The 123,210-nt window shown below is 21.3% G+C and overlaps 3 long non-coding RNA genes across 6 annotated transcripts in view; 1 reads left to right on the plus strand and 2 right to left on the minus strand.

The window, feature by feature from the left end:
• Positions 1–20,542, minus strand: part of LOC108004215 (uncharacterized) — a 132,461-nt gene extending 111,919 nt beyond the window's left edge. For all 4 annotated transcript variants that reach the window (XR_009832976.1, XR_009832978.1, XR_009832979.1 and 1 more), the window contains exons 1-4: positions 20,237–20,542; positions 17,583–17,831; positions 15,427–15,484; positions 13,257–13,310 (exon numbers count right to left, since the gene is read on the minus strand). This is a non-coding gene — a long non-coding RNA (uncharacterized LOC108004215). The remainder of the gene's footprint in view (positions 1–13,256; positions 13,311–15,426; positions 15,485–17,582; positions 17,832–20,236) is intronic.
• Positions 20,543–25,455: 4,913 nt separating this feature from the next.
• Positions 25,456–121,622, plus strand: LOC114577057 (uncharacterized). The gene is made up of 5 exons (XR_009832983.1): positions 25,456–25,722; positions 26,496–26,563; positions 31,229–31,357; positions 120,582–120,749; positions 120,878–121,622. It is a non-coding gene; the product is annotated as an uncharacterized LOC114577057 (long non-coding RNA).
• On the minus strand, positions 96,758–104,643 carry LOC133667452 (uncharacterized). Its single transcript, XR_009832986.1, has 2 exons — positions 97,227–104,643; positions 96,758–97,130 (listed from the first exon to the last, which is right to left on the minus strand). It is a non-coding gene; the product is annotated as an uncharacterized LOC133667452 (long non-coding RNA).
• Positions 121,623–123,210: the final 1,588 nt, after the last annotated feature.

Genomic DNA, 123,210 nt, shown 5'->3' on the forward strand with positions numbered 1-123,210 from the left:
TTAATGATCATCAAAATTAAAAAAGTAAAAATTCAGCAAGATTGGATCTTATTTCTTCAAAGATAATAAAAAATTTTTTTCTATAAAAACATATGATTTCATTTGATTATTCAACTAAAAATTGAAATATAAGTCGATATCTTATCGGTTTAAAAAATAGCAAGTAAAAAATAGCAACAATTTTTTTAAAGAAGATTTTTAAAAATGGTAGAAACATAGAAACAATTTGCTCCTTTCTACTTATAAATATATTATTTAATATCAATATAATTTCACATTATCAAATAATTAATTCAAAACGAAATAAACCTTTATTTCTTTCATATAATTGATTTTAGCATAGATAACAATATAATTATATAATACGATCGCAAAGTAAATGTATTTTCGAACATCTACTTTTAATATAAAAATATCATTAATTCGCTACGATGGAGCGTCTTAAAAACCGTAAATAGAAATCTTCAAAGACTTGAAAATCTATACTGGAACTTTTTGTTATGAAATATATCTATGACGATATTCTCTTTGAAATGGATAGAACGATAGAAGTTGATTCTATCTCTCCTAAATTATGAGCTAGAACATAGATATTTGAATCTCATCTTAAATAAAAAATAGGAATAATTTAATTATATATCTATAGTATAGTATGGTATATTAAAAAAATGAATAGATTTTAGTTGCATAGAACAAAACTGATAATAAATAAAAACTGACAATCATTAATTGATAAATAGAATAAAATAATTGCACATATTGCAAACAATTAAACAAACAAGCTTTCGGATATGAAGAAATTCGGAAAAATTATTGATTCCAATATCATTTTCTTTTTCTAATAATAATTTTAAAAGAACAATTTTTTCAAATTTTCTGAATGTTTCACTTATACAGTATCTAGTATCTAGTATCTCAAACAGCTCAAATATTTTAAAAAATATGAAGAATATGAAAAAATGTTTCACAAAAGTTGTTAAAAAAATATATTATAATATTAATAATTTTTTTTTGTAGATCATATGAAGATAAATTTTAATTTTTCAAATTGATTAATTTTTATTATATTGGTATATTTATTATAATTGGTGCAATTTATTTTGTTCTGAAGTATTTATGTCGAATAATCTTTAGTTTAGAAAATATTGTAATTTAAAGTTTAAAAATTTATCATATAAAGATAAGGAATACGAAAAGTAATCACCATTTATCTTTTACTATTTACCATTTACCTTTTTTTACCTTTCATGTGGTAAATTATATGAAATTCAAATTATAATATATTTTAAACTAAAAATTTTCAATATAAATAACTTAATTTTTTTGTAGCAAATAATGAATTTCATTGATTAATAAACAATTTTATTGATTAGAAATAATAATAATAAAATTATATAATTCCATTTTTAAAAATTAAAGATTTTCATTAATCTATTATAATATTGCACAATATATCTCTTTATACCAAACAACTTTTGGAAAATAAAAAAATACTTAAGGAAAATAAATAAATTTCTGGAATCGTTCATATTTTTGATTTTTGAACGAATCACAATAAATGATGTAGAAAATTCCAATAACAATCTTGAAACAAAAATTTTAAAAACTAATCGGTTAAATTGCCCTCAGAGATTGGAATTTGGTGAATCCAGGATACCGTAAACCGTGGTCATGTTTCGCAGGAACATTAAAAAATTTTTAATTTTCAAAGTACACCACGCGGCGAAGAGAGTAAATTCTAATTGAAGATTATCGAATGGATCGATGAATTTCGGGAATACCAGTCTCTATTTCTTTTCTCCAGTGTGTTCAATCTTCTCCGGGTATGGCGGATTATAAAACCAAATCCAAATATTGATGAATCGAGGAGGGAGAGAAAGAAAAGAAAATGATCCGAATAAAACCAAATTTGGCAGGCAAAATACGCTTCATTGCACGTCGCTATGTCAATTTCGAATATTTTAGCTCAAGAAAAGGAATAAAAGAGAATCATAAGAATTACTTCTATTTGACAAGAAAACATCTGATTTTGGCACATTAGTCTCCTCTATCAGATCATTGAATCGGAATTCAAAGAAGAGAGCTCCATAAAAAGACATCCTATAACTTCTATAATTATTTTGGCTCAAACCAAGGGACATCTTATATGAAAGTCGGATGAAAAAAGAATCTTAGAGAAAAAATGTAAGATGAAGACTTGGCATCATCATCTAGGTCAAGCAATCTATTTGATGAGAGAGAAGGAACGCACGAACTGCATCACAAGTTAATGCCAAATTATTAGGAATAACAATATTAAAAAATGTGAAGGAGATAGAGATAGTGGACTCCATCTCCAAAAGACTTATGTGGTTGTAAATTTTATGCATGGCAACTCTGTATCTACAGATAGAGCAGTAACAACGCATCACTTTAACAAGATCACAGATTGAGAGATACTGAATCCACAGCTCAGCTTCTAAATTAGAAACTTTTAAAATGGTGCTGCTGTCCAGAGTATCAACTTAAAATAAAAATTGCCATGCGGACATTGATCGATATTCTAAACGAGGAATTGTTCAGCAGAAATGGGAGAGATTCATTATCAAAGAAATTAACGAGGATTTCAAATATGAACATATCCACGAATATCTCAAGATTTGAAAAATCGACAGATGGACGAGCATAGAAAAGGAAAATCACGTGAATAATAAGAACTCCAGATCTAAGAAAATCAATAGGTGATTTTCAATCAATGATTAAGCTTCAAATGCATGAAATGCTTCGATCGAAAGATTAAAAAAATGAAAGAAACGATTACAAAAAAAGAAAAATGTCTAAAAAATCATCTCGAAGATACATACTGAAAAGATCGAGGAACAAAACAAAGGAATGGAAAAGAAAAAATTGATGCTAAAATAACAGTTAGCAATAGAAAAGAAAAAAATGCGAATAACGCGCATTTCATACGCGTAACACAATCTCTTACCAAGATCAAGGTCAAAATCAAAATCAAGATAAACATAGGAGAGACTGAAGCCATAATATAATGAATATTAAATGATATTATAGAATATATCGAATTCAAGATCAATAGACCAGAAGAAAAGTTTGTTAAGGCCAATCAGTTATCAATTATCTTTCCAAAAAAGATTTACATTTCAACTTGACATACTTTGAATCAAGTATCTTATAGACATTAACCAAAAAGCAACAGGATGCCTGCAAAAATGGAGGTCAAATTCAACTAACAACTACAGTATTACTACTATCTCGAATTGCACGTGTGGCATAAAGTATTAATTTGAATGCTATAATTGCAATGTAATCATATATAAACGACTCCATTGCAATATGTTAAATCAGTAAATCACAAAATAAAATCGAAATCGTCATCATTAAAAAGGAAGAAACAAGAGAGAATGCTGGAACAGCATTTGAGCAAGAAGACTCAAAAATCCGCAGCAAAAAGATTTAACGAAAGAATCGAATGGACATGATGGAGGTTAATTATTCTGATTCTGTAAGCCAAAATATCCACCAGACATTGATATTTTGTGTACTTATAATTTGATACAATAAAATGAATGCAGCGAAACCGTGAAGTATCTGAACCTGGTTTTAGGAATAAAAATGGCATTTATTATCTTTATCATTTTTGTTGGAACATGCACGAGGTTGTAGTGAGATTTCAAATATGGACAATGTGCTTGCTGACATTCGAGAATGAAATTTCAATCATATAAATTCAAAAGATGAATTGACTGTATGATTTATATATCCGAAGAAAAAAATGGGGAATTTGTATGTTGTATTAACAGATTCAAAAAATGCATATTTGCAATTAATTTTGAATCATTCAATTCAATTTTTCTGTAACGTTAAGAATTATAATATATTTATATAAAAAATTTCTATATTGGACTTGAATTCTGTAACTTAAAGCCATCACATATTTCTAAAATATTATATATATACATATACATATACATTTAGAATTATTGAAATGTTATATAATTGAAACAATCATATCAGAAACACATGTTTCTAAGAGTAAGAAAAATCTCAATTTCAAAATAATTTCTGCTTAAATTGAAAAAATATATTGTTATTGAGAAAAGACAGAAAAGTATTAGAAATTATTATTCATCATAAATAAATGAAATAATAATAAAATGAATAATAATGCGAAAATAAAATGAAATCAAATATAATTATTCAATATAATAAGTATAAGGGCAAGTAAAAAGAATTATTCGTAATGAATACATAATTACATACTTTATCAAGAATTAACAAAAAAGAAAAAAAATTTTAATGCATATGTAATGCAAATTGCAAGAAATTTTATGAATGTTAGTCCATTCTATGACACATGAATACCAAATTATGGTATCGCGAGATTATATATTTGCAAAATATATATGCAATATCTAATAAAATGCAAAGTCTTAATAAATTTAAAATACAATGGCAAATGTTTTATAAAATATAATTAATCAAAATTGTAAAGACATAATATTTTATGCCTATTATAATAATATAATAAAAACATTGACAAAATAGCAATTGAATTATTTAATTTCATTTATTATGAAATTATGAAAATTTTAAATATGATGTTTATTTTTCACTAATTTTTTATAAGTTTCATTATTAACTTATATTAAATTATTGTAAATATTCTTTATGATAAATATTTTGTTTTTTAAAAATTTATCATTTTTTAAAATCCATCATTTATTAATTTCCTATAAAAAAATTAAAGAAATTATCATTATTCTATAGAAAAAAACTCTTGGAATACAAAGATTAGAGGAAGAGTATAGATTTATAAAAATTTATAAAGTTTTCAAATCATAATTGACCATTTTGTATATTGGATATATACTTAAATATTATAAACAAAATATCAAAATATCATATTATAACATAATAACATAATATCAAAATACATTTCGTGAAATTGATAATATCAATAAAAATAAGCATATAAAATGTAAGATTATTAATCATGAAACAAATCAAAAAAACATCATCAAAATAAACTTTAACAAAATTATGTATGTTCAAAACAAATGAACATAAAGCAAATATTAATGTAACATGCTTTGATGCAAAAATTTTATTCAACATCATTGACAAAAACAGTTTATAATTTTCTTAATGGGATATTTGACAATATGAAAATATTGATCAATGAAATATTAATCAAGAAATATTATTTATCGATGAAATATCTTTTACATATCATGATCAAATAATTATATATTATTGAAAATTCAAAATCATGATAAAGACAAAATAAACAGAAACTAAGGACTATAAATGTTTTGATAAAATTTTGATGAAATCATGAATAATATTTTAATAACAGTACTCAAATTGGACAGAAATACATTGAAGTTTTAGAAAATTTTAGAAAATTATTAAGATTGTAAGTTTTTAAAAAACTTATCAAACAATACTCTGATATCAACAAAATATAAGTTCGTTATGAAATATCCTGCATTTTAAAAATACTTTCAAATTACATTCAAATATTAGGAAGGTTTTGTAAAATAAGTATTATATAAGAGAGCTGGAAAAAAATTTCACAAGAATAAAAAAACTCGATTTCATCTCATCTTTACTTATTCCTCACCAATTATCTTTAACAACAAAAAATTTTTAGTAATAAAAATTTTATTTAAGACGTATTATATAATTTATTATGAATAAAATCATGATTACACATCCCTGTTATATTGTTGGTGATTTTTCTTTATATATTTATCAAAAATTAAATATTCATCAAAATGAAGTATAACTTTTCATTAAAAAATCACTATAAAATCGCTATAAAATTTTATAAAAAAAGACAAATAATTCAAAATATCGTTCACTGTATGATCAAAAAATGAGATCAAGAAAGAATCAACTTCTTCGTAGCAATCAATAGGCTAATGTTTGCCACTAAAGTTAATTAGTATGATTGCAAAGAATAATTCGACAAAAACAAAAAATTAATTTATTACTGTTCAAAAAAGGAAGATATTTTTTGAAGAAATATATTTTCTTAAAAAGAAGAAGAATAAAATCTTTTTTCCTTTGTCCCTTACGATTGTAAAACAAATATATTCAAGATTTTATTGTACATTATGGCTCATATAATTCGTAACGAAATTTCAATTGAAAGAATTGATTAGAAAATCCGAAAATATTTTTTAAACTCTATCTGAATAAAGGTTTTTACTTTTATCACTGATAATTGATATTCTCGCTGATTTACTTCTTCGACATAATAAAATAAAACAGATGCTTTCTGTTTGAAAAATTATCTGAAAAATTAGACATGAATTGTTTTCCTTAAATAAACTTTCATAAATAAAAGATCTGTCGATGTAACAGAAACCAAAAAAATATATTACATAACCGGAAGACCAATAAATCAAATCTCATAATAGATTATAATTGTATAATGGATGCAATCATAGAGTAGACTTGCTTTTAAATTCTACAATTCGCCATTCTGCCATTCGCAATACTAAAATGCTATAAAAAAATTTTTTTTAAATTTATATGCTTAAAATTTACAATACATATGTATTATATAAAAAATTTTGATCTAAAAAAATAAAATTTAAAATTCACTCAATTTCATTTATGTCTTATCAGAGAAATTATAAAAAAATATCCGATATAATAAAACATAAGTTTGGAGGAAGAATTATTTCTCACGATAATTTAATTGAAAAACATTTCCTATAAAAAAATGTTAATTCAACAGAAATAAGAGAAAAACGCCCGCTAGAAATTTATTATTTATACATATAGAGCACAAAAAACGAAGAAGAACATTATCAATGCATTTTTAAATATATATAAAGAATGTTATATATAAAAAAATATTATTAAATGTTCATTAATACATCAAAATTTTCTCATTCTATATTAAATGTTTTATATTTTGCAAAATTTTATATTTACTTTTTTAATAAATGTAAGTGCAATATAATAAAAAAAATTATTTTTATTAATAAATAATTATTTTATATAAAATAACATACTGTGATGATTACTGGGATGTATCGCTCAAATGGCCTGTTTTATTCCTAATCGTTCATATTAAAAAATAAAAATGATACAATATACAATCTTTCGCATCATTACATATTTATCCACAACTACTAATTAAAATTAATTGATCCAGGCACCTCATTTATTTTCAAGGCAAATATTACGACTGGTGATTATCATAGCACGATTATCATAGAATGAAAAATAAATATAGAAAAAATTAAATCCAATTTATAATTTATGATAATAATGAACAATACATCGTATCATTGTATTCAAGTAAATAAAACATCTTTATGTGCGAATTAAAAATGACATTGACATGAACGAAAAATAAGAAACAAAATTTTATGGATTATATATTATATTAATTAATGCAATGAAATCAATCACAAAAATTATCTAAAAAATATTATCAGAACCCAAATCTAAAAGAAGCATAATTGAGAAGATGCTAGATAGATTATCATTATAAAATAATAATATTATAATGACAATAAAAATGATTTAAATAACAAAAGTAGTTAAAGTTTTTTAGAGTTCAGAGTAAGAGAATATTGAATTTAGAATTTATTTAAATATGAACTTTATATTGAGAAAAAAATAACAATATTTCATGTACTAATCCGAAATTATATTAGTGATTTAACGCTAATTAAAATGATACTACTCTTTTATTATTCTGTTTTAAACAAAAATGATTTATTTATATTATATTATATCTCATTTCTTGATATAACGTTATATAAAATTATTTTATTTATATTTTACACTCTATCTCAATGGAATCAGATTTGAAGATTTGATAAAGTTTTATAAAGACTATACTATAATCGGCAAAATTGATCACAAATAAAGAATCCTCCGAAAATTAAAGAAATTTAACAGAATTAAAAGCATTGTCTGTATAAAATTGGAAACATCGGACACTATGAAATTCCGAATTAAGAAATATAAAAATAAGAACACGAATAAATACATCTGCATACAATATATACAAGTTATGTTATATTATTATTATTGTTCTCGATATACAGTCGATCACATAAGTATTCGTTTACTTACTAAACTCGTTTAAGTACTACATTTAATATATATATATAAGTATAATGAGAAAATAATATGTAAATAAAACTTAAAATAAAAAAATAAAAAAATGCAGAAATAAAATGATTATATTATTTTTATAAAATAACATTTTGTAAGATTTATAATTATTATACATGAAAAATTGAATATATATCATAATGGCGAAAAATTAGAACAAAAGTATACCTTCACTAAATATTTATATCAAATATTACTAACTTAATTAGCTACTAAATGAAAACTTTAAAAAAATTGAATGTATCATATATCACTTTCTCAACAAGAAAATATATATAAAGAGAATTTAATCTGCTGACTTTATTACTAAAAGCATCAAACATCTATAATATTGGTGATCTGTGGAAACTCTATAAAATATATCTTAATTATGTACCAAAGTTTAATATCCAAAAAAGCTAACACAAATTGAAAATTCAGAATTCACAGCATGTTAAGAAGAAGAATCTGTAGTGAAAATACTAAACTTTTTAAAAGACATTGATATCATTTACTTTAGATAACAATTATTGAATCCCCTCATTGTGGAAGAAAAATCTAAAATGAAAATTTTTAAATTAATAGATATATAATGATTTATGAATAATAATATAAATGATAATGAAATATATTAGAAAAATTTAAGGAGTATAAAATAATAAATAAGTCGCGAAGAAAAATCGAAATTGATATTACATTTTAACATCTGAAATACGGGAAAAAGTTCTGTTTTCTTTAGGCAAAGATATAAGTTAGAACATAATATATATAACGGCATAATATAGAGCATAATATATATACTCTATAGGACCAATTTGAATAGTGATATATTATAAGAGAATTAATTATTAATTATTCAACATACAAATAATAAAAAAAGATTAACGTTTGTCAAAAACTAGATTTCAAAATCAAAAGATTTTTGAAAGTATTTTATATTCACATAAGATAACAGGATTTTTTTGTAAATGTTGGTAAAATGAAGATATGTGCTACGAACTTCAAGTTTTTTCTTGATTAATAATTAACTAATAATTATTTATGCAATTGAGGAAAACGAATTTATAATTGATGTTATTTTAATTTTTAAAATAAGATAATTGATTATTATAACAATAATATCATGAATAAATGAATATTACAAATTTCGAAATTGAGATTTCATAGAAAAACTAGAAAAAAAAATTGTCAACTTATGGAAAACATTAAGAAAGAATATTGAAAAAGATAATATATTAGAAAAAATAATAGATAAATTATCATTAGATCGAGATAATAAACCAAAGCAACTTCATCAAGAATTCCTATTCAGAAAATTAATAAAGTAAAAAAATATGATCTATAGTAAAATAATAAAATTATACTTATAAATTATATAATTATAAAACTATATAAAAAAAAAATTATTTAATTTCAATATAACTTCTCTTTATATAAATTATAATTGCACAAATTTATTTACAATTGAATTTAAAAGTGATTAATTTTTAAAATAAAAATTAATTCTTCATAACAAATTTCAAGACATTAATTATAAAAATGCTAAAATGACGTTTAATTTTTTTATTCAAAGAATCTCATCAGATTACCGGCAATAAATAAAAGAAATCCTGTTTATTTATATTTAATAACTAGGCCAATATGAAATTATTCTATTTCATTTTGTCGCAAATTATATTATATCCATATATTATATTATATTATATTGTTTATATTATATCCATCGTCAATCTTTACCTTATATTGATTTAACCAATGCTTATGATAGCAAAAGAAGTGGAATAGAATGAGAACGAAGCCATTTTCTGCGTAGTATTTGATTATATCAATCATATTTATGGATTGCGATAATTGATCACGATAACTAATTGCTAATAAAAAAAATTAATTTCATTATTGATTTCATCAATAATTTTATACAGAGATGAATCTTTCCAAATCATGTCTCTGTTTTCGATATTTTAAACAAAGAATTTGAGCGACACGATCGTCTAAATCACGAAGAAAAAAGTTTATTGAATCACAAGTACTTTTCCATTCCTCAAATTGTGAATCACGATCCTTATCATTTATAAAATAGGATTTTGTATCAGTGATCACTCTCCCGATGCGTATCAAAAACAACATTTCGAACAGAAAAATCTTGTTCGTATGATAATGATTAAAAATCGAACGATTTTCAACAAAGAAAAAATAAAGAATCCGAAATAACAAAAAATTTATTAACGAAATATTGTCCATTAACGATTATTAATGAATCCATTTCATTTCGGAATTGATATTTTCTAACACAATTGATAAACTTATTTTATATCGATGAAAATATAAAACGATTGTTGACATCGATTGAAAATTTATAATATAAAAGTAAAATAAATTACTTTAAAATTAAAAAAAAATCGCAACTATTTTTATACCAACCAATGTTTTAAAAGAATATACAAAAAGAAGAATTTAATTTATTTATTTTATTTATATTAACTTATATTAGTTTATAAAATAAATTAGCTTTACAAGTAAAAATTATAATAAGAGTAGAGAAAATTAATATTAAAAAAAAAACATTGAAAACATTTATTTTATTTTGATTGATTTAAAAATGAAGTTGATTTATGATAACTAATTATGATAATTAGGTAAATTATATGTGAAAAATTTGTAGAATTAGAAAGTGGAATTTATGTTTAATTTTTTATCAACTGTAATTCGAAACTGACAAATTTTTAAAAAATTATCTGTAGTTTATATTAAATAAATTTGTCTGTATTTATTTAATAATATTTTTTAATTTACAATAAAATTAATAGGAGTGAATAATCTCATTGAAAAAAGATAAGAATATTTTTTTTTCTTTGAAAAAAAAAATCATAATTCATATGTATGTCATCAGTTACACCAAATCATTTTTTAATCATGGATGATTGACACATCATATAATATTTTATTAAAAACTAATTAATTTAATAAAGATTATAATGACTCAATAAAATTTTATGAGAAAATTATGATAATCATAACTCTATAATAATAAACATAAAAAATATTATATTAAATTTTTATGATTAAATATAAAAGATTAAATATAAATCTAGTCTCAATTTTTATATATATAATCATTATATCTAATTTTTTTCATACTTCATGCTATTTATTATATTATTATACATTTTATTTATCATACTATTATTATACTATAACATAGCAATATACATCTTTTTTCTTTTATTCTGTATTCATAGAAACTATACTATATTCATAAAAATTGAGTATTTTGAATATAAAAAAAAGAATGTAAGTCCAATAATGTAAATCTATAATTTTATATATCATTTTAATGTTTTGTAAAACAGCTAGAATAAATTATCATTTAATGTTTTTCATTTATGGATTCTTTTTAATCCAATACATAAATTCATTCTGATGATAATATAAAATCATTTTCCCAACAATAATCATTTTTTGTATAATAAATCAACTATTTCACAATGCTTTAAAAATCTTATTTTTCACTAAGAAAATCAATTTTTCGATTGCAATCTAAGAATTATTGATCTTATAGATCAATACATTATAGATATATTATAAATCAACTATAGATATTAATATTGATTTTATTCAATGATTATTATATGTGCAAAAAAGAGTCAAAGAATACTGAAAGACATATTTAGGGAATGCATAGAGTTCGAAAAGTGAATTTAAATGAATAAAAATTGTTACAGAGATTATAGATACAGAAGGAAATGAGAAAGAGAAGGTAAGAAAAAATGAATAGAGAATGATTAGATAAATAAGAATATGAATTAGAAAAATGAAATAATTGAATAGATAAATAGATAAACAAAAAAGATTTAAAAATATAATAAATATTTATATAGTATATAAATAAATAATATATTATATAGTATATAAATAAAGTTAACCAAAGATAGATGCAAGCATGATGTATAAATGAGGGAAGATTATAATATTAGCTATTTTTATATTAAATTAATATTAATATAAAAATATTAGAGAGAATATAAATTTATATAAATAAATTAAACTAAATTAAAGTAAATAAATTTTACTTTCCTTTTGTATATTAAATGACATTAAAATATTAAATTACAACAATAGTTGTATCATCAGTTTAAAATATATTAATTTTCTAATTTCATGTTCCATATATAAAATTATATAATATATAATAATAACATATAATAAATTATATAATAATATAAACTATAATTCCTCATGAAATCTTTCGAAATTGACTGAATGAGTTTGCACGAATTACGCTGATCAAATTCTTTTGATAAACGAATTTCTGAAGGACAATTTTACGCTTAGAGAAATGAAAAATAGAAATGTAATTGAAAATAATTAAAAATATTAAGAATTTCTGTAAGAATATTGAAATTGTTTTGTCTGTTTTTTTTATACATCACTGTCTATCGTTAATTTTGAATCCTAAAAATTGTTTTAAAAAATGAAGAGGATATCCGACTCTTCAGGAAATAAATATTCCAAATCACCTACTTTTTCCAATGTGCTTGCAATGAAATGTATTCTGAAAACAGGAATAGTGGAATTGGTCATCAATAAACAGTAATTTAACAATAGATTTCCCGCCAAGATAGGATACTTTAGGAATCACGATGATTTTTTAAGAAATGATTTTATGATGATATATTGCTCATTTATAAAGCAGAATTTGCAACTTTTTTTATGTAATTTATAAAAAAAATTTCTAAACTAAAATTTTTAAAATCTTCTGTTTAACAGTTGCATCATAAAATCACCAAAAACCAGATCCAGATTATTTTATTTTGAATCACTGAATAAAAAATTAAGTTCTAAATATTTTTTTATTTTTAAAAAATGAAGTCAGTATTTATTCATTTTTTAAAAAATAAAAATATTTTCTTTACTATCATAAAATAATTTAATCAAGTAATAAAAAATAATATATAAGAATCTTTTTATATTTTTCAATTTTACTAATCATTTTAAGTGTTATATATATAATATATATTATAAAATATATAAAATAGCAAAAATTTACCACTCTAATAATATATAACAATAAATAATAACAACAATAAAATAATAATAACAAAATATATTAAAAAGAATTTACAAAGACTTACCTTATACGATGATAAAATATATTTAATACAAATCTGTAGAAATCAGAGAGGGACCTGAAAAATATAATATAAAATAAAAAAAATATAATATAAAAAACAAATAATAAAAAAATTATAGCATAATAAAAAATTGAAATATACGATTATATTAAATTCTACAGAATTATTAATTTAATATAACAAAAATATTTAATAATAAAAACTTAAATAAAAAAATTGAAGATATAAATAACAAATAAAGAAACACACAAGTAAAAGAAAAAATAAAAAACAATGTGATAATATTATAAGATAATAAGACTCTATAATTCTGCCAACAGATAAAACAAAAATATGAAAACATAAAATTTTTTAGAAAGATTTATAAAAAAAAAAGATTAGAAAGATGAAAGAGAATAAAATAATAGCATCATAATTCAATGTAAAAAAAATGTAAAAAAAAGTCCTTAAAAAAAAATTCTTCTATCTCAAAGCAAAAAAAAAAAGATTAAATATTTAAAAAAGATACAAATATTAAAATAATTAAGATACAATAAAAGTACAGAAATGTAGAAGAATATTAATAATATTTAACCATTATTAAATACAAAGTTAAAATATAAAAAAATGTTAAATATAAAAAAAAGAAAAAAGAAAATGGAAAAGAAAATATAAAACAATAAAACAAATAAAAGAAAACAAAAAAGAAATAAAAATAATAAAACAATATTTGTACTATTAGATATAAATCAAGAAAAATAATGATAATCAATAAAAAATATGATAATTAAAAATAATAAATAAAGATAAATAAAAACAAAAAGATAGAAAGTAAAAAAATTTAAATAAATATTAATTTAGCAATAGAAAGAAATAAATTTATATATAATATGAAGAATGTATATAGAGAAAAAAATATAAAATATAAAATGATGCATCATTAACATCAAATCTAAATTGATATAAAAAGTATTTATAATTAATCTTTGATTTATTATTTTAAGAAAAGAAACATAATTAAAGTTACTATAATAAAATATAATAAATATAACTTTCATCAGTCTCAACAATGTACATTGTTGCAAATTGTTGCAAATGACTAATTCACAAATCTATAAAGCTATTAGAAAATAATTAAATATATTTTAAATAATATTTATACATTGAATAACATTTATTACACATAAATTTAAAATTAAAAAATATAATAATATAATAAATTAAATACAACATATTTCATATTATTATTTTTGTATCAATTGTCTTATCTTAAAGATGTTAATTGTTTATTATAAGGAATTTACAATAATATTCTTCAAAATTAAATTTTTTTACAAGTTTGAAATAGATTTCAATATAAATGTTAATAGATTTCTGAAAAAGTTAAAAGAAAAAACAATTTTTGTATAAAAAAATTATAATTGATAATCATAATTATAAAAAAAATAAATAAATTATTAATAATAAAAAATTAAATTAATTAAATCAAGCAATTGTAATAATTTTTATTTTATTTTTTAATGAATAATATTTAGTAAATTTTCAAGCTTTAATTATTATTATTATTTTTAATAAAATTGTAAATTTCAATAATTTCATTAAAAATTTTATTTGAAACAATACAATATAAATTCAATTAATTAAAAAACAAATTAAACAATTATTTACATTATAAACAATAAAACATATAAAAAATGAAAAAAATACATTACAAAAAAATAAAAAATGAAATATTATTAACAAAATTACAAATACTAAATGAAATTTAAAAAAAATCACATCACATATAGTTTTGAAAAATTGTATTCAAAACAGAAATTTTGAAAACAATGATTAAACACATCTAAAATAAAATGAATCAATTGAAACAAAAAATTTAAAAAATTAATATGAAAATATAAGCAATCTGCTTAAAAGAATAACAAAAAATACATAACTTGTAATTTACAAATAATACATATAATAAAATGTCACAATATATAATTAAAATTTATTTTATAATTTTTTATATAAAAGAATTATAATAAAATTAATATAAACATGTAACATATATTATTGAATTATAAAAATTATATATAAATATAATGTATATAATACATATAAATGTAATAATGTTAACAAATTATTAACAAAATAAGAAAAAGTTTGCAGAAAAGATTGCAAATAAATAAGTTTTTTTCTTACAACTTACATTTGTTTGTAGAATATCCTTTTGTTTAATTGTACGATTAAGACCATTCTAAGATATCCTAAAGAAAAAGAAATTTCTTAGAATATACATAAAATAAAAAATATTATAAAATGATTTTTTGTAAAATAATAAAAATTACTTTTAATTAGATTGTAAAATAAATAAAATAAATAAAATGAAAATGCAGAAAACATATATACATTATTATATTAATTGAACATTAAATTAATTTTATTATTACTTTTCAAATTTGATTTCATTTTCAAAACAATCAAAATCATTTATATATATTTAAATTATAAAAATGCAATATATTAATATATAATCAAATTATTTATATTAAATATCAAATGCATAAAATAAAATAAAATTTTGAATTTAGTTAAATGTTATTTTATTTAAATAAATTATTTATATTGAGGCATCTAAAATTGTTAATTTTTTTTGTATCTTTTAATAATTTTCGACGAATAATAAGCAAAAATATTAATTTTAAGTTTATAAATATATAATATATATAAGTTTAAAAATCCACTTAAAACTTAAAATAAATAAAAAATAACTTATCAAATAATAAAACTAATAAAATTATAACAATTATCAAGTAATAAAAATTGTTAATATTAGAAGAAAATATTACAAGAAAAATTTAGCTGGATCAATTTAATATTTTAAAAATATTAATGAATTTGTTCACAAAAAGCAATTTCACTCATTATCATTAATCACGATCTTTAGCAAATTTTTAGAACTATGGATAAAGATCAATATAACATTCTAGTAATTTGTCAAACATACTTAAAATCACTAGCTTTATATATATATATATATAATAATAATAATATATATATATAAATTTAAATTAGAGAATTCATAGATTTAAAATTAAAATTTTTGAATTTTACTCGTCAAAAACTATTAAGAAATATAAGAAAAATTAACAATTTTTTGCACTTCAAAGTAAAGTTCCTTAAAGTTTAATTAACCTTAACTTTAAAGTAAATTATCTTTAAATTGTTATAACTAGTTTTCTAAATATCATATTTAATTTGAAATTATGAACATAGATGAGATATTAAAGTTATTTACATAAACATATTTTATAGAAGTTTATATTGATTTAGTCATGTTCAATAATTTAATCGAATAGTGTATAATTTAGTAATTTATTGAATATTTAGGATTTAGATTATTAAAACGATTTATTTGAGTATAAATCCATTTGATTAATATTTTTAATCGAAATCTTTCTCTTATTAAAAACTGACTACATTTATCTGAATATTTCTTTATTCGTATAATTATAAAAATGTAATATGTAATTTTATAATGAAATAGAAAGTGATAATAAACTGCTATCAAAAATGAAAAGAATGTGAGATTGAGAAACTTATGAAAGAATAAATTTTATTATAATTTTTTTTAAATTATTATTAATATCAGCTATAATATTATGAATTTAAAGCTAAATTAGATATGGAAAAAAAAATATTTTTTTTATAAATTATAACTTTAATTATGTATAAATGCTATAATTGTATATTTTCGTTTTTTTTTGTTCTCTTTTTTCAGGAAAGTTTTTTTTACAAATTTTTTTAATTTCTGACAATTTATTTATTTTAGTCGACTATTCTTTTTTCTCAACAACTCAAAATTCACACATGTGTACATATAAACATTCCAAAAGTTTCTTAATTAAACTACAGATTTTTGAAATACATAATTTCAAGCAATTTTTTTCTTTATAAAAATTTTTGTTTCGATTTTATTAACAAATTATTAACAAAAAATAACGATTATATGGAATAATATATAATTTTATCGTAATGTCAATAAAATCAAAGTAAAAACAATTGAAATGTGACGCGCTAATAAAATTTGTTTAATGCAAGAAATTCTCGAAATGAAACAAATTAGACATAGTTAAAATTAAAAAATTCCCATATATAATAAAATTTTCAAAAATGAAAATGAGCATTAATGATAAAGAATATTAAGATAATATAAAAATTTAATATTAAGAAAAACAATATTAATATTAAAAAAATTTATGAACTAAAATATAAAAAAAAAGTTATTTATTCAAGGATATGAATTCATGATCTGTATGTAAAACGAAATAAGTAAATATTTGAGTATTTGATTGTTATACGTACGTTATGTTTTTGAATTTTATTTTTAGTTATATATTTTAATAAATGAATTTTTTTATTAATTTTTTAAAAATAAAAATCCATGTATTCAAATCCTTTTTTAATGGCTATTTTACCATTGATCCAAGCATCATGTATATCTTTATAGCCAACTTATTCAAGATTTTGTAGTTCTTCGTATTTCTTTGTTAATACATAAGAATCAATGTATCAATTTACAGAGAGCTTGAATATTTTTAGAATCCTTCGAACCTGTGGAATACAAAAATAAAATATATAATAAATATATAATATATAATAAAATTCGATCTTAGACGATCGAAATTACGATAAATAATAAATATAATATTGCTATCATTGTAACTTGATCATTACAATTTCAATTATCAGTAGACGATTTTATTTTACTTTCGCATTCTATGAACCTGAACGATGTCCAAGCTTATTATGGATAGATATTAAATGTGCTAATATAATTCATAAAACAAGCATAATCATTTGCCTATAAGAACAGAAATCTCACATTGAAAGTTATTAATCATCATTTTTGATATTTAAAAATTATTTGCAGGAAATTTGTGGAAAACAATTTTTTTTGTTTAAATAAATATAACTTGTTTAAATAAATTAACAATTTTCAAAGTTTTACTATGATTTTCTCAAAATAATATTTGCACATCATACATATAATTACCATTCATGCATATAATTATTATTCAGATTAACATATGCTTAATTTTAACAATTTATATTTTTAGACTATTAATTATAAAAAAAATGAATTCAAATTTATTTTTTTCAATAAAATATTTATTATATAATGTAAACATCATAACATGAACAATTTTTTTATTAAACTTCGTACAATAAAATAATATTAGAAAATCACAAATATTTTTATATTATAAAATATTTGAATATTAGATATTTATAATAAAATAACTAAAATAGCAATTTTTTATAAAATTTAAATATTGGTTTTGATGTATTTTTTCTTTAGTATAATTGTTATTTTATCCATTTGATTAATAGATTTTTAATTTTATGAATATTTACAAACAATATTGTAAAAGTACATTACATATAATTATAGAATTATATTCAATCATATGAATAATTTGATTTTCTGCATTTTCAAATTCAAAGTAATTGGAAACATTTTAAATCTTATTTAATCATAAACATGGAACATAATCTTAAACATAATCATAAATATAAACATTTCTCTGAAAAAGTAAATTCTACTACCAAAAAAAAAAAAAAAATTATCTTAATATAAATTGGTAATAAATAATATATATATATATATATATATAATACAATGTACAATGTACAAATTATACAATGAGAATAGAATTAATAGAAAGTTAAAATTCTAATATTCAGTTTAAATTTCATAAAGATATTATATATAACCATAGATATTTCTAAAATTATAAAATTTGAATGTAAAAAACCCTAAATGAAAATATAATTGGATAATTGGATAATAAAAATTGAGAAAATATCTTTAGAAATTAATTAAAAAATATTTGAGATAAATTTACAATCTTTGCAAAATTATAAAAATGAGATAATCAAGATTTGCAATATATATATATATATATATATTAACTTGATTTACAATTAACTTGATTTTATTTCTAATTAATCTCATAACATAAAAACATTATTATTCATAAAGAAATATTGAAAAAAGAATTGAATTTCAATATATTTTCATTTCAAAATAAATTTCAAGATAATATATCATAGCTTATTATAATCATAAGATGAATATATATCATGTATCATCCAGCTATAAATTACCAATAATAAGTTTATTATTACATAAATTTCAGTTTAGATTTATTTAAATAATTTTAATTTACACAATTAAATGAATATATCTATTTATATATAATTTATAATGTAAAAATATAATAACATAAATATTAATATAATAATATATATATTAATATAATTCAATACAAATTTATATATATAGATTATTTTTAATATGGAACAATAAATTTAAAAATTTAGAAATATATATATATATATATTTATATATATATAATATAATATAAAATATAAAAATACTATAAAATAAATATTTAACATTTAAATTTGTAACATTATAAAATATAGTTATTGTTATGAATGAAAATAAATAATAATGCTTATTAAGAAATATATATATATATATATATGTCAAAAATATTTAAATATTTATTAATATAATATAACAAAATAAAAAATTTATTAAATATATCTAAATATGTATCATTTATATTATTCAAGGATTTATATTATGATATAAATATAATTACTTGTATCTTAGCAATGAAAGCATAATATATAAAATTTTTAAAAAAAGAATTGATAAATTATTCTATTTTTTTAATTAGAAATTAATGTCATTTAATGCATGAAAAATAATTTATATATAGATCAAATATAAATGATAATATGATATGCAATAAATAATAAATTTAATAGAAAATATTTAAAAAAATAAAAGATCATTTAGATTTTGAAGAATACTTCAAATAAATAAAAATTTACTCTATATAATATTTTATATGAATATTTTTAAATTACATAATATTACTATATATATATATATATATATATATATATATATATATATATATATTATTAAATAAAATACTTACCATTAATTTCATATATTAGATACATGATACATTTTTATTGAAATCATGTTTCGAAACTTCTGTAAGGAATACAAGAAAATCACTATAAAAATATTTTTCACTAAATTCACTTTTTAAAAAATAACTTATTAACTAACTATTCCAAAGTTTTCATCAAATATTATTTAAAATTCAGTTGAATTTTTTCTTTAGTATTATCATAACTAATTTATTTTATAATTCTCAATGATAAGCACGAACGCTAAATGAATCTCTAGATTTTCAGTGTCTGAAGTCTTAGACTCATTTGGAAGCAGTAAAAGAGAAAATGAATAAAGAGGAAATATCAAGACCCGATTGTTATGCCACCTATCTAGATACGTATGTTAAGTTACATTTTCACAGATAGTAAATTATTAGTTTTAATCATAATTATCATAATTTTTATCGTTATCTCATTGTCATGAAATTGAACTTGGTAATCTATTAATAATATTATATTGTCATATAGAATTACATTATTATATTATATAATAATAATAAAAATCATGACATTTTTAATTCGCATGAAAATGTAACTTACACATTTTGATGAAATAGCAATGGCATTATTTCCTTTCCAAACTATTTTTTCTTCAAACTCTAAGATTCAAGCTCTGATAACAAAAATGATAAATTCGTTTCAATCATTATTTATATAACAAATAATATGCGAATCGTATAACAATATATATTTATGTTATTATTCTTATAATAATAATAATTTAATAACAATATTAATAATAATAATAATTTTATATTTATTTAAAAAAATGTCAATTTATGATGAATAAATTGAAAAATAAAATCATTTTGTTTCATTAAATTATTATTAAATTATAATTAAGTTAAAAAAATATATAAGCATTTATAATATATATATATATATATTTATAAATTTTTAATCATAAATATATAATTATATTTTTTGTATCTTATAACTATATATATAAATATTTTTATATTAAATGTATTATATAATAAATATTTAAAAGGAAATATAAAGAAAAAGAGAGAGAAAAATAAAAATATGATCATATACATAATTATTATAATAATATAATTATATTTTATTAATAAATAATAATGTATAAAAATTATATTAATAATAATATTATTTATTATTAAATTTTAAATAATATTATTCTTTTTCTATTATCCTTTCTTGTCAAAAGTTTGTCATCTCTAGTTAATATTTTAAGATTTAGAAATGATGATTGTGAATATATAACTTTTATTATAGTAATAGATTTTTATTATAATTCGATTTGATCTATAGGTTATTTTATTAAATTTCATTTAATATAAAAATAATTATTTAAATAAATAAGTATTAGTATAAAATTTTTAAAAAAAGTTTTCTTTTTTTAAAATATCATAATGTATAATGCGCTATTGACTATATAAATATTTTTTAATCATATAATTGATATATCATATAATATTTTAGAAAAAATAAGTAAAATTAACAAAAATTATCATCTTTATTGCAGAATTATTATAACTTTATAATGATAAGCATAAAAAATAATAAATAATATAAATTTTTATAATATTTTATAAAATGTTAAATATAAATTTAGTTTTCTTATATATTTATTATATAATTTTCGTCCTCTATTAACATAACATCTTTTTCTTTTCACCATATTGTTATTCTTTCTAAGATTATAAATACATAAAATTGTAAACACGTATTTCCTATCTGTTATTACAGGAAACATATTTTCTTCACTTTTATTATTATTATTATATATATATGATATAATTTTGATAAATATATTGGAATAAAATAAAAAAATCATCTTCTTTATAATAAAAATTATATAAAAGTTGAGTATTTTAAATATAAAAAAAGAATTTAATAATGTATTCTTATTAATAAATTCTTATAAGTTATTTAATATTTAAAATTTATAAATTATATATAAAGTATTATAATATAAATTTATAATTTTGTATAATATTCTAATAACGTTTTTCTAAGATAATTAAAGTAAGTCATCGTTTGATCCTTTTTATTAATTTATTTATAAATTATTATATATTATATTATTATAATATTATAAAATATATATTTATATATTTATAAATTCTGCTATGATAATATGAAATTTTCCAATTATTATATATGGTATCAGTCGTTATACATGGTATCAATATATATGGTGTAATACTTTCATCTTATTTCATAATTCACTTCAAAACAGAATGGTTTTTTCAGTTATAATTCAAAAATTGAATAAAAGTATTGATTTTAATGACACAGATTATTGTATTATATTATACTTTTGCGACGTGTCAGTTACAAAGTATATTAAAATATTAATTAACGTAAGGTTATATTAATAAACTCGATTACATTTATTCTTTTTTAATTTTATATTCAATATACAAAATGCAACCAAATAATAAATTAACATAGAATAATTTCTTATGAAAAAAAAATGAAAAAAATTCTTTTAATTATTAATGAAAAACACTAATTTTACGAGTGAATTATCAATGAATAGAATAGGAAAAATATTAAAGTAAAATTTTATTATTTAAATCTTATTTTTGAAAAAATCAAAATATATCATATAATCAATTATAAAAATTATTTTTCTCGAAATAATTATTAATTTTTAATTTTTAATTAAATAAATAATTTTGAATTTTAAATAAAATTAATTTAAATTAGAAATAATTAATTTTTAATAAATTTTAATGATTTAATTTCAAAAATTATCAATATCAATAATTTCAAAAATTTTTTTACATATTTACATATTTAAATTATAAATATACAGTGTATATTAAAGACAAGATATATAAAATAACATACAAGATACATTAAATATAAATAAATAAAAATATAATAGATAAAATAGATAAAACAAAAATAAAATAGATAAAATATTAAAATTTTTAATATTACGTTTTTTACATATTAAATTTTTTATTATAATATTAAAATATTTTTCTATATATCTAATAACTAATATAAAATTAACATAAAATAATGTTAAAATTTTAAGTATATATTATTCTTAAATTGTTAGTTACATTTGAAATATTTTTCTAAATGTCTAATAACTAATTTGAAATTATTAGCACACATAAAATTTGAGATCGATATAATATAGATATGGAATTTTATGTTACATATTGTGAAATATCGATTTAAAAAATAGAATTTCTTACGTTCTATAATTTGAATATAATTGTTATAGCTAATATAAAAATTATATTCATTTTATCTATAAAGGCAATGTATAATTGTTTCTCAAATAATTCAATTTTGAAAAATTCTATTATATGCAATTATTCTGGCTAATTTTAAAACATTGCAATGATGACAGTGTGAAATTAGAACAGTATTATAATATTATTTTCATTTTATTTCTTATACAAATTTTCTTTTCCTACAATTAACAATTGTTTCTAACTTAAAATATCTAATAATAATATATCTTAATAATATAACTTATTAATAAAATAACAATCGATATTTTATGCTAACATTTGTGTCTATTTTAATCTTAGAATTAATTATTTAAATCTTAGACATTTATTTTAACATATATTACTTTGACCTGTTTATTGAAATTCTATAATTCGCCAGAAACATACTCAACGCTATCGTCGTGTCATGACCGAGAAGTTTATTTACTCTGTAGACAAAATTTTTTGTTAATAACTAGTAAGCAAAACAAAAATATTTATGAAGGAAAAAGTTGCTTATTTGAAATTACCTTAAGAATTTCTAATTAAATTAAGAAAGCTTCATTATTTTTAGATTACTCTATATATATATTATATATTATCTTTAAAAAGAAAAAATTATAATTCTTATGTGTAGTAATAAATCATAGACATAAGAAATTTTATGTTATATTTCAAAGATGATATTTTGGAACGTGTGGAAAGTTTCAAAGTTGGTTCAGTCTAATAATTTTTTTGACAAGCAAACGGTTTAGTACATAATAAAAAAAACATTTAAATTAATACATTTGAACTTACTTTGGAAATCAAATGGAAGAAATATAACTGTAAAGTGGAATAAATAATAATAAATATAGAAATATATAAATATACATAAAATTTAAGATCGAAAAGTCAAAAATTGAAAATATATAAAGAAAATTTTAAAAATCAAATTAAAAAAGAGCATGATACAAATATAAAATTTATTCTTTTCATCAACAATGATTTATATATAAATAAATATATATATTATACAATATATAATAATATATATAATATATATATTATAAATAAAGATATAATTTGAAAAAATTTTTTATCAAGTTTACATCCATTTTATCAAATGAAATAACATTTTTGAATAAAAAAGAAAAATATATCTTTAAATCCAAAATATTATAGCTTAATACTTTTAAAAAAATCACAATAAGATTTCTTTTAATTTCACATTTTCTTGATTTCTGATAGTAATTTGTTATCATTTTCTATTTTATTATAAAATTAGTTATATGTTATATTTTTATTTTATTATTTTAATTATTAAATTATATATTATTGATAATATTGATTTAATATTTTTTAACATGAAACGATTTCTCTTTTTTTATATATAATATTTCATTTAACGAAAATAATCTTTCTAATCTGATATTGAAAAATAATATATTAACAATTATTCGATATTTCAGAATTCTAAAATTTTTAATTATTCGATTATTTGAAGTAAAATCCATTTTAAATTTAATAATATTTTTTCAAATATAAAAAAAGATTTGAAGAAAAAGATAAATAAAAAAAAAACAAGAAAATAGAAAAAATAAGAATAAAAAAGAGAGACATATTTTTCTTTAAAAAATATATATAATCTTTTTTTTTATGAGAATACTTCTATAGATAGTAGATATAGTTACTTTCTAATGAGTAGGAAAGTTATATGATTAAAAAAATTCTACAGAATGGATTTACTAGACTAAATCGTTTTAGTAACTTATTGAAATAAATCATGTTAGTAAATCCTAGTGTCTTGACACTAAATTCTAGTACCTATTCAGTAAATTACTAAATTATTCATTATTCGATTAAATTACTAAACATGTCTAAACCAATAAATTCTATAAAATATTATGTCTATTTTATTGTGCTAATAATTTAAAAATAATCTGTAATTAAAAATTTAAGATTAAACTTTACTTTGATGCATTACAAATAATTGTAAATTTTTCTTGTATTTTCTAATAATTTTAACGAGTAAAGTCCAAAAATGTTAATTTTAAATATAGGAATTTATTTTAAAAATTATTTATATGTAAAGTTAGTGATTTTAAATATATTTGATAAGTTACTAGAATGCCATATTGATTTCTATCTACAATTCATCCAATGAACGAAGTCGCTGCTATATATGGGGAACAGTTAAATAATAATTTCAAAATACTGAATTGGTTAACGTTAATTTTTCTCTGATCGTCTACCGTAATAGGAACGTGATTGTTATTTTGGTAAGTAATTTTTATTTTAATTTCGTATCGAATCATATCATACAAAAAATCATTGCAATTGTATCATTAAATAAGGCGGATAAATTAAAAAAATAAATATTTAACTGAATTTGACTTATTATATTTAAGTAATCGTCATTTTTATACAAATAGTAATTCCCTTTTATTAAACGATATAAATCAACATGGCGTAATCTTTATTAATCTTTATTATTAAATATGTTTAAAATCATTAACTTTATAAATAAGTTTTAAACTAATAGATTTTAAAATCGATATTTTTATTCTATTCATCAAAAAAGGCAACAATATATTATAAAAAAGCAACAATTTTTAATGTGCCAAAATAAATTTTATGTGCTTAATTAAATTTTGATTTTTATTATTTTATTTTATGTTTTTTACATTTAATAATTTATTTATTATACATTGCATTTTTATAATTGTTTTTAAATTTTTTAAAATATCAAAATATAATTGTTTTTAATTTTATAATCGTTTTTTAAAAAATATATATACAAAATGACATTGATAGTTTTAAAATTAAATCAGATTTTATTGAAAAGTAATAATAAAATTCATTTAATATTATTATTATTTAATATTAATAAAATTCATTGAATATAATATATTTCCATTTTAATTATTTTACATTTTAATTAAAAATAATTTTTATTATTTTATAGAAAATATTATAATTTATAATATTTTATTTTATATATATATATATATATATATATATATATATTAAAAGGAAATTTTCTTTTCCTTAGAATATGTTATAGAACATGTTAGAATGGTCTCAATCGTGTACAAACAAAAGGATATTCTACAAGCAAATGTAAGTTAAAAGAAAAAACTTATTTATTTGCAATATTTTGAAACTTCTCCTTATTTTATTATTAATTTATTAATATTATTATAAGATTACATTTATATTATATATATATATATATTTTTATAAAATTTTTATAATTCAGTAATATATATTACTATTATATGTTACCTTTATTGAAATTCTTTCATATAAAAAATAATAAGATAATAAAATTTAAATATATTAAAATAAATAATTTTAAATTATATATTGCAATATATATATTATATATATATATATATATATATATATATATGTTGCAACATATAATTTATATATTTATATATTATATAAATAGTATATATATTTATATATAATTTATAAAGATATACAATTTGTAAATTACATAAATTACACACAATTATGTATCTTGTGCATTCTTTATTGTTTTCTTAAATTGTATATCTTTATAATTTTTTTAATTTTTTATTTTATTTGGTTTGCTTTCTTTTTGATAATGTGTTTACTCATTATCCTTAAAATTTCTGTTTGATTATATATTATAGAATATATAATTGTTTGTTTTCTAATAGTTATAGAATAATTAATTGAATTATATTATTTCAAATAAAATGACTAAATTTTTATTGAGATTATTAATATTAATATTAATTTTATTAAAAATTTTATTAAAAAAATTTCAATAAATTTTGTCAATTAAAAAGCAAGATTAAAATTATTATTACTTGATTAATTGATTGATTTGAGTGATTCATTTATTTTTTATAATTATATTTTATAATTGTCAATAATTTCTATATTAAACTTTTTTTTTTAATATAATTTTTTTCAAAAAAATAATTTTTTAATATTTGTATTATATTTTTTTCTGCCTTCTTCGACTTGTTTTATATTTTTCTTTTTTATTTTTTTTGTAAATTAAAGTTTATTGAATTAAGTGAATAAATTAATAATTCTAAAACTATAAATTTATTTAATATTATTAAATTTAAAGTTATTACTATATTTAATAAACTAAAAATAAATAATATAACTCTACAAATAAATATTTTTAAAATAATTTAAAACAAATTAATTTATATTACAGATTTCATAAATTAATATTTTTATTTAAATTATTTAAATATTTAAATGAAATATAATTTTGAAAATATAATATTCAATGCATTAATCAAATAAAATATTTAATTATTATTTCATTTTTCATTTTAAATTCAATATAAACTTTCCATGATTAATAATTATAATTAAATAAATTGAATAAATAAATAAATAATATAAAATTAAAATAATTATTAAATATTTATATCAAGATAATAAATCAATTATTAATATAACTTCATTTATTGAATTTACTAAAACTGGAGATCCTATATTTAATATACATAATATAAATCATATCAAAGAAATTAAAGGTATAAAATTATTATATTAATAAGTATGTATTATATTATATTAATAAATGTTTATTTCTTTATCTATTAATTATATTTATTAAAAAAAATAATTCTGATCTTAATCCATAAGAAATTATTATTAAATAACTTTCTGATATTCTTATCATTAAAAAAATTATTAATCTTATAATTATTAATCCTATATGAACAGATGAATGATTTTATATATTAACATAAACATATTAATCTTCAAAATAATAAATATATTAATAATAATTAAAAAATTATTAATATATTTAAATATTTTATAAATTATTAATAATTGTAATAATCCAAATATCTTTCTAATTTTAATATAATTGATGTCAGAATTATTGATTTATAATAAGATGTTTCAACATTTTAATAATCATCTATAAAATATATAAATAAATTTTTATCAAAAATGGTATTAATAAATAAATAATTCTTTGATATTAAATATAAATTTAAACTTATTATTTCTATTAAAATAAATATTAATCTATACTTAATTCAATAAATATAATATAAAGAACAAATTATTATAAAATATTATAAAATTATTATAAAATAAAATTTTGATAAATAAAAGAACTAATAAATTTGTTGACATAAAAATTAATAATAATGAAATTAATAATATTAAATTTATAAATAAACATTTTATTTTTTTATCAATTAAAGAAAAAAAAATTAAATCAAAAACATAATCAATATAATTAATCCACATAAATAATATGGTGAGGTCAAATATCATATTGAGATGCAATAGTTATTACTAATTTATAATCAGCAATTCCATACATGGAGATACAATTGGAAATGTAATTGTTTTATGAATTTGAGGTGGATTTTTAAATAATAATGCATTATTAATTATATTATTTATAGTAATTTTTCATTTATTTGCATTACACTTATCAGGATCTTCAAATCCAATTGGATTAAATTTTAATAATTATAAAATTTCATTTCATGTTTTTCTATAAAAGATTTATTAGAATTTTATATTATTTTATTTATTTTTATATTTATTAATTTTCAATATCCATACCATCTAAGTGATCCAGATAACTTCAAAATTGCTAATCCAATAAATAGTCTTATTAAACTTGAATGATACTTTTTCTTTGCTTGTTCAATTTTATATGCAATTTCAAATAAACTTGGTAGAATAATTGGTTTAGTTATATCACTCTTAATTTTATATATTATTTATTACTTTATATTTATTAATAATAAATTATATTTATTAATAATTAATTAATAAATATAAAATTTAATTTTTTTATAAAATCTATTATTATTTATTAAAAATTGTATCTTATTAACATGACTTGGTAAATAATTAATTGAATGTCTATTCATTAATATTGATATTTTTCATTATTATATATGAAAAGAATTTTTTTTTTATTTATTAATTGAATTATTTCCAGATAGTAAAGAGAAAAATATGAGTAATAAAAATTTTTTTATAAAATAAAATATAACCCATGGAATTTCTATTATATGAATTAGAACATAAAAGTAGGACAATTTAGTATGACATAATTTAAGTAATATAAATTTTGAATAACAAAATAAATGTTTAAAACATAGTTTTAATGAAATAAATTTTATATATAATATTATATACAAACTATTAAAAGTCAAATAACATGTACAAGCAATAAAATGTTTTGATTAAAAAAATAAATAAATTTTTTCTTCAAAATTTTGTTGTCAAAAAGATTGAATTTGAAGATTTTTCAGCTATAAGCGAAAAATTGGATATAAGTTAATTATAAATAGAAGATTATTTGATATTATTTGATTATTCTATATATGAAAGTAAAAAAAAAATAAAAAACATAGAATTAATTGAAAATAAAAAAAATGATTAATTTTCAAATGTATTAATTATTCCTATATTAATTAAATTAAAATAAATAATTAATTAAATTAAAAATTAATTAATAATTAGTTTTCGAAAAAAACATATACATATACATTTTAGAATTCATCAATTATACGATATATTATTCAATCTTGATTTTCGAAAAAATAAAAATTAAAAAAAATTAAACAGATTTAACATCTTCTATTGTTGTCTTTTATTTTTATTGTTAATTTTTTTTATTTTACTTATTTTATCTTTCATCATTATGATATCTAATATTTTCCCATTGAATCTAATCTATTAAATTTCATTTGTAAATCATTTTTGATCATATTCATAAATCTAATCAAATGAGTTTTTACAAAGTTAGCTCGTCTATTTTTGTATGAAATAAATGACTTTCTTCTCGCAATTTTCGTCTCTTTATCCTAAATTCATTCAAATGATTTTCTAAATTCGCATGCTGATTTAATAAGATTTGGTAATATTTTTGCTATAATTTTTAAATCTTTCTTTTGTCTGATATATTTTTTATCTATCTTAATGTCTGTAATTTTTCGAAATATCTTTTGAAGAATATTATTTCATGATGTCATAATGTTTGTATTAAAAAATTTCGAGATTCGCATGAATATTTTTTTATTTTTACAAAATAATTTTACTTATAAATTCATTCCAATGATTTCACTTAGATGTTTTTCTTTGTAATTCTTTTTCTTTTATTTATTGTGGATATTTGTAATACATTTTTGACTACAACTTACTTTAACTTATGTTAATTAATATTAACTTCAGTGATAAAGATTGTTTCCAATCATATGATTTTTGTTACTATTAGGGCAATATATAGGATTGAAAAGAAACCCAGGGGAAAAAAATCTAATTAATTTCAGAATTAGAATAAAAGGAGTTTCTCTTATGTATTTTCGGCTCTATTATGTTATTTGGGGAGGAGATCATATGTACTAATTAAATTAAATAAATAATACAATTAACGTGTGACGTAAATAAAAAATAAAATATATCGAGAATGAGCGAAATGAAGAGCAATACATATAATAAATTCTAATTTAATATTTATTTTACATTTATTTTACATATTAAATTATTTTACATTTTCTGAAATAATTGTGAAATTACTTTCACTTTCATTATTATTATTATTGATTTGTAGTAATAATTTAGCATCCTACATTAAATTATTATTTTTTTTTTTCTTCAAAATTTTTCAATCTTTTATGTACACTGATAATAATTTTTTCAATTAGTTTTTGTGATTGATTTAATTATACCAACTGATATATATAATATGATGAATATATGTAATTATTAAATAGAAAGATTTTGTTCTTATATTTTTTGTTTTAGTTTCACGGATGTCAATTCAATGGAACTCACATATACATAGAGATAATTTTGCAGACATCATATTTATGTAATTTTAATATCTCATCAACTTTAAATGTTTTTTCTGAAATTTTATTTTATTCTATTAAGGTAAGTAATCTTTTCTCATATAATGTTTTTTTATATTTTTTAAACAAAGAACATTATTTTTTTTAGAAGCTAATTTTTTTTTTATTTACAAAATCTTATAGAGATTTATTAAAATAATATACAAAATATTATATAAGTAATTAAACAATACAATAATTATATACAGTAAATAAATAATAAAAGGGGAAAAAATTAAAGAATATCTCTTAAATTACAACTTTTTAGAAAAAAAAATCATAGAGACATACCTTAATATTAAATTTTATTGTTAACACAGATACATCTAAAGATAACTGAAGATCTTCCTTACGAAGATTTTCAATCTTATATCTTTGATTATTTATATCTTTGATTATTGTATTATTGTTAGTATTGCTATAAAACATGATTTAAGGTTTCATTATATAAATTACATATTTAGGATTATTAACAATCCCAATATGAGCTAGTAAAATTGTCAAATGATTTGCACTATATCTATTTATTGATATAATAGATGAACGAGATAGTTTTAAATGATAATAGAAATAATGATTATCACTATAAAAATACTGAAAAAAGTCCTTGCCTTTGTATTGACCTTCTAATTATCTTCATGGAATTAACAAACATTTCCTTTTTGAACGTCTCGATAAAATCTATATAAGGATTATTGAATATATGTTCAGTATCGGCATGAGAAGCTTTTTTAGCTAAGCCATCAATTTTTATAGCTAAGCCAAAAATTTCCTTGTAAGATGAAATCTAAAAAAACTTAATAAAATTATTTAAATTTTCTCGATTAGATTTGTTGAACTTTTTTTTTTGAACGTTGAGGATATAAGAATTGGTTCTAATATTTATTTTTATATTGTATTATATATTTGATATCAAACTTAAAAGTACACTATACATTGGAAAAAATAAGAAAATTATGATTATTATTATTTAAAGCAAAATAGTTATTGTGAGAGTAAATAGATTTAATTAAATTAAATTTATAATTTAATTTAATTAAATCTATTAACTCTCATAATAATTCTAATGTGATTTTATTTTATTTGACTAGGACAGAAAAGAGATGTATTATTTAAAAAAATTGTTCGAACTATTAGATTTATTTTTTAACGCTACAAATGTTTAAATAAATAATAAAAAAAATAATAAAAAGTAAAAAATTTCTAAAATAAAAACTAAAACCAAAAAATTATAATCTATGATAAATTTTCTTTCAAAATAGAAATAAAGATTTAAATTCAATAATGAAAAACGCAAAGGATAAACTTTTTCAATTTAAATACAATTCGAATAAAATTGCTGTTGCGGTTTTCTTTTCAGAATTTCTTTTTAAGAATAAATTAATATTTTATATATTGTTGTTGGTATACATATAATTTCATAAATTTCTTTGCATATTTTTCTAAACAATATATATTATATATACTAAAAGATTACATTTTTTTACTTGTTCAATAATCTTATATATAAAATTTAACAAATATCAACTTAATTTTTTAAATGTTGTAGCTTCAGAATTCTGCTGAAATCACTTTTGATTCACATATTTAATTATAATTATTAATACATATTTAGTATATATTAGTCATATACATGTTATACATATTAATCATTCAAATTCTTCATCGATATTATACTAACACATTGATGATCGTTTGAGATATATTAAAATATCTATGGTATTAATATGTCAATTTTAGATTATACATATCGGATTTTTGTTATATGCATGAGAAATGAAAAATTATAAATTGAAAATGAAAACATTAAAAATTTTTCTTTCTTTTATCGAATTTTTATCTTCTCATGTAGAATTTTTTATTTGTCATGTAACATTGATGAAATAATATATATATAATCCATAAACAATATTAAGGATCAATGACTGATTATATCTATAAAAATATTCTCATTATAGCTTATCTAAAACATTTTATACTTTTTATGGAATAATTGTAATAATTTATTATATTTTTGAATTTTTTGTTGCCATTATGTTCATAAAATAAAGAATAGAATAATACTTTCGAAATTTTAAATATAGAATACTAAGGTTAATTTTTCAAAGGAAAAAAAAAAATATTGGACGATTTCCTATTTTTGTAAGTGATAACTTTTGTCATTTTTTTCGTATACAAAAAGAATTTATATTATTATATTTATTTATTCCAGATATTTTATTGCAGCTTTAAATATAGCTTTATTGTAACTATAAAATAGAAATTATTTAGATTATTTATGTATCTAAGGTATTTATTTATATCTTATATCTTAAAGTTGAAATATCCTCACAACCATATCATCAAATTTTTTAGTAGTACTTTTTTTCGACAGCCTATTTTTTCATGCGTCTGTATATTTAGCAAGGAAATTATTTGTTTTATAATATTGGAGACATTTACTTGTTTTCTAAATTTCATATATATAACTAACACAAGTAATTTTTTAAAATTGAACTTACTCATAATTTTTTTTTTCTTTTTAATTTTCTGCTTCAAAAATATCAATTGACAATCTTCTATTGAATTAATTAGATTAATTATTTGTATTATAATTTCTATTATAAATATTCTTTTGTAATTATGAATGATTTTTATTACAAAAATTATTATAGTTTATAATATTATAATATAGTTGGTAATATTATAATTATTAAAAATAAAATATAAACTTTATATTATGCAGTACTGAATATTTTATAAAATTATTTTGAAAAGTAATATGAATATCACGAAATTTGAGTGACGTTTGCCTCTTCAATGACTATTTATTTTTGGTTAAACATATATTAGTTAGTATGCTTAGAAAATATTCTTAGAAAAAAATCTAAAGAATTCCAGTGTCTTTAAGATTATGTTGCAATACCACTATGATCAATTACATATAGAAGATGTATATTTTTCATTATGATATATCTATTTTTCTTTATGTTATTAAAAATTTCAGTGAAATGAGAAAAAAAATTTTAATTAATAAAAATAATTTCAATTTTGTATTTACAATTACCAGAAAGTCAATTGAATTGTTTATTTTTTTTCTTAGATTTATGATAACTAGATTAATGAGTATTAACTATTCCTCGCTATGTATTATTGCTGTTGATCATATATAATTATAAATATTCTTATTTTTATTTTATTTTAATATTTCTTATTTTAAATATATTAAAATATGGAAAATTTGTTAAGAAATTCCTGAAATAATTTCAAACAATTTATTTTTCTTAACAAAATATTCATTATAGTTTTACGAATTATTAATAAAAAATATTGGCCAATCACGAAACGCACATTCAAGACGAACTGTGATTGGACGAATAACTCAAGTATCACATGTCCAAATAATATATATCAAAGAAAATATATTAAATATTTTTTTATTGATAAAAAATTATATCGAATTACATTTTATTCACGAATAATAAATAAATGAATTAATTGTTATTCATACAAGACGAATAAATTCATTTTACAAAATAAATAATGTGAAATTGTGATAAAAAGAAACACAATATAAAACAAATATAAAACTTTTCTAACAAATCAATAATAAACGATCAATAATAACATATTTGGAGTAAAAAAATAAATACATTACAATTCGTATTAAATTAAAAAACAATTCATCAAGTAAATATTTTAAACCAATTATGGAAAATTCAACTTGAACATTGAAATATGCCACTAATTTTTATCTTATTCTAAATATTTCCTTTTTTAACATTAATGGACGAACTTCTTGACTAATTTATATAAAACATTAAATAGACAAATTACAAATAAAATATTGCTGAAAAATTACACACAGATTGTATTATCGGATTAACATATCTATCATTCATTTTATTGCAATTGTCAATACTGATCAGTTGATCAGAATTGTAATTCAGAAAAGATTGAATTGTAATTCAAAATTGTAATTTAGAAATTGTAATTGAGAAAAGAATTTTGAATTTTTATGTTAAAAATATTGGATTTTGAGAGAATTGATCTTTTTGCAATAAATGTAGTTCGACGTGCCTTCTTCCACCATTATACAAATTTCTATCATATAATATTTCTCTAATAATATTGATGGATGACGATATATTTCATTTTTCCTTAAAAAGTATGCTTAGAAAATATTCTTAGAAAAAAAAAATCTAAAGAATTCCAGTGTCTTTAAGATTATGTTGCAATACCACTATGATCAATTCATTTGGTTTAAAAACTTTCATCTAAATAGACTCTTGGACATTTTTGAGTTTATGTTTCGCTATATTGAAAGTTTTTTCATGTTTTTTCAGATCTCCAATAGAATCTTACCCAGGAAAAATATTTATATATTTAAGATATTTATTAAATATTATATATTTATATATTTGATTATGAGGATTATCAGAAAGCGTATATATATATAATGATAAAAATGTCATAAATGCTTATAAATAAATTAGCAGATTTATGGATGAAGCGCAAACTGATTTTCTTCACTTTATAAATACATATTGTGATGATTATAAAAAACACTTGGTCCATATATAATATATTTGCAAAACGAAGAATTCCGTTCCACTTTTTTTAATAATCATATAGAATATTGAAATCGAATATTGAAATTATTAAATATAATTCTAATAATTATGTTTCCATTCGCACATATTTATATGAATATAATTTATATTCTTTGAAAATGCAACGTTATCTGGTTAACACTAGAAAAAAAATGAAGATATTTATTATTAAACAAATATTTTTTATGTTATTAATTTCTTATATTATTATGTTATTTGATATTGAGATTTATTTCAAATGATAGTTAATGTTGCAAACGCTAACATTAGCATTTTCTATCGTTGACAAAATACTATTAACTATCTACGATGACTGCGCATTGCGCAAATAACTTCTTCCTCTATAAAAATAACCAATGTCTGAACTTTTTTAATTAATGTAACTTTAATGTAACTCTTAATATCGGACCTCAATCGTTGCTTTTCTGTTTTAAGTTAATATAATATTTTATATTTGTCCACGTGTGATACGAACATATATTATGATACAAAATTCATTGAATTCACGAAGTTCAGAATTTTATTTAATGCAAATAATTTAAGAATTCACAAACTTTTGATTTTTTATTAGATCTTTAAAAATATTGTGCTCTTTGGATTTTTCTTCATGTTCATCTCAGCGAATCGCGATTTCTCAATGAGACAATCGGCCGAACTATGAATCAGACTCTCTGGTTCTAATATCTATATCCTCAACTTGAGGAAAATTTTTAGAATAAGGCTGGGAAAAAATATCGCACATAGAGTTTGTTACTCCGAAAATTGATCGAGTGTTTGCAATAAATTTCTTCGAATGTAGAATGACATTTATTGTCATGAAAATTGAAAATATCTTAAAATCTCGTTTATATTCAGCTATGAAGTATTCTTAAAAAATATATAATCTTACAAATTCTTTAAATATTTTTCTCAAACTACGATCTCGCGCAATGTCATCTTATTGTATCTATTTTTTGTTAAATGTTCACATAAACATTAAAACACTTAATAACAGATATAGAAATATTTAGAGAGACTAGAATTGTATATCAATATGGCTAAAGTATAAAAAAAATCTTGAAATAATATTTTCTAGTTAATTTCAACGATAATATTATTTTTTTTTTTAAATTATTATATTTTTTAAATTACTTATTTTTTTAAATAATATATTATATTATATTCAATGAATTTCTTTGAAAACGATAAATTTTATAGCATTTCTCTTTAGCTTAATTCTAAAAATTTTTTTAAGTTCAGGATGTTGCATAATTAAATGATTAATCTGCAATGTGGCCATTGAGAAAATGACTCTACCAAGATGAACGTGAAAAAAGACACAAACATTTTTAAAAATTTAAATTGGAAGTTTAATTCTTGAACTATTTAGATTAAATAAAATTCTCAAAAACCGAATTTGGTGAATTTAATACATAAATTTTTATTTAAATGAACATTTGAATGTTTTAACATTAGAAACTTTATAATAAATTAGTTTTATTATTAGTGTGGGATATATGAATATACATTTATCATGAAAATGATATAAAATATAGTCCAATCAAAACTTATATCAAAGTTATTTTATTAGCAAAGAATTTCGGATATTGGCTACTTATGCATAACACGGATAGTTCAACAGAAGTGAATTATTCATGCATTGTTGATAAAAATGTCGATGATAGAAAAAGACAGTATCTTTAGCATTCACAATTATTATTAAATACATTTGAGATGAATACAAGATAACGTGATTAATTATCAATTAATTTAAAAAATATTTAATGATAAATATACTCGAATGGCAATTAAAAAAAATATGTTATATTAATATGGACATCGAATCTTGATATAATGATATAAAATTGACTTTTTAAAACTATCAATATTTTAATGTAAGGATAATTCAAGATTTTCGAATTATTGAATTACAAATAATTAGTATATACTTTATATTATGATTTTACAATGAAATTTTTCAGTAATATTTTATTTATAATTTATTTAATGTTACATGTAAATTTGTAAAGAAATTTGTTTGTTAATATTAAGAAAAGATATTTAGAAAAAGATAATCTAATGATATGTTTTAAGGCTTGAGTTGAATTTTCACAAAAAACTGATTTTATTTATTTATTTGAATTGTTTTTTTAATTAATTTTAGTTTTTTAATAAATTGCAATGTATAGTTAATTTTTTTATTTCAAATGTATTATTAATCGTTCATTTGCTATAGAAAAATTTTATATTCATCTTTTTGAATCACAATTTTATATTATTCATTTTGAATTATAAATAAATTCGATTTATTTGTTTTATATGAATAATGATTAATTACTTTATTCATTATTCATGATGTAATTTATAATTTTTTAAAATATAAAAAAATATTTGCTTAATATACTTTCTTCAACATAGGTCGGTTAAATTTGTTGATGATTTGTATTCGTGTTTGATTATCGCTACTATCATAAAGTGTCAATGATTTGATAAAAATAATATATCGTTGAAGTGTATGTATTAATATTTACATTAATAATTAAAAGAATCTTGATATCAATTGAGAATTCGATTAAATATGAGATCTGTAAAAATCATATTTGAAGATGATTAAGAATATAATTTATAAAATATTTAAAAATGCGTAAAAAATAAGATTAAAAGAAAATGCTTCATCACAAATTGAAAATTAAATCACAATTGAATTTTTATTCTCTGAATACTTGGTCTTTTTTTTTTTTAGCTTTCAATCGCGATTCAACTAAACTATGAATTTCATAATTGTTTAGTTTTTTGTTAATTTGTTAAAAAAGTCGTAATGCAAAAAAAAATGTTGCTTGAAATCTTCTGTTGTTCTAACAGATCTAACAGATGATATTTTTATATATCTATTTCTATTTTTAATATTATTCTATATATATTATAAAAAATTTAGCATACTTTTGGTCTTATTTATAATATGAATTTAATTATTATTATTGAAACTTATTTTTATTATAATTATCGTTTTTCATTTTGATCTTTGATACAGATGATTCCATTTTGTCCAAGTTAATAAAAGTTTGATAAAAATCAATGATTATGATAACAATCATATTTAATCATATATATCAAATAATATTTTATTTTTTTATATTCCTCAATGTAAATATAATAAAGATATTATAAAATACGATATTATTTGCCATGCATGAATATTATAAGAATATTTGTAATAATTATAATTATTATTTTTTTATATAAATTTTTCTTTTTTAAAAAGTATTAATTTAATTATTTATTCGGGATTAACTTAATTACGGCTCGCGTTAATCATAATTCTATTGAGTTTAAATTTTCGTTGAAATGTTTGTTTGGAATTTTGATGTCTAGAAAATTATTGTCTACGATACTCATTTTTTGAAGTAGTAGATTTCTCTTTTTTTAACATCGTATAATATATTTTTCTCTGCTGATACAATCCATAAAACGTCAGTTATTATATAACAAAATTTTTTTATATATATAATCTTCTATGCCATATTTTATATTTTAATCAAAATTTTTAAATCTACTGAATGATAAATCAGAAAGAATGCGTGCTATTCGTATGTTGCATATGTGACATTTTGTTGCGGAAAATTTCAGATTTTCTGATGCATTAAATGCGAAATTTTTCTTTAAAGTTCTTATAAATCTTTACTTAAAAAAAAAAACTTATAATATCTAGCTATTTTTATATTATTCTCCATGCAATAGATTGGTGAATTTTTCTTTGCAAAGTTCTTGTAAATCTTTACTAAAATTATAATATCTAGCCATTTTTATTTTATTCTCCATGCAATAGATTGGTGAATTCTTCTTTGTAAAGTTCTTGTAAATCTTTACTTAAATTATAATATCTGAATATATTTATTTTATTCTCCATGCAATAGATTAGTGAATTCTTCTTTGTAAAGTTCTTGTAAATCTTTACTTAAATTATAATATCTGAGTATATTTATTTTATTCTCCATAGATTGGTGAATTCTCTTTGTAAAGTTCTTGTTAATCATTGCTTAAATTATAATATCTGACTATATTTATTTTAGTCTCCATGCAATAGATTGGTGAAATTTTCTTTGCAAAGTTCTTGTAAATTTTTACTAAAATTACAATATCTGAGTATATTTATTTTATTCTCCATGCAATAGATTGGTGAAATCTTCTTTGTAAAATTCTTGTAAATCTTTACTTAAATTATAATATCTGACTGTATTTATTTTATTCTGCATGCAATCGATTAGTGAATTTTTCTTTGTAAAGTTCTTGTAAATCTTTGCTTAAATTATAATATCTGAGTATATTTATTTTATTCTCCATAGATTGGTGAATTCTCTTTGTAAAGTTCTTGTTAATCATTACTTAAATTATAATATCTGACTGTATTTATTTTATTCTGCATGCAATCGATTAGTGAATTTTTCTTTGTAAAGTTCTTGTAAATCTTTGCTTAAATTATAATATCTGAGTATATTTATTTTATTCTCCATAGGTTGGTGAATTCTCTTTGTAAAATTCTTGTTAATCTTTACTTAAATTATAATATCTGCCTATATTTATTTTATTCTCCATGTAATAGATTGGTGAATTCTTCTTTGTAAAGTTCTTGTAAATCTTTACTTAAATTATAATATCTGAGTATATTTATTTTTTTCTGCATGCAATATATTGGTGAATTTTTCTTAGTAAAATTCTTGTAAATCTTTACTTAAATTATAATATCTGACTATATTTATTTTATTCTCCATGCAATAGATTGGTGAATTTTTCTTAGTAAAATTCTTGTAAATCTTTACTTAAATTATAATATCTGCCTATATTTATTTTATTCTCCATGCAATAGATTGGTGAATTTTTCTTTGTAAAGTTCTTGTAAATCTTTACTTAAATTATAATATCTGAGTATATTTATTTTATTCTCCATGCAATAGATTGGTGAATTCTTCTTTGTAAAGTTCTTGTAAATCTTTACTTAAATTATAATATCTGAGTATATTTATTTTATTCTCCATGCAATAGATTGGTGAAATCTTCTTTGTAAAATTCTTGTAAATCTTTACTTAAATTATAATATCTGAGTATATTTATTTTTTTCTGCATGCAATAGAATTTTGGTGAATTTTTGGTGAATTTTTCTTTGTAAAATTCTTGTAAATCTTTACTTAAATTATAATATCTGACTATATTTATTTTATTCTCCATGCAATAGATTGGTGGATTTTTCTTTGTAAAATTCTTGTAAATCTTTACTTAAATTATAATATCTGACTATATTTATTTTATTTTCCATGCAATAGATTGGTGAATTTTTCTTTGCAGAGTTCTTGTAAATCTTTACTAAAATTACATTATCTGAGTATATTTATTTTATTCTCCATGCAATAGATTGGTGAATTCTTCTTTGTAAAGTTCTTGTAAATCTTTACTTAAATTATAATATCTGCCTATATTTATTTTATTCTCCATGCAATAGATTGGTGAATTTTTCTTAGTAAAATTCTTGTAAATCTTTACTTAAATTATAATATCTAGCTATATTTATTTTATTCTCCATAGATTGGTGAATTTTTCTTAGTAAAATTCTTGTAAATCTTTACTTAAATTATAATATCTGCCTATATTTATTTTATTCTCCATGCAATAGATTGGTGAATTTTTCTTTGTAAAGTTCTTGTAAATCTTTACTTAAATTATAATATCTGTGTATATTTATTTTTTTCTGCATGCAATAGATTGGTGGATTTTTCTTTGTAAAATTCTTGTAAATCTTTACTTAAATTATAATATCTGACTATATTTATTTTATTCTCCATGCAATAGATTGGTGAATTTTTCTTTGTAAAGTTCTTGTAAATCTTTACTTAAATTATAATATCTGAGTATATTTATTTTTTTCTGCATGCAATAGATTGGTGGATTTTTCTTTGTAAAATTCTTGTAAATCTTTACTTAAATTATAATATCTGACTATATTTATTTTATTTTCCATGCAATAGATTGGTGAATTTTTCTTTGTAAAATTCTTGTAAATCTTTTGCTTAAATTATAATATGTGAGTATATTTATTTTTTCTCCATGCATTAGATTGGTGAATTTTTCTTTGTAAAGTTCTTGTAAATCATTACTTAAATTATAATATCTGAGTATATTTATTTTATTTTCCATGCAATAGATTGGTGAATTTTTCTTTGCAGAGTTCTAGTAAATCTTTACTTAAATTATAATATCTGACTATATTTATTTTATTCTCCATGCAATAGATTGGTGAATTTTTCTTTTTAAAATTCTTGTAAATCTTTACTTAAGTTATAATATCTGAGTATATTTATTTTATTCTCCATGCATAGATTGGTGAATTTTTCTTTCTAAAATTCTTGTAAATCTTTACTTAAATTATAATATCTGACTATATTTTTTTTATTCTCCATGCAATAGATTGGTGAATTTGTCAACTTGATGTCATATAGTATTAATGTTAAAATAGTGCTTCTATGCCTCTTGGAGTCTGAGAAAACTGTCTCTATTGGTTCATAATTTTTTCTTTTTTTTTTACATACTTGGTATTTTATACTCAATAGAAGATTATTATTGTTTTTATTATTTTAATGCTAATTCTTTCCATTAATTAATTTAATCAATTACTATGCTGTCATTTTAAATTGAATATTTAAATACAATTAGAGCCGTTAAACTTATTCTGTTTTGTATTATTCTTTTTTCACGGTTGTAGTATTCTTCTTTCTTGATAAAATTTTGTATAAATGTGACAGTGTCTTCTATAATATTATCTTTTGATTTCTTGAAATAGTGATTCTTTTTGTTGATTTAGGAGATTTTGCCTCAAATATTATTGTTTTCCGGTGATGTATTTAATTCTAATTTTTTGCTTAAAGGTGATTCTTTGAAAGAATCAACTTTTTATTTACGTTATTGAAACAAAAATTTTTAAAAGATTATTAAAACGTTATTATCGATAACAATGTATGAATAAAAATGTTTACATTTTAATCAAAATATATTAAAATTTTAATATTGTCTTCAATTAAAATCATTTTTCATCTGCATTTCTGTTTTTTAAATCTCTCATATTTTTTTAACTTCTTTTCAATATCATAAAACATCTTTGTATATGAATGATATCTTTACTAGACTATTAGATTAGAAGATATTTTATTAAGCTATTAAAAGTGTCTAAAAATTCTTGGAAATAGTTTTGGCATGCTATATCTTGTATAGTAGATAGTATAGATAAATATTTTTTTAAATATCTTTAAAAAAAATTCATTTTTATATATATAAGAAAAAATTAAATTCAGAATGATTTTGACAGCATATTTTAAGATTAATGTCCCTTACAACATAATGTCCCTTACAAAATAATTGCTATATTCGCGAATGATATATTAAATTTTCAAAGCATTATCTTTAATCAGTTAATTACTAGCAGTTGGTAACATGGTGTTCTTCTTTGGCAAGCGATCTTTGATTCATCTTAATAAATTATCGATGGAAAAATGTGTACGGGCTGCTTAATGTTTGTTGATAATTCATTATCACAATTTACAATTTTGTCTAACAAAAATATTTTTTCTGTATTTCATGTATTAAAATATGGGAATCCTGCTTAAAAATTCGATTTTCATTGCGGTTTATTTATAATTGTTTTGTTTTAAACTTTTTTTAATATACAAGATATTCTATATATGTAGGAATATTCCATCAATTCAAAATTCCTGAGATAATTTAGAACTATTTTTTTTTTCAAAAACTTTCGTTATAAATTTGTTAATAAGTTATTAACAAAAAAATGCATAGTCTAATATCGCCGAGCAAGTATGAATGAGTCCAAGCAACATATATCGACAAAAGACTGTTGAATATAATAAATATTTTTTTATCGAGAATAATGTATAGATATATGTATAGATTATGAATAATGAATAAACTAACTAATTATTATTCATAAGGACAAATAAATAGAATTTATTTTATTATATATATTTTTGACATTAATGGCTAAATTTTTGACATATAAAATTTGCACATAACATTAATTAATTAATTGGATTATAAATAAACATCATTGAAAAATAATACTTTATCATCGGATCAATGTATCTATCATTCACTTCTTTATATGATTAAATAATATATATACTGGTCAATAATACTGATCAACTTATAACTAACGCTTATAATTTAGTAAGAGAATTTTGAATTATTTCTACGCTAAAAATATTGATAACCTCGAAAAAAGCCAATTTTTTTTACGTTAAATATGATTCATTCAATGTAATTCTTGTCTACTGTTGTCCGTATAAATTTCTACCCATAAATAAAATACAATATTTGCTTAAATGCATTCCTAGATGTTGGAGACAGTGACATGAATTTTCATTATCATTTCATTCATTGATATTAATGGATGATGGATACCTCTCATTCTTCAAGTATCCTTAAAAAAAAAATTTATATGAGATATATGTTATATGAGAGTTATATTATAATACTGTCATGATTACTTCTCTCGTAAGATTTTATCTCGGATATTTCTGTGCTGATCCTGTTAAAAAATCATGTTCTTTCAAATCTTTAATGAAATTTCTTTTAGGAAGAACATTTTTTAGAAATATTTCATATATTGAATCATCTAACTTCTGGAAACATATATATATATCTCAACAATAAAATCTTCACAAATTAATTAATTTATAAAATAATAAATCAGATATGCCCAATATAAATAAATATTAGATTTTCTTCGCTCAACAAATGCACAAATTGCTAAGAAATTGTGATTATACTTATATAGAGATTTCATTTAAAAAATATTTTAAAAAGTATTGTTCATATATATTTGCAGAACGAGCAATTCTATTCTATTTTCCTCAATAATTATCTCTAATATTGAAGCTGTTGAATATAATTCTAGGAGTTATAATTCTAGCCATATATATTTATAAATGTGCAGCTTATATTCTTTAAGAATGCGATGCACTCTCATTTGATTAATATTGGGAAAAAATGAAAATATTTATCAATAATATTTTAATAAGTATTTTATATATTAATTAATAATCATATTATTTTGTAAACTCATTTTAAACTATGGCTAATATTGGGAACGTTAACATCTTTTTCTATTATTGACAAAACAAAGTCAACGATGCGCGATGATCGCCTCTGTAAGCATTAGAATATTCGTATTATAATATGTATTATAATATGTATTATACATACGAATAATAAAATTTTCTGCAACTAATATGATTTGATTGCTATTTTTGAAAATTTAAAAAAAAATTTTTTTCATCATCTATTAGTATGTCGATACTTATAAATGGAATTCGATATAATTCAAATAATAAATTATAAACAGTTTTTCATTTTCATCTATTTCAATAAATATTGTACTATGAACCTTTGAATTTCTAAATGCTTCTGTCAAATATAAATTAGAAAAAAATTATTTAATATAAATTATTAAATATAAATAATAATAGATTTAAATAAAATTATAAATTTAAATTAAAATTAATTACAACGAAATTTTTATTATCGATATGTTTTGAATATTGATTTAATTAATTGATTCATGCTTATTTCATATTTAATCAATTAATTAATTAAAAAATTTTGTTTTAATTATTTTTAATTTAAATTTTATTATTTCAATTATTATTTCATTATTATAAATAAATTCTTTTAATCTATTTAATAAATTTAATATTAATATTAATTGTTTATTAATATTAATTTAATATGCAATATGTAAGAATTAATTATTAATTGTAATATGTAATTTACTTTTTCTTATTCCACATATATTATTGATTATTGATTATTCATTTGTTAAAAAAGTTTAAATTTATTTTTTTATATCATAATTTTATATTTTTCATTTTTAAATGTTGAATAAATTCAATTTATTCGTCTTATAAGAATAATAATTAATTAGTTTATTTAATTAATTTATTATTCATGATATAATATAATTAATATAATTTTTCGAATTATAAAAAAATATTCGTTATATTTAATACATTTTCTTCAATATATATCGTTTAGACTTATTCTTAGTTAGTGACATCATCAATATTAATACTGTCACGATTAGAGTAGATTATGTGCTCTATTGGCCAATTTTCGAATTTTAAAATTTTTCAATTTTAAAATCAATTCATTAAAATAACTCGTAATGAAAGTTTCTGTAAAGAAAAATGTTGTTTGAAATCTTCACTTAATATGGGATATTCCCATGTTTTTGAACACTTTGTATATCTGTGTATCTCTTTTTAATTATAGTTTATATATTATTGAGAACTTGATGTAACTTTTAGTGTTATTTACGACTTGAAAATGGCCAGTTTTAATTATTATAATTAAAATATATTTTTATTATATTTTTTTATTATATTTCTTTTGATTTTATATCGCTTTTGATTTTAGTTCTTCATGAATAAATATCAAAATAGGTTGCTGACATTGCAGAACAATCTCGCTAAATGAAACTGTTGCTGAATAGTTGATGTTAACAAAAAAAAACATTTAATTACGATACAGTTGTTTTAAAATTTAATTCCTTAAGTGTTTTATTTAATATAAATACCGTAAATGAACATTTTTACCTTCGAGTTTCTCATCACATTATGATATATTGTTTAATTTTTCATTATATATAATATATTATATTTTTCATTACATATAATAATGAATCTTGCAAAGTATCATTTTATTTTGTACAGATAAAACTTTATTTCTGCATTTTTTGTTAAAAAATTTTTATTTATTTATTTATTCTTTTTGTTAATTTTATATACATTGAATGGATAAACATTTATTATATTGGCTGTATCTTTATTTTGTTTCAATTTATTATATCCTTTAGTTTTAGACATTCTTTTTCGTTTATCCTTATTATGTTATAAATATTTGTTTTCAATTTATATAATTTATTGTACAAATTCTTTACTATTTGTCAATATATAATCTTTCTATAAACTTTCTCTCATCTCAAATCCAGTATAATTTTCGTACTAGTTAATCCTTTTTAGATTTATCTTTTTCTATCATTTCCTATATCCTAAATTTATGGATATATTTCATTTTCGAATTACATAATTTGTAAAATTTGATTCCATATAATTCTCTTTTATTTATTGAATATAATAAATGAACTTTGTTTCTATATTTCATCAACAACTCATTTATGAGCCATCTATTTTTCATCTATGAGAACATTTTTGTTTATTTGTATATTTTTTTTAAATCATGTTACAATTATTCTATACAAACTTTCCCTTCGTTTTAAGAAAATCAAAATCAATCTCAAATCAATCAAAATGTAAACTTTCCCATAAAATTAAAGGATTTCGATTATTAAATTTATTAATAAAAATTATTAAATTTCGATTGAAAAATTGTTGACTTTTTTAATTATTATAACTTTATGAAAAAGAATCATATGACATTCTAAATGATGGATTTATTTTAAAGCATGAAGTTTCTATTTTTTTTTTATTTTATTTTATTATGAATTTTATTTTTTTTTCAGAAAAATTGCTTGTAAAACAAAGTTAAAAATCAAAAACAACTTTTTTTTTAATTTTACATATTCAGAATACTTTTCAATATTTTTATTATGATTATTTCGACTTAAATGATATTGATGGATGATACATTTTTAAAACTATTTATTTCAATTAAAAAAATTATTTTAATTTAGAAGAAAAGAAAAAAACAATAAATGAGGAATAAGAAACAATAATGTATAAATAAAATAGTTTTAATTGACTTCATTATTTGCAAAGTAAATTTAATAATAATATTTTAAAGCTATTTCAAGATATTATTTCATGTAATTGAAATTATAAAAAGAATCTTTTAATCAATATTTAATTATCGATAATATTTAATTATATTATTATTATCCAAATCAAAAGTGCAGTAAATTTTCTCATTTCTTTAGGAGAAATATATTTCCACTTTTTTATTGAACTATATTTTATATTTTTAGATTGTAACAATTTTTGTTTCGCATATCTGTTTCCTTTTGTGATCAGAAGATTTATTATTCATTATTATTCATTGATTTATAAATAGCGAAAATTATTAATAAAATTTAAAAAGAAATTTGGAGTGCGTATCAAAAATGTAATTCGTTTAGTAAGTAGAAAAAAATTACCATATATTGAAAATTTAACGTATATTAATTGAGAAAAAATAGAATTTATTTTATTTTAATATTATAAACATATATATTATTATATTATTATTATAATATATATTTATAAAACAAAAATTCTATTATAAAACGAAATCGAGAGTAAAAACATAACGATTCAATATTATAAATTTAACTTAATTGTTTATGTATTTCTATGCAATTTTTGAAAGTATTTCAGAGTGTTGACTGGCCCTCACAACGATTACTATCGTTGTTCTTTTAGTTTTTTTCGTGACATAATCTCTTTTTTTATGTATAATCTATTAACATTCCTCACATCAATTTTTTCAATTTCTCTTCCTCTAAATACTTATTTATTACTGGACTTTTTTCTCTTATTTTCTTTCTCGTGATTCTCCTTCTTTGAATCGAAATCTTCTTCCTCCGTGATATATTTATTTATTTCATTACCTAACGGTTCATTTTCAAAATCCTCATTTGAAGAGGTTCAGAATATTTTTTCTTCGATCTTAATTTATTTTTCCTGCTTCCAATTATAGATTCATTAGACGAATCATTTATTTCAATATCCATATTATGTATTATTTATATGAATAAAAATTAAAAAAGAAACAATATTAATCATCTTTTTAATTATATTTAATGAAATTATTATGAAATGTTTATAAAATTATTATGAAATGTTTTTATGAATTATGAAATGTGTGGTTAGTGTAAAAAAAAACAGCACGAATTTTGTACAGATTCCAACACGAAGTTTTGTTTCGCTTATCTTATCGTAATGAAATAAGTAATGTTTGAATAAGCGATAGTAGCACCGCCAAATGAAATAAAGCACGGATATGAGCGCTGCCTCACGGTGAAAAACACAAATAGTGTCGACGTGAACGTGAGATCAAATATTAAATGATTAATGACTTCATAAACCTATTGCTATGGAAACGTTCTTGGAAAACCTAAAATCCTATCCTAAAATGATTAATAAATCAAGGAATATATACATATTGTTAAGGGGATAGGACTTGTGAAACGGTTTGGCTTTTGCTTTCAACAATTGAAATACCTCCAATAGCCTGATAATAATTTATTTTTAACGCTTTTCATATCTTTAATTAAAGTCACGCGCTGCGACGCGACTGCGCAAGGGACCATTCTTTGAAACTCTAGTACGATTAATCCCTCCAACTCTTTCAGTGTGCATTTTTCCCGAAAAGCAAGGATTGGAATTGGAATAAAAATAAAAATAAAGATAGATAGAATTCGACAATGATATAGTATAGTACAGTATAGTATAGTATAGTATAGTACATCAAAATATGGTTAAAATTGTTACGATTAGTTGCAAAGAGTTAAAATATCACCATTCGTTCATTCAGAGCTCATAATATAAACGAATATACTGTCAATAAGTCTTCTACTGGCTCCTTTGAGCAGTAGCTCTTTAGACACCCCATTTATGCAATATCCAAAATCGTTTATCTTTCGACTTTAATATAATTAGTGACAATATATTATAATGAAGTTTCTTCATTAATATAAAATTTCCGTATTTCTTTAAACTTTTCATATTCAAAATCATGTGAAAATCATTGGATTTGTCTTGATTTCAGTTATCGCATCGTGATGATACAAATATGTAATTTATTCAACTCTCACACTAGAGATGGATCATTTCAATTCGATGCAATATTTCATTTCTTGTCACTCTAATACAAACAAAGAAATATTCTCTAAATTGATTAACGGAATAAAGTAATAGATATATGCAATAAACTCGTTTCATTGAATTTTACAGATCAGTTTGTATTGAGAATTAAATATCATGATTGATAGCTATTTTTGAAAAAAATCCATTTTTTAGAATTTCTATCCATCAGGAATTTCAGATAATTTTAATTAATATTGCATGTAATTCCAGAATCATTTTCGGATCTTAGTAACGAAGAAATGATCCATTAAATCCCTTACTGAGCTTAGTATTTAATTTATTCACCAAATTTTTAATTTTCAAATACTTTAAAGAATCAAAAAAATCACGCATCCTGATTTCTGTTCCCCGTCTTTTGATACATCATGCAAAAATATGTAATATAGGATAAACAAGAAAGTCAAAAAGTAGAGAGTATTTTTTGAGAAAGTTGAAATAAAATTAGAATTCATAGAGAAAATTGAAAACATAAAACAGAAAGTTAGAGGACGGAGATTCATTCAAATTCAAAATATAAATATAGGATACAATCACTTTCTCAATCACAAGCACATAAATTTTTTTCCAAAAATTTAGTTTTATTTTTCAAAAACTTCCTGTAAAAGGAAATGATGATATTGAAATATCATCAGGTAAAAGGACTTGTAGCGTAGTGCATCGCAAAAATAATGGAAAAAAGATAAATCAGATTTCGAGAACTAGAAAAATTATACGTATGAATATAAGAAATATATTGGAATATAAGAAATATAAGAAATATATCAAAAACAACAGAAGTTTGGAAAACAAAACTTCATCAAAAAACATACAGCATAATTTGTATGAATATAGTAAAAAAAAAATTGAGAATTATTTTCATTATATTCATTATAATAAAAATATAACAAGATTATTTTCAGTTATTCATTCAGATAGTCAAATTATCAATATTATAAAATTCATAAATGAAAAAGCTAATGCTTTTTATACGAGTAAATTGAATGAAAATTGATTAATAAGATAAAAATAAGTATATTTTTTGATATATTTTTTATAATTAGAAGATTTTAAAAATTCCATAAAAAAAATTTATAGAAAAATTTATGGAGAGAAAACACATTATTTTCAATTTCTACAACTGCAATGTTACTGATAGATTTTCAGATTTGATGATTCCATGATAAGAAATAAGAAGAAAAGAAATAAAATAACAAAATAACTTTATGAAATAATAGAAATTTTTGTAAAAAATTGTAAATTACAAATTAATCAATTTAATCAAGAATGTAATAGATAAACAATTAATTTATCGCGGAAAATTAATATTTTTTTAAAAGTAAGTTATATGCCTTTGAAATTAAATACGGAATAAAAATATGGATACTCACTGATTCAAAAACCTATTGTTATGATTTTGATATATTTTGGGAAAAATTGAAAATATCGTGAAACGAATGAATAATTTTTTTACTTTTCATTGGTTGAAGATTTATTAAAAGAAAAAATCTTTTTGATTGATACAATTCGAAATGGAAAAAATTTATTTAAATCTATAAATATAAATATTTACAATCATAATATTCATCATACTTTTTATTTATTCGAAATATGACTTTAGTGTTATATATCTTAAAGCCAAAAAAATTTGTTGTATTCTTTATTGTACATTTAAAATATAAAATAATGAATTCAAAAAAAAAAATTCAAAATGAAAATTATTGAATATTATAATAATTCTTAAAGTAATAAAAATATAAAGAAAAATTTTATCATTCTTAATAAATTAATTCAAAAATATTTAAATCATCATCATTTATTTATGTATTACATCGATATAGCAGCATATAATGCTTTTATTATATGATTGACAAAATATTCAGATTAAAAAATACAAGATTCAATATATTCTAAATGAGAATAGAAATTAATGAATTGTTATCAGAAAATATAGACAAACAAACATTTGAAATTACAAGTAATATCTGCTCATAAATACGTTCTGTGAATTATTGAATTTGAAGTTATTAAATTAATTTGAACCAATAAAGCAGAATATAGAATAGTACCAATAGTAGTAACATCAAAAGAATATGTTATATTTGTGTTGATAAAGATACAAAATATCAAATCTGCAAAAGATAAAATATATATTATGAGTTAAATGTACAAAATGTATTCATGATATAGTAATTATTATAATTACTATATAGTAATTATACTATATAATAATTATAATAATTACTATATATTATAATTTTTTATTTTCGTTATATTATAAATTTATAATAAATTTATAGTAAAAATAATGATAAAGTATTAACAAAATCTACATATATGTATTTACATTCTTAAAATATTTATGAAAAAATTCATCTTTTGATATTTTTACGTATCATTACAATAACCTATTATTGAGATATTTTATATATTTATATGTATGAATATATAATTATTCAAATTAATTTTCCTCCAAATATTGAAAAACATCAAAGAAAAATATTTACATTATAATCCACATTTTTATTCATCGATTATTTTATGTACGTTTTTCAAAATATTATATCATATGGCTTAACAAATGATTGCAAATTTCACTTAATTCCATTGTTTTATTCTATGATATCTTCTATCTATTCGTTTGTCAAAATGTTACTCATGTTGTCATTCAGTGTAAATTTATCTCTTAAGTGTTGTCTTCATAAACCATAATGTAATTTATTATTTAATTTAAACAATTTTACAATTGTAGAATGATTCATTCTAATTCGTTGTCGTAATTGTATTATATATATATATTTTTTTATAGGATTTTAATAATATGCATGCTGCTTGTATTTCTTCCTTTTGGTAGTTAACGAATATATAACGAATATAATAAATTATATAATTCGTAGAAGGAATAGTTCAATTACTAAGTTAAATAGAAAATTAATCACCAAATAATAATAATCAAAGATCGAAAAAACTACTAACATTTATAAATAAAAATTTTGAAAAATTTTCGAACTTTTAGTTTTTAAAATGTCTCTTTTTAAATTAAATTTATACATGAATACTTTAATTCTATTGTTCAAGAATTTAGTTCTTGTTTTAATAATTATTTTATATTCGATTAAGTTTTGAAGCTATACCATTTTGTTCAATAAAACTGATAGAAAACAAGGTTTGCTGAATTGATTAAAATGATACAGATATGCTCACGAAAAAAGTTGAAATAATGAACCGAAAAATGCAACCGGAAACAATAATATTTTGCGATTATCTGTGAGATAAATAGTTTATTTGCTTCATGCAAAATATTTTCGTTGAAATTAAATGTATTAGAATCAAAAACTTTTAAAGAGTAATTTAATTTGTTTTTTCTATTTTTATGGTATATTTATTTATTATGAAATATATTAAAGCAAATTTTAAAATATAAGTAATAATAATAATAAACAATTGAATACAAATAATAAACTATATTTTATATATAAACAATATTTTAATAAAAATTAATCTTTCCAGCATTTATACGATAATATTTTCATTAAAATCAAATGCATTATCAAAGACATTTAAAGAATAATTTGTTTTTTCTTTTTTTATTGTATATTATTTATTATATTATATATTATTTATTATGCAATATATCAAAGCAAACAATCAATATTTTAAAATATAAGTAATAATATTAATGATAATAAATAATTGAATACAAATAATAAAATTATACTTTATACAAATAATATTTTAATAGAAATCGTGATTTCAGCGATAATAATCACTTCACATTTTCATCCGGCGTATAAATTTTATTGAAATTTTTCATTTCATAAATTAATATTTTACAAAATCAGTCATTGTTTTCATTATCAGAAAAATATAAGAAATAATGATATTTGTCCAAATCTTTTAAAACACATTATTTTTTTAAATATTTTATTATTTTTCTTTTAGACCAAATACATTTGATTTTCTTCGTCTGATTTGATTCGTATCATCAAAGTACATTGTCATTTCACATAAATCATTTATGTGGAAATAAATATCATTCACTTTCTTTCGTTATTTTGATGTGCATAAAGTTTTGTTTGAATTATTTTTTTCAGCTTTTTATTTTTTTATATACTTAAGATATTATTACTTTGATAATTTGATAATTAATTTTTGAATCTCTCAATGAAAATAAATTCAAATGCAACTTCGTGTAAAATCATATTGGAAAAATTATTTGTGTTTTAAAGATTTATTTTCATTAAAGTAATTGTAAAAACATACTATTATAAAATTGACGTAAGAATTATATAATATTTTTTTTACTCTTATCAATCTTTCGAAGAGCCACTAGAATATAAATTTTCATCCAAGTGACATATAAGTTTTCCAATATTTCTTTTATCAAACAATCTTTTTTCTAATATTTCTTTTCAATATCTTCAAATGTCTTCGATATGTTATAAAAAATTTTTAACTAGCTAACCAATTATTGTTGATTTTTTAAAAATATTTATTTTTCATTAACTTGAACTGTATGATATGGAATATCATCTATAATTATATAAGTTACAGAATATTCGATATTAATTTTTTAATTAAATTTTTCTAAAATTTCCATGATTCATTTGACCATAATCGATGTTTCTAATTTTAAAAATTGAATTTGCATTTTCCATAAATTTTTTTTTACCCACTATAAACAATTATTTTTTAATTGATGGAAAAGAACTTATATTTTGTAATATGCCTTTTTCTTTTGTGATGTCAAATGGCTTTTATATATTTTCCTGCATTCTACTATGTTTGATTTTTTAATAAACTTTTTTTTTTTACATTAAAAACTGTGTAGTAAAGTATATAAATTTGGATCGTTTCTATGGAAATGGCATTTTTTCTTGAATATTAAAAAATTTAATTTGATCGGGCACAAATTTTTTTCTATATAATATATATATATATTTATATTTTTTCTATATAAAATTCATGGTTGGTATATTTTATTACTTATTTATTTTGTTATAATCAACAATCCAGTCATTTGATCGTAATAAAGTTGAAGAATATCGTTTTCTTTGTCTATGATTCTTCGCACCATATTTTGTGTTTCATAATGCACGATTGTTTCTACATAATTGTATATTATATTACCTAATCAACTTAATTTAATCCTCAACGCTTTGGTTATTTTTTCAATAGCATTTAAGTATTTTTATACAGTAAAGTACTTAAAAATAGAAATTTTAGTTAAAAAAAATAAATAAATAAATAATGAATGCTATGAATTTTTCTTTTTTTTTATTTATTTTTATAAATATGCTTTATTTTAGCGTAAATGGGATATAAATTTTATTATTTTGTAATTCATTTTAATGTGATATTTTATGAAATATTCTCCAATCTCTATTCTTGATTTATTTGGACAAGTATCGCAATGATATTACTTTTTTTTTTAATCTTTTAAAAATATAAAAAATACAATGCAATTTTAATCTTTTCTTACTGTATTCTATTTAAGATAATTTTAGATAAAAGAGAAATTTTTTTTCTCTTCATAGTTGATTAAATAAAAGTTTTCTATTCTTCATTTGCGACAATGGAATCTCGTTTTACAATTCATAGTTTTATAGAGAGTATATGAATTAATTATATATATTTCTATTTTCCAAGAATAATTTCTGATAACCGTTTAAAAGACTTTATTAAAAAAATAATATTTGACGCATATTGATCTGCTCGATTAATGCCTCTCATAAATCGTGCAACCAACTGCAGAGAACTATATTCAGCTTGTCGACGTCCTCATATAAATCTTTTTATTTTATCATTTTGACATATCAATTCTTCAATAAAATAACTATTTTCTTACCTTTTCAAATCAGAAACATTGTATTTCGTTTTTTATATGCAATAATCTTATTTTCTGAGAATCTTTCATTCTTTATTACAATTGAAATATTTTTTCTATTTATTTTTATGATACCAGTAGTAGAAGTAATATTTCAGTTTTCTTAATTCTTTAACTAAAATGATGTTTATATAATATCTGTCAATATGCATGTTATACCTTCATGCAGTAGAAACTGGAATAATTGCTATTATATGCTATTATGGTGTAAATATAGCATAATTCTAGAGCTAATCAATAAATCTGATCTTGTAAAAGTTTCTGAAGAATATCTGTTTCTGAATTTGTTAAAATATATATTTGAATGCTTTTACTTCGGATTGTAGATAATAAAACTTATTTTTATTTCTAATTTCATTATGGATTTGTAGATGTTTTAAAAACAAAGTAATCTTAAAATTTTGTATTTCAAAAAATTATTAATTCGTTGAATAGTTCTGATATCTTTATCCGTGAAATTAAGTGTTTTTCAATGCAGCATCCAGAATATTTAATTAAATATTTTTCTTATACATATATTAAAAAAAAAAGAAATTTTGCTATTATGCATTTTCAATCAATATATATTAAAAATATATATATATATTAAAAATCAATTCAATCAATATATAGTAAAAACATTCTAACCATGTTAAGAAGAATTCTGATAAAAGTCAACAATTCATTCTTTTAAATTTACCAAAAATTATAAGATATTTGTTTTAATCTAAAACGTGTCTTATGCAGTTTTTTTTTTTATCTTATCTAACAATTGATCTGTGAAAAACAATTTGAAATAATATATTGATTCAATGATATCCGAACGAATATTGTGATCCAACATGACTCTCACATTAAAGTCTTACATTAAAATTTATTCTGTTTGATATAATATAATTTCAATATTATCTACGTTTTCTGATGAATCACTTCAAATTTTTCTCCTTTTTCATATTATAATTTTGCTACCACTATTTTTAGAAATATCAGAATCACAATCAATATTACAATATTTTTAGATGAATAAAATATTTTAGATAAAATATTTCAATTACTTTGAATTTGAATACTTTAAAATCAAATATATCTTTACTTTCGTTTAGTTCTAAGTTTTCATCATAATATTCTTTTTTCTCTATGTTTTTTATCGATAAAAAAAGTTAAAATAAAAATAATTTAACTTAAAAATTATAAAAAATAGTATGTTATAATTAAAAAAACAAATAGTTAATACTGATAACAATATAACAAGCTGTCTTTTATAATCATATTAATTATAAATGCCTCTGTAGAAGAAACATCAATAATTGATAAATAAAAATAACACTAAACTCAAAATTAAATACTTATGTTATTAATATAATACTACATTAACATTAAACTAAATAGAAATAAAAATAATATAAACGTAACTAAGTTGAACTAAATAGAGCTAAAAATAGAATAAATTGAAAAATAGATTGAAATATAAAAATATAAAAAATATATAATGATAGAAAGTTATAAATATAAAAAATTAAAAATAAAAAAACAAAATGTTAAATTAAGTAATTGAAAATACTGGTAGTATACGATAATTTTTACAGGAAAATTCTCATTTTTTGTTAATGTTTTGAAAAAATTATTTTAAATATTATACTGATCTGGAAAGCAATTTCGCGGTCAAAATTCAATTAATTTCAAATTATATCGTTTTTTTTATAATATAAATATATTTTTTATAATATAATATACGTTATATATGATTATTTACAATAAATTGCAAAAAAAAATACTAATTTCCATTTCCAATAAAAAAAAAAGAAATATGGTAAAAATGCAAAATATTTACATATATTTTTTTTTGTAAAAATTAATTTTTACGAAAAGAATACAAGAAGATAATTTCTGGAAAATATTCTAAAAAATATAGAAGAAAAAAAATTATTATAGAAATATTATTATTATATTATATTATAATTGAAAACTCTAATTATAATATATGTATTTAAAAATCTGATTATTATAATTTATCTGCATTTACATATCTAAATATTGATAATATTTTTTCAATATCTTTATTAGAATTATCATTATTAATTTCTTTCGAAAAATATAATAACGTGAATATAATAACAATTATATTATATATAATAACGAAACTTCTTGTGTAACATATAGAATTGATAAAATCTCAGATAATTTCGTTTTTTGTTTATATATTTTAATTTTCAAATTAATAGTTGAAATAAACGAATTTGAAATTTCTGTTAAAAATATTTTCTAAGTTATTTATGGCTGCTTTTGTGAATATAGAATTATCTTTTTGTTTGTTATATTTATTTTTTGATAGCCGTATTTTCTGACAAATGTCCAAAAAGTAAAATATAATTTTAGAAAATTATAAATTATTGACATTGGATATCATTGTATATTTTTCTGTAAATATATTTCAAAACAAAATTTCTAAATTAATTATTTATTAGTAAGATGTAATAGTAGAAATTCTTTTATTTTTTTTTTTTTACTCGTTTTGATTTCAATTGATTATTTGAATTATAATGAAGTTTAACAATTGAAATTGTGAAAAAATATTGATATATAAATATAAAATTGTGTTTGTCCCATAATTGCTTAGTATAAAGAGTATAAAAATATTTTTCATATTCATTATAACTTAAATTATTTTTTATTCAATACGAACTTTGCTATGATTTTATTTTATAATAAATGCACTAACTTTTTGTACAAAAAAATTTTCACTACGCGATCATATTATTTATTTACACTTTTAAATATACTTTTCTTTCTTTAAAGTTTCTCAAAATAAAAGTTCATTAAGTGAAGCGATCTTGAAAGCCAAAATATTGGCTCTCTTCGACCTATTTGCAAAAATAATATTTAATTATTAAACATATGCTAGATTAGATATTAAACATATGCGGTCATTCCAGTTACATTCATATGCTTAGAATACAAGATAATAATTCGTCTTCTAAAAAAATATAGTAATTCATTTCTTGAAAAATGGAGATAAATTTCTGCATTCAGAGAATGAGATAAGAGTATAGACACATAAATATACTACTTCTAAATGCTTATCTATATATCGTATGTGAATTAGTGCTGAAAAACTGTTTGATTCATAGATTTTTTCATGCTCATATGCATGTGTTTCTATAACAGTTAAAAAAGTTCTCTTTGTTGCTTCATCAATCCACATTTTAGATACAAGCAAATTATTTTCTTGCAGTGTATGTCAAAATCTTGCAGTGTATCACAAAAATCAAATCCATTTTCAACTGTTAGATATAAATCTTTGTATTTGCATATACGGATGTTATGTTATCAGCTCGAAAAGTCGTCACAAAGTCGATCTATGTCTCTAATTGATATGTTTCACGAATACTGCTATATGATTGTTATTAAAAAAATTCAATATTCTTGATGAACAATTTCATTAGTAAAGTAAGAAGATATTTTTTTGATGAAGTTATTTGAATTATTCCTCTTTTAATAGTTATGTGTAATTCACAAATATGTTGATTGATAATGTCACGGACATTTCTATACATAAAGTATAATCGGCCTTATAAATGTTCGTTATTTACTACATTCAGTGAATATTGTATATCTATATATAGGTAAAATTAAAAAAATATATAGATAAAATTTGGAAAGAAATAATGCAGAGATAAAGCTTTATTTGTAGAATATAAAACATTTTGTGAGATTTGTAATTATTATATATAATTAAAAATTAAACGATGTATCACAGTGTGGCAGGAAACTCGAAATATAAAAGTGTACGTATACAATATTTATAGTAAATAAGATATTTAATAAATTTTAAAACTAAATGTATTGTGATTGACTGTATATTGTTACAATTAGCAACAGTTAATCTTAGATATTCAAGAAAAAATATCATAGTTACAATTATATAATAAATAAATAATAATAAATAAAAATATATTGAGAATATATTGTAAAATTTTGGAAGGAAAGAAATCTAAAAAGGAATTTTCAAAATTTTTTCAAAGAAAATTTCGATTCATTTTTGACTGTATTGGCAATATTTGGCTATTAAAATCTAGAATATCTTGTATATTTTATATTCATATAGATTTAGATATTAATTAAGTATATATTTTCTTTGAAACTTCTTTGGTGATAACGTTTCTATTTGTAAACTTTTAAAACTTATAAAATTATCTTTTAAAAAAACACTATATGTTTTACTTAATTGAAATAAAGTCATAATTTTTATTTCGAATAAAAAACTAATTATAAATTTAAAAACATTATTAAAAACATTATTAAAGATGCAATGTCAGTTTATTTGCATTTGTTTATTTGCATAAACAAGCTAAAATTCTCTTCTCTAATCACAGAGTAGAAATGATTCAAAAAAATACATACGCAAAATGGAATAATAGATATATAAAATCAAATATCAAATATATAGAAAAACAAAGTGATATTCTGTAATGAACTAATTTATAATATGTTATATACATTGTATAAGCATTTTAATTTAATAAAAAAAATTATAATGATATAAATTATATCGTTATGATTAAAATTATCTTTGCTAAATTAACTTAAAAATAATTAAACAAAAAATTAACAATTAAAAAAAATGGAATTGAAATAATCATTTCATATTTGAAAATATCTAGAGGAATTGAGTATCAAATAAGCAAACAAAATTCGATTGCTAATATTAAAATTATTTTTTCAAATATTCTATTGATGGAAATTTGTAGTTTCTAATTTTCAAAATCTAAATATTTAAATGAAAAAATATATTTTTAACTTAATTTTCAACATGATTTGTCATATATTATTGTGTTTTGACAATATTCTGTTTATTATATTATTTTATCTTATTAACTGTAATAAACTATACTATATAATCTAATAAATATTATAAATAATATAAACATTTATAGAATTTGTAATGAAATTAAACTTGAAAATAATTAAAAATATAAAAATATGTAGACTATAAATATATCAAATAATATATAAATATTCTCAATAATTTTAAAATCTTTATTAAATATATTCAATAGAATTAATTGTTGGAATAAAATACACTTATTGTTGAAAAAATTATAATATTAACAGCATCCAATTTACAGGTAAGACTCATATGTAGCATATGAATCTATATCAATTCTTTAAAATTATAATTTGATTGAATTATAATTTTTTTTCGAATATTCAATAAAATTATTTAATAGTCTTCTTATTTTTATTCGTTGAAAATTCAATTTTATTTTTTAATGATAATCTCTTTTGATACAAAAATTATTAGGTACGCAATATCTAGCGAATATAATTTAATTTCAAACTGTGATGTAAAATGTGTCAAATTTTTTTAATCGATTTGATTGATAAACATTTAATTTTTTTCCATTTTTTCAGATAGATAATTTGCACTTTTTAAAAATCACTTGAAGAACAGTTTCTTAGCATATTAACAAAATGTTTGCTTAACAAAACTGATATATGTTGGTTGTTTTCGATTAATTTCATCATTCCGTTATAATATTCAAATAATACAATATAATGATGTAAATACTTGAAATTATATATTATTATATATATCATGATTTGTATCAAATTTCAATGCTACTGTTACTTTAGAAACTATTTATTTATTATATTAATATCTATAATTTTTTTTCTATTAATTCTTTAATATTCTGGAGAGTAATTATTTAGGACAGGCTTGAACAGAATTGATTGTTTGCAAACTGCACTATCCATTCATGCATCTTTTACTATATTTTTATGATAAAAGAATAGAAGATAAGGAACTAAATTTATATTGCATATGGTAAATTGCTGAAGGCAGATAATTTTTTTTCTACTATCGCTTCACAATCTCTAATATATCTCCATTAACTATTTCATATTATGTTTTACTTGCTTTAGGTAATTGCAAATATACATATATAATTAATATATAATTATATATGTTGAGTTTATATGTATAAGAATGCGATTCGTATCTTGTGAATTAAATATCACTTCGTTTTCTTTTTTATTTTTTCACTTCTTATAAATAATCGTTCAGCGTGATGCATAGTTGTTCATATTATATACTAACTGGACAAAATTAATTTTTGAAAGTATAAAAAATAATTGTTTCAATGTAATGTATAACAACTATACATTAAAATTTTAAATCTTTTTTTTTAAATGTTTAAGCAAAATATAAAAGGAGACAATTAATTGATAACTGATATACATTTCAATAATTGACAGAAATATTTTATAAATTTATTAAAGCATTTAAATTTTAATTTTATGATGAATATAATATCTCAAAATACATATTTTAATTTATATCATAATTATAAATTATCAATAAGTTTTTTTTGTAAATTAAACTTAAAATTAAATAATTGATTAATTCATATTAGAAATTTACATAATATAATGAGTCGTCAATGATTTACTAACATATTCCACATCGTTCTACGCAATAACAAATATAAAAGTACAAGATTTTCTACTTTTTTTTACTGACATATTTGATTCGCATAATTTTGCAAAAATTTTGCATGTTCATGAATGCTCTCCATTTAGTGATTTTTTTCTTTTATCTAGTTACTGGTATTAATTTTATCTTATATTATAATATATGTATTTCTATCATTGTTTATTTATTATATTTTGGAGAAATAAGCTATGAAATAATATCCCTAACTTTAGTCGTTAATTTTTTTATTCCTTTCAATCTTTGATTAGTATGCAATATGTCTTCTTATAATTATATAATATATTTTTCATTTTATAATTTTCAATTTCATTATTTCTATTATTTTGTTAAATTATATTTAGATTTGTAATTGGATAATTTATGAGATATATGGAATAAGATTATTGACGACAATAAAATCTTGTAGTAAATAACCATAGCATTTTTTCTTTAAAATTTGTTTCTTTATAATAGCATTTTCTTAAGAATTTATTGTATATTCGCAAATTCAAAGCTTTCTAAATTAATTGTCTGTTATAATCATTTTTGTCATATCTATTATGCAAATTTTTTGTGCGCTTATTTAAGGTATGATTTGAGTAATCAATGATTTGGGAGTAGTCACGTTTTGCGTTATTTATAAATAGAATAGATTCGATCATCTGTTTCATTAATTTATAATATGTAATTTATAATATGTAAAATTGTTCAATTCGTGTGTTCAATCCTTTCTATGCAAAAAACTTCGAGAAAATCCTAGTTCATATAAAAAAATAAAATTTTAACAATTCTCAATCAATAATCACTTACAGCCGATAGAATAGTCATTGTATATAGTATAATTGCGAAATAAATCTAATTAATCACAAGTCTAATGTGGAATGATTTTTTAAATAGAATAAGAATCAGGTATGTTAAATCTTTCATTTTTAATAAAAAGTATAAAAAATTTAAAAGTAAATTAAAAATTTTTAAACGAATATAAATGAATTTACTTCAAATTGAAACTTTTTTCTTAAAATGAGTCCAGTTGAATTATTGAATCAGTTTGATTAATTTTGTCAACAAATTTTGTGTAAAATAAATTGTGTAAAAAATTGTGTAAAATAAATTACATTATAATTATTGAATGTAATTATTTGTAAAATAAGAATTTTAATATTTTCAAAATAGTAAATCGAATAAAAAGATTGATGGGAGAAAAGCGTTAAGTAGATTTGAAAATTAACTTAAGAAGAAGATTGTTTTATTTAAAGATCTATGTATTATCGATGAAATTCCTTTTTGCATCAAGAAAAACTATTTGAATCTTTCCAAGAATTATCATATAAGAAACTAAAAACTAAAAACTAAACTAAAAATTATATGTGGAAATTTTACTGAGGAAATAATTTTCTCTATAGAAATAGAAATCTATGATTAGAAAGTCAAAACTGCTAATATTATTACTAACACGGTATGTGTTATAAAAAGAATAAAAAATATAAAAAGAAAAGAAATGTTAGAAGCATAAATCTATAATAGTCGATTAAACTTTGAAATTATATATTGATATACCAAAAATATCTCATATTTTTATAATTCTTTCTTCTCGTTAGAAAAGTTTTAATTTTAATATATAAAATATATTTTTGTTATAGATTATTAAAAGCTAAACTTTGCTTGTTTATCAAACTTTCAGTGGTATTAATATACAGAATCAAATAGAATTTATTTTGCAAGCAACGTGTTAAATTATTGAATCGTTTACTTAACGTCCAATAATAATATATTTATATATTTATAGATATATTTATAGATATAATAATATATTTATATATTATAGATATATAGATTATAATATATTTATAGATGGAAATGAATTAGAATTCATTTATAAATGGGATTGTTATGGAAGTTCCGGGCACAGTACATATAAACAAGAATTTAAATCTATGAAATTAAAATGAATGATGAGTTCTTTCATACTAATAAAATTATTAAACTTTGACATAATCTACCTTCTTATCTTCTAGATATTGTCCTTAAAATTTCAACAAGAAACTATTGGAATGGTATTACCGATATACGGCTTTTTATCATAAGAAAATGGATTAAATATTCTTTCACGCGACATATATTGCTATATAGCGTTCGATTCGATAACTCACGTTTCGATATGCGCGCGCGTTTCACAGATATAACATGCGCTGAAGCGATAAATTCAAATCCATTTCCAATAAAAACTAATGATATTTAATTTATAAAAACTGAAATAGTAAAAATTTGAATAGTAAAACTGAAATCAAAAATCGATAATCTGAATTCCATCAAATTATTCGTTGATAATAAAGAGGTCATAATGAACGATAAATTTTTCTTAATTATTTTCGTATTACTTTTATATTTTTATCAACGTAGACGACAAAGTTTGCAATATATTTACGAATTTAATAATGGAATGTTATATTTGCGAGGCAAATCCAAAATTTATGAAATAATGAGCAAAAAAAAATATCGAAAATTTTATCAATATTACATTTGTGGATTAAAAGATTTGAATGTTTATTATATAATTATCGTTTAGATAAAAAAAAATAAGAAAAATGATAAAAAAAGCAAATTTAAAATAACGAAAATGTACTATAAAGGAACAATTTAGGGAAAAAATGGAATTTATTTATTAAAATAAATAATCAAAACTAGGTTTTAGTTCGAGTGACAAAAATACAGTTTGTAAGTTTAAATTTACAGGAAAAATTCTAAAATTATATTGATAAATTGATATAACATTGATAAAAAATTTAGCATTTTTAGCATTTGCAAACTTTGTCGTCTAATCACGATATTATAGAAAAATTTACAGCTTTGTCATACATTTTATTATATATTTTATTATATATTTATATATAAATGGATATAATAAATTTATAATAAATTATTTTACCCTGTAAAAAATATTATTCAATTTTTCATACTTCCTATTAAATATCGAAGGAAACTCAGGAAATAAAACCCAAAGATTTCCGTAGATTCAGAGAAAAACATATCATCCGCAAAATGACAAGATTAGATACCAATTTTAACCTACTAACAATGTTATTATTAACTTCTGTATAATTTTTGACAAACACCAAAATAAAATTCAATACATTCAATCAAAAAATTATTAAACAAAAATATAGAAGAAGAAATTATTAATACTGATGAAAATGAAAAATCCTCAGATACAAATTCAATTAATTAATAAAACTAATATTTTTAATTATATATAGTTATAATCCATATTTAGAAAATTATAATTTTATTTTTGTTTAAGTATTTGTTGATTTTTTTATGTTTTAAATTATATTACATTTTTTTTATATATTTATTGATTATTATATATTTTTTTATTGTATTTTAATTAAATACAATATTAATTTTTCTTATATATTTAGTCATATTTTTTGTTTTATATTTTATGAAATAATTATGAATAATAATTATGAATAAATTATAATAAAAAGCACGATTATTTTTCTTCAAAAGTTAATTCTTCAAACCTGGAAAAAAATAATTTTGTTCAATTAGCATTAGTTTTCGAACCATTACGATGTGTAGCGAGGCCACTAGACTATAATAAAATTATTGGTATAATCTACATCTATATAACAATTTATTTTTATTTCTTTTTATTAAATATATTTTTTTATTATATATTCTTTATTAAGAACTAAATCTAAGAAAAAAGAATATTCTTAAGAATTAATAATAATTTCATAACATATTCTTCAATATTATGAATCCAAATTCATTGAACAATTTAATATTGAAAGAATAGTAACAAGTTATTATTATTTTTAAAGTTTTCAGTGAAAGTGTGTTTTTATATCTGTTAAGATAAAATAAAAAATTTCAATTGGCAAAATTATAAATAGAAATTTATATACATATATAATAAATTAAAAATATTGATAGATCAATTCCTAGATATGAAAATGAAGTGAATATTGTATCATTAAAAAAATGTTGAAGCTCAAGCTTTTTATTTATAATATAATTACTTATTCTTATATTAAACTATATTTATAAAATATTTAATTATAAATATTAAATATTAAATTATAAATATAATTTAATAGTAATAACAATAATATAAATAATTTATAAATAGAAAATAAATATTTAATAATATATATTGAATGTAACATAACCAAAATAGAAATATTCAAAACCTCTTATATCGAATATAAATAATTCTATTCGAAAATCGATTTATTGAAAAACATTTATAATAGTATTTAATGTATAAAATTGGATACAAAAAAAAAATAATGTATAAAATTTTACATAAAAAAAATAAATATAATAAATAAGTAATTAGATTGGAAAGTTATTCCTTTCAGAATACGCAAATTGAAATTCTGTTCGAAAACTGATTTATTCGAAATGAAAATTGAAATGAGATTCTATTGTATCAACATAATAGGAAGAAGTTCATTTTCTATCATTTTGATGCAAATATCCTCAAATTATTACTGTTTAATTATTAAAATAATTTGTTTAAAGTTATGTTCATTTTTATTACAATACATAAATATATAATTTTTGCAAATGTGATTATTTTCATTTTTTTGAATTGTTTCCAATGAAATCCTTGTCTGAATTTTCGTTTTACAGAGTTAAATTATCTGTTATTTTCTACGATTCCATCTTTTTTCTAACATTCTTTTTCTAAATTTTCTACATGATCAGAATATTTTCTGTTATTTTGTGTATGACATCATAAAGATATTGGTGTTTTTTATGTAATGGAGTATCTATCATCTTATTATGATAATCGAGCTGAAAGTATGTATTAATTTTTCGTTTATCCATTTTTCAAAATTATTTAGGTTTATTTTATTGATGATAATCTTCAAATTATTGTGTTATTAATGATTTGTTGTTATTAATGATTTAAAAATTAATTCTGCCTTTCTTATTAAACAATCAAAATACACACAACAGTCCCAACAGTCACATCAAAACAGTCACAAATCGATATAAATATAAATGTTATTTTTTAATATTCCTATTATTTGTTTATTTTGAAAAAATATTTGAAAACATAGTGTATTATTCACATATTTCATCCGTATATAAATATGTGATATTTTTTTTTTGAGATCTATATTACTGAATTGCTTTTAAATATTTTAATCTCTTGATTACAATATTTTTTCCATTAAAATCTTTCTATTATTCTATTATTTCTCTTCCATTTGAAACCTATATTTGAGAATAATTTGTACAATGTGTTTTAAAAGTAATTTTTTTCTCTAATGATCGTAAGAAAAGTAATTTTTCATCTAAAATGAATTTTTTCTTCCAAAAATCATAAATTAGATTTCTTGTCATCTTGTCTTTGTCAGAACAATAGAATTTTTTTCTTGGCTTTTTCTCTGATGATGACAATTGTTCATCTCTTCTAGATGTCTTCTTTTCAAATTCATAAAATTGTTTTTATCGAAATATTAACATAATTTAAAGCACGAAGATTAAATTGTTTTAATAGATGAAGAATATTTTCTTTCTTTACTCTTTTATCATATTTTCTTATTATTCAATAAATTAAATTTTGTGCCTCGTTATGGGTTGTTTGTTCTTGTTTGTGATCCATAATAATTTTAGAATATTTAATTCAATATTCAGTAAACAACAATAAAATTATAATAAAAAAAATATAAAATTAGATATTAAAAAAATTAATTTAAAAACAAATACTAAAATAAAATTGTAACATATTACAAATAAGATATAATATTTAATAATTATTTTCTCGATTAAATTTTAATCGATTGAAAATTTTATTCCAATTGTAATGTTTCATTTATTTTTTTATTTCTATTTAATTGTCTAATATATTGTTGTTACTTATTCTAAACTAAATTCCATTTATTCTTCTATTAGCTTCAACAATATAAAATAATATTTTATAATAATAAAACGAAAATAATTTAAAAATAATTTCATTGTAATTTTTATATTTTAATTAGAGATTATAATAAATATGTATATATTTTTTTTTTTTTGATAAAAAATTATATCAAATGTGACAAACGATGAATAAATTATAATATGTAATATACTTTCTTCCAATATATTTTCTAATATACATGTTTAGATTTGTTTGCGCTCTGTTAGCATATAGCCAACGTTGCGATTCAATTGGATTATAGTCATTGTCAGTATTTTCTTCTTAATAATATGTTAACAAAGAAAGATTTTGCAATGAAAAATATTACTTGAAGTTATCGTAGAAATTTCTATGGATATTTATACATTTTATAAGATATTTTATATATATATACACATTCTTCTTTTGATTTCCATCTCGAAATTTACAAAATTATTTATAATTAATAGCTGATAAATTTCATCTTTTAGACAATTATATGTTTTCCAATCTGTTAGTATTATTGAATTATTTATACATCATTTAGCAGTGTCATCTATTTTCATTTATTTCAAAATCATCGAAAATCTATTGATTAATAATTATATATTCTTCGTGTTATTTTTTGCTTTTTAATTTCGTATTTTGGCAACATTATTTTGTTGATCTATCGGTTTATATTCATCACGTTTATATTCTATCGGTTTATTTGATATGCTATAACTCATGGCAAAAAAAAAAAAATTATATTTTCATGATTTAACTTTATACTTATTTCTGTACAATTCTAATTCTAATTCGATAATTATTTGTTCAAAATTCGTAATATCGTTATGAACAAAATATAATTTGTTGTAATTTGTAATTTGTAATGAGTTCTGAAATACTCACTTGAGATTTATTTGTTTATAAATTCATTAAATCATTAAATTATTTGATTTGATATTTCGTTCTCAAATGGAATTGGTGATTTGAAAATAATAGCAAATCATTAGTTTTGTTTTAAATCGAGCAGTAATATTATTTTCCAGAAAGAAAAAAAAATAGAATTAGTTATTCTCTCACTTGTTTTCAAATTTTTCTCGAGAATGAATAAAGAAGAAGAGATAAGGAGTTGCTTATTTCAAGCCAGAAAATAATTGTTTATTATGAATTAATACTGTATTCTTATTTGATTTATTTAATTACAAAATGTAATTGAAGAAAGGCTTTTTGATTAAAGCTCTTATTATTTTTAATATAACTACTAGGGTCATACAAATGAACATATATATTGATGGAAATTGTCATCTTTAAAATAAGATCATGTACTAATAAGCATATTAGTGACAAAAAGAGAAGAAGAATTCATTCGTTATAAACCAAAGAATTACCCACAAAGAACTTAAAATTCGAATTGCATTTCATTTTCATCGATAATTATAAGAAGCAATTGGCAAATAAGGAGAAAAGAGATATTGAAAATTTGCAAGCAATTGCTTAAATATATCGTAATATAAAAATTACGATTTCTAAAATGAAAATTCAATATTCGACAAATCTTAATAAAAATAGAGATAAAGAGAATCATTTCTATATTAATAATTTTAAAAGCTGCAATTTTTTAATTATATCATCAATATAGCAAGTGAGTAATACATTCACAAGAAATATTCGAACAAATAAGAACAAATAAATACTGTAATATTTAATTTAATTCTCTTATAAGAGATTATAAGAGATAATATTATTTGTTTATAATTTTATATAATATCATTTTATATGTGTAATATATAAAATAAAATGAAAATGAATAAAAATGAAAAACATCGATTTATTATAATTATATATTAAAAATTAATATTAATTTATATAATTTAAATAATTATAAGCATAAATAAACATATTTAATTCTCAAATAATATATTAAATAAATTAAATGATATGCCAATAATTGTGTAATGCCAATAATTTAAACTTAATTAAATCAATAATAATAAACTTATTCGTTATATGGTAATTATTATAAAATAAAATTTAAATAAACGATGAACAATTTAAATTGGCATGATATATTATAGGAAGCAAAAAAAGACGCAAATTACATTTATTTAAGTGCAACGAATCTATTATATTTATGTTATTAGAAGATATGGATTGAATCAAACTTTCTAAAAACTAAAAAAATAAACTAATATTTAAAGTATACAATTATAATAAAACAGTAAAATGTATATTACATCAAATGATTCAAATATCAAAATTGATGTTTAAGTCTAATTAATATAATTCATAGTCTAATGAGAAATTTGATAAATTGCTTTTGAAACTTCATTAAGAAGACATCGTGGTGAATAGTTAATTTATCTTCTTTCATCCAGAAAAATTTTCATCAGGCCATGAAATCCTAAAGATCCAGTCCAAATAATGAATCCCAAATAAAAATAATGAAATTTGAAGAAGATCATCACATTTGTGCAGCAATATCATGTGCTCAATACTCAAATTGAAAAATAATCGATACATTCTATTTATTGTTGGTAAGAATAACGAATTATCAACATCTGTAAAACATTTTTCTTGATGCAATTTGAGATTAATGATATATAGAAGATTTCATATATCATTTCATTGTAAATAATAAGCAATGATAATGCGCATTCTAAATCAAAAAAAAAGAAAAAAATAGATTTACAGATATTGAGATGAAATCTGATCAATAATAAGATATAATAAGTTCATATATTGAAACAAGATTTAACTTGATCTCATGAATTATACTAAGATCGTTCGAAAAAAACAATATTGATTCTCTAAAGAATTGTTAACAATTAATTATTTATAAACTCTTAGTAGTTTATCATAGATTTTTGACTGGATAAGATATACACATTTTTTTTCTTAGTGAATTTGACAATAATTCATAAAGAATGAAGAATCATTTAAACAGTAATTCAATATATTATGTATGGATATACCAATATTTCAATCTGATTGCGATGTAATCTGATTCAATCAAATTGCTAAAGAAAAATAAAAATACTTGTAATCAACATTATTGTCAATTCTGTAACAATGTTATAAACAATTAAAGTTAATAATTTAATTCACGATATGATTAATTTCTTAATTTTTAATTAATCGCAATAATTAGTTTCTTCAACTCTGCTGAACAAATTAATATCGATGATTCATCATAATTATATCAGAAAGCATTTGAATTGATCGCAGAGAGAGAGAATTTTTGATACGTGAAAATCGTTTCTCATTTGATTATGAGATCATTAATCGAATAATGCTCTTTGACAAATGTTCAATGATAATTTTAAGACCATCAAGACTCTGAGCAAATTTTATTTTACAATCAAAAATTTTACGATGGTTTATTCAGCTAATGTTATTCAAGATGGAAGAATAATGTTTTTAAATGTTGTCAAGTTGAAATCATGTATACAATGAAGAATTGAAATATAATTTAACAAGCAAAACAAACATAATAAGTTTAATCGAATGCATCTGCATAGATGCAAATCTGTAATGATCATCAACAATCAATCGATATTGTATTTTCAAGTGATTTAGTAACTAAGAATTAGAAGAGATTGTCACTTCTTAGTTTTGTGGATATTTCATAACAAGGAATTTTTATATTATCGTGATTGTGGAATTAGTGCTTCAAAATTTTGGAAGATGGTTAAAAAGTAAAAAAATTAGAAGAGATCAGAAGAAAACTTCAAGCTGAACAACTCCAAAATATAATCTTTTTTGAAACTAAGTTTGACATCAAGCATCATAACAGTAGCAATAATAGGAAAAAAATAAATATAAAGATAAAGATTTTTAATATTAGTATTTAGAATAATTTTGATTTTTCTCAATATCATTGTAATAAATATTTTAATAATGATTTATACTATTATTCAAATATTGTAATATATATAAAAAAGAAAATTTCTAACATTAATTATTCAAATGAAAGTCAATATCATATATTCTTGAAACGTTCAACTTATTTTGAAAATTCGTTTATATTTATATAAAATGATAAATACTGTTTAATTTAATAGAGCAACATTTTAAACTAATAAAAAAATAATTTATGTATATTCTTTAATTGATTATCAAGAACTTATAAATAAAAATGAAATACAAATCCGCATTTTCAATAATAATGTATATTAAATATTGCCTATATTTTTTTTGTTATATGTTACATTCAATGAAATTGTTTTTTATGTTAAGAATAAAAAATTATTTTTTAAACAAAGATAAAATATTTATTATACATATTAATATTATCTATTCTAATGAAAATGAAATGTTTATCGATATTTTTGTGATCAGATGAGAAAATATGATATTATTTTTCTTAAAATTAAGATATCTTTTTTCATATCTTTCTATCATCAAAATATGCATATTTATCGTATATTTTTTAGTTTAAAAGAGAAAAAAAAATATTTTCCAAAAAATCGCAATTTTTTGAACTTAAACGAACTTTAAAATTAATTACATAATATTTTTTCATTTGACTACAATTTGTTTGATGATTTTGACGTATCGAAGAATAAAAAGCGATAAATTTTTTGTTTAAATTTTTTTCTACAAGTTTCTAATTTAAATATAATTGAAGATTTAGAATATTTGTATATTGCGAAATATATTTCCTCAATGAAGGATATACATTCCTGCGAATTTTACAACAATTTTATTATTTTAAAAATCATTTAAATATTGTTCGTTGTTTTTTTAAATGATGTATTATTCAATATGAAAACATATTACATTAAGAATCTCAGAATTGTTGCAGAAATCAGTATAAAAGATAATCAATTAGATTTTCTGTCTATATTATGCAATATGTATTATAGATAACAATGCTATGTCAAATTTGAATCAGTTTTAAATGAACATATTCTTAACATAAATCATTGAAAGATTGATTCTAAAAGGAACATTAACATTTTGAAGTATATGTTTTAATTACTATATAAAGGATGGAATTTTTCAACCTTTGACAGAATTCTTTTCAGAATCAGACTTAATTTGATCAATTTTAGAAACAAGCTTTGTGTAAAATTGATTGATTGCAATAAATTAAAATATTAATAATTATTTATTAAAAGAAGAATTATTTGTTAGAAGCCAATATCTCCAGAATAGTAAGCCGAATGAAAGATTGATGGAAGAAAGATGCACAACAATATTTTGAATATTTTTTTAAATAAATTTGAAGAATTTGATTTGAATAAGAAGATTTTGTTTTAATTAAAGATCTATTCATAAAATGTTTTTTACATCAAATTGTGCAGCAAGACCAATGAAATCTTTTCAAGAATCTTCATACGAAACAAACAAAATGTATAGAATAGAAAATTATAAATGAAAATTTAATCGAGAGAGTAACTGTGCACAAATAACTCTACATTCAAAAGACAAAAATGTATTGTTAATGTTGTTATGTGACAAAAAATGTTGTGTGTGTAAAAAAAAAAAACAATTTAAGAAAAAAAATTTTATAATAAAAATCAATGACAACCGATAATGCTTCATTTTTGTATATTGTTACTAAAAATACTTTTTATAAGTTTAATAAGAAAAAAGCTTTAAGTTTAAAATATAAAATATGTCTTTCCTTTATTTTGCTTTAATAAAAACTAAATATGTTTGTTTATTTCCATTCAAAGCTATTATAATTGCAGAATGAAGTGCAGAAGTCGCTTTACAAGTAATATTAAATCTCTGGATAAATATCATTTATCAAATTCCAATAATACCATTTAAAAGTAAAATGAATTCGAATTCATTTGTAAATGGAATTGCGATGGAAGTGCGGGATACAGCACATATAAATAAAAATTCACATAATATAAACAAAAATAAAACAAAATGAAAACAATGATGAATTCTTATTTATTTATTTTCCATCCAATTATATAGCAAATCAAATTAGATTTGAAAAAATCCATCTTCTACAAACACTGTGAATCTCCTTTCATTAATTTTCGATACAAATTCGTTTATTTATCGCAACTCGATTATTGCATTCTGTTATTCATGTTTTCAATTATGAAATGAAATGAATTGATGAAAGACGTAAAAATATATTTTTATTATCGTATCGAAAATTATATCACAAACAATGAATAAATTACAATATTTAACACACTTTCTTCGATATATGTTGCTTAGATTTCAAAAAGTTTCACTTTATCTAGCAAACAAATGGATCTATAATCAAGAAGAAGAACTCATTTACAGACTTTCTTTCTTAACATTTAACCAATATTTGTCGCGCCACATTTAACTATACATTGTTCACTATACATTTTTCTTAGACTAATATTATATAGATTATTTGAAAGAGAATATAAAAATTATTTTAATGAATAAATTATATTTGATGGTAACAATTTTGTATGTAGCATGAAATTAAAAGTATGTAACAATTACATTTTATATTTTATGCAGAAGGTGAAATTAACTTGAAATTAAAGATTAATAATGTATTTTAATATCTTTTTAAAGCGTGGTAATGTTCGAAATAAATAAGTTTGTATAGTGGTGGATTACTATATTCATAAATATATATATATATATATTTGCCGTTACAATTAAAAAAACAAAAGTTTTTTGAAATCTTGCAATAAACTTCTTTACGAATTACATGCTGATTTTGTTTTTTCCATTGTGATTAAAAGTTTTGCGTCTTTGTTATCTAAATCTTGAGTTTCGTGTTCTTCTATTGTAATTTCAAAATTTTTGATATATTATTTTATTATTATTTAATTTTTCTGGAGAAATGCATTATAAAAAATAGAATTGAAAAAATTAAATATTATTTTTTTCATTCATTTAGTGCTACGAAAAATACTATATGACGTATATTGATATGCACAAGCCGACTTTTTTTATATTTTCTTCCAACTAATTTATAATATTTGCTATGAATTGTTGAAATTTTAACTAGTCTTCGATTTTTTAAATTGTGTGGAAATTTTCTATTTAATCTTATTGTTTCAGAAATTATTTTTCGTAGAAATAATTCGACTATATCTACATTATTTTAATATGAAAATAAAATTGATAAAATTGTATCTTGTAATTTATTCTTTTTGAATATACTTCAAAAAGCATTTACAAAAGAATTTTATATTTTATAAAATTTTATTGGCATAGAAAGATAATTTGTTTCGCCAAAGTATATGTCTTCATCCAAAAATATCACATTTGCTATAATATTTGTATAAATCAATTACAATTCATTGTTTTTGAAAAAATTATGTATATACATATGAAAAGATTGATCAGAAAGTTAAATCCAGAAACTTTTTTCATTTTTTATCATATCGATCCGTTTCATTTTATATTTGTTTAAAACCTGGAAAATCTATTAATTTTTGTTACAAATAATTCAAATAAATCATCGCCAAGAAACAATTTCATTCTATCTCTAATAATCGATCATGTGTATATTCACGTTTGAAATTCACTTATATGCTTCTAATAAGTTTCATATCATTTTTCTACCATTAAAAACGATTGACAATAATATCTTTTTCCATATCACAGTCGGAACTACGAACTACATTATGCTTTGTTAAAAGTATTATTTTTATAAACAGAAACAATAATATTGTCATTGTCGTTAAACTCATTATTAAAATTGCAAAGATAATTTGATGCTGTATCCACGATTCATTCAAGTTTTCATTGTTCTACTATTTTTGACGGCTCTTTCTTATACTTTATAAAATTTATTTGATTTTATTAAAAATTGTGTTTTACAAAAGCAGAAAAAATATTCGATGAATTAAAAACAATTCCAATTCAAGATTGATTAATAATAAGAAAAAAAATAAACACGATAAAAATCGTGTGTTGTTAAGATTATGTTAAAAAACATGATATCTTCCCAATCGATCGTACAGCAACATGCTTTAACGCAGAGACATCTCTGCACTCGGTTGCGAAGTGTTGACTACATTATCTACTGTTATAACATATAAAATATGTACAAATGCTTACAATTAATAATTTTTTTATATGTATTTGCAATTTTAAGAAAATTTACTAATTAGATGAAAATTTACGGACGGAAATATTCTCAAGCAAGAGAACTTTGAATATTTGGAATAAAAAGGGGATAATATATTATTATGTATTCAGAGTCTATCAAACAAAAAAATATTTCAACGACAAGATAACATGAAAGGAGCTTTGTGAAATATATATAAATATTTTCCATTATCCTTCAATCTGAGATACGAAACAGCTGCAAGATTTGAAAAACGAAAAATCTCCTCTGGAACGTATATGATTCAGAAATTATAGAGAGAAAGAAATCTAAACTCGCTCTTAACCATTAACTCCTCTTTTTTTTTTTTTTTTTAAGAAAGTCTCCTAAAAAATTTATTTCAACAAGAAAATACAATATTATTTAAAAATACAATAATGATAATACATGAATGATAATACATGAAAATGCTTATATTATCTTAAGATTACAACTATTGAGAAATATCAACATGTATAATGTTTGATTGGAATATTAAAAAGCAAATGTAGTTGAAATCCTTTCTTATGTAGTGAATAGGATTGATCTGAAGAAATGACTAGTCATGACTAGACAAGAACATGACTAGTCATTGTATATTAGTCATAGTATTCACCTTACTTGATCTTTTCATCCAAACTTCTGATTTTTTTTCTTATTGAGGCTTTTTTCTATCAACTGTTTTTAGAGGTATTATTTTAGTAGAAGATTTGTTCGATTTGATGGATTTATGCATGTTTATACAAATTTCTCGTGGAATAGTTTTGCAATTGTGATCTGAACGTTGCAATTAGCAATTTCGATATAAGCGATTTTTGTGAAACTTCGATTGTCATAAAGTCCGCCAGAAATTTTTTTGATAATACTGAATATTGTGAAATGTGAAATCCGGATCTCTTTGATTCTTATCTCTCCCTCTATATAATATATAATTATCTGTTATCTGTTATCTTTACTTGTTAATTTTTTTTTTAATTATTCTTCATTCAATATATCTGTGTTATCTTCATCTTCAGTAATGTACTTCAATATGTCTCTCCCTCTAAATAATTATCTGTCATGATTATATAAAAAACAAAAAAATAAAAATTAAAATATGTCGTATGTTTTGGTTTGTTTTAATTATTAAATTATTATTATTCATTTATCCTTCATCCAATATATCTGTGTTGTTATATTCAGATATATGCACTGAATGAAATAATACTTCATTGTATTCTGTGAAAATTACTGTGATTTTTTTACTTGTTTTTCTATCTATACTAGAAGTGAATGAATTCAATATGAATAATAATTTGTTTATAATTAAAATGAATAACAATTGAATCAATTTTAAAATCAAACAAAAAGTTGATATCTAATCCTACATTGTATGAAACATTATTGTTGTATTGTATTTTCTGAATACTTTTGTAATCAAATGAAACAAATGAATGTATTTGTTTCGCATTTTTGCCACTTTGGATATTCAATTGGTATTAATGCATTTTGCATTATTATTATAAATTAAAATTTTCTATAATATTGAGCTCATTGGATACAAATAACAGATCCAAATCAATATAAGTTCATATAATATCTTGTTATCAAATGTAAATAACCTATGTTATCTCAATAATTCATGATTTATGAAAAATCTTTGATTTGTATTATCATCATTTATATTTCCTAAAAATTATATTACAAAATTATTTTAGTAAAATATATCTTCATGTAATTAATAACAATAATACACTTCTGAAATATTATCGTTTTTCTGCTTTGATACATCAATTATTAAGCTCATTTTTTTTTTAATTTATCCTGGATTTTTTTCTTTGAATTTACTATATTTTTATCAGTTTTTTTTTATTTGTCATTTTTGACAGGCAATTTGTATACTAAATGTAACAAAAAAACTTTCAAAGAATCTTATTCTAGTATGTAAGTTTAATAGATTAAATTTTATAATATTGAAGTCAATTTTTTTATAAATTATTGAAATAGACATTATAAACTTTTACACTTATCAATTCTTCAATTTAAAAAAATTAGATTAAATTTTATTATTTGACCATCGAAATTTAAATTGGAAGATGTTCCTCCAATTTTAGTAGTTTGCAAATTATTAATTCTTGAATGTAATTAATATTTCCTTGAATAGTTTTTGTTGTTTCCTTTTCAAATGGGACGATAGCGAGATAAAGATGACATTAGATTTTGCTATATAATTTTTTTGCCTAAAAGTTACAAAAATTATAAAAGATAAGACACACAGATTTATAAAATTGTTATTATTGTTATTAAATCAATCGCAGAGGAATTTTGCGAATTGAAATTTGTTTTAATATTAAATTTTTGCTTATATTTTTTTTTATTGCGAATCATCCCCATTTTCAATATCATTTTCGAATTTTCTATTTTATCTAAATAGAATAAAAATAATCTGATTATAGTATGATTTAATAACTTTTGCAAAGTAATTTTATTTTGACAAAAGTAGTTGTCACATGAAATATTTATTCGATCGAATAATAATCTTTTTTCTCTTTGAATTTTTGTAACAGGAAAAAACTTTATCACTTTTTTTTTATATTACAAAAGCTCTCAATAATAATAATTTTTTCCTTGTAATTTTTTAAATCTTCTATGCATGCATTCTTTGATTTCTTTGCTCTTGTTAGAGATGTTATTCTTTCATACAATTTAGAAATATTTGATCGGTATGATTCGCATAATTTTGATTCCATAGCAAAACTTTATTTCTTCAAAATTCTTTCGATTTTTTCTCTTCTTTTCTGCGTTCAATGTACTAAAAGGATTTTTTTGCCCGTCTTTTCTTATTTATATTGATATATCTGTAATTTGTGCAATATCAATTTTGATTTGATGGTCCAAAAATAAATCACAGCATCTCTTGGCTAGTTTATTATTCGTTATTAAAGATGTCTCAAAATTTTTTCTTTTAGTAAATTTCTTCAGAATTGAATAACGTGCTTTTTAAAAAGTTAAAATTTTCATCATTGTTTCATTTTCATGCTGTTGCATGGTTTCATACAACTGTATCATCGTCGTAATTTTAATACTTGATGAACATTTATAAATAAATTTATAATCTTTAATACAGTAAAAATTCACTTGTATTAAGTCGAAAGATCGTGATATGCGACACTGTATCTCCAAGATAACATATTTATTTGTTAAAAATATTTGTCTTCGGATTTACCGAAATATAATATTGCACTATCTCGTTAAAAAATTAAAGTCGAAGTAATTCTGTAAAAAATTCAAGCATGAAGAAAAAAGAGATAAACATTTATTTTCTGATTATGCCAGCTTAAATGTTTATTCCATCAAACTTAAAAATGTAATATAAGGATTTAACATAAGGATTTTCATTTTTTATGCTAATATTCATTAGAAATTGTTGTTAGTTATTATTATATTAAGTAATAAAGCAATGAAAAAATGTAATCACAATTTTAATTCAATTGATTCCTCAAAAAAGGAATCAAATATTCAACTTCTTCTAGGGATTTCAGTTGTAAATGCTTTAATAGTTCACAAAATTGCAACAAAAAAAATATAAAAAAAATAGAAGATTTTAGAGAATTTAGAGAATTATTAGCTGTAAAATTATTAGGATTATCTGAAAATACAACAAAATTTTGTCAAAACTTTCAATGGAGTCAACATAATATCGTCGTTCAGAAAAATAATTCTGGTATAAATATTAGATGTGCACGCAAATTATATTATTCAGATAAAAGACGATAAATCAAACCGATCAAACGAAGAAATTTAAAAAAAATAACAACTTTTTATTCAAATTATCCGGATCAATTGTTCAGAATATTTTAAAATTTTACATTCAAAATAATTTTTTTAATAAATTATTTTTTTATTATTTTTATAAATAATTTTTTAAATTATTTTTTTATTATTTTTATAATAAATAATAAATAATATATAATAAATAATTTAAGAGTTTTAACATATGGAATATCTTTCTAAATACCTACGAAGATTCTTCATAAGTAGTCAAATAAGCGTCATCTGAATTTGGGTGACGCGGTAGTCAACGTGTTAAACGCGAGAATTGTGATAAAAATTCATTCTTAAAATTTGAGAAACATTTTTTCGGATTAACATTACGTATAAAAGTAAATTCCCTTATTAATTCTAGAATCTTATTAATTCTAGAATTCTTTTCTACTGATTGCAAAGTTCGATTCTCTATATTTTTTTTAATGATGGAAAATAATCATCATATTAACGGAACACTTCAAATTATTTGAATTCTGAAAGTATTCGTTTCGCTCTTTTGGATTCATTCTTCCATACGATTTAGGACTAACTATTTTTATTATAATTAGCATAGATGTGTTGCAGACACATGTATTCAATGTTATATCAATGATTTCTCTGTTGCTATATATCGACAAAGATTGAAGTTTGATATGCAAATAATAACGATATTGATGAAATTTATATATAGAGATGTAACAAATATTGGTTTATAATATAGCCAAATATACATGAATTCAACGTCTTTAACATTCATTTACTTAAAAATGTTTCTCTTTTTTCTTCATGTAAATTCCTTAAGATTTCATTGTAGAATTTTTTATGGAATATATCAAATTATGAAAATTATGAAGAAAATAATAATATGTGATTATAATATAATTAAATTTTAATAGATAGAATTCATATTTTGATATAAAATTAAATAAAATTTTTAAATATAAGAGATTATAAATAAAAAAAACCCGGTGTCAATTACATAATCATTTTTGTATAAACCTATCTAATGTTTAAAATGTTGTTAACAATTTAGTGTTTGTACATGAATTAAAAAATGCATACAATAATAATAAATATTTAAAATATATTTATATTTATATAAATATATTTATCTAGTAATAATAATGTAATAATATAATATAAACTTGTATTTTGATGTTATATAATGCGTAATCAATTTTAGTTTCGCATAAAATTTCATAATTTTATTTTTATGATATTATATTTTATGAAAGAATTATTTCATTCATAATTTGCGTAGAAAAAAATTTCATTGAAAAATAAAAATTAAAAAATTGAATTTTGACTACTAATATTGCTTTTTTGATGTTTTTGCTTTTGTAAATATTGTTTAGATTGAATTGAATTGAATTGATTTTAGATTGAAATTACCATGGTCGAAATGTTTTTTTCAAAAAGTATGGAACACTGTGTACCGCGACTCAGAGAATATCAATATTGTCAACGATATTAAAGTTATTGATTAAATTTAATTGTTTTCAGAATTCGGTGTGAAACAGATTATTCTCTAAAAGTATAAATAAATAAAATGGAAAACCAAATTCTCAGCATTCGCAACAATATTTTTGCGAAGATATTTTTTCTTATTTTTTTTAAAATTCATCTATTATTTTTCATTTCAGTTATTTCATAGATGTGAATGAATGATTTTATTGATTTGACTTGAATGATTTTATTTCCATTTCTGCTTCTCAAAAAAAAAATTTTTTTTTTAAATATCCAATGAGCAGAACAGTGGTAAATATAAAACAGGTCTGCAGATCAGGCTTATTCAATGAGTTCCAAAATATCATTTAAAAATTATAGTTGACCAATTGGAATGAGAAGGATATTCATCGTTCAACATATCATAATAGAATTAAATAATCAATATGAAAAAATCGTAAATAATTTCTGCTTAAAGAAAAAGATAAAAAAATCTATAATATTTTTTCTGGCTACGTATGTCTCTTTTCTTTTTATATGAAAGAAATTCTCATGAATTCTGATTCTGGAATTCTCTTTTCTTAAAGATGGTATAATATCAGACTTATCAGATTATATCAATGATAACATACATCTGGAAGGATATTGAGAACTCTGACGGATATATTTGTCACTTTGCATGTATTTCTCTTTTTAGAAAGGATCAATTGGACTCTGTATGTACACGCAATGGCAACCCCATATTTTCTATAGATAATATAATAGCCATTTTGTGTCGAAAAACTGATGATATTCTATAGATATTCTATAGAGAATAAAATTAAAATTAATTTTAATTTTAATTTTAATTAATTCCAGTGGAAACATCATGGACGAAATAATCTCTTTGATTCGTACATTCAAATATGTAGTGTCATAAAATCTGATTATGATTTCCTCGTTATTAGCCTTCTAAATGATACTTGAGACCCACATATTAAGAAAAAAGTATTTTTGATTAAATATTTATAATGTTTCAAAACACAATACATTTAGAAGTTTTCTTTTATAAATATCGGTTATAATTTTATTCAAAATTGAGATTTAGTCACATTAATTTTATAAAAAATGTTATTTTATCAACCGGTCCGAAATGACCGATTATAGATAAAACGAATTATATATTTTATTCATCGAAACATGAAACAAACGAATGATAAAAAAAATTAATTAAACAAATAATATAATAATTTATATGAAGTCAATTTCAAAAGTTAGTTGATTGGTCGTCATACATTTAATATAAATCTTTTTCCTGTGTCAAATTTTCATTTGTTTTCTTTATGAAACTATGAATAGACATAAGGATTTTTTATTCCTATTTAAGATAAGAATCAGTATTATTAATAAATATATAAAATATAAAATATAAAATAATATAAAATATTCTTATAAATTTTGTATTTGATAATTGGTTGTTTCTTCGAACAGCAACTTATAGATCTTCCAATACATATAAAATTTCATATACATTCAGAGATATATTCTTTCTTGTCTTTAGGTCTATATTATCTGCATTATAAAAAATTGTTAATTTATTATTTTCTCGTTGCTGAAATACATTATTATTTTTCATTCCTAGATAAAATTTTTCCTCTCAAAACCAAAATATCTTTTTTTATGTCGTTTAGAAGATTAAATATATTATATTTATATTTTCTAGTTTATTTTCTTACTTTCTCAGATTGTTATTGTTTTGCTTCTCTTTGACTTTATTGCTTATAGTAACATTTTTTTTCAGATTATTTCTCTTTTTTTTTTTTGCATATCTTACAGAGATATGATTGTCGATGTTCGTCTCTTTTATTTCTATTCAATTTTTAGCAAAGCGTGTTTTATTAGTGACAAAACATTTTAATTCTTTACTTTTCGTTTTTTTTACATGCTATTGCTATTTGTCTTAAATATCTTGAAGAGTTACATTTGACATATTTTTTTTCAAGTCTTTAAAGGCCACTATTTTTTCTTTTATTTTACACTTTGCTTCCTGCTAGTAAGCAATCTACAACATCAAATTATCAAGTATTTTTCATTTCTTTGTAATATAGAAAATATATTAAATATAAAAAAAATAATTTATTTAATATGTTAGACGAAGAAAATGAAAAGACAAAATTCCAGAGAGATTTTTTGGAAATCATTTTTCGAAACCATTAATACAATATCTAGAATAATTGTTATAAATATTATAATCAAGACAATGATTAACATAAATATGTATAGATATTAATGATATATGAAATGACATTATTGAAAATGGTATATAGATTTATTCAAAATTCTGGAGAAAAATTGATTTGTTATCTTAACTATTCTTGTTTGCAATGTCTCCCATTATTGTGCGATATTGATGAGTTTTTGGATTGATTTTAATGATATAAAATATTTTAAAATCGCTGTTATGGTAAAAGAAGTGAATATAGATCTTTTCTATAATCATTCGAATCAAAAATATATATTTGTGAGCGAAGAAAAGGTGACATTCTGGAAGAAATTTACAAAAAATATATAAAAAATAATGACTCGTGAATTGAAAATAATAAACGAGAGAATTCGTAATCGAAAATGAATCGTAGAGTTATTACAACCATTCATAGAATAATAATAATAGCTATTTATTTCATTGAAAATTTGTTGAATCCGTATAAATTTGTTGTCTATTGAATACTTATTCGATTTTGCTAATTTGTTTCGAGATAGATAATGATTCTATATATAAAAAAATAACATATCATTATATTTTTTTGTATTTTGTAATATTGATATAAAAAATATGTTTGTCATATTATGTGAATGATATAATTACAGTAATTACAGTAAAAATATTTCTTAATTAGGTTTCGTCAAAGCTGAAAGATACGTTATTATAATTTCAACAATTGCAATATGAATAAAATAATAACACAATTTTCAAAAATGTTGAAAATTATTATTTTCTCTACTTACTATTCTTTAAAATATTTATATATAAAAATTTTATATTTTGGGATGGTCCTCTTTAATTTTACATTTTTGGTCAATTTGTTTCAGATTTATATAATTTTTCAATATTTTTTGGATTTAAATGTTTCTATTCACATTTTATACAGTTTTTTAATTAATTAATATTTCATCAAATTAATAAAATCGTTCACATTATTTATTATTACATATAGATCTTGTAAACTTTTATTGACAATTTTTAATCATGGTTTTAGATTATTTTTTTTTTTATTATGGCAAATATTTCACTCTGTATGTGAACCGAAGCATCGTTTTATTGAAATTGAACTTATTGCCAGCAATTCTCTTATTTGTTTCTTCGTTCATTAATGTGTTCCACATAGTTTTTATTATTAATTTACTCTCTTATAAATTTTACGTCTGCCTCTACAATAACCAATATTAATTCAAATTATGATATTACTATCATATGATTTAAAAAATTTTCTTTCTTTCTAAAATCATTGTATAATAATAATTAAATCCATCAAAACAATTGAAATTAAATATCTTTTATAAAAATTTCCACCACTTTTTTTTAAAGTTACAATTTTTCTCAAATTGCAATCGCATTTGTATTACATCAATAAAAATGTTTTTTCTGCAATTTTTTTCTTTATCGCAAAATACACATTGGACAAATTATTCATTATATCATAATATTATTATAATAAATCTTGTTTTTTATCAGTCAGCAATTAAAACAAGCAATTGAAATCCGCAATAAATATTTTCCTAAAACAAAATTATTTAAGAAAATTTTGCAAAGGATACAACAAATTTCGTATCCATTTTTGATTAGTATGAATATTGAGGGAAGGAAAAATTATTTTTGAAGTAAGTGCTTCTTATGTTATCGTCAAAAATTCTTCGTGATAATATAAATTTTATTACAGATAAAGAATCATTCGAATGAAAATTTTAACTCGTAAAATGCTAGATTTCTGGTTTTAAAAAATTTATATGCTATTCACTTATTAGTTTTTATCGTTTAATTCAGGATTATTAAAATTTTTATTAAACATTAAGCGATAAACAAAAAAATATTTGACGTCTTCTGCAGTTTGTCTTTTCTCTCGTAGACATCTTGGATGATTAACCAGAGATAGAAGTGCAGTGAATGTATAATTATATTTTCATGTGTTCTTAAATCTATTATTATTATATATTATATTATTATATATCATATAATATAATTTATTAAATATACAATTTTTTATATAAATATAATATAATTAATTATTTTTAATTTATATTGTATATTATTATGTAATATTATCATATTTTATCAAAAAAATTAATATGAACGTTTTTCAATTTTAATTTTCAGTCGATCAATTGCTATCATGTAAATAAATTATATCACGTATATATTATAACTTTTATCTTACAATATAATAAAATATTTCTGATAATTATTGATAAATTTGATTTAATTTTAGTTAGCTATGCAATAAAAAAATTATATAAATCATATAAGTAATTTAATTTAGAAAAAAAGAAAAGGAAAGTAAATTTCAGAAGGAAATTTTTTAAATCTAAAATCATGAACGTTATACAAGATGTTCATAAAAATGTGGAAGCTTTGAAAAATGAATTCTAAACATCAAAACTGTAAAAAAAAATTAATATGTACATATAATAAAGTTTCGTTAGCAAGCTTTTATAAACATTATAAGCATTTTAAGTTTGCGTTAGATAAAACGAGATGATAATAGAATGAAAGCACTTGATTGGATGCGTGACAATAGTAAAATAATCGATTTTGGATACATAAATGGCTATTATTTAAGTATTATTTTAGTATAATTTAATACGCAATATACGTAATTATTCAATGTAGGTTATCGTTTTAAAAAAAGATAATTTTATCATTTTTAATTACACAAATCAAAATCTCTATATACTTTGTTTTTAAAAAAAATGAACAAATTACAATGAATTCCATGATATTCGGCTGTACATGTTAATTGTACAATTGAATGATATTTGATTTAAAGTAATAATTAATCTACCTGTTGAAACTTCTATACAAATTAAAATTCTACAAAATCGAATGTATTTTTCTTCACACGAATCACTTATTTAAGTAATTCTTCTTTTTTATAAAAAAGATACACATCGTATAAATATTTATAAATATTCATAAAAATTGCGCATACAGGTCACTATAATTTAAAAAAATAAATTTTGTATGTCTTAGATCGAAATTTTTTGATAAAAATGTTACGAAACATAATGTTATTCAAAGTAATTTGAATCATATTCACACAAATTAATAGTGAATTAATAAATTTTATTATTATTCCTATCTCGTTCATACTTAATTTTTTTCATTCTTGAAGTTATTGACTGATTGTTAAATTGAAGAAAAATAAAGAAAGAAACTGGAAATTAATTTATAGATTGATTCGTAAAACACTTACATTTATTGCAAATTTTATATAAATGTTTTAAATAAATGTAACACATATCAAAAAAGAAATTCATTTTATTGCCTAAAATATCGTTTATGTTATTACATGTAAAATTGCAAAACTCTTTTGAAAAGTCTTTTTATTTTGTAACTCACGTATTTAAGACATTTATATCTTCCGTTTATAAAAATTAAACTGGTATAAACTGGTATATACAATTTATGCATTTTTTCTTTATATTCGATTTTTTTAAATATCATTTTCAAAAATATAAAAGAAAAACTAATTATTTCAAATTACTAATATTATATTTATCTATTCTCATCTCATTGTTTCACATCGTTTTCTTTCGCGTCTTGTAAAATAAAAAAATATATCTATATGCATATTTAATCGCTCTATTAATCTATTCATCGTTCAAAACTCATTTTTCATAAATTTATTTTTCGATAAAAATTTTATTTCGAAGGAGAAATTAACAAATAAACTTATAATTAGCGTAAAATAATGCCAATTGCATTAAAGTTGATTAAAATAAAAAATTAACTAAAGTTAATTACATCATTTACTGTTATAAGTGTAATAAACATTTAAAGATTTGTTGCAATTATATAGTTACAAGTTTATACAAAGAAAAATATTTTCTTCCAACACGAGAAATAGAATAGAAAAAGATAAACTTTATACATTAGAAGATGTACCTTATACATTAAAGAAAAATTGATTACATCTCTTTTTTACTAGCAAAAAGTATAAAATTTAATTATTCACGAAGATTGTTATTTTGTATAAAAATACAAAAAAAATGTAGTATGAAAAATAATATCATGATATTGTTATTTATGGACAAAGCCACATTTCTTCAAGGTGAAACATTTAAATACATATAATACCGTAGGAAGGGAGAGGGAGAAGGGCAAATAAGAATTGACATTACATGATAATTATGAAATACATTCAAAGATAATTTCTCTACATTTTTCTCTACATATATGATATTATAAATGATAAATTAATAGAAGTACATTTCTTGTCGTTACATCTAATTGAAGAGGCGTGTGCAATATTCTTTTTCTTTTTCTGTTTTTTGTATATTTGGGCATATTTTTGTGGCAATATAAAAAAGATCTTGTATTAATAAATGGATCGGTGAAAGTTCAACAGACATAGATCTTTAGATTTTTATTCGCTGGATTTTTATGATTTAAAGTTGTTTAAAGAATTTGATATACGTGATGGAAATCAGCGATGTAAAGTTACGTTGAATATGCATTTAATATATACAGTGAAAATTTTATGCATTCGTTAAAATGTTTTTTTGTTCGATGGCTTTATTTATTTTAAGAATCATACGTTCTTCTGGCTTTATTAAAAACGGATTTTGTCCGCTTTCTGACACATAAATACGTCAATCTTTTCTTCATAGAAATACATTATATTTATGTGAATTTGTATTTATATTTATATAAATAAAAAAAACATAAAATAAACAAAGTTAAGAAACAACGACACTTGATAAAAAATTTTTTATACATTTTCTTACAATTCCTATTAAAAATGACAAATTATTTATAAATAAATAATGTTTTTTATAACACAATTTCTGAATTTATACGATTTTTTTTAATAAAATAGTGTTCTTTTTATGAGAATGTAAAAAAGTTTTGCAATTTCATCTTCATCCATCTGTAAAAATATATTCGGAGAAATACTAATTTAAAAAGTTTATTTTCTATTATATTTTTTCTTCTGAGATTTTGTAATCTTTATAATTATTGATTAAAATTTCATTCATTACACATTCATTATTTGAATTTTCAAAATTTTTTTTTATTTCTCGTTTCCATTACGATAAGCTATTTGTTTAAGAAGATATTTGCATGTTGTAATTTCACAAATCTCAAATTGACAAAATTTGAAAACGAAAACAAATTAACAGTTCAATATGATCCATAATAGCACTTGTTTCTTCGCATAGATGTTTTCGCTTTCTTTTTCTCGTATTGAAAGAGAATAATGAACGTTGAGAACTTTGTACGACGAAAAATGAATATTCTCATTCGTCTTGTAAATCATATTGACTCCAATCAACGACGAATTTCGTTCGATGAAATATAGTAATTTTATAAATAGATGATGCAAACTTCTGCTTACCTAAAAATTTCCAATTTACTGTCTTCATGCTACGTGATTCGTCTTCAAAGTCTCGATCATCGACGATAATATTATTGTTTTGTTATCATGTTTCGAATGACAAAGTCGAGTTGAGACGATTTCAGGTTTCTCAAACAACTTTGCAAGTATATACAAAATATGTTGAAGCACTTGAATTTTCGATATCCATATTTTCACTACATTTTATTCTAAAACAAAAGAGTAATATTAACAAGAAAAAAATAATAAATAAATATTGAAAAAAAAATTGTATTATTTTTTTTCTTTTTTATGTATTTTGTAGGATATAAGCAAGAAATGTGTTTCATCATTGCTCTATAGAATTTATAAGATTTCTTGGATTTTCTGGAAAGCATATTTGTTTTCTTTGTCTGTTATGAATGCATGAGAGAAGCAAAAGAATTGCCTTGAAAATATAATAAATGTTCTTCATTTCGTTAAATAAATATATACTTTCAGGAAACTTATCCGGAATTGGAGAATCTTATTTAATGTTAACAACAAATGAAGTGAAGTAATTTTATTAAAAACTATTTTCTTCGAAACTGTTAAAGTTGTTTAATTAATGATTGATAAGAGCCAATAATTCAATTATTATATGAGTATAAAATTATGAATAATAATATTTACATGTATTTTTTTTATATCAATCAATTTGTCTAAAACCTTTTTTTAGACAATTTATTATCATTTATTATTCTTTCGAAATACTCGAGCAATTCGAGATTGCTTAAAATTACTTCAGAAATTTTCAGTTAATGAGTATTTCTACATTTTTGAGACACTCTGTTTAAATATCTATATTTAAATATCTATATTTAAATTTAAATAATTTGTAATTTTTTCTAATTATGATTCGTTGATTTTGATTCTATTTCATTCCAATTATAATTCTATTCTGCCTGTTAATCTCGATTCAAATTTAAGACAGTATTTGTGATTTATAATTGCATAATTTTTTCAATTGCTCATAGATTGTACTTTAAAGTAAAGAAATGAAATATATTAATAGTGTTTTATATCGTGCTTTTCTGTTGCATTTACTTCAGCGATAATGCTTGGACAATAGAAATACATACATATAAAATATTCATAAAAATGTAGGCAACTTGAAAGATGAATTTTAGATATGTTCGATAAAGCACAAGTTTATTATTTTAAGTTTGTACTGGATAGAACGAGACACTCGGTTAAATGCATGGCAATTAACTATTTCTGAATTTCAATGTAATTTAACATGCAATATACATAATATACGTTTTAAAAACAAAAATTTTATCATTTAATTACGCAAATTATGAAATCTATATTATCTAATTTATTTTTAAAAAAATTGTTTCGAACGAGTTACGAAAAATTCCATGATATTCGATTGTACAATGATATTTGATTTGAAATAATATTTAAATCAATCATGTATTATAATCTGTCAAAATTCTATAAGATTTTGTATAAAAAAAATTGAATATATTTTTCTTCGTACAATTTGCTTATTCGAATAATTCTTTCGGGTATAAAAAAAAGATTACACATTGCATAAATATCTTATAAATATTCTTATAAATATATATTTTGTAAATATTCATGAAAGCTGCATACGTTGAAATTAAATAAAAATGAATTTTGTATATCTTGAAAAACTTTTCTGATAAAAATATTGCTACATTGTTCGTACGTAACATTGTTCAAATTTGAAACATACACAAATTAACGAATATAGCGAATGAATTTCGGTCAAATGAATCGAGTAGTATTCTATCTTATTCACATTTAATTATATTCTTTTCTAATTATTGAATTGAAGAAAAAAAAAATAAACATGCAAAATTACAATTGGTTTATAAATTGATTTATAAACAATACGAAATGCTCACATTCATTACAAATATATATTAAAAAAGAAATTTTATGTTAGTATCTGAAGTATCATTTATGTTATTACACGTAAAAGTGTATACTTCTGCAATTTCTTTTGAAAAGTTTTATTTTCAATTATAATTTCTATTTAAGATATTTCCATTTTTCGTTTGTAAAAATTAGAGTGGTAAATAAACAATTTGTGAATTTCTCTTTTTATATCTCTTACAATTCAATTTGTATTTTTAATGTATGCAAAATAAAGAAGATAAACTAATAATTTAATAGTATCAAAGTATTAAAATGTTACTGTCGTTATTCCATCATTCAATTTCACATGATTTCCTGCCTTGTAAAATTTAACGGGGTGAAACAAAATATCTGTATGCGTATTTAATCGCTTTATTAATCACTGTCCAAAATTAATTCTTCGCAAAATTCTCATTTTTAATAACAATTTTATTTCGAAGAAAAAATTAAGGAATAAATTGTTATAATTAATGGAATATGGAATAATGCTAGTGGTTAAAATTAAAGATGTAATAAAAAATTTAATAAAAAAAAAATGTAAAAAAGAATAGGTCCACAAAAATATTTTTTCAATTGATTTACCGTTTTAGAATTTTTTGTATCATTTCTTTTCATTTATTCTTTATAAATAAAAATATAAGAATAGGCACGTTTTCATTCTTGCAATACGAAGTTTTTTCATATATTGTGTCGCATATTTGATTTTTTTTTAAAAATCATATTATTATTTATATATTTAAATATTTTATTCCGCAACAAATGGATACGTTGATATTGAAATGATTTGAATAAAATTTAATAAAAGATATGAGAAAGAAAGCAAAAATGTTCAGACATATCAAGACATTTTTGTCAATAAACTTATTCGTCTCTTGCTTTTATATATTGTTTTTCTATTTTCATATACATAGATTCGTATAATATATATAATTTCTATTATATAATTATCTTTTCAGTATATATAAAATAATTTTTTTAATTATATTTCCATGACGTTTTATATGATTCGTATTTATAATTATAATAACTAAATTTTTAAGAATTACATTTAGATATTTTTTAATGTTAATTTATAAAATTACAGTTAATTATATTTACTGTTATAATTGTAAAAAGCAATTACAGATTTGTTACAGGACCAAAATCCATAATCTTGAATAAAAAGACGAATAGTATATTATATTGTGTATACAAAATGTTTTTCATTTTATAAAACACCGAACGAAAAGCATTTCAACAAATTATCTAACAAACGCATAGCCAAACATAATTAAAATAATTAAAATAAGACAATATCAATATCTTCCATGAATTACTTACGAAATTTTTGTATAAAATTTTTATTATTTTATACAGAAGTATGTTTTGAATTTTTATTAAACGAATATTATTTATGAAAGTCACATTTATACAAAGTGAAATACTCATAAAAATCCACATTGTACGACAGAAAGGAATTTTTAATTGTCTATTATCATTACTATGAAATGATAATAATAGTAATGAAAGAAAAATTACTATATTTCAATTATATTTGATAATCCGATATTGTCTTGATTCTGAATTATTAATTTCTTAATTTCTTTTTTTTTTCTTATATATAGATATGACTTTTTCCAATGTAATAAAATATTCCACGTTAATTGGAAACACCAAGTTATTCTGAATTACGGAGCAAATATTTTCAATCTTTCATTTGGAAAAAATTATTATAATCTGTGTACCCCAATATGCCACTCATGATAGAGTTATTATATTCTTTTCGAAATTATTTTTTCAAAATAATTAATCCTTCGTTGGCAAATTAACTAAACATTTTAAGGGAATTTGAAGAATTGGGCGAATTTCGTTAGAATTAAAATGTAATTAATCGAAATATAAAAATCAAACAAATATAATATTTGTATTGTTATGTTGTATCATTGAACTTTGATACAATCCTTTTTTTCGTTTATATATTCAAAATCATGAGTCTACAAAATAAAAATATGAAAAAAATAATATATAAATCTAGAATGATATTACTTTATTATTACTTTACTTTATTTCTTATCACCCCAATTACATTTATTGAGCTTTATGTATTATGTATTGAGTACTATGATATATTACTATAATAAGTGTAAATGAATTTCAAAAACAAAGAAACAATAAGTATATAGTTAATATTTCAGGAATCTTCAATTTATGGATGTTCCAATAATTTTGGAACATTTTTTATATAATATCTGTATTTTAGTTTTTTTGATCTACATTCACAATAAGATTATCTCCTTCTAAACACTTTCAAAGAATTTCAAAGAAATGGTCATTGAAATTTTTGTTATTTGTCTTTAAAGAATCTTTATTCGATTTTCGAAAACCTGTTATTTTTTTTTCTTCAAATTCAGCTTACAAAACACGATATATTTTTGTGTTATCAATTTATTTCTATTTGATAAATCTGTTAAAACTACAATTTTGTTACAACGACGATTTATTTGGTTTATCAACAATCTGGAGAATTGGCATTCTAAAAATTTGTATTCTACTTGTTTCATTTGTTGGACAAAATTGCATTATTTTGATTCCCGGAAATTTAAAGATGTTGTTAACTTTGATATGTTTCTGAAGTAATCTTTTAATAATTCTTAAAAATATAAAATCATTATCTTGGAATACCTGAAGATATTATATTTATTCATTTATTCTTTATTAAAAAAATATAATTATTTATCGACACAAAAATATTTATTATATTCAACACACTTTCTTTAAGATATATTGCTTGGATTTATTTGACAATACGTAAGCAATATTATTGTCACGCGTTCCGTGATTTTTTGTTAATAATTTGTTAACAAAGCCGAAACGAAACTTTTTGCAAAAAAAAATGTTGCTTTACTCAAAAATTTCCAAATATTTTAAATTTTGAAACATTTTGTATATCTGTGATATACGATAAATATATCTGACAGATATAATAATGTTATTTTATTAAATTATATTTAATTTTTTTTTTATATTAAATTTTGCAAATCTAATCTATTTCGATAACTTATTTTTTAGATAATAAATTATACATTACAGTAATAAATATTTTAAAACAATTCTTTCTTAACTTTTTACTATTCTGTTCCATCTTTTTATATTTAAATATTTGTGTATTTCTTGATTTTCCACTGCGAGCAAAAGGAATTACGATTACTGTAGATGATATTATAACTGATCCAGATTAAAACTAGAAAAATGTAAACTATTTAGAAATTAATATTTTAAATATAGCATGATTATGAGATAATTTATAAAACTGAAATAAAAATTTTTTACTTTATATTTAGAAATGTATTTTGTTCCTGATATAGAAAAATAATGATAATGTACAATATATAAAATATGTTATGTGACATCATTATCGATATAAATTCTCTAATATTTTTCCATTTGCGAATCAAATGGAATAATTTTGAATATAAAGAAATTTAGAATAATATTATGTCTTCATATATATTTAGAAATAGAAATTTTTAAATGTAAAAAAAAAAGCATCTTCTTGACAAGGATCTAAATATCAAATTCTCAATTATGAGAGAGGAAGAATAAAAAGAATTGGAAATATGCGGATACTGAAATTCATGCAACATTGGACTAAACTCGTACAAATGCATATTTTAGGAGAAAGATAAAAATGAAAATTGAATAAAAATTTATGTCATTTATATATTCCAAAAATTTATATATATTTTTACGTATTGCGTATGCTTTGTGTATTTATGTTTAAAAACATATGCAATAACATATGGTATATGCCATTTGTATGTGACATATTTATTTCGTTAATTGAATGCAAATTTATCAAACGATTATTTAATAATTCACAAATAGAGTATAATTATAATTCTTAATATTTATATCATGTCGTGTATATTATTCTCTTTTAATATATGACAAAGAAACATACACATTAGAATAAACACAGAACACAAATAAAAAATTCGAAATAAATACAGGAATTCACTATAGAAATAAATTTACTATGTTACTAGTTTCTTAATTTTCTCCTATACAAAAATACAGTTTTCAAATACAATTTTCACTGTTAAAAATATTATGTATTAATCACTTTTATAATCGTTTTATCATATATTGATTAAAACTAATTAACTGAAAGATTATCAATCTTTTTAAAAAAAAAGTTATAATTAAAGTAAATTATTACAAATATATTATGACAAATATATGTTATAAAAATATATTAAACAAATTATATTATAAATATATATTATTTTATAAAAATATTATAATATTATATATTAAAATATTAAAATATTATAATATAAATATATTATAACAAAGATATATGATGTAATTATACTCGAATTTTCTACATGTGTTTCAATGTTTTAAGATTAAGATATTCTTTCCCATCATTATTCTAATATTATACTCAGAATGCATTCGATTTTGCTACAAATATCGATGTGAAATTTAATTTATAACTAATTCTAATCTAAGTATGTTATTTATTATCTAGTTAGATCTTATTTGAATTCAGAGCCAGGATCCTAGAAAGAGAACTTTAGAAAGAAATGTAAATGTCTTGCGATGAACAAGCTAAGTGATGAATTTTCCTTAATAAAAAAAAAGAAGTTAAAAAAAAAAAAATATTGAGAAATTGATAAATCAAATAATATAAATATTTATAATTTGAATTATATTTTGAAATTGATCATTTCATTGAACCTGATACGGTTAGTATATATTCACTATAATGATAGTAAATATAATAACTAAATTTTGCAAATAATTAATTCTTTATATTACTTTTATGTTGTACTTAGTTTATTGCGAATAGTTTTTAATATATACATATTAATATACATATAATATATAATATATTACATTTTTAATATATACATATATATATTTTTTTACATATTTAATTTCATATCTTTAGAAGAGCATTTCTTTAATATAATATTGAAAATAATCCATTATGAAGAAATTTCAGATAAGAGTGCAGATCGGTTTGTAAATTAATCCTAATTGTTGTGTGTGATCAAAATTTTTCTCGAGAAAGCATAATGAATACGGAAGAATTGAGCATTGAAATGCGTCCGCAAATAATAATAGATATGAAGAGAAGGATATTCTATAAGAAAAATTTCCAAATTTTGAAATCGTACGTTATGTATCATACGAAAACTTATAAGATCATCTTGTTCATTGATAAAAAAAATTGAAAATGTTTTAAAAAAACATTGAAACGGAAAATCGATATATTAAGACTCTGAATAAACTGGAGATAGTTCTAGAAATAAATAATAACAGAAATATAAAATATAATATAAAATTAAAATGCGAATATATTTTGGTGACAACTGTGAAGAGTCGATTTGCAAAAGGATTTCGTGTATATTGTCATAAAAAAATCATTGTTTGATAATAAACAAAATAAAACAAAAAAAAATCAAAATTAGAAAAAAATATTGGAAAATACTTTTGTGGAAAATATTGTGGATGACTGATGTCCACATGAAAATTAATCAGGTGGGTTTATATTAGTTTATATAAAATAGACGATATTCTAAAGAAAGAAGAATATTTAAATTATTGTTCGCAATTATGCCATTTTTTCCGGATATCGTATAATTGCTAACAATTTTATATTTATACATAACAACGTTATATTTATACATAAATTGTTTACAAAAATTGACAAGAGTTGCAAAAAAAATTCGAAATAAAAATAATGAAATGGTTGAGGAATTAATTTTAATTCCATAAACAAACTATGAGATCATTTAGATAAAGAAATCAGAAAAAAATGTTCAAAATCAAAAAAAAAAAAAAACAGAATATTTTAGAAACGAAATGGAATAATATTCATTCAGAAATAAGATATTCACAGTAAAGTAAAATATCTAGATTTGCAAAATTATAGTGAATACAATGAATGAAAAGAAATATAAATAAATAAGAAATAAGAATATAAATTTTTTATTTATTAATAAAATATGTAATAAATTATTAAATAAATATCATGTATTTTTTAAAATTCATTTCTACAGTACAAAGTAAAATATATAAAATTGATTAAAATTTGTTATATATAATGATTTTATAATTTTTTTTTTAAATAATTATTTTTCGGTGAGACAAGATCAAGAAAATCACAAAGTCAATAAGTTCGCAGATCAACTCTCTGGCTGGTAGTACCTCCAAATTCTAAATGATTACTCCTTATTCTACGATATGAGGTAGGATTTTACAAATTATTCAAAATTGTCAATAATTTAAGTTATATATTAATGGTTATAATCTTTGAGTCACATCAGTGCTTGCTGGATTGATTCTCCTTTGGTCTCTGTAATGTGAAGTGTTTTTTTTTTTTCAATCTTTCATCGGTAGAATATAGATTTTTGACATAATAAATATATACATCAGTTGTTTTGACACTTACACATGCCATCCTTTCCTGACAATGCAGTTGAATCTCCATTGCAGAAGTGAAAGATTTTCTTTCTTTACAAAGATCAATGTACTTTAATACTTTAATATAATCTTTCTTCATTTATTCCTAGAGCTGGTGTAATCGTGCTTCCAAAATCGTGCTGCTACATTGCTTGGAATAACTGAAACCAACTCAAGTGATTCATCAATGATCAATATCAGGATATGTTATATCGATCATTGAACTTGCAATTTAATGCCCAAGAGTTGAAAGATCGAATAAAGTGGGATATAATGAGTTCACACAAGCCTCGACCTGTGACGACACTTCTTCGAATGTGAAATGAGTTTCTCCTATTATTCGTAATAAATGCATCGACTGATTTAATGATTTAACTTCTTAGAATCGAAACGTGGAACGTGTGGAATGAACCTTCAGTCGATATCTCAATCATAAAATTATTTCGAATTTGCGATATATACGATGTCTATGCGAGAAAATCTGCACAAACAATTTAAAAATGAATTTCTCTTTGTAGTTAATTATAGGCAAACGAAGTACTTTTTACTATTCTGTTCTCGCTTTTTAACGAGGAACGGTTCGTAATCAACATTTGTACTAAAGGAAGATGAGAAAATCGGATCTAACTTCAGATGATTGAACTGAGTAAATTTTTGAGTTTTGTTGTATCATATACATCCAGCAGCTAATTATATCTATTATATATCTATTGATGACAGTACAGTTTCGCAATCAGTGTGCAGCAATCGTTCGTGTTCGCAACGCATAATGAATTGTCAATATAATAATAAAATCTGCTGCTCTTTGCTCGTCGACGAAGAAGCGACAGTCTCTTTATTTATGCTAGATTTCGCTATTTTAAGTTAATAAGAGCGCAGGAAATGGAAATGTTATAAATTTATACTTTAAAATAGAGATAAAGTATTTTTCCAAAACTATGACCCTGATAATGTCTCTAACGTTAGTGTAAATTCGACAATTGTGGCAAAAGTATCATAGTTTCGTAAAAAAGAAAAAAAAATTAGCTTAAGCAAAGATGAATTTAATTTTGAACTGTTGAGAAACGAGATTGATTGTATTTGTGAAGGAATTAATGATAGAGAAAATGAAAGAAATAGTGGATAGTGATGTAGTATTGTTCGATTAATTCCTATATTTTTTATAAGTTAGTAAAAAAAAGCAGAAGAACGTAAAACTACGAAAGCTTTATCCATCTACAATTTATAAAAATTTTAGATTTTAGATCAGTTGATAGGAGATTTTTGATAAATGAAATCAAGCTTCGATATCAGTCATTACTTATAATGAAATTTAATTATGATTAAATTCGAAATTCCATGTGATTTTAGTGGGAACAAAAAAAAATTGTTAAGTTTTTTCTCGATGAAATAAACCAGATAAAAGACGTGAAATAATTTATTATCGTGATGTTTATCTCGGTAAATCAAGAATGTATTATAAATTATTATACACGCACACACACACACAAAATAGAGAAATTAATTAAGAAATCATATTTTTAACTCTTTACAATCGTATTAAGTCGTATTATACATAGATGTTAGTCAGAATTAATTTTCGTTGAATGAACAATAAAACATATATGCAAGATTCTTAAGAAATTTGTTAATTCTTTTTTAAACTTTTTAAAATTTTTTTATATACAATATGTTTTAATTCTATGTAAAAATTATATTTATAATTCTTCATCATGTGGTATCTTTCGAAAAACTTTTTTGCAATTTTCAATATGAGCCCTAGTTTTCGGGAATATGTATCGCAAAAAGTAATTAGTTTGACGTCTTTTGTCTTTAATTTTTCTGTTTGAACATGCAAAACAATCTTTACCCTTTACATCTTCACGATGTAATATATGTAGTTAGTCATTAAGCCTTTCCTCTTCATCCGAGGACGATGGTCTTCCTGATTTTGAAAATATTCTATCACGAAAGTTATTTGCAAATTGTTCCAACAATTTTAAAATGTAACAGACATCTTGTTTTCTCTTCTAATTGAAATTTTATACAAGATGTAGCTATCGATTGCATATATATCTAATCCCCAGAAAAAAAATTTTCTCCATCATTTACATGATTCTCTTATAAAACAATATGAACTTGCATATTGGTCAACTTTATCGACACTTTCCATATATTAAATAATGTTGATGGCGCTACCTCCTTTTAATCTTCTTTATATAGTTTTCATACTCGAGGTATCGTAGTTGCTTAATTTGGTAATTATTCTTTTATCTTTCCATGCTAATAATAAAATATCATCTGATCGATATTATTATTTTTTGTTACAGCTGGTTTTTAATCACACTTGTAATATATTTTCTGTTTGTTTGAATGATACTAGTTAAAAGTTAAATAATATTTTAGTTTTAAAAGCTCCTGCGCTAATAGTATTTCACTAAAATATCTATTCCTTTTCTTCAGAATTTGCCTTCAATAATTTTTGGTGTAGTTATAAAATAATACTTGCACTTAGGGACATATGAAACATTTTGTATTGATGTTTCCATAATAGGGAAGCATATCATATATGTATTCTGTACATCTGATAACACATAAATATCCATTCCCCATTTGATGGACTTATTGTAAATTAAGAAACTAATTTTATCCTTAAATTTAGTAACAGATTCATTGATTGATATTTTTCTATCCGGTATAAAATGGAATTTACTATTAATATAATCACTTTCTGGATTCTCGTTATATTTGGATTTCCGAAAATATTTTCATTCAAATATAACATTCAAAATATCTATGAAAAAGAATCTGAAAAAATCGATAGGTTCCGTGAATGCAGGTATATTAGATCTAACCATCTTAGATTCCATAGAAAAATTAGTTTTTGATAAAGGCTGGTCTTTATACATAACATCTCTTCAAAATCATTTATATCATTATTCTCATTTTCATCATTTTTTTCTACTTCACTAACACTGGAAAATTTTAATTGTACTCGCTGCCAGAATCACTAATATAAATATTTTCAAAACCGTTATCATTTTTTGTATCAAAATCAGTTTTCAAAATTCATCATCGCTAATTTTACTATACACTAGTTTCACTAATTTTACGATACACTTCTTTCGGTAATTTTCTTTTTGCCATTTTAGAGTATTATTTTTAAAATATTTTAACAAATGAAAATTACACTTAAACACAATTTGTAAAATATTATTTGGAATTCTACATATCTATGAAACTTGTCGACTTAATATGAGAGAAGATATACGTCTTCTCCATAGACTTCACATAACTTTTTTCTCGAATGAGCATTCTTTTTGGTAAAATATGCCAAAAATCTTCTTTGATTTTGCATCTTTTGTATCGCACACGAAAAACATAGAAACAAACGAATTTTTCTTATAAATTTCTTATAAATAAACCATGAAATTCCAACTCTCAAAATACATAATAACAACACGGTTTAAAATGAAGTTTGGCTGGAGAAACATTCAACTAACAAAACTCGTGTGAAAAAACGAAATTATTTTCCGAACAATCCAATATAATTAATTTTATTTTACATGTTTAATAAATGTTTAATAAATAGTTATTATCAAATGATAATTGAACGAAACAATTGAAAAAAAGATTTATTATCTTGAAGCGAATAATAAGTCATAAAATAACACTTTTAAATAAATATATATTTTAAATTATTAACATCTTGATAAAATTTACAAAAATTTAATAATCTTTGATCCTGTGGTATTTTTTGAAGCTTATACATATAATGCAACTTTACATGTTTTGCATTCCCATATTGTTTTGGTACGTTTTTTTTTATGTTTTGTAAACTTTACAGATTCTTGCTGGCTTCGATTTCGATGATATTGGATTTATATGTTCGAGGAAATGATATTTCGCTTGCAATTTTCTGTCTGGTAAATATCCTTTTTGTTTATTGGTAACAATACAATTTTTAATAATGTTTCTACTATTTCAATCCTATGTTCAGTGTAAGTTTTTTTTTTCTATTATTTATTTTGTTGAACGAATTAAACAAAGCAATATCAAACAAGTAAAAGAAAATTTTTCGGTATCCTTTCATATATTTCCTCATCACGCTAACATTTGGTCTTGTCGAACAATTCCAATCATTTCCTTATTATATTCAATGATTATTTGAATATTTTGGTTTCGAAGAACCAAATTGAATTGTTTTTTGTCCGATTCAGATGTTTCAGCTGTTTCGTGTTTTGAAGATAGATTATAAAAGTCTAATTTATCTTTCTATTTCAATGCCATTGCAGCTTTTCATTCTATATTCACTCTTTTATAATTTTACTTTACAAAAATCTGTTGTATATTATATTATAAATCAAATTATTGTTGAGAACTGTGAATTTTCTTTCTTATTATCATCGTGCAAAATTCCTTTTTCGATCAGTTTTAAAAATAATGGATCTATAATGAAAATCATTCGTCTCACAGCGGTCAGCCATGGATCATTTCATCAAAGATGCGAATTTTGAAATGATCCCATCTTCTCGTGACAAGATTTTCCTCGAAGGAAACATAATTTCCATTTACTTTGTAAAGCAATTTAAACATCTATCGACTGGAACTATTCTTCATTTACGTAATTATAATAAAATCAGTCCAGTTCACGAAGTTGATGCAAGAAGACATCTGTATCTTGCTAGCAATAAAATATCAATTCGAAACACGACAGGCTGATCTTTTCGAGAAAAGCGAAAGCGCGTAATACGCGACTGTGTCTCTCGAGTTATCAGAAATTCATAGAAATATACGAGTCGTGAATCCATTGAAGCGCATCAGAAAACTCAACTTGCAATTCGTTGCAATTCCATTCTGTTTTTGTGATCCAATGCGAGACGTGGAATGGCTTCGAAATACGATTGATGTTCCTCAAGTTCTGAGATATTTATAAGGACTTGTTTTGAAATTTGAATGAAATTCTCAATTGGCCAAAGAATTTGAATTAATTTATTGCAATTCCACTAAAATATTTTGAGATATACGATTATTATATTCCATGAAAATTCCAAAGAATTTGAATGAATAATTTAATACAAAGTCTTTCTATTACTGCAAGTTTATTCTGTTTTCATTATCCAATGATGTAGAATGACAATATTTTGGCTTCAAAACACGATTGAAACCTTCTTAAATTCGTTGTAAACCGAATTGTTCCATGAAATCCTCATTTGTCCAAAGAATATAAATTAATAATTTAATAGGATCCACTAAATTCAGAGGGTCCGTGCTATGTTCGTTTTGTAATTTGAGAAACAAATGAATTTCAGAATTTTCAGGGCAAACCTAGACAATCGATTTGAGATGCTGGATTATGAATTCGTCCGCAAAATTCTTAACAATAATTCTGTTAAACAATATGATTTGAGGAATTCAATGTCCATACGTGATGGTTCGCAGTTTTATGTACACGATTTCGTTATTGCATTGAGCTATCTCAGATAAGAATTTATAATATTGCTCGAAGAAGATGCAACACTTTCCCACACCTTCAATTTTGTTTCCAGAAGACGTATCAAGAGAGTAACTTATGGATGGACAGAGGGTTCCTATAGCGATTTCAAGGACTGAACATTGTTAGTAAAATCGTCTATCAATTAGACATTCATCAAATTGACATTGAAGATAATTCGAATAACTCATTCACAGTGAGTTTATTTTCACACAATAATTTTCACGCAGTAAAGTAATATGGACAATCTTTTTTAATGCAAATCTTTCGATATTTGTGAGAATTTATCATCGATTCGAAACTGTTGCAAAAGAAGATCCATTCTCCAAAGATCCATTCGCCATAAAAATTGGAACATCGTTGGAGAATCTCACTGATAAATTTTACACTAACATCTATGCACGTTGCAACTATTTATAAACTCTATCGATAATGTCGAAGCATTTTCTTTTTCGAAATTTTCGTGAAAGAATATTACGCTTTCTCATCGTAGCATTGTATATAATATACAACTTAAAATTTATCGATCATATTACATTTTGGTTCAATTCTCGAAGTGCAATCGACTGAAGTGATTCTTTCGTGCGCATCGCAGGAATTTTTTTAGCCTTGGCTCAACTCGTCAATTAATTTTCGAATTTTCGAATTTTCATAGATTCGAGTTTGCCATCAACCAATTGATGGATTATTCGATAAAGTCGCATTAGAAAAAAGGTGATATATGAATATTCGATTGTATATTTTATACTACATAAACTTTTGCTGAATGGTTTTCGAATTATTTATTAAAAAATATTTGCAGGAATCCTGCATCTGTTGAAACATCGTTCATCGAAGAGAGTGAAATTATTTTTCTCATGTGAGTCACGCCAAATACAATTCTTAAAGTTACTTGAAATCCACCAAAGATCTTGAAAGACCAATGTTCATATCCCACGATAATGTTGCTGATAGATGGAAGATGAATGATCTTTTGACTCGATTAAATGTTTGTAACATGTCACAATAATGGATTATAATTACAGCTTGTTTATACGAAATTTGAATTTCTCTTCAATTATATAATTATTTATATAATTTATATAATTATCTATTATATAATAGATGATCGTGTTTGATGATGGGATTTAGAATACGATTCGTTCACCAAGAAGTGTTAATTATATATAATTGTTTCTTATTTTTTGATGAGGACTCATAAATGAAAATCCAGTTCAATGAGGTGATTTTTTGATGAGCCATAGTTAATAAGATTTCTTAAATTGTGATCTCCAAGTTTGAGAAATTTCCTCGAATTAATCTGGTATCGTATGAAAATTAAAAGCTGATTTATCATAAATTTTTTCGAGTGTAGGATGATGTTGGTCAGCAATATCTTATTCTTGTCTGGAATATTATAAAATTATTCTTGAATTTTTGATCAAAGCAAAATTGAAGTATCTTAAAAAATATACAAGTTAAAATATTGCCAAAATATCTACTTAAAAACAAGCATATTCTCAAGCATATATTATCCTAGATCTTTAATTTAGGTCTAATTAAGAGGCATTCGACAATAATGGAAAAATTTTCCATACAAAAAATCTTCTCGAATAAAAAGATCATAAATCTCGTGGCCATTTTTCGAAAATGATGATTAAGTATAGGGGGAAAAAAGGAGAACAAGAAGATTTGACTTATATTTTTATAAGTTTATATCAAATTGTGAAATTCACTGTAGCGTGAACTCTTGAAGACTGATAAATTATGAATTACTTGGAAAGTAGGAAACCAACTCAGAAAATTTTTATTATACAAAATTTTTATTAAAATTTCATAGTAATAAAGATATTAATAAATTAAAAAAGTTAGTTAAATAAAGTAAATTTCGAATAAAATTACTATAATTGTTTACATTATTAGAAATGTTCGAATAATCACAAATCAATGTCGAATTGACTATCTGAAATTATTCAAAGCTTCAATTATAAGAACAACTTTAACTTTATCAAAGACATTGAATAAGTCAAAAATACAATATTTTTTCATAAATAATAAATAAAACCAATATTTTAATTGTAAATAATAATTTTTTATATAATAATTTAATAATAATGATTAAATTTAATTTATATAAAAATCACAAATATTCCTAAAATAATATTTAATTTATTATTTTTTATTTGGAAAAAACAAAATTTTATTTTAAATACGAACTGATTTTTTATTTGCAGATAAGATGTTATTTTTTATTTGAATTTGAATGAAAAATAAATAATAATCTTTATTTTTGGTTGCTGCATTTTTTATAATGACAGTTCTAATTTTAAAAGAAAAAAGATATAAAAATTAATTAAAAAATTTTATTAATAATAATATAATTTATTAATAAATTTAAGAAATTAAACATGAATTTCAAATTTTTCATTTCATTATATTTTTATATGATTCATTGATATAATTTCGTTATATTTTTACAATTTATTACATTTTTATATTTCATTATAATATTACATTACATTTCATTTCATTTACATTATGTCATTATATTTTTTCTTTTTGCATCATTATATTTCCTCTCTTTTTCTATCTTTCCATATTTTTTATATTTTTCTTCTTTTCATCTCCTAGTTCCATTTTTTTCTTGCAGAAGTAAATCTCTTGATGAAGTTTTTTCTCTGATCTCTTCTCTGAAAGCTTGGATCTTGTATGAAAAACACGTTTATTTCTACAGGGTGAGCAATAACTGTTGATTCTTTTCGTCTTTTTGATAGCATTCTATCTTTCTTATATCTTATATATATATAAATAAAAGATTTTGGCGAAAGATTTTATTTTCAACTTTCAAAAGAACATCAATTATTCTTTTACAAAATTTTAGGATACACACATTTAGGATATAAGTGGCAAATTTATATAGCATATAGGCACTATGCATTCATTAATCACAGATTAAGTCTAATGCTATCTTCCTGTACCATTTAATGGTTTTTCTTTATAAATTATAGCAGACTGACATTTCAGGTCAGAAAGATTGATTTCTTTTTTTTGGTTACATTATAGCTTGGGAGAACATCCGGTTTTTGTACAGATTTGTATTCTGTGGTAATGATATCTATAAGGGAACTCTTGCGAAATTTATATGTTGTGTTAACATCAATTTTTCATATATCCATTTTATATAAATTTTATATCTTTTTTTTGTATACTAATTATATCATCTTTTTTTGTTTTGAAAAAGCTCTTTAGCTATCGATATATTAATGTAATAATTGTCAATATACAAAATTCGTATAATAGATTATCCATGAATTCCATGGATAATGACACTATGCGAATGTAATTGTTTTATTGCGCTTGGATTTATGCCGGATTAAATTTAGCTTAGAAGTATATCCTTCTAAAATTTAGCTTATAAAAATCATATTTATATTTATTTGGAACACGTTGTCAAAATTTTAATCGACCATGGAATTATACTTTCATCTATTGTTAATTCTTTTCTACTTTTTGAAAATTTCTGTTTATCTTTTCTACAAATGTATTTATTTTCTGTAATCGATTATCGATTGAACAGAGTTGATCCATCAGTATTCAAAAATCATTCTCTGGACTTATTATACGTTCATTATATCTCGGGTTGTTGGTGTCCATTGTTGTTTGTGCTTTCTAAAAACCAGTGAAGGTGCTTATGTCTCACATTTTTCATATTTGTTAGCTTCAGATACGATAAAGTCAATCATATAATGGTTTAGAAATAACTTAAAAATTGAAAAAATATTATCATAATCTATTTCTGTCAAGATTCTATGTTATTGATATTCTTCAAAAGAGACATAATCCCTTATAATCTTCTCAATAATACATATTGAAATAGTGTATCTTCGTCATGCTGCTCTTACCAATTTTACATTGAATCTACCTCTGAATCAGATGAATATAAGATTCTAGAAATTTTTCAGGAAGTCAAAATCATCGTCTGATGTCATAGTAATGCGTAAATGATAAATTATTGAAATTAACAAATTTTAGATTAACTTATCAAATAAAAATTTGTTATTTATAAATTTCAAATTTTAAAAATAGAGTTTTATAAGCAATGACGGATAAAGATAGATGGATCAAGAATACTTTATAGTTTCTACCACTATGTTAGTGCGTACAGGATCTTCTCTGGAAAGATCGCCGATTGATTCACTTCTTTCAATTGATTCTGAATTATGTTATTGCTAAAGAAACTCTGACATTAAAAAGGTATTTTTTTTCTGAAATTCAATAATTGATCTTTCACTGGAATAGAAAAATCTAATGAATTTTTCTCGTTTCTGAACATAATATATATAGCCATTTTAATTTCCAAATATTTCTATATGAAAAAAGAAAATAAAAAGAATTGAAAATAAACAAATTATGACAAATTATTTCAGTGATCATTTTATATCTTCTTGTCTTTTATCTTTTTTCTATTCTCTTCGCAGAAATAAATAGGTCTTGTTGTCTAATATTTTTGTAAGTAAAATATATTTTAGTATCATGAATATTTCACAAAAATAAAGAAAATATTAAAAATTAATATGAAAGTAATAATCATCTTTTTTAATTTGATATTCTGTACTCTATTTTTTTTCCTAATGTTACTATATTTTTAGAACTTACATTAGTTTTTAAAATGACACGTTTTTCGAACATGTCATCATGTTGCTTTTTTGCATTGATTGTTATCGTATACGAGAAAAATCACTCCATTGGCGTTGAGGATAGCATTGTCTGAGATATTGTATTGATAACAAATTTTTTTATCCCTAAATATTTTTCAAAAATTTTCCAATCAGTGTTCTGATTTTTAAAATATTATAATAAATTAAATATCAAATTAAATATCAAATTAAAATATCAAATTAAAATATCAAAAAATTAGAAATATAAATAAAAATATATAAATGATTATTTATTTATTAAAGGAAAGATCATTTACTGATTCCCTCTGTTGTCATTGTATCGCAATTCCTGATTTTGGCTTGAGCTATTTTCTCCAAAATCAAAAAAATCTTTTTCATTGGCTGTTGTGGATATTCTGTTGTGTTTCTAATTAATTTTTGAATTATTTTTTTCTTTAAATATGCTTATTATTATTTTTTTGTTCATATAATTCTATACATTCGAATCACTTATTTTTAAATCGGGAATATAATAATACTGCTATTGCATGTATCTCATCTGTTTCGAGAATGGAAAATTGATTTACAACATATCCAATTTTCGTTAATCAAATTCCTTAATTTTCTTCTCACTGCTAAAATATTTGACAATAATAAGCCACAAAATACACATTTTTTATCTCCAAAATCAAAAAAATCTTTTTCATTTGTCGTTGCGGAAATTGCTGTTGCTTTTCTAATTAATTTTTGAATTATTTTTTTCTTTAAATATGCTTATTATTATTTTTTTGTTCATATAATTCTATACATTCGAATCACTTATTTTTAAATCGGGAATATAATAATACTGCTATTGCATGTATCTCATCTGTTTCGAGAATGAAAAATTGATTTACAACATATCCAATTTTCGTTAATCAAATTCCTTAATTTTTTTCTCACTGCTAAAATATTTGACAATAATAAGCCACAAAATACACATTTTTTATCTCCAAAATCAAAAAAATCTTTTTCATTTGTCGTTGCGGAAATTCTGTTGCGGAAATTGCTGTTGCTTTTCTAATTAATTTTTGAATTATTTTTTTTTTTAAATATGCTTATTATTATTTTTTTGTTCATATAATTCTATACATTCGAATCACTTATTTTTAAATCGGGAATATAATAATACTGCTATTGCATCTATCTCATCTGTTTCGAGAATGAAAAATTGATTTACAACATATCCAATTTTCGTTAATCAAATTCCTTAATTTTCTTCTCACTGCTAAAATATTTGACAATAATAAGCCGCAAAATACACATTTTTTATCTTGTAATATATTGCTTTGGTGACATTTTAAATATTTTTCAATACAAATCATGTCATCATTGTCATCATTTTTAAAACGATTTTTAGGAGGATTTAAAATAATTTTTCAATTCAGATTTTGTCCTTCCTGCTGCTTTTCATAATGTATTATATTTCTCGATTATATTATTTTGTATTTGTGAAAATGTTTTATTTCTTTGCCTTGTATCGTATCTAAAATCATAAATTTAGTATGCGAGCTGAACAATGAAGATACCGTGGAAAAAAGATATTAAGAAACATTTTTAAGATTCTTCTTCCCTTGTTTTTTTTGTTTTTTCCTTTTCCTTTTCTTTATTATATATTTAATATTTAATTCATTGATGTGCTGTTTATACCAAATATTTTGAACATTTTCGAAAAATTAGTCTCATTATCAGTAATAATAACGATTTTTTTTCGTGAATTTAAATAAAATTCTGAATGTATGTTTTGCATTTTTCCTAAAAGAATGCGTACCTCCATGATATGCAAGCACAATGGATTTACGTAATTATGTGAAATCCAGTGTATTGTTATACGGAAAAAGTTTCATTTTTCTTCCTGATCAAATATCTACTGCTAAACAAATAAATTTTATGTTTTTTTAAATTTTCTCATATTATTGATTTTGTTTCAATAAATTTGGTATTTATTCTTCTACTTAATGTTCTGTGATTCATGTGGGAAACACCCTACCTTTAAATCTCCTAGGAGATTTATTTCAACGAGGAAATATAATATTAAATATAATACAATAATAATAGTATACGATAATTGCGTGATACATGAAAATTGGAATATTAAAGTTTCAGTAACATATATTTCATTTTTTATTCTTTAATATATTAGGACTTTCGATATCATTATCAGTTTCTTTTCTTTTCAATTTTTATTTTCGATTTAAATTTCATATTCTTCAAATCCTCTTAGGTGAATTCGTTTTAAATGAAAACGTAAGTTGCATGTTGATATCAATATGATTTATAATTTTTTTTCACACATTCTGGTGAATGAAAAAATAGCACATACACATGAATCTATTTTAAATTAGTTTATTTACAATATAACTAAGGTGAATAATAAACATTTTTTTTAATTAAATAAATTATTTACATTTTTTTAACGATAGGTGGATGTATTACATGCATGGTATGTGTGTCTATATGAGAGTTGGATCTCTCACGATAATCAATGAAATTAATATCCAATGATTAGAGCACAATTTGTTACAAGAAAATTATCTATTTGTCGTATCTAGTGGTTAGTGTTTACAATAGAAAAGTTAGATATGATTTTTTTTAATTTTTGAAAAATCATGCCCTTAGAAATTAAAATTTCCCTTCACAATTGCAATGGCATACGAAAATAGCCAATAAGATCGTGATCAGTCAATTATTTGCAATATTCTCAAATTCGAAGAAATTCCTCAATACGAAGAAACAAATACAAAGAATTGATGATTATCAAGAATTAATCGTATGTCATAAATTTTCTTGATCATAGGATAATGCGTGAAAATTTGTGAGGACTTGTAAAATTGAAGATTTATTTACTTGAATTCTGAGTTGGACAAGAAAATTGTTAAACCAATGATTAATTCAATTAATTAGAAATGTAGAAATTGAGTTAAACGTAAAGATTCTCGATTCGATGATTAATATTTCCAAGTGTCGACTTTCGTAAAAGGAGAATAATAGAAATATGATTGAATATAAGTTTTATTAACTCTTAACTTTGCTAAATACTCCAAGTTGAAGCACTTCGCGTGAGAGGCATCGCAGGAGATTATGATCGCTGGAGATTGAATACTTTTTAGCGTAATAAATCTCGTCGGTGATGTATTAACACATTATAATAATACACAATCCAATTACTATTACTTTGTCCATTTCAAAACAAATCCAAATTATATTGTTTATTAATTGATATTAAAGTTTTAAAATGCAATTAAATTTGATAATTACAATATATTTGAATATTGAAAATTGAAAAATTGAACAACAATAACAAAACAACTATTAACAAGTAAATAATTATAATAAATATTTTATATATATAGAAAAATTATAGATTTCGAATAAATATATTTTAAAAAAGAAGAATTATAAAAAAATTAATAAAGAGTATCCCAAAATTCACGCAAGAAATAATTTAGATGAAAAATGAAACCTGATAGAAAATACAGGTTTATAATTAAAAATTGTAAATTCTTTATTCATTCATAAAGTATACAATGTGAAGTAATATATGGAATAGCATATCGGATGGCCTTTAACGACTTTGTTGCCACATGTACTCTTTTGTTGAAATTTTCCACGATTTTCCATAAATATGACTGAATTTCGTTGCTTAATTTCCTCCTTCAAGATCAATATAAACTTCAGACTTCAAGAAATCCTCCTAAAAAGAGTCATTAAATCGCGCAATCTGGTCAATTCTGATAATCAAAACGGAAATTAAAGGAAATGACGTGCAGTAATTGAATTGTTTCTCGAGCTGTGGTATCGTCTTGTTGAAACCACATGTCGTCCACATTCATATCTTGTAATTTAGGCAGAAAAACTGAATTATTATAATAGCGAGCATCATTAACTGTTATTGCCTGACCAACTGCATTTTCGAAGAATTTTTCGAAGAAAAATGATCCGATGATGTCTTCAGTCCAAAATCCGCACCAAATGCGTTGTGTATCCATTTATTTCTTAACAATCACTCGTGGATTTTCTGAACTACAAATGCGACAATTCTATTAACCAATCCATTAAGATGAAAATAAATCTTATCGCTGAAGATGATGTTCGAAAAATCAGCATTTACTTGTTGTTATTTCATAATCCATTCAAGAAATTCTATTCGTTGTGCATGGTTAGCAAGCTTTAATTCTTGAGTCAATTGAACTTTGTAATGCAAATCTTTCGTGAGAATATCCTGTATAACTTCTCGAAATGTCCAATTCTTGACCATGGTGCTGAATCGATGTCTTTGGATTCTTAATAATACTCTCAATGCAAACAAACTGCTTCAATGTGTTGAACGACTTGTCGAAAATCAGAGTGCTTAGGATCATTAATTGATTCAGTCTCTAAATTTTTTAACTCTTCACACTTGATGAAGTTAAATAACTATTCCTATCATATTTTGTGCGAAAATTGTGAACTGTAGCTATCAAACCTTCATTATTTTTAAAATATTGCTGAATAATGAAAAAACTTCAAAAAGCTTTGTAGTGCTCCATTTTTAATAATGCTGAACTGTCAGCTGTCTTTTTTTCCTGAACAAATGGCGCAAAATCTTGCGTCATTTTGAGAATCCTTTATAATTGTAGAGTATAAAAGATTTGACGCAAATGTACTTTTTTTGGAAGGAATAAATGTGGATATGTGTAATTTGAAGGAATGAAACGATTGTGATAAAGAATTCTTGAGTGCATCAATTATAGATCATATTTTTATTATAATGAATCATCACTTCTTACATTATTATAATTAAAATGTAACATTTGTAAAAATACCATGTATCTGTCTCGTGTCATAATTTTTCGAAAATTGTTAGTTTTTATCATTTGGTCGGTCAGTCAATATTCGTTCAGAGTCAATTTCAACAGCATTAACATCATGATGATGGCCAAAAATCCATATAAAATCTCACATATTGATGAATCTTCCAAAAATTAATATGAGAATGCGTTTTAGATGAAATATTTTCGTTCACAAATCTAAAATATAATATAATTGTTCATCTTCTCTATAATAATATGAGAAACTATTTCTTTGCATTCCAGAATTTTGTTTATCTTCTCTGTAATAATATAAGAAACTAATTTTTCTGAAAAGAAAAGTTGGAAAGCATCTAAAGGTGTGAATTCCGGAGTTAAATTTTCTTCACTTCATTATTTTAAATTTTGATCATTAAATATATATTATGAGTTTGAAATGAATTCTTCAACAATGACAATGTTGAAAGTATTTCATTTAAATATACTTGTTACGTAGAAGAGTATCCATCAAAAAATTACAAATCTAAATTTGATTTTCATATTATGTTGTACACAAAAAGAGCAAGAAAGAATGATATTTTAATGAAGATAATGAAAAAGAATCCAAGAAGAAGCATTCGAAATTTCAAATGAATCATCCATCACATCAAGTTCTTCGAGAACAGTTATTATTAATATCATCTTTAATATATAAATTTTGTCAATAATTATTGATAAAATATTTTGAAAATTCAAACTTTCTTTTCGTCATACTTTATCAAAAAGACTGGAATTATAAATTTGTCATGGATTGTCGGATGAAAACTCACTCCATTATCGAATTAGAGCATCAGAAGAAATTTTTCTTAAATATATATATATGAAAATGAATTATGGTAAGAATTATGAAAGACAAAGTTCTAAGACTATTTTTTTTTCCCAAATAGAATGATGAATGAAACTTTTTAGCACTAGGTTTACGATTTTATGTTTAAAAATTCTATATGCAAATATTATTTTTTAAATATTATATTATATTGATTTTTACTGATATAATGCAACAAATATATATTTCTGATGTTCTTTGGAACATTTTATTATTTCTAGATATTGCATATATTATTATTTTTATGAAAATCCGTCAATTTGACGGATTATAATTTATATAAATCAATTATTGCGAAATAACAAAAATGAAATAATAATGAATAAGAAAAAACAATACCAAGCAAATGACGACTGTTTAACAATAAATACATAATCAAGTTATTTATAATTGTGATATGATAACAAATAATCCTTTCAACGAATTTTGCAGAGAAAAGAATTTTTGTAATCTGATTTTAAATCTATCTTATTATTTTATAATAACAAATACGTGAAAGATAATTTCAACAATGCGTTTTATAAAAAAAAAAATAATAAATGCTATTTGGAAGTTTAGCAAAAATTTATTTTCGTAAATGAAGATTTGAATTTTTTAAGATATTTTCAAAACTTATCCAAAAAAAATATATTTTTTTTTACAATTTTATGGGCAAGTCCTCAAAAGACATGGAATTGATAAAAAAGAATAATAAAAAGAATAAAAAAGAATAATAAAAAGAATAAAAGAATAATAAAAAGAATAAAAGAATAATAAAAAGAATAAAAGAATAATAAAATAACAACATAAATGAAGACTTGGATCGGATTCTGATATAAACAAATTATGCGAAAAAGAAGAAGAATTTAACAATATAAACGAAATTGAAGATTCTAACAGTGGGAATGAAAATTATCACAATACATACCGTAATAAAAAAAAAGAATACGTATTATTTCAGATATTGGAACCGAAAGTGAAACAAAAAATGCTGATAATGAAGAAAATAAAATCCTGTGAAAACAGGCCAGATGGTCTCTTTATGTGTTTTATAATTGTTTTTAAATTTGACAGTGCCATCAATGCCTGGATTATTATACAAAGAGATTAAAATTTTAATAAATTGGAATAAACAAAATTCGAAAGAATTTTCTCTTTCAATCAGCTGAAGAATTGGGCAGTAACCATCATGACCAACAAAATACTAACTTCAATTCAATATCTGGAGTCTAACTATATTTAAATTAAATCTAACAAGTATATATGCAGTAGTACATCCAAGATAGAGTTTACATGTAAAAAATGTATTGAAGACAATGGTAAATAAAAATCTATAGATTTTAAATAAATAATTTATAAAAAATTACATTTTAATATAATAATATCCATCAAAAAGACGGATTTCAGTAAAAAAAAATATATAGTCAAGTATATATCCATAAATCTAATATTAATGAATATTTTACTCGAAATTTTATATATTTCAAAAGATTTTGTACATGGTTTCAATATTCATTTTTTTCTTTATTAAAATATTATTTTTATTATTTTACGTTTATTAGGATAGAAATATCATCATGCTAAAACCAGATACAGATTCTTTTCGAATATGTAAAATTTTGAATAAAGTATTCATTGAAAATAATAATAATTTTCATTCGTCATTCTATTTAGAAAATAAAAAAAAACTAAATTATCCACAAAAAACATAAAATAATCTTATGACTTTATCTGATCTTTTAGATTTTTTAGATCAAAAAATAAAAATTTTAATTTATTCATTATTCATAAATGGAAGATGAATTAGTATAAATTATATCGTATAATATAAAATTTAGAGGAAATATTTAATGATAGTGCAGAGCTAGAACCAAACAGGAGCAAAGATATATTCAATATGCTCCATTTCATCATTTTCAACACTCAATTACTTGTTTTTAATAATATCTTAACATAGTAGTACTATAAAAATCTTTTAAGAAGAAAATCATTGTTATTTTATTATTTTTCTTTGTACATTTATAAAAATTATTATAATATATATATCATTAATATATATTGATTAGTTTTCATATATCTATAAAAAATTAAACGTGTTTATTTTATATCAATATGACATATTAAAATTTTAATTTTGTTAAAAAATTACTTAATTTTATATTTGAAAAATTTTTGTTTTATTTAATAGTTAAGAATGGTATAAATATGTGTATAAAATCATAAAACTTTTGAGAGATAATAGATCAAGTAATAAAATTATCTAATTGATCTCTTCTAATTAATGTTATAGTATAATAATTTTGACAATTATATATGTTTTTCATTGCTTTGTCATAAAAAAAAATGAAAGAGAGAAATACATTATTCCAATCTGTTATAGAATAAATTTATTTCCTTCTTTCTTTTTAAAACAAAATTTTTGTTAACTCAAATGTAACTAAATTGTTCCATTATAAAATTGTCTAGATCGAAATAATAAATAAATCTTTCTTTTTAATTTTACTTTTTAAAAAGGAACAGAATCAAAAAGTCCGAGCATTGTTTATGCAACTTAACCAAGAGAATAAATTCCAGTTATAAATACATTAGCCATTATTATCCATAAATTTTAGAATCAACAGAACAATTCGTTAGTGCACATCAAGAGAATTTATCATTAGTTTTTTTATTATTTAATTCAAATCCATATTTCTATTTTCGTTAATATTTTCTTTATAGATAATAATGTTGAGTTTATATATATATAAATACTTCTTTCTTTTCTTTTTTTTTTTTCAAGTGATATAGAAAAGAGAAAAGAATGCAATAGTCAGAGCAACCTTATATCCAACGTATTATTGTTAATGTATTTTAGCTTTCCAACTGATCCAATAATGAGTTACAGAAAATCTTATCCTGAAGATCCTGTGTTCAGATTCTATATATAATGAAATGTTGCCATTCGAAGAAAGAGGTGAAAGAAATGAAACTATAATACTTTAGCAATCTTCTACACCACAAGAGAAATATCCAATCGAAATGCAATCCTTAAAGATATAGTATAACTGGAGATTGACCTCGAAGCTTTTTTTCAATATTTCAGAGGGAATCTTATCTCATCCTCTAGCTTTATTAAGTTTAATCCTTTTTCCTATCAGTTAATTCCTTATTACTCGGCCATAGTAAACAAAGAAGGTCGATCATGCGTCGAGTCATTAGCTGTATTTTTATCCGTGTGTTCGAACTTGTGCAAAATGTATGCGTCTTATGACATGTATATTTGGGCGCAACGAAAGGAAAAGTGAAATAATAAGCACGTTTGAACATAACTAATAACTTTTAAGATATCTGGAAGCAATTATGATCGAATCATCAGTGAACAAAAGTGATTTATTATTTGAAAATGAATAATGTAATTTGTAAATTAATACTTAGTTCAAATCAATAATATTTAGAGAAAACGTTATCGTAAAAAATTAATAATCTTCGACTGTGTGTATTTTTCAAAACAATGAGTACATGCAATGCTACTTGATATTTTTTACAGTTCCACGTTGTTTCAGTTACGTTTCTTATTTTTTTGTACATACTTTATAAGCTCTTGTTGGATTTTTTTTTCAATGAAATCTATATGTTTCGAAAAATGGTCCCAAATGTTGCGCGTGTAGTCTCATTGCTGTGTCTCCATTCGATAATTGTCCTCGTCTTTTATAATCTTGTAACGGTTTTGTAATAATGCTTCGGCTATTTGAAGTCTATACTCGGTGTAATTCTGTTTCTTTTCGATATTGTTTTTATTGTACAGAATATACGAATTAAAAAGTGCCATATGAAATATTTAAGAAAAGATGTTTTGGCATTCTTTCAAGTATTAATATCCGATTTTGGTAATCAATGCCAATCATTCCCCTGTTGTAATCAACAATACATTTTGGCTTGAAAGGATTTAGTCATTTCCGCTTTGTTTATTCATTTCTATAATTTCGTGCTTTTAGAATATGGTCTCATTTATCTTTCCATTTCAACATTAATATGCAGCTTGCATTGCAGCTTCTCATTCTGCATTCCTTTTTTTTTAATTTTGCTTTAACAAAATATTCCGGTATATTTTTTCTATTAAAACGTACTGTTCCAATAGAATTTATTATATATTTATATTTTTATATTTTCAATTAAAGTTAAAAACAAATTCGGCCAATTTTATATCAATTCTGTAATCAAGATTTGCTTTATCGTTACCTGAATATATTGATAATATTAAAATTAGGCAATAGTCCGATGCTGACACGCACAGTTTATAAAATTTTATTCCGAATCTCGCTTTTCGAGGGATTAAATTGTTTATAAGACACGCGTTTCTTAAATTTCGTTAACGATTCATCGACCGCGATGTTCTTTTCCATTACATATTTCTTTGAATTTTTTATTAAAATAGTTTATAAACAAGTTTGACTTTACATAATATATCCATTTCATATATCCATTTCAAATGGAAAAACCTAATGATTTGTAAAAATCTTTTCAGTGATATAGTTTTCCTGAATGTCGGTGTTCCTATAATAACTCTTTTAGATAAGTTCATCTGAATTTTTGGTTTTTCAATTGAATTTATCTAAGTATCTAAGTATCATCAATTTTCTTTCTTTTATTTTCTTTGATTATTGTTTGTCCTACCGATTCGTTTCTGTGATAATATTATTGTCAAAATACATCGTATAAAATTATATTAAAAAAGTCTTTTATTTCTACCTAACTGATATAAAATTGCTAGGAGTCTGCATATACTCCCAGATTTTTGGTTTGTTGCTTTCTTCTTTTCAAATCCATCAATAATTGCTTCGATTGATGATTGATCTTCTGTCATCGGAGTCATCTTCAATGATTAATTTTCACGGACGTTTTCGTATAGGAAATACAATACCGCTATCATCGCTTTCGTTATCAGAAAGATCTACCGAATCACTATAATACACAATAATACACTTCTCACAATTATCATCAATATTAGATTTTCTTTTTACTGACATGGTAAATATAAGGATTGTTTAATTTTATAATCTAAACGTGCGAACATAATGAAGAATTACACGTAACTAAAATAAGAAAATATCGAGAATAACTGAACCATGAGTTTATTGTCTGTTTACGTTTATTTCAAAGTGCATGAGCCAGGCTTGTGTTATTTACGTTTGTCCCGAACAAAGTGCACGAGCCAGGCTCGTATTGTTTATGTTTGGTCCGAACGAAATACTTACCGTTTTTGGCTCAAATTTTTTACCACCAGTTTCACTCGTTATCGTAGGATAAAAGCTTGAGACAATAAGAAATATATAGTAAAAAATCTCAAGATTATGTCAAAATGCAAAATTTGATTCACGAGTTTATTTTTAATCAATGATGTAGTCATTCTTGTTATGAACAATTTTTTAGTATCTGTGTGCAAATTTTCAATATTGAATTGATAAAAATTAATTGATTTTTGAGAAAAATAATTGGAGATGGATATTATTTTGGATATCATCCAAATTTTTAAATTTTTTTATCTTACAAAGTATCAGCTTAGGTCGGAATAAATGGAAATACGATAGTGCAATATTGGGCGAGTGAGACAATTACAATTCAATAATGTTTTCTAGGAATTGTCTTGCATTATCCTATTACAGAATAACATCTTTTCTGGTTGACAATCGCTGGACACTTTTCAATTAAAGATTTATTTATACGATTATTAACAATTATTAACAGCAAACGTAAATTTGACTATTTATAAAGAATCTTGAAAGTATTTGGAAAGATATTTCACAAGGTGTAATAAAGCTATTAAATTATTATAAAAATAATACAAAAATAGTTATTAAAAAAATTATTTAGAATTGTTTAAAATTTTAAAGCATTTTATATAAAATTGAAGTTGGTTCAGACAATTTGAACAAAAAGTTGTTCTTTTCCTTCGTGCTTTTGATCGGTCTGTTTGATGTCTTTTATCTAAATAATATAATTTGCATGAATGTCTTATTCCAAAATAAATTTTTCGAATAATGATATTATGCTGATTCCATTGAAAATAAAATTTTGTTGTATTTTCAAACAACCCTATCAATTTTGCAATTAATGATTATCTAAATCTTTTAATATTTATGTTCTTCTTTGTTGCAATTTTGTTAAATCATTAAAGCGTTTATAACTGAAATTCCCAGGAGAAATTTTTGATTTCTTTTTTTGTAGTGGTGTAAAAAATTGTGTAGTGGTATAAAAAATCATTTGGTCTGAATAATCTATACCACATTTTCCTTTATTGTATTCAAGAACAGCTAATGGTTTTAGTTTTGAATGACTGTTGATTTATAAAAACAATACAAATGCTGTTTTTTTCTATTTGGTACCATAATGGGAACATGTTTTATGGATAAAATTCTCACGTCTCTCTATTTAAGTATGACAATTTCCTAGTTTGCAAATAGTTTGAAAAATGAGTTTTAGAATTTTTTTATTATTTCTCAATGTTCAAACTATATGAACCTTGCGGTTTAGATGTCATATAGCTAATTGATAATTTGTATAAAAATTATCAATATAATGTTCGACCTTGATAGAAAAGTTTCTCTGCAAATTGTAGACATATGTTGTGTGTCAATTCAGAGTAAATTTTCATTCCCCATATTTATCGCCTGAGCATAATTTAAATAATTCGATCCTGTTTTTTTGTGTGTTTTACTTGATATATATTGTTTGAAAATGAATTTTCCGCGCTATAGAATCAACGTTTCATCAAGGAAAATATGTTCTCCTCACGATGATATGTTTTTTTTAATATTTTTTTTGCAGTTTGTCGAAAATATTTTTCTAAGCCAATCATCACAGATAATGGACAGAATAAAAATTGCTCAATAGTAATCCAAATCTATTTTGTGGCATAATGATATATGATAATTGAAAATTGTATAATAGGCTTTTTGACCAATATTATTCAGTATTCAGCTATATTTACTTTTACAAATTCTATCTTAAGAATTTTTTTATTTTTTCGAGATTACTAGGTATTTACTTATGCATCCATGAGCATAGGTTTAGTTTAGATTTGTTTAACTTTTATTGCGCTAATACAAGCAAGTTTATTATTTCATCATCAACAAACAAAGCAAATACATCATATGGATATTGCCATAATTGTCTAATGAAACTGCCTGTCTCCCGAAAAAAAAAATGATTTTTGTCGCCAAATTCATTCCATTTATTAAATTGAATTGTGAACTTTCTTCGGCATCGCCAACATTTCTTTCTTCCTCAATGACCAATTCTTGTAAAATCTCGTCAATAGTATCTTCATTACATTCACTATCACTACTATTGCTTTCATCAATATCCAAATCAGAATTTGATGATGCAGAATTTGATGATGTATTTATATTTTTCTTTCTGGAAAATCTCATTTTTTCCTCTTTGATATCTATTCGAATTTATTTTAATTATAGGCCTCGTTAACAGGTTTTTTCTACGCTGCTATATGACTCACTTATAAAATTTCTGCCCTAATTCGTTTCAATGTCGAAAAGAATTAATAGTTGTACTTGTTACTCGACAGAGATTCGAACTGTTCGTATAAAGTGGCGAGATGACAAGTGAAGACTTCAAAAATATAACGATGGAAATGATGCTGGAGATTATTCTTGCGACCACTAGTGAAATAATACTAAAATACTTAGCAGTGTGCTTGGTAGAGTGGCGTGCATGATCTGAAGGAGATTTCGCGGTAAGCAATATGAATAATTATATATAATGTTACAAAAGTATTCAAATGCTGATACGTTGTTGATAGTTTTTATACATTTTATACATTTAGAAATGTAAATACTGGTACTAAGTTAAAGCATTTTTCAGTTGATGTCAAGCTATCATTGATAGTAACATAAAAGTTGCAGTATAATATTCAAAATGAATCCGAAAAAGTCTGAAACACAAAAGTGTGTACGAGAAATTACCCTTCGACTGCATAAAGATGGGAAATCATATAGTGAAATAGCAAAAATTGTAAACAAAAGTAAATCTATATTATATCATAAACAAATCAAAAACTTGTTCAGATCGAGCAAGAAAATTAACTGAAAAAGAACAAAAAATTATTATTCTCGAAGTAAAAAAATTCTATATCTGTACCTATACTTTCAAGTATGATATTGGAAATGTTTGACAAAGATGTTCATCCCCAATTATGTCGACGAAATATTAATTTTCATGATAGAGTAACAAGAAAAAAGAAAAATCAAATCAAAAGAAGAGATTTTTGTAACAAAGGTTAATACATCTTGGGAATGTATTTTCTGGTATTTTTAACTCGGATGGACGAAAGACCAAATACGAAATTGGACATTCAAAATATACCGCTATTGTGTTTATATATATCAACTTTTTCGCTACAAGCGTGTCGAGAAAGATTGTCGGAGGCCTTTTACGCATCATTGCAACTCGAATTATTTTGATGATGTATTGAAAAAAAACTTCTAACACACTCATTTTTAATTGTTTTATGTAATTATCTAATAACGTTACAAAATATAATAATGTAATATAATTGTATGATAATAATAATTGTTAATAATAATATTGCATGTGACATTGTTCGAAACATGATGTGTTACACAGATCAACATCGCAAATCTGATATTATTATCACGATTCGCTCTTCCTATCGTTTTTTGAACATACAACATTCCTTCGCAACGAGTTCTTTCGTTTCGTATTTTCATTTGTGTAAAAATAGAAAGTGTTTTCCAGTAAGACGAAATGGATTGGTTTATTCGAAATGTTATTGTTATTTTCTAAATTTAAAAGTCGAGTTAATTGTAGATAAAATTTTGTCATTGATTTTTTTGTACCATTTTATATTTTTTCGTTGTGAATGAATGATGTTGGTAATTGCATTTTGTCCATTTCTCATTAATCCATTATAATCGGCAGTACACTTTGGTTTTTTTTATCATTTCTTGACAATGACGTTTCAACGAATTCTTCAGTGTGGAAAGTGAACAACATATACACTTCCCTCTTGTCATACCATTTCATTGCTGATAAAAGATTGGAGGAGCGGAAACTCGTTTTACCCATTTTTAATTTATTTTGGAAAATTGGTATTTTGTTTTTTCCTTACTATTCTACAAACATTAATTCCATTTTTATATAAAAGAGGCGGACTTGTGTACCAATTGTTCACGTATAGTTTTATTGTTCAATCTATAGCCTTTATTTAAATAATTGCATGAGTATAGTTTCTGATTTGGCAATAATTTCACTTTCGCAGCTTGAACTCAATGTAGTTGAACTCAATGCTCCATTATAGATTATAAAATTTTATACAAATTCAGATTGGATAAAATAAATGATTTGATTCTAAATCAATTTTTTTTAGAAGAAATATATTAAACGACAGTTTTCTCCTTATAAATTCTCATATATATAAATTTTCGAAAAGATAAAACATCTTTTGAAAATTTTGTCTAAACATATCAAATTTCCTGTATTTTGTATGACTTGTCACTATCTGGAATCATTTTATTACTATTAGAATATAAGATTTTTAGCAAATATAAAAGTCGATCTCTACTTGTAACTTCTCCAAAAACTTTGCTCTTCAACAATTGGTCGTTAGATCAGTGTTCAATTTTTCATTTCGCGACATTTTATGCGAGAAAGCAATAAATTTCTGAAATAGAAACGTTTCGAGAATTTATCATATTAGCATTCTCGTCAACTCTACTCCGATAATCGTTTGTCATGCCAACAACGAAATTTATAAAATATTTGGAACAAAATAATTTGAAAAAATCTAAAACCAATGCCCAATAATTCAATTGATGTTTTTATTCCTGAATGATTGCAATGAAATTTATGAATATTCGGCCGGAATAATTCGGTAGTCCATGTAATTTCTCTATTTTTTCCAGATTCAATTGTTTTCTTCGGACGTATTGAATATATCTTCTCGAATTCTTTTTTTATTACGTGCCAAATTTAAATTTATCTTCTGATAACTCTAAATATTTCTATGTCTATGTTTTCTTGTCTTATTTTTCATCATTTTAACGGGTGAGATAAAATTTGTTTAAAAATAACTAATTTAAATGAACAAATTTGAAAAATATATCTGTTAAGAAAAAATAAAATATAATAAATTTCTTCAATAAGCATTCAACTTCATTCGCTACGAACATTCGGAC

Source organism: Apis cerana, linkage group LG16, assembly GCF_029169275.1.
Source record: "Apis cerana isolate GH-2021 linkage group LG16, AcerK_1.0, whole genome shotgun sequence".
In the NCBI taxonomy this organism is placed as follows: domain Eukaryota; kingdom Metazoa; phylum Arthropoda; class Insecta; order Hymenoptera; family Apidae; genus Apis; species Apis cerana.